The 115,611-nt window shown below is 40.1% G+C and overlaps 3 protein-coding genes and 1 long non-coding RNA gene across 5 annotated transcripts; 2 read left to right on the plus strand and 2 right to left on the minus strand.

Moving 5' to 3' along the window:
* Positions 1-18,950: 18,950 nt before the first annotated feature.
* Positions 18,951-45,835, minus strand: numa1 (nuclear mitotic apparatus protein 1; the record flags this gene model as incomplete). Its single annotated transcript, XM_079823361.1, has 22 exons — positions 18,951-19,389; positions 23,150-23,380; positions 24,361-24,447; positions 24,537-24,878; positions 24,950-25,086; positions 25,333-25,528; positions 28,335-28,620; positions 28,711-28,874; positions 28,960-29,148; positions 29,288-33,733; positions 33,871-33,984; positions 34,084-34,224; positions 34,304-34,421; positions 37,734-37,845; positions 37,924-38,060; positions 39,139-39,286; positions 40,913-41,003; positions 41,158-41,226; positions 42,362-42,447; positions 45,444-45,523; positions 45,615-45,700; positions 45,794-45,835. The coding sequence occupies 22 exons, from the start codon at positions 45,833-45,835 to the stop codon at positions 19,366-19,368; spliced, it is 7,326 nt and encodes a 2,441-aa protein (XP_079679487.1). The 3' UTR covers positions 18,951-19,365.
* Positions 45,836-46,520: 685 nt separating this feature from the next.
* lrrc51 (leucine rich repeat containing 51) lies at positions 46,521-55,943 on the plus strand (the record flags this gene model as incomplete). Its single annotated transcript, XM_079823362.1, has 4 exons — positions 46,521-46,548; positions 47,315-47,520; positions 47,637-47,785; positions 55,814-55,943. 4 exons carry the CDS (start codon positions 46,521-46,523, stop codon positions 55,941-55,943), a joined length of 513 nt encoding a protein of 170 aa, XP_079679488.1.
* Positions 55,944-56,183: 240 nt separating this feature from the next.
* On the minus strand, positions 56,184-76,278 carry lamtor1 (late endosomal/lysosomal adaptor, MAPK and MTOR activator 1). 2 transcript variants are annotated; one of them, XM_079823580.1, is made up of 5 exons: positions 76,088-76,278; positions 66,628-66,773; positions 66,454-66,531; positions 59,294-59,417; positions 56,184-57,996 (listed from the first exon to the last, which is right to left on the minus strand). In XM_079823580.1, the coding sequence occupies exons 1-5, from the start codon at positions 76,127-76,129 to the stop codon at positions 57,904-57,906; spliced, it is 483 nt and encodes a 160-aa protein (XP_079679706.1). In that variant the 5' UTR covers positions 76,130-76,278; the 3' UTR covers positions 56,184-57,903. The 2 variants fall into 2 exon arrangements, with proteins under 2 accessions (XP_079679706.1, XP_079679707.1); XM_079823581.1 differs by having other exon boundaries at positions 66,628-66,770; positions 76,088-76,247.
* A 13,986-nt stretch (positions 76,279-90,264) lies between these two features.
* LOC307129918 lies at positions 90,265-98,180 on the plus strand. Its single transcript, XR_013816961.1, has 3 exons — positions 90,265-90,418; positions 90,870-91,118; positions 95,758-98,180. It is a non-coding gene; the product is annotated as an uncharacterized lncRNA (long non-coding RNA).
* Positions 98,181-115,611: the final 17,431 nt, after the last annotated feature.

Here is a 115,611-nt window from a genome sequence, read left to right on the forward strand (position 1 = left end):
ACTATTGATTTAGTATTGAATAATGTATGAGTGATATATAATTGTTCATGAAGGCTGGAAATGAAAATCACCTTATATTCAGGTGTGCAGAATTATTAGGCATGTTTTCTTATACAGATAAATTGAGCCAAAAAAGAGATTTAACTCAGACTGAAAAGTCAAAAAGTATTAAATGCCCATGAGAAGGATGCAATACTAATGCAATACTAGACATTGCAGTTAAGGCATGACCATTGGACAGTGAAATGCTCGTTGGGTCAGCAGGATCTGACAAAAACAGGTGGTGAAGAAAAGACACCTGTTAACTGCAAAAGAATTAAGAATTAAGGTGAAGAATTAAGTGTGAAACCATCAGGAACCCTTTAGTCTCCAGCGCCACCATTTTCCAGAGCTGCAACCTACCTGGAGTCTCCAGAAGTGCAAGGTGTCAGGATCTCAGAGACTTCAGTTAGGTAAAGAATCCTAAAAAATGACCCCCACTAGATAAGAATCACAAGCTGAAGTGTTGTAAAATACATGAAGCCTGCTTCAGTACTGCTTCAGGCAGTACGTTTTGGGAGTTCATTTTAGTCCATCCTGAAGTCCGTTTTGCAGAGATGGACTAAAAATGAACTCCCAAAACGTACTGCCAGATTCTGGAAGATGAATTCTTCAAACAGTGGTACTAGAGGATGTGGTGCTGGTCCTTCAAGAGTCATTCTCAACCTATCTGTCCATAAAGCCTATAAAAAAACCTTCTTCATGTATTTTCGTTCCAGGTGTTCCAAACGCCATGAAAAAAAAAACAATTGTATATATTATATACATTTAGAAATTCTTAATTTTATTTTTAGAAAACTAAATAGGGACAATAGTCTGGAAACATAAATATTTTTCCATACTCTGATTTATTTTTTCCATACTTTTCCAGACCTGGAAATTACTCAAATCAAATTCCATACTTTTCCATACTTTTCCAAACCCCGTAGGAACCCTGTTTGTACAATGTGTAACGTTAAGTGAATGTCGTGATATTACTGATCATGTGAAGATTTTGCAGTGGCGCTGAAAATCCAGCGGCAGCGCTGCGCCGCTGTGAATACATTGTAGGGGAAACACTGAACACCTTCTCCAGCCTGTGACAGCGTGCTAAGGTGTGTAATCAATAGATATCAAACGATCTGTAAAAATGAAATACTAACACATATAAAAACATGTTTTACTCACATAAGTGTGTTGCACCGTTCCTGTCAGATCCAATATAGAAGGTACAGCGTTGTGTTTTAATCTCAATATGTCTGCAAATCCAGTCTCGACCTGTATCTTGTTTACAATCGATTCTGCGGTGAAATGAAGCCAAACAAACGCACAATGTCTTACGCACGTGAGCTGGAACCGGCATGTTTATTGCTCAGTAGCGCGACCCGTTTAGCTCCACGAGTCGGTGGGCGGCTTAAAGGTCCCGTTTTTCGTGTTTTTTTGAAGCTTTGATTGTGTTTACAGTGTGCAATATAACATGTGTTCATGTTTCGCGTGTAAAAAAACAGTATTTTTCACACAATTTACTTATCTGTATACCGCTGTTTTCACTGTCCTCAAAACGGCTTGAAAGATTTCCCTGTTCTATGAAGTCCCTCCTTCAGAAACACGTTACGAGTTCTGATTGTGCCAGCGGTTCCCGTGTTGTGATTCGACAGCAGCTTAGCGCACGTTACCGGAAAGGTCACGCCTCTCACCATAACGGGGATGCATGCGCTCAATGATCTCTAAGTACAGCGTCCCTGGGAAAGCCAAACAAAGGTGACTTGACTCCGGGATGAAAATAACAGCGTCTTGACGACATGGCAACAAACTATACGAACGCAACCGAACGCAACACTTCCTCTACTCCACGCGGGAGCAACAAGACCACGCCCCCTTTTTCGCGTGTTCTTGTGGGCGGAGGTTAGTCGACATACTGCTCTACTGACGTAATTAAAGCAGGATGTACAGAGATGTAGTCCTAACCAGCCGTTCGCTGTAGGCTTTGAAAGGGAACTTCTGTTAAATAAAATATCTCGCTTGGCATTGAACTTTGAGCGTTATAATTTTACAGGTATTATAAATGCTCTAACAGCAACATTACACACTAACTAAAGTTTGAAAAATGGGATCACGAAGAACAGGACCTTTAAGGCGGCGCTTCTGCATTCTATGACGTCAGTGGTCGACATATTCTGAGAGCTCTCGTTTTATGGGCCTGGTGTCAATAAAAGCTTTTCTTTGACTAACAAGGAAGTTTTCAGCTCTGAAACTTAGAGGATATTCTTATATCACGATGAACTTTTATATATCAAAAGCTCAAGGGAAAGTTGATTTCTCAGTTCATTCCCCCTTTAATGATGAAATGAGTGATGACGATATGTATAGGCAGCGATGAATGTTATATGGCCAAGCAAATATGTTGGTGAGAAAATGTCATGTGTTCAGATCAGGTTAAGATGAACCTTTATAGAGCATACTGTACTTCTTTTTATACCGCTCCCTTGTGGATCAAGTTTAAAAAAAGTGAGGTTATGTAAACTTCAAGTTGCCTATAATGATTGTTTGAGGATTATATCGAAAAAACCGAGGTGGAGTAGTGCTAGTAATTTATTTTGTATGTCAATAGTAAAAACTTTTATGGCTTTAATTAGGAATTTGATGTATAAATGTATGTCGGCTGGATAATCCACAGAATGTTATTATTATGTTGTCTAATCCGAAGCAAAATGTGGTGCGATACCAATCACCTATGAGAAAGTACTGGTATAATTGTTTTTTTTAAATGTTTTGTACTGTTTGTAATTCTTTGTTAGTTGCTGTATGTCTCCTCCTCTCCCATTATTGTGTCTTGATGTATGGTCAGAAGATTATATTATATACACTTACTTTTAGACTTTCTCTGCATCTCACGTTCTCATCGTCATCGATCATCTTCCTCCACTCTTGCAGACGCTTCTCAGCAAAGTCCACCTGAAACAAACACAGTTGTATGTGAAACTAGACGGAATACAACAGTGGGCTCAAACGGGATTCAGTGTAAACCCTTCGGTATCTTATCACTTTGGCCTTCGCCTGGTCTCGTTCCATCTGAAGAGCCTGGTTTTTACTGCTGTAATGCTGTAACTGTTTGAACAATATCTGCAGCTTCTCCAGGAGCTCCTTATTCTGCTGCTCCCATTGCTGAGCAAGATTTTTAAGCGCGAGGATGGAGGCGTTCTGATTTTTCAGCTTCAGCTCCAGCTGAGCTCCAAGCCTGTCGGATTTCAGCCGTTGATCCTTCATCTCAGTTTTAAGAGCACTTATTTGAGTGTCCCTCTCCGAGGAAAGAGCTGAAATCTCAGCCTGGAGTTCCCTCACGATCTTCTCAAGCTCCTGAGCTTTTTCTCGCAGAGTTTCTTGATGGCAAAGTTCAAAGACCGTCGCCTCAGCAAACTGGCTCTTAATAGAAGTCAAGCTTTCCTTCAGCACATTGTGTTGGGTCTCTAAAACAGACTTTTCTTGTTTCTGCACTTCACAGTAGATCTGCTCTTTAAGAGATGTTACCTCCACTGACAGCATTTCCTCTTGTTTTTCTGACACGGCTGAAGAAGCAGAGTGAAGCTCTTTGCGATTTGATTTGAGCATTTCGTTCATCTCAATGTTTTGTTCCTTCACAAGCTTCAACTCGTGGTCAACAGAGTCAAACTCGTTCCTCAGATTTCTGATTTCTTCATCTTTTAAGGAAATCTGCTCGGACAGTTCCAGAATGTGAGTTTGGAGGCTTTCGATTTTAGTCAAAGCCTGACAAGAGACACATTTGCAAATTATTCAAATGTGTGCTTTTTGCATTTTAGCAATTTATTCAGTTAACACAATTAAGTGAGATTCACATAGACTGTTAAAGATGGCACATTTATAATTTAAACTGAAGAGTACGGTGGCCCAGTAGTGCACAACGAAATTTAAAAAGCATACATAAGTTCACAACACAACGGAATCAAGCCACAACACAACGAAATCAAGCCACAACACAACGAAATCAAGCCACAACACAACGAAATCAAGCCACAACACAACGAACAAGCCACAACACAACAAAATAGCCACAAGCCACAACACAACAAAATAGCCACAACAAAATAGCCACAACACAATAGCCACAACACAATAGCCACAACACAATAGCCACAACACAATAGCCACAACACAATAGCCACAACACAATAGCCACAACACAATAGCCACAACACAATAGCCACAACACAATAGCCACAACACAATAGCCACAACACAATAGCCACAACACAATAGCCACAACACAATAGCCACAACACAATAGCCACAACACAATAGCCACAACACAATAGCCACAACACAATAGCCACAACACAATAGCCACAACACAATAGCCACAACACAATAGCCACAACACAATAGCCACAACACAATAGCCACAACACAATAGCCACAACACAATAGCCACAACACAATAGCCACAACACAATAGCCACAACACAATAGCCACAACACAATAGCCACAACACAATAGCCACAACACAATAGCCACAACACAATAGAAATGCTCCCGACCACTAGGGGACTCTCGGAGTGCGGTAAAGTTAGTTTTCCTTGCATTGTTCTATAGATTCCCCAATCTTACAAATATTTAAACACTACGATCAGTTTTAAGTGTGCAGTTGTATATCGACATGAAATATCAATTCAAAAATCACCTACGTGCATAATTGCTGCATATTTATACTCGAGAACGCTTTGACCCGCTGCCACTGCGCTAAGGGAGCGTCTGCCAATTCCACCAAGTTGAAACATATAATTTGTATGAATTAAATTTTTAACAATGGTTAGCCTACATACTGTTAAAACTAGTTGTGGTATTGATTTCTTTGCACGATTGCCGACTCTATAGAACAGTGGCAACTTTACCGCGCTCTGAGTGCCCCCGAGTGGTTGGGGGCATTTCCGTTGTGTTGTGGCTTGTTTTCGTTGTGTTGTGGCTTGTTTCCGTTGGCTTGTTTTCGTTGTGTTGTGAACTTATGTTTGCTTTTTATATTTCGTTGTGTTGTGCACTACTGGGCCACCGTAGAAGAGCAATCCATCTCACCAATGGATAATAAAAAAAAACATGTGCAAAATGTGCAATGTATTATTTTTTATTTAATTGCTTATAGAACAGTTTTAAAATATTAATTAAATGTTTTTAAATATGTTCATTTAATTTGAATAATAAAACAAATGAATAAAGCACTTAAATAAAAAAAAATAAAGTTTTTAAATGGTTTAATTTTCAATTTAATAAACATTTAAAATCGGAAAATAGACATTTCAAACGGTTTATTTAATTCGTTGTGACAGTTAAAATAATTCAATAAAACTTACAATAATAAAATATTAATAAAACCATTTTATTTATAAACGTGTTAAAATGCTTGAATTGTCAATTTAATAAAAGTAATTTATTATTTGATTAAATTGACATTTAAAACTTAAATTGTTGTTTTAATATTTAGTTAAAATAAAAATACATTCACAATATTTTACACCACAGAATAAAATAAGAAAACAATAAACAAAAACAAATTAATACAACTATTTTATTGAACTACATTTTATATAAACAATAAATGGAACAATAAACAGACTTTCAAAACTGCTTATTTGATTATCGTTTTCAAATGTGGTTATTAAACAATAGAACAAAAAATAACTCAACATTTCAAAGCATTAAAGTTTTAAATAGGTCTTTCAATTATCCATTTAAACAACTAATTTATTTCCATTTTTATGCCTGAATTATTAAATTGATAACTGACTCTTGATTACTTTAATCACGATCACTCCTAGTCCTTCATACTCACCTCCATGATGGGTCCCAAAACCTCTCCTCTCTCCTGAGACTGAGCTTTCTGGAGTTCATCCTCCAGAACAGAGATCTTTCCTTGAAGGATCTGCACTTGCTCACTCAGACACTCCTGCACAGGATGAAGTTTATACAGATTAATAAACACCAGTCAGGGAGAGTACAAAGCAAAGAAATACAAAATGATTCATTTAATCGAAAATTAACACACCCTGTGTGTGACGGCCTCATTCAACTCATGCTCGAGAAACTCCTTTCGGCTCCTCCATTCAGCCAGTGATGATTCATGGGCCAGTGTGAGTTTGGTAACTTCCTCCTCAGCTCTCGCCAGCTGAGCGAACGTGTTTCGCACCTGATAAGTTCAGTGTGAGAGAGGAATCAGTTTTAAACAGATTAGCAAGACAGAAAGGCGGGGTGGAATTGTAGGTCACCTGAGCAGCGAAAGTTTCGTTCTCCTCCATTAATTCGTCAATCTTTCTGTCCTTCTGAGAGTTATCGGTTTTTAAATCTTGGCACTGCTTTACAACCTCGTGCACTCTGCGGAGAAGACTGTACAAGAAAAAAATAAATAAATAAATAAGTCTCATTTGTTAGCATTCTTTAATGCATTAACTAACATGACCAAGCAATATATTTCATAGCATTTATTAACCTTTTTGAGCACACACAGACATGCTTAGGCCCTGTTTACACCTGGCGTTTTGGCCGATCGGATCACAAATCCACAACGCTAAATACAGGTGTAATTGGGGTCTAAAACACTTTGAGCTTGTCCACTTTCTAACACTTCCAGAGGTAGTCAAAAACACATTAGACCGGATTGCTTTCGTAGTGTAGATGCTCATGTGGTCGAACAGCCACGAAAGACGTCTACACCACCTACTGAGCTAATGTGTAAACACCATGAGAAGCGCGCTAGCCAGACAGGATTGAAACTTTTTCCGTCGTCCATGAGCCCATTAGATTGAAAGATCTGAAAAAAACAAATTTACCGGCCCATAAACCCTCCCCTTGAAGAAATCAGGACAGAAGTGGTCGAAAGTGGACAAAAGAGATGGATTAAAACACCAGGTGTAAACAGGAATGTGTCTCCCTCATCTACTTGTGATCCGATCGACCCAAACGCATCTTCAAAGTCAACCTTAACCTTCTTGCGCCTCACCTCTCGTTCTTCTCCTGCAGCTCCAGCAGAGCAGCTTTATGGTCGGTCTCCAGTTCTCGTTGTTCCTTCAGCATTCGGTCCACCCTATGCTGCAGCTGGATAATCAGACCCTCTGTGCGCAAAAGAAAGAGAAATTCAACCAAATTCACACCAGAGTTACTTCATTCACTCCAGACGGCATAAAGGATACCTTTTTCTGAGATTATGTTGAACTGATCGGCCAGTTCTTTCTCCAGCTCGTCTCTCATGTCTTCCTCATGAGCCAATTCTTTCCGGAGTCCCTTCAACAATTGTGGCGTGTTCATTACATCCTGCACTGGAGAGCTGGAGACCAAGGATGTGAGAGCAATGAGCATTAAGGCCCTTTCACACGGAGCACGACATGATAAATGTAAGCGAATCGGTGAGCTTTCACAATGAATGTAAAATTATTGATTTCCCATTTGGCTTTAAAGGATTAGTTCATTTTATCCCACAGTTTACTCACCATCAAGTCATCCTAGGATTGCATTTGACTTCTTTCTGATGAAGTTATATTAATAAATATCCGTGTGAAATGCCCTTTATACCTTGAGAGTTGATGAATGTCAACTCTCATCACCCATTATACAATAGCAGGGAAAACTACGAAAAGGCTATAACTGGCAATTTTGAGCAGTCACTACTGAATAAAAAAAGTGTTAATTTCTTTCTTATAAAAAACATTTTGAATGGTAGTCTGTGGGGCTTACAGATGATGCAAGGCGGCCGCCTACCTGCCTGAGCCGCAGGCCACCGTGACAAGCTCTTGAAACTGAACTCTGGCTGGTTTTTGCAGGCGGCTGGTGAACGGAGACTCATCATCAGTGTACAGAGGCGAGGAGCAGCTGCTCCCACTGCTGGAGGTGGAGAAGGTCATGACAGCTACAGAGTGAGACAGAGTTAACAGGCGTGTAACGATAATACAATCGTCAACTCGAAGGTCACTCATTTCTTAACCCTTAATCGTCCCTTGGGGTACAGCTGACCCCACTGGACTTTTCCTCCATTTTTAAAAGTGTTCCCTTCATCTCAGGGCCATGAGACTCGGTGACTTTTCCTAAACATCTAAACATGCACAACAAATCTGGGCTTGATTTGGTTGTTCTAAAGGTGTGTAAAACATTTACCGTTTAAGTCCCTCGGGGTCAGATTGACCCCACATTGAAAATGAATGGGAAAGTGTAAAAAAAAAAAATATTTCTCACTTTTTTTGTCAAAAAAAAATTAACTAAATCCAGTATAAATCTGAAATTTTCCACATTTATATCAAGATCTGGTCCTAGAGCATAAACACAAAGTAGAACGAACTTTCATACACACACACACACACGTGTGACTGCAACAGAGAGTATTTTTATGGAAAATGGCAAATAAAATCAACAAAACTGGCATAAATCTGAAAGATTTTCATACATAAATGAAGGACAAATACTAGAGCACAAATGCAACATGGAACAATCATGAGAAAGAGAGGGAAAAGGGCAAATAAAAGAAAGCTGAAAGGCAGCTTAACTTTTGCATAACTTCCCTATGGACCTCTATTGGATAATGTGGTCATTGCACTCTCTCTTTAACTATAATTCCTAAAGTTTTTCCACAAACCTACAGATGGTGGTATTCTTTCCCTAACCCTAACTAAACTATTTATATTTATTTAAGATCATCATTCAAGTGATTTTTTCATAAAAAAATAATTTTTAATGAGCCAATTTATGACATAGTTAAGTATTTGTGCAGTAAATAGGTAAAAAACTACCAAATACCCACAAAAACACAGCATAAATGTATAGTTGAGAAGTAAATAAAAAAAAATTATATATAGTTTTCCATGTAAAAAAAATTATATTTCCTTATGCAATCGCTCTGTAAAAGTTTGGGGTCTATCTGACCCCAAGGGACTCAAACGTAAACCCTACTTGAGGGACGATTAAGGGTTAATGTCATGCTAGCATCTAGCACCAACTTCATGGTGAAAAACAGGTTAAAACATAAAAAAGAGGGTATAAAGATGTTTTAAAGTCCATTAGTGTTGACGTAGTTTCCACTAAACAGGAAGACAGGGCGGGACATATCAAACCCACTCATCCCCTTTTTTTAAATAGCCAATAGCGTTTAGTTTATATCACAGCTCGGCCAGATCCATTGCGCTCGATAAAGCTACGGTTACCTCCTGATCTCAAACCATTTATCCTCGTAATCTCCTCCATATCGCATTCTGTGCAGAATTCAAATGGGTCCGATACGTTTCTGGTCTGTGCCGACTTGATCATATGATCTGCTCTGTGCTCTCGTGTCTCTGGACACTAACATGAAACCAGACTTCATTCGAACCAATGGAAAGCATACACCATTTAAATCGTTCCCCATCCCCTATATAGTGCACACTGTGTTATTTACATGTGTAAATAAGTGACCGATTTCAGCCGCAGCTTCAGCGTCAGTTTATAATGTAGGGGGCGGGGCTTCAGATTCTAGAGAGCATTTGATTGGACAGAAAATCTGATGAGAAGCTGAAGTGCAGAGTGATGTCATCAAAATCATTGATCAATATTGGCAGAAGTGAGAGACTAAGTTTTGAATGCTTATACCTTTTAAATGGTGAATTGTCATTGTTTTAGAGCACACTAGCTTCACGGCTAATATATTCATACTAAAAGACAAAAAAAAAAACCCTTTAAATTTAAACATTGAAGTCAAAATTGAATACCAACAATGGACTGATTTTATTAAAACATTCCTAGGGTAGTGTGTAAGCAGAAAAACAAGATGTCCACATCGCTACAATTCAATAAGATGTACTTTATATTAGTAAATGTGATAATGTGGCTACTTACAGGCTTTGGTGAGGAATTTATTTAGGTCATCGTCTAAAGACAGACCATCAGCATCCTCTTCAACAAAATGAAACATGGATGCGATCATCAACTGACGCAGAAAGACAGAGCGCAAGAGGGTCAGTTCAGAACATTCACAGACGTCACAAACTGTCGGTCAGTACTGAACACTCACCCCTGTCTTTGTGTCCAAAGGTACCATGTTGTGCTTTTTAAAACCGCAGTAACACAGAACAAGCACCACCTGCACATACATACACAGCACACATAAAAACAGTGTTTTTAACATTTAAAGTGCACATTCAAATGCTTTTTCCAACATAGAAAAGAGAAAGGTCTTTTTAAAATGTCCATTTTAAAAACACATTCGCCAAGTTAATGGCTTTCATGTATTTGACTACAACATTTATATGAATAAGAAAAGCTGAACACATGCAACATTTTTCCAAATGAAGGTAAATTAATTTAACATCATTTACAGTGTTAATTTTGACAGCAAATTTTGATTTAGTTTTAGTCGACTAAATCGACAGTAGATTTAGTCTCCTAAAATCTAATGAGTTTAAATTGTAATACATTAAGCATTTAAGCATTACATAACCGACTGTCAATTGAACATTTTGTTTTTGACATTAAAAATACACAAAATAGAGCTCAATTCACTTTTTTGTTTGTTTTTTTAAAACATCTATATAGTTTTATAACTTTGTATTTCTTTTTTAGTTAGACCATATCAGTTTAAGCTAAAGCTTCAAATAAGTGTTTTTTATTTTATTTCAGTTAACATTTATTTAATTTCAAGTAATGAAGATTTTTAAATGGTTTTAGTTAACCATTATAACCCTGATACTGTATTGAATATATGTCAAATACTTGTCTTTCCTCCTGACTATGAATTAAATGGGAATAAAATTAAATACAGTTTATTGTGTTACCAAAAACGAATATATAATGCGTGACTTTTAATTACAAACAAGCTCGAAATACACATTGACTCTTATTTTGAAATGTCTGTGCCTTACTATTGCAGTTTGCAGGAGCTCATTCAAGTTCAGGAGATAAAATATGCGTTGTTACAACCGTCTAAAACATATTACTATATAAACATCGTCATTATTCATCAGCATTAGTTCATAAACAATTGCCTGGCATTAATGTGCGCTATTCATTGATTGTGAGCCGCTCTGGAGCTCTGGATTGGGGGATGCGTGAGCCTGTGCAACAGCGCTGTGTTTTCCAGCGGTTAGATCAGCACGTTCAAATCAAATGTGCGCATCTGTTACACAGGATATCAGTTCTGACTGGATCTCTTCCCTAATAGTCCCTCCCTAACATTTTAGTCTCGTTTTTATTTGTTGACGAAAATAACAGTAGGTTTTCGTCAGTTTTTGTCATCCAACACTAGTTTTTATTTAGTTATAGTCTCGTTTTCGTCAGTGAAAAAAGGTTGTTGATGAAAATTATTCGTCAACGAAATTAATACTGATTTACATTTATGCATTTGGCAGACGCTTTTATCCAAAGCGACTTCCATTGCATTCAAGGTACAAATTTTTCAGTCAGTTCTTGCTTTCCCTGGGAATCGAACCCATGACCTTGGCGTTGCTAGCGTCACGCTCTACTGTTTGAGCTACATGAAGAGGTCTTGGGATTTATAATATTTAAGAAAATTTCTGACTTTGACACACAGTTATGAGGTCAACCAATCTCTTCACTGTTTCTGTAGCTCAAACATGAAAGCATGGTGCTTGCAAGACCAAGGTCATGGGTTCGATTCCCAGCACAAGCATGAACTGACAAAATGTATACTTTGAATGGAATGCAAATTTGCTTTAGATAAAATTATCTGCCAAACGAGTGCATGGATCGGGCAGACCAAACCGTAAGTCGACACTTGAAACTTTGAGGGCTGGTAGTTTCCACAAAGTCACCAAAGCTCGCCCCAATCGGCCTGATGGTTGTGCTACAGCGATCAAAAGTGTGTAACAAGCTCCTCTATGGCTCATAAATATTGGAGGTTATTTAAAAAAAAAAACTACTTTTGCGAACTAGTCCTTGGTTTTTGGGCCAACCTCGATAAAACCACTGCGGCACAAATCTCTGGACTCTCTAGGTCAATAATGATCGAAATAAAATGTTGAACTTTGGAATTTGGACAGCTATAACAGAGCCATTTAGAAAATGGCCGTGGCCAAGTGTTCCCCAAAAGCCTATCGTTTCTAAACAAAAACTCAGAACTTTGCGTCATTGGGTGAGCACTAGGGATGGCTGACGCAAAAACTGACGTTTCGGCGCTTTGATGAGATCCCGAAGCGCAGATGTTACGAAACACTGGTCCGAACTGTGACTCGAATCACCCATGTCACGTGACTATGGCTAAATGAAGCTTCAAGTGTTTCATCAGGTGGCGCCTGCCGAAACTGTGTGGTTTGTTCCCGCCCCTTTCAATCAAACACAGTCACGCATCTGTATGAAGCTAATTCCCCACAGTTTAAAAGTGAAGTTAATCCGTCTTCACCTCGTGGGTGAAAGGAGAGAGATTGTGATAGCAGTAATTTTCCCTCATTTGTATACAAGTTTTGCTAAAAAATATTTGTGCATGCCAGCAACAAGAATCCCTTGTGAGAGGATTTTTTTCAAAGGCTGGAGAAATATGTAAAAAAAAAAAAAAGAAGAAGTTGGCTAAGTCCTTCAACAGCAGAGCAAATCATATTTTTGAATAAAATGTTTATGTAACAAATGTGACACATTGTGGCTTTATTTTATTAATCTTCATTTTTCATGACCAAAAAAAGATAGTTCTTCACAATGAGGAGGCTACAGGTTACAAAACCAAGATCATGTAGTTGTCAGACAGATGTTAAAAACTTTTTTTTTTTACATGGATCGTCAAGGTTATTTCAGATCGACACATGCAAGTGACCACTAGGTGTCGCCGTAGAGACGGGTGTCGGATTGATTCGAAGCTTCAAAACAATGGGACACTTGCTTCAACTGTTTCAGCGCTTCACGAAGCCCCGGTCTGCCCATCACAAGAAGCACGCCAACTTTATCGAGATCAGACCATAGGTGGCGCTATAACTGTTAAAAAGCTTTTAAAAACCATGCATTTCCTAAGTAAACTGCCTGTATTGTCTGTAAAGGCTCTTTTCGATCCATTTAAGTGGTTGCAGCTAATATTTAATAATTATTAATTATTATAATATTTAATATTATAATAATTAATAGCTTAACTTATCTTAGGACAGTTAAACCCAAAAAAACTTTGTTGAAAAACAAAAAACAAAATGATCCAGAAACTGACACCAATGTTCATCATAGAACAGTCTGTGTGAATTGCATTAATGTATAATGATAATGTATTTTAATGTGTTATAAACAGTGTAAATCGTAAACAAAATAAGCAACTATAATGAGTGTCTTATTCAAAATACAAAAACAACAGGAACAAACACGCACCTTGGCGATCTGAAGCTCCAGCTCGAATCCCCGACGGATTTTCCGGAACATGAGGGATGCCTGTCTTGGGCTGAACTGAAAGTCTGCATGTAGAAGGAAATAAAGGTAAGCAGTAGTTTATGCAAATGTGCATGTGTGTGTGGAACCATCGCACAGGGAGCCCGAACACTCGACAGGCCCTGTCGGCAGGAACCAGCATCTCTCTGTGTGGCGTCCGGGACTACGGCACTGCTCGGCTCTGCAGCCACACTGGGACAAACCACAGTCTGAACATTCATGACACTCTCTGACCTGGAATCGAACCTGCAACCTTGCCATCCACAGGCCAACTCCTTAACCACTGAGCCACTGCTACCCTTACATGTGTTGCTGTTTGAGTTATTCTCTATATCAGTTTCTGAACGCCTCCATTGTAGTCTTGAGTTTTCTTCCGGGAACACACACGTCACAATATTCCTCATTTACATAATTACCGCCCAAGGCATCCGCAAAATAAAGGGGCGGGGCCTGGTTGAGTTAGTAGTGCGTTGAAATCATAGACTGTACAAAATATGGACGTGACGTCAAACGTTTTTGAAGATCATTTGTGAAGCCCAAAAGTGGGTGGAGCTGTCCATCGCCATCTTGGCAGCGCCTCACTCCCGGATAACAGAACATGGGCACAGAGGCGGGACGTGGGAGGAGCCTGGTTACTGAAACCACACCCACCTAGCTCAACCATAGTGGCAATCCACCTGTCACTCAAGTGGCCACGCCCTTAATTATGCAGAACTTTAAGGCTTTATATAATGTAAACGAATGAGTTATAATAAAGAAAATCACCCCCCCCCCCCCTCAGTCGTCATGAAAGGTGAAATTAGCCGTATAAACCAAAACCACAATTTGTCCCAGACTGTAAACATGTTTATTTCTGCTGTAAAGTTGGGCATTTTAACATGACGCTCAATGAGATTCTGCTCCTTCTGGAGTCTGTCTCTAGTGGCCAGTCGATGAACTGCAGTTGAAAGGGTTAGTTCACCCAAAAATGAAAATTCTGTCATTAATTACTCACCCTCATGTCGTTCGTCACCCGTAAGACCTCCGTTCATCTTCGGAACACAAATGAAGATATTTTAGTGTAAAGCTGATGGCTGAGAAAGGCCTCCATTGGCATTCAGTACATTCACACTCACAAGACCCATAAAAGGCACTTAAAACGTCGTTACAAAGTCCATCTCACCACAGTGGCTCTACAATCATTTTACGATGCGACGACAATAGTTTTTGTGCGCATAAAAAAAATCAAAATAACACCTTTCTCCAACTTGTTCTTGTCTTCCGTGTGTGCCTCCACGACGCATGCGCGAGAATATGACGTAGCGCCGGGGTTCGGGAATCCATGAAATGCACACTTAAGCCCCATTTTGAGAACTACGCCGAGACCTAAAGCACGATCAATGTAGAATCCAACAGCTTAGACACGCGCGTCTTCCTCTGCTTGTAAACAAATCGCTTCTGGGTCATGTGTCTGAGCGCCGGATCTGCGTCATATTCTCGCGCATGCGTCGTGGAGGCACACACGGAAGTCGAGAACAAGTTGGAGAAAGGTGTTATTTTGATTTTTTTTGCGCGCACAAAAACTATTGTCGTCGCATCGTAAAATTATTGTAGAGTCACTGTGGTGAGATGGACTTTGTAACGACGTTTTAAGTGCCTTTTATGGGTCTTGGGAGTGTAAGTGTACTGAATGCCAATGGAGGCCTATCTGAAGCCTTTCTCAGCCATCAGCTTTACACTAAAATATCTTCATTTGTGTTCCGAATATGAACGGAGGTCTTACGGGTGTCGAACGACATGAGGGTGAGTAATTAATGACAGAATTTTCATTTTTGGGTGAACTAACCCTTGAAGTCACTTCCGTATTGGCTTCCAGAGAAACTGGGGGTGTTGCCGCTTGGTTGAAACTCGCGATTATGATAAGGGACGTGACATTTCCCGAACACGCTCAAAGCGCTTGACCAATCACAACACTGATCCAGCCGACCAATCAGAGCACATTGTGCTTTTCAGAAGGAGGGGCTTCATAGAGACAGGAACTAAATGGTGCGTTACTGACAGACTAGAAAAAGAGGTGGTGCAACAATGGAGAATATGGGGAAAAGTGTGAACATTTTAACATTAAAACCTATTCTAGTAGACCTAAAAGGTGCTCTTTAAAAGACCAATCTGACAAGTTTGGATTGGCTACTCACCCTGCAGGATGCTGAAGACCATCATATTAGGAGATGGGGACACAAATAAATCATCACGGGACTCTTTCCCTTGTCTACAGAACAAGATGACACACCAACCAAAACATTTACTCATTTAACAGGTGCTTCCATCCAAAGCGACTTACAAATGAGGAACCACAAGTATTAGTTAAAAAAAAAGACTAGTAAAACCAGAACAGAAGTGAAATGCAGAAAGGAGACACTTCTTTTAATAAATTAGATAATAGTAACTACCCAGAAAGCAATAGCAATCATTTCACGGTCTCGGTTAACTATAGACCCGATATATTCCGGCTATGAGTATCCCACGTTGTAGAAAAAATAACCTTGAATTAGGTTACATGTTGTTTTTGCCTAAATAATTTGTGAGATGTGTGATTCCATCATGTAAGTAAAGTCAACAGTGATTACAAGGCGTTTGGTTTCATTTCTTTAACATGTTCATATTTTAGAGGACTAGTCTATTCTTGGGATATGGTTAGATGTCTGTTTATTTTTCACTGACAGCCTTGTTTTAGCCTAGACGTCAGGGCTGTGTTTGGGCGGCTATTAGATGTCTTTTAAACACAAAATTGCTTGTTGGGTAGTTTGTGAGCGTCAAATTTAATTAGATATTTTGCACTAGAATGATTTTGCTTCAGAAACACCTAAAATCAAAGGGAGTAACCAACTAAGTTAAGAAAAGGCATTTCTATCGTAACATCGCAGCTCACACTCTCCAGGCAAGCTTGAGGAGTCGATGACCGTCCATCATCTGGGTGATTTTGTTAATAGGCTCCTCAGGACACACACTGTTGATCTGTCAGAAGAACATCAGTCACGGTCTTTAAATGTCATGTGCGATACGTTAAAAGATGACAGATTTGACTTACCCATGACAACAGTGCTGCCTCCTTGACCGCATTCAACTCCATGATGGACACTAGAAATTGATTTTATAACACGAGACAAAGTAAACACTACATTGGGTCAACCCACATTAAAAAAATAAGGTAACACTTTACAATAAGGTTGCATTAGTTAACATGAACTAACCATGAACAACACCTCTGTTCAGCATTAGTTAATCTTGGTTAACGTTAGTTAATACAAATCCAGCTGTTCATGGTTTGTTCATGTTAGTTCACAGTGCATTAACTAATGTTAACAAGATTTTAATAAAAAGTATTAGTAAATGTTGAAATCAACATTAACAAAGATAAATAATGCTTTATAAGTGCAGTTCATTATTAGTTCATGTTAACTAATGTAGTTAACTAATGTTAACTAATGAACCTTATTGTAAAGTGTTACCAAAAATACTATAGTAAAATTACTCTAGTCAATACCATAGTGTTTTTGAACCATACTATAGTAAATATACTACAATAAATTACTAAATACTATAATATACTACTAAGTTACTGTAGTATCTTTACTTTAGTATATAGAGACATTTTACTAGTATTTTTCTAATGTGGGAAAACACAGAGATACTTAATAATGAAAACCGCAATTGTAACATAAACAAGATGAAACCCCAGAACTCACCTGGTTAAATAATGTAAAATATGTCGGGTATTTAAAACTTTCTACCTTATTAAAATGTGAAACGCGAACGTATGGCCGTTTCACGAACGCGTTGGGTTGGTTTATTTTGGCATTAACAATGCCAGAAGAAATGTCACCATTAAATATACACCAGTGGATATAAAATATGAATCAATGAACGATAGACGATTTACCGCGTTTGTTTGACTGAACCACTTGAACACAACCTCTCAGCAAAACTAATAATGAACACACAGCAGGGCGTTCACTGGTCATTTAAATATATGATGACGCAACCCTCCGTCCTCTATGCTCATTGGCTATTGTAAATCACGTAGCCAATGGAAGCACTCCTCTTTGTGAAACGGCACAAGTTGTCCCAGTACTAAAGTCGCTATAAATTCATAGTTTAAATTTGAATTAACCAAAAAATAGAAATCAGACAAATTAAGAAAAATAAATATAAATATACAAATAAACCACAGAGAGCATCCCTTAACTATGGGTGCGGCTTAGAAAGCTCAGTTTAATTGTGATATCAACCTCAAATTCGGGACACAACTTGGTTTAAAGTATTTTGATTTTCTAGTAATGTTATAGTGGAAATTTTTTTTTTAAAATACATATATTTTGTATGAAATAAAAATTAATTCAGTACATTTGCATTATAATACAATTCTACATGTTTTAAGTGCTTTCAATTCAGCAATAATCTGTCAATTGTCTTTCAAAATAGGCCAGACTTTGACCTATAAAGCAATTTCAAGGGGTTTTCAAACTTTATGATGCCAAGGACCCCCAAATGATGAACCTTTATGAGGGACCCCTTCCTAAAATCCATCTATTTTTATGTACGAAAAACATTTAAACTGTTAGATAAATAGTAAGTGTGACAAATACAACATATTGTTTCCCAACTTAAATTGGCTGTTGATGTTGGCTGTATAAACCTGAAGAAGAAACATTTCAATTAACATATTTGTTTAAGCAACTTTCACAATAAATGTATGCAAGCAGCTTACGTACTGCGTTATGAATACTGCCTTACAACCCCAGTGAGCGAGATAAAGGGGACTATAGTGAGAAAAACACACTAAAGATACAAAACAAACATATACAATTCTGGAAAGTACACGGTAAAAAAGGAGAGAAACATTTAGAGATGAAACTATTCGAATATTGAGTAATTTTATAAATTTTTGCTTCGTCTTTTTATTCTCTGAAATTTTCTGGGGTCCCCTTAGACAGTCTGACCCCAGTTTGAAAACCCCTGATGTAAGTTAATGGAAACTCCATTTTCATGTACAGCACACAAAAGTGAAGTTCTTAAACTAAACGTAAAAGGTTTCCTAATATTACAATCTTCCAAATAAAGTTGCACTCTTTAAAATAACAATCAAATAAGAAGAAACTGCACATTGAAAACACCTGATGTGTGTAGCCGACTTGTTCATATTCAATGATTTGTTACCTGAGGATACAGGTTTGAATGCACCGCAATCCTCCGGGAATCAAGAGCTTGATTGTTAAAATTAGCGTTTGACAAGCATCTTTTTCCACATATGAAAACACATGACAGCTGAAACTTTCCATAAAATTAGACCATGAATCCAGTCCTAGGAATGATCTCTAGTAAAAAAAACACTTTGTTGAACATCTGGCTAATTGCTTGGAGATGATCCAGTTAGACATTTGTTAATAGATATGATAACACATTGTTTCACATCAGATCTATAAACACAAGTTTGATTTGACTGGTACATACAATTTATATCCAGTTTTGATGCCTTTAAATATTCACCTTTTTAACACAGGTATCTTTTACAAATATTGCACATATAGAAGCTTTATTAAACTTGATTGTTTCACTGTAGCTTTAATTTGTACAAATTTACAGTATAAAACCAGTTCTAAAGCACTGAATGCAACGCAGAATTGCACAATAACACTTTCCAAAGCGGCTCTGCAAACACTAAGGTATATTGACTTTCCACGGAGACGTTGCTGCATTCATACATGCACCGCTTCTACTTAGCAATGGCTGACAAGCCCGTCAATGACTCGATAGAAAAAAGATTATCATCAAGGAAACTAACAAGGAATACATTTAAATATTATACATAAAGAACAATTATATAAACAGGACAGTAATTAAGATCACTGCATCCCATAATAAAAAAATATAACTTATTTGCAAGAAGAAAAGACAAGAAAAGGGAATTGTTGGCATGTGTTGAATCCTCAAATTTACACCTTAATCCTGAACTTCATCTGTGGAGAGAGAGAGAGAAAGAGGTGTCAAAAGATGCACTCAAACACATATGAGCGTACAATATAGAAATTGTAATTGAAAAAAAATGAGAACAAAATGACATTTTTGAAAGTGAGATCTGGACGGAGTGCAACTGAATAACCCCAACATCAGATGAAACGATCAGAAATGCAGAGTGACACCACCACCACCAAACATACACTCAACTGAGCAGATGGTCAAAGTGTTTGACAATTTAAATTGAGCTATATAACCTGTATTTGCATGTATATCAGTGGACATGACTACTGCGCGTTATTTACACGCAAAACTCAACCAACAAATTAAGACAATGAGAAACTCCTCATTAATTGTCAGGGACGGCACAAAAGGTGAGTTTAGATGTTTACAATTGCGGAGCACTTACTATAGAAGTCGGCTGATATGAAACTGCATAATATTTTAAATGTGCAGTGTGTAGTATTTATGAGGATCTATTGACAGAAATGCAATATAATATACAGTATGTTTTCAGTGGTGTATAAAGACCTTACATAATGAACCGTTATGTTTTTATTACCTTAGAATGAGCCATTTCTATCTACATACACCGCAGATCCCCTTATAGTGAAGCCGCCATGTTTCTACAGTGGCCCTAAACAGACAAACTGCTCTACAGTGCGCTAGCTACTCTCTGCAGTCTCAGACGACGACATGTGTCCTGTGTCAGCCACCGTAGCTTCTCTATGTGCTTTGAAAGGGAGGGGTGAGCAGAGGGCGGTTGCAATTTACAAACCTCACCGCTAGATGGCGCTATAATTTACACACTGCACCTTTAAGTGTTTAGTCCAGGGGTCTCCAAACTCGGTCCTGGAGGGCCGCTGTCCTGCAGAGTTTAGCTCCAACTCTAATTAAACACACCTGAACCAGGTAATGAGTGTCTTAATAGGCCCTTGTAAGACACTCATTAGCTGGTTCAGGTGTGTTTAATTGCGGTTGGAACTAAACTCTGCAGGACAATTAGGTTGTTAAGGTGACGTCACACGGCAACGCTTCCGGGTCCAAATGCTCATCTCGTATCACAAGAAAAAACAACAAACGGTGCTAATATACACACACAATATGGTGTAATACTTCAAAAAAAAAATTATAATCATAACCTTTATCTCCATACCAAAATTCCAGATGGCCAGACAGTGATTAATCTTTTATAAATTGATAAAATATTAATGTCTGTGACGCTGTGAGCACAGAGACTGTTGTGTAGACTGTAAGTATTTGAAATGTTTAACTTTTTAAAATGTTTGATGTATAATATGAATAAATAGCCCTCATAAACGAGTTGGTGGTCCAGTGGGTTTAGCCATGGAACTGATATGCAGAAGGTTGCTGGTTCGATCCCATCGGTCACCACCAGTGTGTCCTTGAGCAAGGCAATTTACTCCATGTTGCTCCAGGGGGATTGTCCCTGTAATAAGGGCACTGTAAGTCGCTTTGGATAAAAGCGTCTGCCAAATGCATAAATGTAAAATGTAAATAAACGGCATTCTCAAGTGAAACGAGTTGAGGCTTGGACCCAGGAACGGCGTTCCTTACGTCACGACTTAACAAGCGGATGGCCCTCCAGGACAGAGTTTGGAGACCCCTGGGTTAGTCTTTTGTTTTTAACAATTTGCATAATGCAAAGCTGCTGATGCCAGACTTTTGACAAATAATGTTCAAAAACATGCAAAAAAAACCAAAGAATTTAAATAATCAATTGACATTAAGAATATTTCATTTGTAAAGTTTTGCATTTACACAATTAACAAAAAATTTCACTAAAACCATTTTGCTAAATTTCACACCATAAAATTAGATAACACCGGCCACCAAACACATAAAGCCAGAGTTGATTTGAGCAAATGAGCAGGACAGTGTGAGTGAAATAAGCCCACAGAGGAAAGAGCCCTGCAGATTTAAAGGAATGATTACAGCGACACATACAGTGAAATACTTCGATCAGCACAGATCAGCGCAGTCACTGGTTTTCCTAAACAGACACACAGCAAATACTTCATCACACCTGCAATTTCCAACCATAAATATTAAAGAAATAATTAATAAAAAAAGATTTAAAAAAAAAAAACACTTTCCTATGCATTATATTTAGTGATGCACCGAAAGTTATTTTCTAGCGAAACAGTAATTAACAATTTTCATTTAGGCCGAAACCTGAAATAATCTGAATTAAAACCTACAACAAACCTGAATAAATCAACATTAAAAAGTTTATTGCATTTTTTAAATAGCACTTAAGGCTTGACATTTGCAATTATATAATTTACGTTTGTACTCCAATTCATTGCTGAAGTATAAATATTTAAACGATTGCAATAAAAACTTTATGACAGATTTTTTTCAGACATTAAAAATAGTGAAGACTACAGGATAAGTAAAAATATAATGAATATAGAGCATATAATTATCTTAAAAAATGATGGGCATTGAATGGCTTTTCTGAGGTAAATATAACATTACCAGACACCGTTTACAAGCGGTTTTATTGACGTCTTTCCGCGGTTGAAAAGCTGATTGAACGATTGCAAGTTGTACTGTGTCTTTCAACATACTGTACCTTCTGGTCATGATTATTACATGCTTTAACTAGTAGTAAAGAGGAAGAGATGATCTGTTTATAGTTTGCATTTGAGAAAAGCTCAGGTTCATATCAAATGTAACAAAGCTTACTGTGATTATTGTGCTACATTATATTGTGTTTAGTAAAGATTTCTCTCATACATGAACCGAGATCTTTTAAAGGAACACGTCACTATTTTTGAAAATAGGCTCATTTTCCAACTCCCTGTTTTCGAGTTTTACTGTTTTCGAATCCATTCAGCCGATCTCCGGGTCTGGCGGTAGCACTTTTAGCATAGATCATTGAATCCGATTAGACCGTTAGCATCTCGCTAAAAACATGACCAAAGGGTTTCAATATTTATCCTATTTAAAATTTGACTCTTCTGTAGTTACATCATGTACTAAGACAGACGGAAAATGAAAAGTTGTGATTTTCTAGGCCGATACGGTTAGGAACTGTTCTCTCATTCCTGCGTAATAAACAAGGAGCTTTGCTGCCGTACCATGAGTGCAGCGGCGCAATGATATTACGCAGCGCCTGAAAATAGGCTAACTTCCGTCAACATAACCAACGTGACAACCTGCTTACACAGAGAGCGTGCTGGGGACTATTTTCAGGCGCTGCGTAATAGCATTGTGCCGCTGCACTCATGGTACAGCAGCAAAGCTCCTTTGAAGAGCCAAATTTTAAATAGGAAAAATATCTAAACTCTTTGGTCATTTTGAGCGAGATGCTAACGGTCTAATCAGATTCAATGATCTATGCTAAGCTTTGCTAAAAGTGTTACAGCCAGACCCGGAGATCGGCTGAATGGATTCGAAAACAGTAAAACTCGAAAACAGGGAGTTGGAAAATGAGCCTATTTTCAAAAATAGTGGCGTGTTACTTTAAACTGTGGTTTTTAGTTGATCAAAATGAAAATCCATTAAAAATGGGACATTGATATTGCCAACCCAGCTTATCCATGTGCAGAAAAGACATGTATCATCAATTAAACGTAATCGTTTCGGTCAATTATTTTAATCTTCCAAAACGGTTTCAAATTTCAATGCATCACTAATTCACCATGTGCTCTGGATCTTCCCAGATCAGAACTACATGGTCTTGGTTCATGTCCACACAGAGAGCTTTTTCTTTAACAGAAGTGTTTCTTGTACCTTTTTGGCATTGGAGGATTTGGGGGACTTGTTTCGGGGAGACTTTCTCAGAGTCGAGTCCAGAGGAGACTTGCCGCTCACCGCGGAGCGCAGGGCTCGACTGGCCACGGCAGGAGATTTGCGGGCGCTGTTTCGCAGCTTGTTGAGGCCGCGCTGCAGCCTGCTGTCGCCACGGACGCTGTTCTTTGGTGTGTTAACAACAGTGAATACCACAGACTGCCTTCGCTCGGCCTACAGATGAGAGAGTGAGAGCAATCAAACATTATCACTGTGTGAAAAACCCTTTTACCTGGCCATCTAAAGGAGGACATACAATATTCTTCCAAAGAGATGAGAACAAAAAAACATTTGTGAGGTACATGTTACAGTTTTTAATGAGTTTGCAGAATAGCACTACTCATAACATTACAAAGGCATAATATTGCATAATCAATGCAACTATTTTCGTAAAAGGCCTATTATGAGATTATCAAAATGATTTAGGCTCTAAAATGCTACTATTTGAGATACTGGATCTTTATTATATATAGTAGTAGCCAAAAGTGATGTTGATCAGACTAGGGAAATTGACAAAACATAAAAATAATTCTTAATTAATTTCAACTGTTGTTAAAGTCAATTGTTGTATTTATGATGGCACAATTTGGCATGTTTCATTGTGTTGACATCATTTTTGGCAAGGCTTTCATACAAACAAAAGGAAATACAAGAGAGAAAAATTTATGAAATATTAATAACTGATCATTATGTAGTCAGCGTATGTTTTTCTATGCATTTTTTTATTTGCATAAAAAAAATATTTTGTTAAGGTTAATGTTTTGTTCTTCCCTCATATTTTAAAATATTTAAAACAAAATTTCTTCTCATATTTTAATGATTTAATCAAACTTATAGGATAACTAAAAACAAATATATCCTTCTGACATAACTTTTGGCCACTACTCTATATTTGTAATATTGGCCTATTATATTCCTGAAACTAATGTTTTTAAACAAAGCTGATTGTAATAATGCCAACCAAAAACTCTAAAAGCAAGCTTCAAATGTTAATTTTGGAAATTAAAAACACTAATAGCTAATTTATAAACCACTAGTAGCTGTGTGTCCAAATAGCTTTTTAGCCAAGTTCTGGGGATATTTTACAGTAATTTTGTTCTCAAAGAAAGTCTAGGTTAGTAAACACCACAGGTGCTCAACAAAAAGTGCATTACCGGAGAGTTTGGAGGTCTGTTTTGACTGTTGCCGAACCTGCCTTTAGGCGTCATTGGTCGCGGGAAGCAACTTGCCAACTTCTTAGCCTGTGGAAACAACAACAACATCTGTAAACGACAGTCTTACAATTTTAGTAACATGGCAAAATATGCCCGTTCATATCAATCTCTCGTACCTCAGGTGTGTCTGGGCCTTGCAGTTGTGATCCAGGGCGTTTGGGAGCCAACGGGCTGCGTTTATTTTCTGAAGCACGCAGCTGTGCACTGTTTTTTGTGAGCTGAGAGGCCCGATGAGCAGCAGTGCTGGACCGGATCTGACCCGGCAACATGGTGGCGCGCTGAGGCTGGGAGTGCGCGGGACCCTGGCTCGAACTTGCTCCAGGCGCAAGGGAGAAGCGGCGAGAGTTCAGGGTCTCTAGTATCTGCCCCGGAGCCATGGAAGCACGTCGGATCGTATCGTCCGGGTCACCCATGCGCAGGTCATCGTCCGTTATGGTGAACGACGGTCCAAGACTGGGCTACGGAGGCAGAATAATACGTTTGATTCGAGTTTTATACAAACAACTAAAGCAAACTATTACAAGCTTACCCTGGACTCCAATGGGTAGCTGCTCTTCAGGTGAGGCAGACAGGCTTTGTTTCGTGCCTGCAATTCGGCGATTCGCATCCAATCATCAGCAGCATGTTCGGGTTCATTCTCTGATCCGATACAGAACGTACTGGTGGCTACACAGCGCACATTCACAAAAAATGAGTTATTTAATTATCTAGACATTACCATCTAACTACCAAGTATGACTGCATGATTTAAAAAAAAAAAAAATTGACTGCAATTTAAAATACAACAAAAATTATTTGCAGGGCTGCAAAATTTAGCCCCAAATTTTTTATTATATATCAATATGTATTGTAATAATCTAATGTATTGTGCAAAGTAACTAAAAGCAATGACGTCTAATGACAAAATTTCACCTCTTGGTGGGGCGATGCTGTGCACGGTACTTCTGCGATATCCAGGCAGATTTTGAAGGGTGTCTGTTTTTGATAAGCTTTCCTCTGAGAGGTCTAAGGAGATCGGCCGTGAGTGATGGACTGCCAAGTTGGGCTGAGATCGGGTAGAGTGCAGACTAGAAAACGAATCCTCGCCTTCAGCACTTCCTGGTGTCTTCTATACAAGCAAGAATAAACACACTTTATAACCTTTGCAACCCAGAAAAAAAGGAGACTTGATCAAGAAGCCATGAAACAATAGTGGTACTAGTCAAAGTCTATTTAGGGTGTGTTCACACTTGTAGTTCGGTTGGTTCGTTTGGTCCAGACCAAAAGAAAAAAAAAAAAGTCCTGGCCTGCTTCACACTGGCATTTTAACACAGAACCTAAAGGCATATGTTGCGTCTAAATTCGCCTACTTATACTACGACCTAAATGCATGTACTCTTTTTGTGAGAAATGCAGTCGCATGTTGATCTGCCAGTCGTGGGTCTTTAATGCAGAGACTCCTCTCATGTGTTTGCAGTTTAAATATACTGATGCATTTAAAAGTTAATGTCTAAAAGTATCATTACTAAAGTTCTCAATGCTGCTGCAGGTGAAATATAATGTGGATAATATTGAATAAATATCTTTTGGTCAGGTTAAATACTGATAATTGCTCACTCAAACCCTTTTATCGAACCTTCTCTACTTAACCGTCGGACTCGCATTACAGTCATGTTTGTAGTTTAACACTTTTTATCCGCGTTTGTAGTTCTAATCGAATCCTCGTCTATCTCGCAATGGGTTGTGGCCAATATATGCCGTTAGAGTGCGCATCAATCTGCACTTCAAATTCTGACCAGATATAGTAAACCATCCAGGTATCTTTGGAATACTCTTTTCAACATACTACGATTTGGGACATACCAATTCTTTTTTCGAATACTATTTAGTACGGATAGTATGCGAATTGGGACGCAGCGATAGGGATAGGTTCACAACCTGATTGGTCGGCTTTTATAACGTAGCCTATATTTAGACTAGTTTATATTTAGAGACAGAACTTATTGAACATCCAAAACAATGCTGTGTGCTGGGCTAAATGCGCTCGTTGTATGTGCATAGCTACATATGATGGTATTTTGACCAGCTGAGAACTCGTGAAGAGCTTATAAAATGTGTAAAGGAGTCAAAACAGCGGCAAGAATCCCTCCGTCACACACACAAACAAAGATCTGCTGTGAGGAGACGCATTGTTTACATGTCTCTGGTGCGTGTTGCGTTCATTTTTAATCTAAACCACACCAGAGATTTTTTGGAAGCAGACCGAGACTCATCTTTTCATCTTTTTACACCAGGGTTTGTGTTAATTTAACCAAACATGCTAAGTGTGAACACGCCCTTTAAAGGCAAATAACATACCTGTCTCATAAATGGTGTTTCTTGCAAACAAATAGAATTAAAAAAGTATATATTTCAGGTTGGTCCAACCAATGCATGTGCAGCCCTAACTGTAACAGCAACTTCAATGAGGTGTGGAAATTATGCTAAAGACTGTATACATGTATCATGTTGGTCCGGTCAAAGATTTATGTAAAAACTAGTGCTGGGCATCGATTAAAAAGAATTAACTAATTAATCGCACTTTTTTCTGTAATTAATCGCAAGTTTTTAATATTTTACGTTTTTAATATTTTGATATTGTAATAATTTCAGTTACTCTCCAAATTAATGTATAAACAATTTAAAGACAGCATATTTTAAATATGTGTTGTATTGTCATCTTTTTATGAATGAAGGCCAGTATCACTGATGCTAAAGTGTCTATGAAACATTAATGACGTTACATTACAGTATAACTGAAAGCTCCCAATTTAAACATTTATTAGGCTTTAAAAAAACAACTTTTAATTTAAGTGAACTTAAAACAATCTTTACATAAACCCAAAATAATAAATGTTATATTTACCCATGGCCTTCCCTGTTATACATATACAGAAATGTAATAGTTATCTTTCTTAACTGCATAAATAATAAATTAAATATAGATGAATCATCATTAAAGCTAAAATTTTCTCTGTTCCCGTTGTTCTGTGATGAACATTAATGACAGGCATCATCAGTGCTACTGTCACTTTAAGAACAGCCGCGGATCTCACGCGCTGTCCCGCGCATCTCATTTCCTCACAACTCTTTAAGTTCATTTATGACGTTATATAACTAATTTAAGACTCCTAATATGAGAATACTCAAAATTCTCTGTGTTATTGTTTGTTCAAGAGCAAAAGAGAACTCGATGTGAGCAGGAAACTGACGCGAGTCTATCTATGCGTCGAGTGTGTGTGTGTGTGTCCCTTGATTAGCTGACATGAGACGCATCCACACAGACAGGACACTGACACACACACACACACACACACACACACACACACACCACACACACACACCACACACACACACCACACACACACACCACACACACCACACACACACACCACACACACCACACACACCACACACACACACCACACACACACACCACACACACACACACACACACACACACACACACACACACACACACACACACACACACACACACACACACACACACACACACACACACACACACACACACACACACACACACACACACACACACACACACACACACACACACACACACACACACAGCACGTTCTCTTGTGTCTAGTCGCTTGTAAGCATTTACATGAATAAGAGCGTGATGATCATGTAACGCTAAGCAAAAATGGATATAAAAACGGACGCTACGTTATTTGCGTTAAATATTTTAATTGCGTTAAGCTGAAAAAATTAATCGCCCGCGTTAATTTGCCCAGCCCTAGTAAAAAACTGACAGTGATGTTATTGATTGGCTCTTTAATGTTGAAGGTGAAACTTACTTTACAAGAGCCAACTCAAACTTTTTTTAACCCAATGATGTGCAAAAGCCATGTAGACGTTTGTGCATTTCCTACCTTAGCCATTGTGATGTTGATAACTTGTGTAGTGCGTCGCCTGCGTGCCGAAGCAGTCAACTTCTTTGCAGAGTCAACAACAAGATCGCCAATGGAAGTGATGCTGGACTCTAGTTTGCGTTCAAAGACATCGTTGTGGTCTACTTTACGCTTGCTGCCTTGTTTACTCATAGGCGTGAAGTAGAGAGTCTCCAGGGATTCTGACCCCAAGGCATGGCGTTTAGCAGCCAAGCGCTCAGAACTGCGTACTAGTGGAGTGCTGGATTCACCCGGAATTGCTGATTGACTACCAATTTAGGAAAACAGGATAATGACACTGCATGAGTTACCTGGAATACTATGTGAGAAACCTGTACAATTGGGCTGGTTTAGTTACCTGTTAGCATTGAGGGAATCATTCAGCTCAAACTCCAGGCTATCGGTGCTGGTGTCCTGACGTTTCTCTGGGACTCTAATGTATTGACATTCTCTATGTCTCATGTCCTCAATGTCATCAGTTACCTTCCTCTGCTCTCGCAGTTGCCGGTCAGCAAAGTCAACCTGCGACCAACACACAATCAATCATCAATCTCAACAGGAAACTCAATTTCAAAGCTTGTTTTATTTTCAAAGATTGTAAACTAACTTGTGCCTCCAAGCTTTTCACTTTGCCGTTTGCCTGGTCTAGTTCCATGCGAGCTAGCTTCAGTTCCGTCTCCAGAGCTTTGACTTCCCTCTTACTGGCCTCAAGCGATTGCTCAAAATTTTTGTTCAGTTCCTGAGCCTCCACCAGCAGCTGCTTTTTACCGTTGTAGTGATTCTTGGCTTTCTCCACCTGAGAAAGAACCATAAGACAGCCATTGAGTTTTTAAATAAGGTGATGTCAAACTGGAGCAATTTAGTTGTGCAATGAGGATTCTTTAAAACATCAAAATGCATGAAAGAAACATAGAAAGATGTAACTCAACACAGACCTGTGCTTTGTAGTGCTCTACTGCTTCCGACTTTGCCTTCAGCTGCTCCAGGAGTTCCTGATTCTGCTCTTCCCACTGTCGGGAAGCCTTTTTAAGATCAAGGATAGAACCATTTTGCTTCTCAACCTTCAACTCCAGCTCAGCTCGAATCTTCTGGGAGGCATCACACTCTCTCTGGAGAGACTGGTTTAGAGAAGTCAGATGGCTCCTTTCTTGCCTCAGCATCTCCAAATTCTGCTGGTAGCCATCCATTTGATGTTTGTCGACATGAAGCTCAACAATTCTCTTCTCCAGTTCCTCTTTTGCCTGATGCATCTCAAGGATATCTTTTTCTTTTTGTTGGCACAGCAGTTCTTTCTGCCTCAGATTTTGATCCAAAGACTGCAAACAATGGTCTTTGTCAGTGACCTCACAACTGGCAGTGTCTAGTTGTCTCTGTAGTGTTTCAACCTTCTCTTCAAGAGCTGTGCAGAGATCATCTTCAGACTGTTTGGCCCTTAATTGTTGATTATTCATTTCATCTTGAAGAGAACTTATTTGTGCTTCCCTCTCAGAGGCAAGAGTAGAGACCTCTTGTATTTTAGCCTGAAGTTCACTTACGTTCTTCTCAAGCTCTCGAGCAGTTTCTCGAAGTTTCTCTTGTTCACAAAACTCAGTTTGAAGCAACAGAAGCTCAGATTCTTTCTGTGAAGCTGTAGTTGTCAGCTCTACCACTTGCGTCTTAAGAGCAGCCATGTTCTCCATTAATGTGTTGTGTTTAACCTCTAAAACAGAAATCTCCTGTTGCTTCTGCACTTCAGTGTCCTGGTAACTGCGGATTTTATCATTGAGAGAGGTTACTTCAGTTGACAGATGGTCTCTTTCCTTCCTCACCATCTCCAAATTCTGCTGGTTCACCTCCAGTTGTTGTTTCTCAACAAGAAGCTCATCAATCCTCTTCTCCAAGTCCTCCTTTACCTGATGCATATCAAGAACAGCTTTCTCCTTTTGTTGGCACAGCAGTTCCATCTGATTCAACTTCTGATCCAAAGTCTGCAGAAGTTGGTCTTTGTCTGTGACGCCATTACTGACAGTTTCCAATTGTTGTTGAAGGGTTTCTACCTTCTCCTCTAGCTGTTTGCGGAGATCATCTTCAGACTGTTTGGCCCTCAATTGATCCTTCATCTCATTTTGAAGAGAAGCCTCCCTCTCGGAGGCAAGAGTAGAGACCTCTAGGATTTTAGCTTGAACGTCACTCACTGTTCTCTCAAGTTCCTCACGCTTGGCTGTCTCAAGCTCCTGAGCCTTTTCTCTAATGCTCACTTGCTGATGAAGCTCATTTTGAAGCAAGATAAGCTCTGAATTTTTCTGTGAAGCTGTAGCCGTCTCCTCCACCAACTTCTTCTCAAGGGCAGCCACGTTTTCTTTCAACAGGTTGCATTCTACCTCTAAAGCAGACATCTCCTGTTGCTTCTGCACTTCAGTGTCCTGGTAACTGCAGATTTTGTCATTGAGGGAGGTTACTTCAGTTGACAGGTGGTCTTTTTCCTTTCTCACCATCTCCAAATTCTGCTGGTACTCCTCCAGTTGCTGTTTCTTATCATCAAGCCTTTTCTCCAGGTCCTCCTTTGCCTGATGCACCTCCAGGAAATCTTTCTCCTTTTGAAGGAAAAGCCCTTCCATCTCCTTAAGCTTTTGATCCCGAGACCCCAACAGATTGTCTTTGTCTGCAACACTGCCATTGACCGCATCTAATTCTCCTTGTAGGGTTTCTACCTTCTTCTCTAGCTGTCTGCGGAGATCATCTTCAGACTGTTTCCCCCTTAATTGACCCTTCATCTCATTTTGAAGAGAAGCCTCCCTCTCGGAGGCAAGAGTAGAGACCTCTAGGATTTTAGCTTGAACGTCACTCACTGTTCTCTCAAGTTCCTCACGCTTGGCTGTCTCAAGCTCCTGAGCCTTTTCTCTAATGCTCACTTGCTGATGAAGCTCATTTTGAAGCAAGATAAGCTCTGAATTTTTCTGTGAAGCTGTAGCCGTCTCCTCCACCAACTTCTTCTCAAGGGCAGCCACGTTTTCTTTCAACAGGTTGCATTCTACCTCTAAAGCAGACATCTCCTGTTGCTTCTGCACTTCAGTGTCCTGGTAACTGCAGATTTTGTCATTGAGGGAGGTTACTTCAGTTGACAGGTGGTCTCTTTCCTTTCTCACCATCTCCAAATTCTGCTGGTACTCCTCCAGTTGCTGTTTCTTATCATCAAGCCTTTTCTCCAGGTCCTCCTTTGCCTGATGCACCTCCAGGAAATCTTTCTCCTTTTGAAGGAAAAGCCCTTCCATCTCCTTAAGCTTTTGATCCCGAGACCCCAGCAGATTGTCTTTGTCTGCAGCACAGCGATTGAGCGCATCTAATTCTCCTAGTAGGGTTTCTACCTTCTCCTCTAGCTGTCTGCGGAGATCATCATCAGACTGTTTGGCCCTCAATTGATCCTTCATTTCATTTTGATGAGAAGCCTCACTCTCGGAGGCAAGAGTAGAGACCTCTAGGATTTTAGCTTGAAGTTCACACACCGTTCTCTCAAGTTCCTCACGCTTGGCTGTCTCAAGATCCTGAGCCTTTTCTCTAATGCTCGCTTGCTGGTGAAGCTCATTTTGAAGCAAGATAAACTCTGACTTTTTCTGTGAAACTGTGGCCGTCTCCTCCATCAACTTCTTCTCAAGGGCAGCCGTGTTTTCTTTCAACAGGTTGCATTCTACCTCTAAAACAGACATCTCATGTTGCTTCTGCACTTCAGTGTCCAGGTAACTGCGGATTTTATCATTTAGAGAGGTTACTTCATTTGACAGGTGGTCTCTTTCCTTTCTCACCATCTCCAAATTCTGCTGGTACTCCTCCAGTTGTTGTTGTTTCTCAACAACAAGCTTATCAATCCTCTTCTCCAGGTCCTCCTTTACCTGATGCATCTCCAGGACATCTTTTTCCTTTTGAAGGAAAAGCCCTTCCATCTCCTTTAGCTTTTGATCTCGAGACCCCAGCAGATTGTCTTTGTCTGCAGCACAGCGATTGACCACATCTAGTTCTCCTTGTAGGGTGCCAACCTTCTCCTCTAGCTGTCTGCGGAGATCATCTTCAGATTGCTTGGCACTCAATTCTTGGTCCTTCATCTCATTTTGAAGATAAATAACTTGAGCCTCTCTCTCAGAGGCAAGAGTGGAGACTTGTAGGATTCTAGCTTGAAGTTCACTCACTGTTCTCTCAAGTTCCTCACGCTTGGCAGTCTCAAGCTTCTGAGCCTTTTCTCTAATGCTCTCTTGCTGGTTAAGCTCGTTTTGAAGCAAGAGAAACTCAGACTCTTTATGTGAAGCTGTAGTTGTTGCCTCAGCCAACTGGTTTTGTAGAGATGTCAGGTTTTCCTGCAGCACATTGTGTTGGGTCTCTAAAACAGACATTTCTTGTTGTTTCTGCACTTCTTTTTCACTGTAACGGCAGATCTGCTCTTTAAGAGATGTTACCTCCACTGACAGAACCAGCATTTCCTCTCGTTTTTCTGATGCGGCTGAAGAAGCAGAGTGAAGCTCTTGCTGAAGTTTTTTAACAGTCTCCTCATGCTCCATGCGATTTGATTTGAGCATTTCGTTTATCTCAATGTTTTGTTCCTTCACAAGCTTCAACTCGTGGTCAACAGAGTCATACTCGTTCCTCAGATTTCTGATTTCGGCATCTTTCAGGGAAATCTGCTCGGAGAGTTCCAGAATGTGAGTTTGGAGGCTTTCGATTTTAGTCAAAGCCTGACTAACCTGGATCTCTCCCTCAGTTTTTTCCTGTCTGAGAACATTTATTTGCCCTTGAAGGTCTTCAATGGCCTGTAGATGCTCATCAAGCTCCTGCTGCGATATGCATGCCTCCTTTTTCAAGGAATCATTCTCTTCTAACACTTTTTGATGCTCCTCCAGCTTCTTCTCATATTCTTGAACGGTGCTCTTGGCGCTTTGCAACTCAATAATGAGGCCATTTAGGGCATCCTGCTGTGATGCTCTCTCCACTTCTAAACCCTGGATCTCAGCATGCAAAGCATGAACCATCTTGTCTAAAGAGAAAACCTTCCCCTCAAGCTCTTCTCTCTGTTGGCGGAGGTCCGCAGAGATTTTGATCTCCACTGTCAGCTGCACTTCCACCTGCTGTAGACGAGAAACATCACTTTCAAGAGCTGATATCTGCGCAGTGAGCATTTCCTTCTGACTCCGTAGGGCCTCCTCCAGTGTTTCTCTCTCCAAACGGATGATGTTGACAGACTGCTCCAGATCGAACACAACCATCTGTAGTCTTCTGGTTTCCTTTTCAAAAGAGGCTCTCTCCTCAGCCAACAAAGCCTCAACTTCCGCCTTCTCCTTCACAAGACGGGAAATAGTGTCCTGAAGCTCAGCAAGTTTAAGAGTCAGATCTGCCAGCTCCTGTTTAAGCTTCTCCCACTGCAAAAAACCAAAAGAAATTAAAAATGTTAGTTAACAATTGGTCAATTCCATGAAGAGGATTTAAAGAATATTTCCATCAGAAAACAAAATATAGCCCCGTGTAAACATGATGACAGAAGGACAGAACATCTCACCTCCATGATGGGTCCCAAAACCTCTCCTCTCTCCTGAGACTGAGCTTTCTGGAGTTCATCCTCCAGAACAGAGATCTTTCCTTGAAGGATCTGCACTTGCTCACTCAGACACTCCTGCACAGGATGAAGTGTATACAGATTAATAAACACCAGTCAGGGAGAGTACAAAGCAAAGAAATACAAAATGATTCATTTAATCGAAAATTAACACACCCTGTGTGTGACGGCCTCATTCAACTCATGCTCGAGAAACTCCTTTCGGCTCCTCCATTCAGCCAGTGATGATTCATGGGCCAGTGTGAGTTTGGTAACTTCCTCCTCAGCTCTCGCCAGCTGAGCGAACGTGTTTCGCACCTGATAAGTTCAGTGTGAGAGAGGAATCAGTTTTAAACAGATTAGCAAGACAGAAAGGCGGGGTGGAATTGTAGGTCACCTGAGCAGCGAAAGTTTCGTTCTCCTCCATTAATTCGTCAATCTTTCTGTCCTTCTGAGAGTTATCGGTTTTTAAATCTTGGCACTGCTTTACAACCTCGTGCACTCTGCGGAGAAGACTGTACAAGAAAAAAAAAACAGCTCAAGTCTCATTTGTTAGCATTCGTTAATGCATTAACTAACATGATCAAGCAATATATTTAATAGTAGGGATGCCACAATTCTCAATATAATATTGAACCATTCGGTACGGCATTCACGGTTCAATACGCGCTTGTGAATTGCGGTTTTCTCGGTTTTGCATTGAATTAATTATTTTTCTACAAATTAGTTTAAGTAAGGGTTTTCAATTCTTTTAAGTAAAATAGAGTATTGCAATAAAAAGTATTTTTTCTCCTTAACCTCTTGCTGTTCCTGTCGCCTAAGAATAGAATAACAAAAAACTGATGTGACAAGCCATCAGAACCGAACCGAAAACCGTGGTTAAAAACCGAGGTATGTATTGAACCGTGGATTAACTGTATTGTTGCATCCCTATTTAATAGCATGTATTAACCCTTATGAGCACACACAGACATGCTTAGGCCCTGTTTACACCTAATATTAAGATGTTTCGGTTGATCGGATCACAAGTCAGAAAGAGGCTTCCATCCTGCCCAGACCTTTTTTGGGGGGCAACCAGAATTGACATTTGTGAGCAGTTGAATATTCTGGGACTATGTATCGATAAGAAGTTGCTATGGACTAATCATCTGTCAAACATCTGCAAGCGTGCTGGACAGCGTCTTGGAGCTCTGCGTAGGATGGCCAACAAGCTTGATGTTAAAGGTAGGGCCAATGTCTATAAGGCACAAGTCAGGAGTACCATGTAGAACTCATGCCTTGCCTGGATGAACGCATCACAGACCACCCTTGGGCAGCTTGACAACATCCAGAAAAAGGCACTGAAAATCATTGGGGAGGATGAGGACACTGCCCAAAGGAAATATGCAATCAGCCAGCGTAGAACTGTTGCAGCAACAACTGTGCTTTTTAAAATGCACACTGAAAACTGTCCAGAGGATCTCAAAGCTCTGCTACCTCCACCTGATCTCCTTTGCCAAACCACTCGGAGAGCACGACCAATTCACGCCCTAAAACTCCCCAAGTCCGACACCAAATGCTTGGGGAGGAGTTTTCTTCATTCGGCTGTAACAACTTGGAACTGCCTCCCCTGTGCTGTGGTAGGTGAAATCACCTCAAAGAATGTTCAGGCCTTCAAGAAGAGACTAAACAAACACCTACTCAGCTAAAAAACTGTAATCTCCTGATGCTTAATGTCACTTATCCTATATATCTAGTCCTGAGCAGCTGCAGATCACGATAGGCTCTCGGAACATGAACTGTTAAAGGTCCCATGGCATGGCATTTTTCTATTATTTTATAATGTTTCCTGAGGTGTACTTATATTGTTAGTATGACTTTTACATCATAGTTTAGAAATAAAAGGCATTATTTCTATACTGCTGTTTGCTCTGTGGCTGACTGCCCTGCTTCAAGAGGCGTGTCTGCTGTGAGACTTCAGTAAAAACGCCCACTGTTGTGATTGGCTGACATCTTTGCATTTTAAATGAGCGGAGGGGGCGTGGTTTAACGAGGTCTACGAGGCACGAGCTGCTGCCAGAGAGACGGATGGACCTGAGTTCACTTCACATCAGTTCTCAGCATGTCTGAACTGTTGTAGTTACAGCATATACTTCAGGTTATTAGTCTATTTCTAGTCGGAGGGGCTGTCACTCATGTCAGAAAGTTAGTAACTTTAGTAAATTATGGATCAGCGCTGACTGGAGACGCGAACCATTTAGAACGATTCAGTCCGATTTGGTGAACTGATTCGGTTCACTAAAAAGAACTGGTTCAAAAGAAAGATCGTTCGCGAACCGGACATCACTAATGTACCAGAGACGGAGCTCAGCGATTGCTAACAAAGTTATTTATAGTAACTACTGAGTTGTGAGAGCGCTGTCTGTCAGCGCGAGTTTATTGTGTTTGTATCTGAGAGTTCTGAATAAACACGAGTCCCAGTCACACCGAGTCCGTCTTCATCATTATTACCAACTTTGTAACACATGCAAAGTACCATTACAGCTGTCGAGATGAACGAGTTAAAAGTAAGTGTTGATAATAGCATTATTTTTCAAATAAAATAAAAGCGTCAGTGACGCGCGTTGAGTACACAGCGCAAACAAAGACACAACAGCAGTAATCGAATGTAATCCAGTTTATTGTGGGGCTAGGCTGGCTAGCCCGGATATGCTCACGCTTACCCCCCTTCTGCTTAATCTCACGCCGCGTTTGGTGCCTCCGCTGTGGGCCAGATGCAGTACTGGGGGTCGGGGATGTTGAAGGCCACCGGCCAGTGCAGCCCGAGCTTCGGCGTGTGTGAGGCCGATGTTGAGCAGAAACTCATGACTGTATGCACATTTTAGAACCGATAGACGCGACGAGGACGTACAAAAACACTGACTCACAAGATAGAAAACACGAAAACACCGTTCTGCCGGGAGAGAGAGAAGCCGCATTGTGTGCACGAATAATAAATAATTAGCTACACATCAGAAATCACTGATCACAGATCAGAAGGAACTGAAAAAAGACTGTTTTCATTTGTACATCCAAACACTGAGAAACTGCCAGCGTTCACTCGTTCACAACCCATGATCTCGCGAGCGTTTGCATGGGCGTGACAGATTCTCTGGGCGGAGGAAAGGGAGGGAACCGTTCCTGCTTGGACGTCAAACCAGGAGACTTCAGGATTGGCTCGTCTGGCCTGTCATTTTCTCAAAGGCAGAGAGAGACAGCCAGAACTCGGGTTTACACCGATCAACATTTCTATCCACTTGGGGACAATATTCAGGCAAGGGGAACTCATATTAATGTTGAAAAACCTCATAAAATGAAAATTTCATGCCATGGGACCTTTAATGCCTGTATCTGCATAAGCTTAAATAAAATTTAAAAAAAATTAAAAAAAGTGGACAACGCTAAATACAGGTGTAATTGCGGTCTAAAACACTTTGAGCTGGTCCACTTTCTACCACTTCCAGAGGTAGTCAAAAACACATTCAACCGTAGTGTAAACGCTCATATTGTCAAACAGCCACAAACGACCATCTACTCCACCTACTTTAACGGCTGAAGACCTAAATTGGTTTGAAAACTAAAAATGTACCAAGCATGGTCTTACGACTGTCAAAGCAGAAACAAAAGCTGCTGCTCTCTGTACCCATAAACCCTCCCCTTGAAGAAATCAGGACAGAAGTGGTCGAAAGTGGACAAAAGAGATGGATTAAAACACCAGGTGTAAACAGGAATGAGTCTCCCTCATCTACTTGTGAAACGATCGACCCAAACGCATCTTCAAAGTCAACCTTAACCTTCTTGCGCCTCACCTCTCGTTCTTCTCCTGCAGCTCCAGCAGAGCAGCTTTATGGTCTGTCTCCAGTTCTCGTTGTTCTTTCAGCATTCGGTCCACCCTATGCTGCAGCTGGATAATCAGACCCTCTGTGCGCAAAAGAAAGAGAAATTCAACCAAATTCACACCAGAGTTACTTCATTCACTCCAGACGGCATAAAGGATACCTTTTTCAGAGATTATGTTGAACTGATCGGCCAGTTCTTTCTCCAGCTCGTCTCTCACGTCTCCCTCATGTGCCAATTCTTTCCGGAGTCTCTTCAACTGGAATTGTGGTGTGCTCATTACATCCTGCACTGGAGAGCTGGAGATCAAGGACGTACAGGTATTATTTGGGCATTTGTCATTCAGAGAATTTTCATAAAAGCGAAATGTTGCAAAGCAACAAATCAGTACAGATTTGCTGCTTAAAAGTACTATGCTGTCATTGAGTTAATGCCTAACCGACAGCATTTGTAGTTCAGAATTCCTTGAATGGGCACTTCTCCCGGATGAGCGTTTGCACATCAACCAGAGCGAGAGCAAGAGCCCATCAACGCGCTTCATTCAGGTTATGGAGGCCGTCGGCAGCGCTGTCATTTTGTTTTTAGACCACGAAATCAACAATGTCACTAAAGAAGTGTTTTTTTTAGTTGTGAGGGAAAGATCACCTTGTTCAGCTTACCAAATAACCCAGCGTTAAGGAAACAGTGGATGCAGTTTGTTTATCCGGAGCAGCAACGGAGTTCTGCAAGTGTGTTTGTTTGTTCCCGGTCGTGAGTAGAAACCGCAGACGGTGAATGAAACTGCATCAAATGTCTGTGTTTTGTTGGCAATCGGTGCGTAAGGGCATTTAATGTGAACAACACAAACGTATAGTGAATCAAATTATCCAGGGATAATGCCATGATGTATTGTTTGTGTGTGACTTTGGCTCCGTCCACTGCACGCCTTCACAAGCTCGGCTGTTCTCGGAAAGAATCGGTAAAAAGTCTCTTTCTTTTATAAATACGATAAAACTAAAGACTCTTCTGAGTCTTCTTTGAGTTGTAAAGTCACTTTTTTAATCCTTTTAGATGAATGGCATTGCTGTCATGGCAAAAAACTTTGCACAGATAAGGTTAGTTAACCATTTGTCACAATACAATCATGTTAACGTGGGAGGTAAAAAGTGGAGAAATAAACATGTGTTGATTGTCCAGTACAAGTTAATCTCATTTCATAAACTTAAATTGATTTTATTGTAAACAAAAAGTATTTTCAATTAGTACTGTCTTACTTCCATAGGCACCCCTGATAACAGTTATAACTTTCTGAAGCCGTGACTCATTTAACATTTTTGATTGTTTTAGTGAAGAAGCCATTTTGTCCTTCACCATGGGATCAGCACAAAAGACACTGACCTGTCCGAGCTGGAAGCCACTGTGCAAAGCTCTTGAAACTGAACTCTGGGAAGCCGTGGGAACCGGCCGACGACTGGAGACTCCTCATCAGTATACATTAAAGAGCTGCCGCTGCTCCCACCGCTGGAGTTCACAACGTTCATAACAGCTACACAGACAGATGATTGATGCGCTAAGATTATATTTGGTGTAAATATTACAGATGTCATCACTTTTCCAGTGGATTGATCACATTAAGAATTGATTTTTATATTACAGGTTTTCTGAAATGTGCTTAAATATGCAAGAGAGACATTATGTACTCATTTGGATAATTTCCAGAACAGAACTCCAAGCATTGGATAAAGCCAGATTCAAAAGATTAATTTTGTTGAAAAAAGTTAAAGATTTTTACAGACGGAATTTATTAGGAAATTACATACACCAAACTTTACAGATGTGTGATTCATGACATACACTATATTGCCAAGTATTGGGACACCCCTCCAAATCAGTGAATTCAGGTGTTCCAATCACTTCCATGGCCACAGGTGTATAAAATCAAGCACCCAGGCATGCAGACACTTCTACAAATATCTGTGAAAGAATGGGTCGCTCTCAGGAGCTCAGTGAACTCAAGTGTGGTACCGTGATAGGCTGTCACCTGTGCAATAAGTCCATTCGTGAAATTTCTTCACTACTAAATATTCCACAGTCAACTGTTAGTGGTATAACAAAGTGGAAGCAATTGAGAACAACAGCAACTCAGCCATGAAGCCATAGACCACGTAAAAAAAAACAAAAAAACATTCACAGAACGGGGTCAGCGCATGCTGAGGTGCACAGTGCCCAGACGTCGCCAACTTTCAATCACTACAAACTTTCTGTGGCCTTCAGATCTGCTCAAGAACAGTGTAGAGCTTCATGGACTGGGTTTCCATGGCCAAGCAGCTCATCCAAGCCTTACATCACCAAGTGCAATGCAAAGCGTCGGATGCAGTGGGGTAAAGCGCGCCACCACTGGACTCTAGAGCAGTGGAGACGTGTTCTCTGGAGTGACCAATCACGCTTCTCTGCCTGGCCATCCGATGGACGAGTCTGGGTTTGGCAGCTGCCAGGAGAACGGTACTTGCCTGACTGCATTGTGTAAAGTTTGGTAGAGGGGGGATTATGGTGTGGGGTTGTTTTTCAGGGGTTGGGCTTGGCCCCTTAGTTCCAGTGAACTCTTAATGCTTCAGCATACCAAGACATTTTGGACCATTTCATGCTCCCAACTTTGTGGGAACAGTTTGGGGACGGCCCCTTCCTGTTCCATCATGACTGAGCTCCAGTGCACAAAGCGTCGGTCCATAAAGACATGGATGAGCGAGTTTGGTGTGGAGGAACTTGACTGGCCTGCACAGAGTCCTGACCTCAACCCGATAGAACACCTTTGGGATGAATTAGAGCGGAGACTGAGAGCCAGGCCTTCTCGTCCAACATCAGTGCCTGACCTCACAAATGCGCTTCTAGAAGAATGGTCAAATTCCGATAAACACACTCCTAAACCTTGTGGAAAGCCTTCCCAGAAGAGTTGAAGCTGTTATAGTTGCAAAGGGTGGGCCATATTACGGATTAAGAATGGGCAGCCAATAAAGTTCATGTGCATGTAAAGGCATGCGTCCCAAAACATTTGGCAATATAGTGTATGTGTTGTAATTGCAGTGTCTTGCCTTCATTTACTCTTAAACATTATCCATTTCACTCTCGAAAACACAGTCAATAATGCGGAATAATGAAAAGGTGTTAAACTTACAGTCTTGGTCTAGAAACTGATCTAAGCCTTCGTCTAAAGACAAACCATCAGCGTCATCTTTAACGAAACGAAACATGGCTGTAATCTCCGACTGACACAGACAGAGAGAAAGAGACACAAAAGAATCTTCGTTAAAGAGCAACAATTTCAAAATGAGTCAGAGCATTCAATATTTGTTGCAGTAGCACTAGATATAAAGCTACTGCAAGCAAAGCATCTAGCAGTGATTAGCAAAGACTCACCACCTGTATTCTTGAATCCGAGGGTAACATGTTGCCCTTTTTAAAACTGCAGTAACAAAGCAGAAGCACCACCTGTGCACAAATAAAAACACAACGGAAATTCTGAACAATTAAAAGGAACAATTCACATGCGTCCCATCTATTGATGTGACCACAGCAGGCAAGACCCAAAAATTGTGAATTCAAAAAGTATTTTCACAATATCTTTCACACAAAGCTTAAAGGGATAGTTCACCCAAAAAGGAAAATTAGCCCACGATTTACTCCTCCTCAAGCCTTACGAGGTGTGTATGACATTCTTCTTTCAGACGAATAAAATCTGAGTTATATAAAAAAAATTCTGGCTAATCAATTTATAATAGCAGTAATAGTTGCTCTGTTTTTGAAGAAGTCCATAAAAAAATGCATCTGTCCGTCAAATAACTTGCTCCACGCCGCTCCGGGGTGTTAATAAAGGCCTTCTGAAGCGAATCGATGCGTTTGTGTAAGAAAAATATCCATATTTAAACATTTATTTAATTTTTTTCTTTGGCTCTGCGTTAGCCGTCCCCGCACCACCACTTCCGGCGAATAAGGTCAAAATACATGCAAAATACAGACGCGATCATAGATATATACATAGATTCCTCATTAGTGCCTCCGCGGATCGGTCGAATAAGGCATCTACGTATATATATATCTTTGATCACGCCAGTATTTTGACCTTAATCGCCAGAAGTTATGACGCTGGGAATAAAAATCTTCATTTGTGTTCTACTGAAGAAACAAAGACACCTACATCTTGGATGCCCTGGGGGTAAGCAGAAACATAAACATTTCGTTTTTGGGTGAACTATCCCTTTAATTTCTTTTCCACTGAAGAAAGAAAGACATGAACATCTTGGATGAGATGGGGGTGAGAAAATTATCAGGAAATTTTCAATTTGAAGTGAACTAATCCTTTAAAATAGCATAATATGGGCACTTTAAAGTTACATTCTATTAGCTCTTTTTTCTACTCACTATGGTGTTGTTAGAGGTATTATTTATCATAATCTAATTGTAATAGTTTACTTTAATTACTTTTTATTAGTTACAATCTTAAACAATATTTAATACTTATTTTTAATATTTATCATCATCATTTTAATATAATTAATAATTTATTTTAATGGTCTTTATTATTTATTTAGTTTAACCCCGCCCCCCCCATTTAGAGCACAAATACCTTGGCAAGCTGAAGCTCCAGGTCAATCCCTTGATTGATTTTCTGTAAGATGAGGGTACTTTGTCTTTTGGTGAGGTTAAATTCATCTGCATATGGAAAAGAGAAGTTTTAACCTTAGTTTCAAAAAAAAAAAAAAATTGTGCACATGAATCATGTAAACATTACGTCCATGGTCATGACAGGTGTTGAGATTTCTACATTTAAAAGTTACTTTTTAGGTAAAAAGCCTTGCCACAATTATACTTTTTTTCTGTAGTAGTTTAAGTAGTTTTCTGCAAAATTGAGACAAATACTGTCAATAGAGCATAATGTCACTACTACAACATGTTAGCCTGGATGCCAGCCGAAGATAGCCCCGCCCACAACATCGGGAAGTTCGGTCTGGACTTGATCCGTTGTGGTAGCCTGGTCCTATCAGACTCTCATACATTTAATTTGTTCAGAGAGTCTGGCCACTCTCCATTGACAAGCGTTTACTTCCTTGAAGGCGGGTACTCTGTTGAAGTTTAAAGGTCCCATGGCATGGCATTTTTCTATTATTTTATAATGTTTCCTGAGGTGTACTTATATTGTTAGTATGATTTTTACATCATAAAGTGTCATAATTTAGAAATAAAAGGCATTTTGTCTATACTGATGTTTGCCCTCTGGCCGAATGACCTGCTTCATGAGGCGTGTCTGCTGTGAGACTTCAGTAAAAACGCCCACTGTTGTGATTGGCTGACATCTTTGCATTTGAAATGAGCGGAGGGGGCGTGGTTTAACGAGGTCTACGAGGCACGAGCTGCTGCCAGAGAGACGGATGGACCTGAGTTCACTTCTCATCAGTTCTCTCAGCATGTCTCAGTTCAGTGAACTGTTGTAGTTACAGCATATACTTCAGGTTATTAGTTTATTTCTAGTCGGAGGGGCTGTCACTCATGTCAGAAAGTTAGTAACTTTAGTAAATTATGGATCAGCGCTGACTCGAGACGCAAACCGTTTAGAACGATTCAGTCCGATTTGGTGAACTGATTCGGTTCACTAAAAAGAACCGATTCAAAATAATGATTTGTTCGCGAACCGGACATCACGGAGACGGAGCGATCGCTAACAAAGTTATTTATAGTAACTACTGAGTTGTGAGAGCGCTGTCAGTCAGCGCAAGTTTATTGTGTTTGTATCTGAGAGTTCTGAATAAACACGAGTCCCAGTCACGCCGAGTCCGTCTTCATCATTATTCTACCAACTTTGTAACACATGCAATGTACCATTACAGCGAGATGAACGAGTTAGTAAGTTTGATTAAAGCATTATTTCTAGATATGTTCCAATCATATGAAAAGCGTCAGTGACGCGCATTGAGTAACTTACACAGCGCAAACAAAGACACAACAGCAGTAATCGAATGTAATCCAGTTTATTGTGGGGAAAGCTGGCTAGCCTAGCCGGATACCCTCACGCTTACCCCCCTTCTGCTTAATCTCACGCCGCGTTTGGTGCCTCCGCTGTGGGCCAGATGCAGTACTGGGGGTCGGGGATGTTGAAGGACGACCGGTCAGTGCAGCCAGAGCTTCGGTGTGTGTGAGGTTTATCTCTAAAGATGTGGCTCTACCAATGTTGAGCAGAAACTCATGACTGTATGCACATTTAAGAACAGATAGACGCGACGAGGACGTACAAAAACACTGACTCACAAGATAGAAAACACGAAAACACCGTTCTGTCTGGAGAGAGAGAAGCCGCATTGTGTGCACGAATAATAAAAAAAAATAAAAAATAAAAAGACTTCTGTTTTCATTTGTACATCCAAACACTGAGAAACTGCCAGCATTCACTCGTTCACAAGCCATGATCTCTCGAGCGTTTGCATGGGCGTGCCAGATTCTCTGGGCGGAGGAAAGGGAGGAAACCGTTCCTGCTTGGACGTCAAACCAGGAGACTTCAGGATTGGCTCGTCTGGCCTGTCATTTTCTCAAGGGCAGAGAGAGACAGCCAGAACTCGGGTTTACACCGATCAACATTTCTATCCATTGAATTTGTTCTAATCCTAAACGGAGAACTTGTTCGTATATGCATTCACCTTTACTATTTCTCTCAAATGATGATCGTGTAGGTAAGTACTGCGTGTATCCTTAAATTACTTTTAGAAAACCGGCAAAGATCGTTTACACTAGGGCTGCACAATATATCGAAATATCGCTAATGTGCATATCGCAACGGCACGCAATATCTGAATGATTTTAATAGGCTACTTCAACATTGTGAAAAGTGTACGTTTTAGGTCGATGCATATAGCAGAGAATAGACTGGGCACACGACTATTACTTATGTGACTTTGCTTGACGTTAAAAAGAGTTATTAAACACAATAACTTGCGAAAAACAACTCCTTGCAGTCTCGTGCTGTCTGACACAGCTTCTTGATGTTAAGTTTTAGGTTGATATAACTATATATTACCATGTCAAGCAAAGAGTTTTTGGTATTTAAATATTGCCATTACATTTTTTTGTTTGTTTACATTGATGTTAAAATTATATTGTCAGATTTGTGACATTAATTTTTGCTAAAACACTGCTGGTCACTTTCAAAAGTTGTAGCGATGCTTTCTTTTCCCAGAAAGAATGTGAAACACAAATGGTCTCAGTTTTTAAATAATTTTTTAATATAATCTAAATAGATTTTACACACTTAAAGCAATATCGTATCGCATATCAAATTAAGGTATTGCATATCGCATTTTTCTTAAATATCGCACATCCCTAGTTTACACTCATCTTCTCTTTCTACTTCTTTCAGCGTGTGTGCAGTTGAGTTCTGTTGACAACTATGCGTCGCTCAACATACGACACTAAAACCGTTGCTCTGATTGGTCTATCCAATTGAGGGCATTTTCTTTCCTGGTTCGGTTAAAACACGCCCGATAATCACAGCCCAATGGTGCAGCATCAGACTCATAATCTGACTACAATCTGAGTATGACAACGTCAGGCTAACAACAGGTCTCATTCATTTCATTTTCTAAAAAAAAAAAACACATCACAGATATGGTACAATCAATAAATTGTAGAAAGAAAGACACAAGCACAGATTTTAAACTCACCATGTAAAACGCGCAAGATGCCTTCCAATTTCTCATACAGGGATAAAGCGGTAAAATCCTTAAATTTCTCCTTCCTGCTTCTACAGTAATAGATGATGCATTGGTCAGAGGCAAATTAAGTTGCAAGTTATCATGGCATTTCCGTATGACCATCTGAAAATGACAACTTACAGTTTGCAGCAGATCTCCAGGAGTCGAATCCCATTTCTCATACTAAAGAAGTCCCAGATTGGCTTCTCGGGAAACATGGCATTCATCTGTCAAAAGGACAAACGTCAATATAAAGATCTATTGAAACTTTACAGGGGGAAACATTAGAAATATAAAACACACATTACAAACTGTCTTACCCATGTCAAAAGTGGTCCCGCATTGGTCCTGTTGAACTTCATGGCGGACTCTATAAAACACATTTTAAATGTGTTGTAATTAATCCAGGAAAAAGTCATTCAGACAACGAAGTGTGCTTGATGTTCACATTTATATTGTCTACTTCTGTATAACAGATATTGTAATAGCCCAAAGAGAAAATTTCTTCAAGGACACAGAATGACATTTGATTATTTTAATCATAACAAACAAAATTTAAACCTATGACACTATCCGTGAACGTTGGTGCACATACAAATCCTTAATATGATATGCTGAGCAAATACACACAAATATAATTTAGCAATAGAGTATAATTATGCTCAACCGGTAAGTTTTTGCTTTGTTTGTTTACTCTGCAACGTTTAGCCCGCTAACTTCACAAATGTTTAAACAACATGTCGACCGTGGCAGAAATACTATCCTCACAAACCAACCAATAACGCTGAATACACTTATATATTTATATGAATGAATTAGGTGTTTTACCGTGATTTTGGGGTGAGACGAAACAAAGACGCACATCGAATCCCTCGCTGAAACGTTTTCAAATTCAAAACTCACCACGTCAAACTGAATCTGAACTGCTATTGGTTATCACGTGATGACGTATATTACAGTAGCCAATGAACGCGCAGCTTCTTCCGCTACGCCCTTTGTAGGAAGTCTTTCAAAAGTCTCCGTTTAGAATGAAATACATCTCCCAGAATGCACTACTTTACCAGTTGTTTCCATGGTAACTTTGTTGCGTGACCCTAAACTTGCGATAATGGTGATGAAAATTTTGAAAATTATTGGTTTATTTGTGTTCACATTTTAATCGTTACTCTAAGTAAATCTATATTTTATATGTACTTCAACTTCTTTTCTAGATCAATAGTACTCTTACCTCTGATTGCTATTTGTTTTTTTGTTTTTTTCAATTTGTATCTTGTTTTTTTGTTTTGTTTTTGCAGTCTGGGGGTCAGAACATATTTGGATTTCCAGTGGACTTTTCTTTTCACAACATCCACACAATTCCAGGTGTGTTTTTAGAGTACATACATTTATATATTTGTTTGAAAGTTTTGCTTACATCACACTCCTTTTATGTCAGAATTCATTTTCTGCTGGTACAAAAGTAATTCGACTTTCGAAACGCATTTTATTTCCCTAAATGAGGCACGTTTTAGAGTGAAACGAAATACAATTGTCCGATGCTTTAACGAGTCATTCATTTGAACCGGATCTTTTCAATGAATCGGTTCACATAATCGGTCCGAGCGGTTTTACCTTTTTTTTACGGTCTATGGTTTTGACTGGTGGTGGGAAATGTTACCCCCAAAAAAGTGATTTATCAACACACATTAAAAAAAACATAATATATATAGGTTTATTGGATAATTTATTAGATTTCTCCTAAAATATTATCACTCTGTGTGTACAAATATTGCTTGCTGTGCATTGCTTTTCCTCTGACGCACTATTTACATGATCTCTTTCCATCCCTTCTTCTTCTTCAGACGTTCTTTCTGATGGGCCTAATCCAGGCTGTCGTCCACCAAAGCGCAACTCAGAGCAGAAGTTCCTCAGCCGGACGCTCAGACTCAACAACAACTCCATCTCAGACTTGGCGGGTCTGACTGACACAATCTCTGCTCTGTTTGCTGAGCCAACACATCTGGCCTGGCTCGACCTCTCCTTCAATGAGATTCAACACATTGACCCAGTGCGCACTTTACCACCCGTGTGTGACTGAACAATTTGTGTGTAAATGGGGCTTGCGAATGATGTATAGCTACTAGAGGACCTACAATGACATGTCATTCTCTCTCTTTCCGTCAGGTCCTCACTCAACTTAAAGAGTTGCGTTTGTTGTATCTCCATGGAAATCACATTCATAAGATGTCGGAAGTGGATAAACTTGCGGTGCTGCCGTCGCTCCAGACCATCACTCTGCACGGAAACCCCATAGTGACAGAGCTTGACTACAGGTATGGTTGAAGGTCAAAGGTCAGTTAGGCCCTGTTTACACCTGGTATTAAAGGGTTAGTTCACCCAAAAATGAAAATTCTGTCATTAATTACTTACCCTCATGTCGTTCGACACCCGTCAGACCTCCGTTCATCTTCAGAACACAAATGAAGATATTTTAGTTGAAATCTGATGGCTCTGAAAGGCCTCCATTGGCACAATGGCACTTTACACTCTCAAGACCCTTAAAAGGTACTAAAGACGTCGTTACAAAGTCCATCTCACAACAGTGGTTCTAAAATAACTTTATGAATCGGCGATAATAGTTTTTGTGCGCAAAAAAACCCTAAATAACGACTTATATAGTGATGACGATTTCAAAACAAGGCCTCATGAAGCTTCGAAGCGTTATGAATCAGTGAGTCGACTCAGCAGTTTGAATCGCCAAATTTCAGCAGTTTGACGGTTTGACACGCGATCCGAATCATGAATCGACTCACTGATTCATAACGCTTCGAAGCTTCATGAGGCCTTGTTTTGAAATCGTCATCACTATGTAAGTCGTTATTTAGGGTTTTTTTGCGCACAAAAACTATTCTCGCTACTATTCTATTGTCCACTTTAACCACTTCTGTCCTGATTTCTTCAATCTTCAGGTCTATGGGCGGGTAAATATATGGCCCTTTTCAGATCTTTTGATCTAATGGACAAAATAAGCTCACACAATTTACAAATGAACACGACCGGATATGACAAAAAAAAAAAACATAGAGCATCAGCTTTCGTTTCAGCTCTGACAGACACAAGACCAGCCGAATGCTGGAATCAGGAATGGTGAGAGAACTTTGTGCCCGCCGGTGCGTTTTTCGTCTTCAAACCAAACTTGGGTCTTCAGCCGACAAAGTTTAAATCCCGTCTGGCTAGCGCGCTTCCCATAATGTTCACGCAGAGAGCAGATGGTCTTTTGTGGCTGTTCAAACACATTTGACCACATGAGCGTTTACACTATGAAAGCAATCCGGTCAAATGTGTTTTCGACTACCTCTGGAAGTTTAGACCCCCTTTACACCTGTATTTAGCGCCGTCCACTTGTGATCGATTGACCAAAACACATCTTATAGGGAAAGTTCACCCAAAAATGAAAATTACCCCATGATTTACTCACCCTCAAGCCATCCTAGGTGTATTTGACTTTCTTCTTTAAGATGAACACAATCAGAGTTATATTAAACATGTCCTGGCTCTTCCAAGCTTTATAATGGGAGTGAATGGGAGCCCAAAAAAGTGCATCCATCGATCCTAAACACTCCACACGCAGGGTTCCAACGCTTCTTGAAAGTACTTGAATTTCAGACACATGGATTCAAGGCCTGGAAAGTACTTGAAAACAAACATAGGTCCTTGAAAGTACTTGAATTAAGCATGAACTGCATTTTGTTAGTAGCATGGTGCTATTACAAAAGTTGGCCTTCATGCGCTGCCAAAGCCAGAACAAAACAGCATTACGGGAGGAAGCTATTTCAATATATTTCTGCTGTTCCATAAGCGCCATCTACTGTCAAAAGCCCTATTCGGACAGTAATAGTTTCTTGTGGGGGCGTAAGGTATTTTCATCATTGTCAGGGGCTAGTCAGTGATTTTATTGCTGCCCGAATCCAGAATGTCAGTGTTTTTCTCCCACCACCCATGTAAAAATCCCCGGCTGAATTACCTACTTTTTTTTAGACAAACACCAAGGTCGTGTGGTCATTTAATTGCCATCCGAATTGACACCTCTGAGTTTTCAAGATGAGATCACTTCAAAATTCAATGTTTATATGCCTTTTGTCCACTGCAGAGCACCGTACGGTTGCGCTTCGCTGTCATTTGGATGCATTTCTAGACTTGTATTTCTTTAAATGCTGGCAAGTATCACCGCTCAAAAAATAAAAATAAGAAAAGCACGTAAACATTTGAAATGAGTCGTTATTACGGCAGCAATTATATATGTTAAATATAATATACACTCACCTAAAGGATTATTAGGAACACCTGTTCAATTTCTCATTAATGCAATTATCTAATCAACCAATAACTTGGCAGTTGCTTCAATGCATTTAGGGGTGTGGTCCTGGTCAAGACAATCTCCTGAACTCCAAACTGAATGTCAGAATGGGAAAGAAAGGTGATTTAAGCAATTTTGAGCGTGGCATGGTTGTTGGTGCCAGACGGGCCGGTCTGAGTATTTCACAATCTGCTCAGTTACTGGGATTTTCACGCACAACCATTTCTAGGGTTTACAAAGAATGGTGTGAAAAGGGAAAAAAGTCCAGTATGCGGCAGTCCTGTGGGCGAAAATGCCTTGTTGATGCTAGAGGTCAGAGGAGAATGGGCCGACTGATTCAAGCTGATAGAAGAGCAACTTTGACTGAAATAACCACTCGTTACAACCGAGGTATGCAGCAAAGCATTTGTGAAGCCACAACACACACAACCTTGAGGCGGATGGGCTACAACAGCAGAAGACCCCACCGGGTACCACTCATCTCCACTACAAACAGGAAAAAGAGGCTACAATTTGCATGAGCTCACCAAAATTGGACAGTTGAAGACTGGAAAAATGTTGCCTGGTCTGATGAGTCTCGATTTCTGTTGAGACATTCAGATGGTAGAGTCAGAATTTGGCGTAAACAGAATGAGAACATGGATCCATCATGCCTTGTTACCACTGTGCAGGCTGGTGGTGGTGGTGTAATGGTGTGGGGGATGTTTTCTTGGCACACTTTAGGCCCCTTAGTGCCAATTGGGCATCGTTTAAATGCCACAGCCTACCTGAGCATTGTTTCTGACCATGTCCATCCCTTTATGACCACCATGTCCCCATCCTCTGATGGCTACTTCCAGCAGGATAATGCACCATGTCACAAAGCTCGAATCATTTCAAATTGGTTTCTTGAACATGACAATGAGTTCCTGTACTAAAATGGCCGCCACAGTCACCAGATCTATACCCAGTAGAGCATCTTTGGGATGTGGTGGAACGGGAGCTTCGATTTAATAAATAATTTAGCATATTTTTAATGCCTAACAATTGACCTGTCCATATCTTTTAATTTAATTGGAAAATTCATGTATACAATATTATCTCTATATTTTGATGTTTTAATTAAGTAATGATTTATAAAAAAGAAAACTAAAACCAGTGTAAAAGCAGGAATTTTGTAAAATTGGAAATTTTTCCTCATTGGAAATTGTATTTTAGTTGTCAGTATATGCCTTAGCGTTACTGCATTAATGACACAGGTACAGTAGGTATTTGATATATTGGTAGTAACACACCAACCTTTATCGTATTTATTGTGCTTGATTTAAAATAAAAGGTGCTTTAAAAAGTCCTTGAATCTGGTGTTCATGAAAGAGTGGGAACCCTGCACACGGCTCCGGGCGAATCGATGGGTTTCTGTAAGAAAAATATCCATATTTAAAACTTTTCAGCTTCCGCCAGACCGCCTTCCGTATTCAACTTATGAAGAAAGTGTAACGTCAGTCGCAATTTAAAACGCTTGCGCTACGTCCAGCGTCATCGTCGCATGGAGTACGTTTATAATGGTTGGATTTCACATTTCGGGCTGCAATTCACTGCCATTATAAAGCTTGGATTAGCCAGGATATTTTTTTATATAACTGATTCGTCTAATAGAAGAAAGTCATTTACACCTAGGATGACTTGAGAGTGAGTAAATCATGGGGTAATTTTCATTTTTGGGTGAACTATCCCTTTAATACTAGGTGTAAACAGTGCCTTTGATGCACAAGTCAGGGAGCAGAAGGGTTTCCAAAAATGAAAATTCTGACATCATTCCTCACCCTCAAGTCGTTCCAAATCTGTTTGACTTTGTTTGTTCTGTGCAACTTAAAACTTCCAAAGAAAGAAAGTAACATGACATGATGGTGAGTTAATAACAGATTTGTCATTTTTGCCTCGGCACAGTGAACATGTCCTGCCATATCTGAACTCTGTGATTTTCCACTGTGGATTTCTGTACTGGTTGCGTTCCTGGCACAACAGGTGCTGAAACTGTGGTTAGTATCCAGTTACAAACCTCTGCTGTCCTGTGCATAGCAACAGTAATCACATATAGTTCTGATACACACGTGGCATGTGCATGTCTTAGACCTTTCCCAGCCCATGGGCTATAATCAAGGACATGCCCAGGTCTGGTCTCGCCTCGCAATCAAATAGAAATAAATAAGACAATATATTTTGCACAAAGAAGCCTATTTTATACACCATTAAGAGTTTTTGCATTGTATGTTTTAACGTCAAGCACATTTCCCCCCTAAATACTCGTTACTGCATTGCGAAAACAAAAGGGTTTTATTTGTTGTACTTCTATTAATTCATGAAAATTAAAAACTATTAACTTACTATTAAAACAAACTTTACTGTAGAGCAAAACTGCAGCTCTTGTGGGCTGTTCCTGGTCTGCAGTGGTCAGTCTCTATCAAAAGTGCTGCAAGGAAGGAACAGTGGAGAACCGGAGACAGGGTCATGGACGGCCAAGGCTCATTGATGCATGAGGGGAGCGAAGGATGGCCCGTGTGGACCAATCAAACAGACGAGATACTGGAGCTCAAACTGCTCCAGAAGTTAATGCTGGTTCTGATAGAAAGGTGTCAGAATACACAGAGCATCACAGTTTGTTGCGTATGGGGCGGCACAGCCGCAGTCCAGTCAGGGTGCCCATGCTGACCCCTGACCCCGCCGAAAGCACCAACAGTGGCACGAGAGCATCAGAACTGGACCACGGACCAATGGAAGAAGGTGGCCTGGTCTGATGAATCACGTTTTCTTTGACATCACGTGGAAGGCCGGGTGTGTGTGTGTCTCTTACCTGGGGAACACATGGCACCAGATGCACTATGGGAAGAAGGCAAGCCGGCGGAGGCAGTGATGCTTTGGGCAATGTTCTGCTGGGAAACCTTGGGTCCTGCCATCCTTGTGGATGTTACTTTGACACGTCCCACCAACCTAAGCATTGTTGCAGATCATGTACAGCCTTTCCCCAGTTGATATTAGCTCAAGTCCATTAAATAATATTAACAATACAACTTTTGATTTTAATAATGTAGTAAATGTTGAAATTAACAAACTAAGAAAGGCTTTAGAAGTGTTTTTAATTTTTAGTTAATGTTAAAGGGGCTATAAATAAGAATTTTCATGTATTAATCATTTTATTGCAGCTTGTAACAAAACCTAACAATTTAGACCTTCCCCAACTTCCTATTTTTATGTGAAGGACTCAGGATGTTTTTGCCGAGAAAATCATGCCACTATGGAGTGTGTGCACGCGCTATTGAGTAAAATTAAAATTCTGTCATTACTCACCCTCATGTCGTTCCAAACCTATAAGGCTTTTGTTCATCTTCAAAACACAAATTAAGATCTTTTGTGAAATTAAGCAGAGATTTCTGTCCCAGACATCTATACAATTACCGCTTAGACGCTTCAAAAAGTTAAAGAGATCGTAAAACTATGAATTGAGCGGTGTAGTTCAAATTTTAGTTCGATTGCTTTATGTGATGAACAGAATTCATTTAGGCTTATATTCACGTATAAACATTGGTCAGCAAACATAAACAGAAGCTCAACCGAACCTGCTTGACGCACGAGAATGAACCTCATTGGTTCTTACAGAAGCTCAAACGTGCTGCGTAACACGAGAATGAACCTAATTGGTTCTTGCAGAAGCTCAAACGTGATGCGTAACACGAGAATTAACCTCATTGGTTCTTGCAGAAGCTCAAACGTGCTGCGTAACACGAGAATGAACCTCATTGGTTCTTACAGAAGCTCAAACGTGCTGCGTAACACGAGAATTAACCTCATTGGTTCTTACAGAAGCTCAAACGTGCTGCGTAACACGAGAATTAACCTCATTGGTTCTTACAGAAGCTCAAACGTGCTGCGTAACACGAGAATGAACCTCATTGGTTCTTACAGAAGCTCAAACGTGCTGCGTAACACGAGAATGAACCTCATTGGTTCTTACAGAAGCTCAAACGTGCTGCGTAACACGAGAATGAACCTCATTGGTTCTTGCAGAACCTCAAAAGTGCTGCGTAACACGAGAATGAACCTCATTGGTTCTTACAGAAGCTCAAACGTGCTGCGTAACACGAGAATGAACCTCATTGGTTCTTGCAGAAGCTCAAACGTGATGCGTAACACGAGAATTATCCTCATTGGTTCTTGCAGAAGCTCAAACGTGCTGCGTAACACGAGAATTAACCTCATTGGTTCTTGCAGAACCTCAAAAGTGCTGCGTAACACGAGAATGAACCTCATTGGTTCTTACAGAAGCTCAAACGTGATGTGTAACACGAGAATGAACCTCATTGGTTCTTACAGAAGCTCAAACGTGCTGCGTAACACGAGAATGAACCTCATTGGTTCTTGCAGAACCTCAAAAGTGCTGCGTAACACGAGAATGAACCTCATTGGTTCTTACAGAAGCTCAAACGTGATGCGTAACACGAGAATTAACCTCATTGGTTCTTGCAGAAGCTCAAACGTGATGCGTAACACGAGAATGAACCTCATTGGTTCTTGCAGAAGCTCAAACGTGATGCGTAACACGAGAATGAACCTCATTGGTTCTTGCAGAAGCTCAAACGTGATGCGTAACATGAGAATTAACCTCATTGGTTCTTACAGAAGCTCAAACGTGATGGGTAACATGAGAATTAACCTCATTGGTTCTTACAGAAGCTCAAACGTGATGCGTAACACGAGAATGAACCTCATTGGTTCTTGCAGAAGCTCAAACGTGATGCGTAACACGAGAATTAACCTCATTGGTTCTTGCAGAAGTTCAAACGTGATGCGTAACACGAGAAAGAACCTCATTGGTTCTTGCAGAAGCTCAAACGTGATGCGTAACATGAGAATTAACCTCATTGGTTCTTGCAGAAGTTCAAACGTGATGCGTAACACGAGAAAGAACCTCATTGGTTCTTGCAGAAGCTCAAACGTGATGCGTAACACGAGAATTAACCTCATTGGTTCTTGCAGAAGTTCAAACGTGATGCGTAACACGAGAAAGAACCTCATTGGTTCTTGCAGAAGCTCAAACGTGATGCGTAACACGAGAATTAACCTCATTGGTTCTTGCAGAACCTCAAAAGTGCTGCGTAACACAATAATGAACCTCATTGGTTCTTACACGAGAATGTTGCCTCTGGCTTGGCATGCTCAGTTGGGGCCACTAAATTTTTCTTAATTTTTTCAACTAAATATCCAAATAAATCTAATTATTAAACCAAATTAACCATATAAACTAAATTACTGATCTAAAGCCCACACGGTCACTGTATGATAATTGAAATTAACTGATGACATCACCGTTTTCTCCGGAATGGCTAGACGGCTGAATAAAATTCTGTTGCATTATTTTGCTGTTTAACACTGTAAAGCTGCTTTGAAACAATCTGCATTGTTAAAAGCGCTATATAAATAAAGTTGACTTGACTTGACTTACAGAAGCTCAAACATGCTGCGTAACACGAGAATGAACCTCATTGGTTCTTGCAGAAGCTCAAACGTGATGCGTAACACGAGAATGAATCTCATTGGTTCTTACAGAAGCTCAAACGTGATGCGTAACACGAGAATGAACCTCATTGGTTCTTACAGAAGCTCAAACGTGATGCGTAACACGAGAATGAACCTCATTGGTTCTTGCAAGTCATACTCTGTTTACCACAAATGATGTGTGCGTTGATGAATGTTTAAATGTGAATAAAAGCCTAAATTCAATCTGTTCATCATATCGGGTTTCTTTGGATAGTGTCAAAATTCCGACTAAATGATTTGAAACAACATGAGGGTGAGTAATTAATGACAGAATTTGTGTCTATCTAACCATCCCTTTAATAAACGGGAGCTTATTGTAAAGTGTTACGAATTGCTTTTATGAAGTGTTGAATTGCTCAGAATTGTGTATGGAAATGTTCTGTATTAGAGGTATGATTATTCCACTAAACTGCTTTTCTGCCTCTCTTGCTAGGGCAAATTTGATCGCCACCCTTCCTCATGTGAAGATGATTGATTTCAGTGCTGTGACCAAAGAGGAACGAGAGTTGAGTTCAGTTTGGAAAAAAACACGCAAATCCACGAGCCACAGCAAAGTGGACTGAGCCTTCCTCATCCGACACCCTGTGAAGCTGCCTTTAGCACAGCCTGTCCAAAACCAAGTTACTTTAGTCAACTAGAGTGTTTCCTCAGTAGTTGTTGAAACCACATGTATATTGTGGCGAAACATCTTAAGCAACAGAGAAACGTCCACTAGAAGTTTTAAAGCAGTCTAGAAAATGTCCTCATTGTACTCGCTAAAAATGTATGTCTGCACATTCGGTGAAATAAAAACAACACTTTATAAGTTTGAAAGTCTTTAATGCATAATTTCATTCAACAAAACAGTATTAACAGAATATTGAGATTAAATTTTTGGTACTAGCCTAAGAAACGAGATCTCTGTAAATCAGGTAGTATTCCACATTTAGGATAACAAACAAACTTGAACACTATTAGCACACTGCAAAAGAAAAAAAGAAACCATCTTGAGTATTGCAGTGTATTTTATCCCTTTAAAAACCTCAAAAGAAAGAGAAATGTGCCTTGCGACGATGTAGAGAGCCAATGGTGCCACACGGTCTGTGCGCTTGCAAAAATACATCAAATCAAAAATAAATAATTACACAAACATACTGTGTGGCATTTCGAACTCTGTCGGGAAAGATTAGCGATTCACAAGTGCTTTCCTCGTTTTTCGGCACAACAGGAAAAAAATAAGTTTGACTAAGTTAAAGTAATGTCATAATATATTTTTAATTACGTTAAAAGTGGAACAGGAAAGGTAAAACTGTCCCTGTTTGCTTAGCTAAAAACAAGCTACTGATCGCAAAGCCTTACGATTAAGGCATAACGCAGCTAGGGGGCGCCGTAGAGCCGCTTACACTTCCCGCTAATCATTCCTCTTGAATCATTTTACACTTTGTACATTTAAAGGCATTGACACAACTTCATTTACAAATTACCATCCCACCGAAATCATTCAAACGCACCGCCCCATTCAAAGCTCTCTGATTTTACAGTATTTTTTTCGTTAGACAGGACACACTGCCCTGGCTCGGTTTAGCTAGCGTCCATATGATTGCCAGACAGTAAAAGAAACCCTTTCTCTCCAGTTACAGCAGAGCTGCTTTAAAGGATCTCACCGCAAATGAGCCAAAATTATTGATCATGTCACCTGTCTCGTTAGATTTACACTCCGCCACGACATATGGAGGGAAATGAGGGTGACTAGTTTAACGAAAGCGCTAAAGTTGCAAGACGTCCCATACTTGAGTAGGTAACGGCGATAGACTCGCATCTAGACCAGCCGAGGATCAATCTGATTGAATTTCAAGCAGGTCATTCACACAAAACAAGAGACATCTGCTTCCAAATGAGTCAAATAAAGAACTAAAGATAAAAAAATAAAAGGGTTATGCGTGTTACTCTGGTTAGAATTATTGTCGCCCATTATCATCTGCATCCCAATCTTGAACCACAGTGCATACAGTTATGGGATTTAATTAGGAATAATGAACTCTAAACCCACAGTGATTCCAGAATCGTACAGGCGAACGAATTACGTGCAGAACCACAACAATGTATTAAGACAAACCAGGCGAAACTAACAGTAAAACTACAATAAATTTAGTACAAGTATAATTGTGAAGTCTGGATGTGCTAACCAACTGAAAACACAACAGAAAAAGAAACAAGAACAAATATGCTTGACACGACTGTTGAATTTGACATTTCTGTTGTAAAAAGTTTGATGAACACACCTGAAGAACCACTGATCAAATGCTACTCGTCGTAGCATGGATAGTAGATCAGACGGATCTGTGCTGTGGCGGCCCTGAAGGGTCTCGGGTGACGGATTTACACAAGGAGCTCGGCTTGGGGTGAATTATATTTATCTGCAGGACATTCAGAGAACAAAGACATGGGCGTCTGCCTCTCAAGAAGGAGAACAGAGGAGTGAAAAGGGCTAGAAAGAGAGACAGGAACAGAGAATGTGGGGGGGAACAGGGTCCATTTTTTGAATCATGGTATAGCAAACTGCACCACCAGCTCTTCCTTGGCATCTACTTTGATTTGTGAGATGGCACTGTAGGCGTACGCCGCGATCTTAGAGACCTGAGGAGGAAAGAACACCATAAATCAAACAAAACATGCGCATCTTGTCCAGTAAATTCTAGTGCATTTATCAATTTATGAGCACACTTTATGCTATTACATTTATCATTTCAGTGGTGGACGAACTCCACAAACCAAGTACTTGAGTAAAAGTACAGATACCCTAATAAAATATTACTTTAATATCACTCTAGTAAAAGTACTTGATAATGTACTAAAAAAGTACCGTTTGATTTATTTGGTAAACAAGTGAAAATAACAAAATATACCATATACACCAATCAGGCATAACATTATGACAGGTGAAGTGAATAACACCTGTATAACACGGGCATCTGTTAGTGGGTGGGATATATTAGGCAGCAAGTGAACATTTAGTCCTCAAAGTTGATGTGTTAGAAGCAGGAAAAATGGGCAAGCGTAAGGATTTGAGCGAGTTTGGCAAGGGCCAAATTGTGACGGCTAGACGACTGGGTCAGAGCAGAGCACAAATGGTTCAGGAATGATTTGAGGAGCACGAGTTTGAGGTGTTGACTTGGCCTCCAAATTCCCCAGATCTCAATCCAATCGAGCATCTGTGGGATGTGCTGAACAAACAAGTCCGATCCATGAACTTACAGGACTTAAAGGATCTGCTGCTAACATCTTGGTGCCAGATACCACAGCACACCTTCAGGGGCCTAGCGGAGTCCATGCCCCGACGGGTCAAAAGGGGGCAATATTAGGTCATAATGTTATGCCTTATGCCTGATTGGTGTAGTATATGAGGGAAATGAGGAATTAGGGACAAATATAATATAGACTACAGTATAAAAAAAACAGACATCACATAGGGCAAAAAGAGTTTTATTCAGCAGGGATGCATTCAATTGATCAAAAGTGTCAGTAAAGACATTTATAATGTTACAAAACAACTATTTCAAATAAATGCTGTTCTTTGGAGTCATCAAATAATCCTGAACAGAAATGCATCACGTTTTCCCACACAAATCATCATTGATAATAATCAGAAATATTTCTTGAGCAGTAAATCAGCACATCAGAATGATTTCTGAAGGATCATGTGACACTGAAATGCCTTCCAAGGAATGTCTTGGCATATTTGCAATATTTTCATACGCTGCCAGTTGGATAAACCACTAAGACTAGTCTTACAAACTAGTCATCGAATTGTTCTCTTTCAAGAAGACGGTTTATAACTTTGAGAATGTTGTATGTCACAGGCTCATATGTAGCCGTGTATAAAGCAGTGTAATGTACAGTTCTTTAATAGCATGTTTAATAACATGAGACTGACCTGCTGTACGTCTGCGTAGGGGACCAGGTCAGCGGCGAGCACCTGATGAGGTTGGCTGGTCAATGATGGGAGAGGAATCGGCTTCTTCTGAGACAGCGTTCTGCTCAACACCTCCAGCTTGGTGCTTTAACAAACACACATGATTCAGCTCAATGCACACATACACACATTAAAACAAGGAACTACAAAGCAAGCGTTAAAGGGTTAGTTCACCCAAAAATGAAAATTCTGTCATTAATTACTTACCCTCATGTCGTTCGACACCCGTCAGACCTCCGTTCATCTTCGGAACACAAATGAAGATATTTTAGTTGAAATCTGATGGCTCTGAAAGGCCTCCATTTGCACAATGCACTTTACACTCTCAAGACCCTTAAAAGGTACTAAAGACGTCGTTACAAAGTCCATCTCACTACAGTGGTTCTACAATAACTTTATGGAGTGACGAGAATAGTTTTTGTGCGCAAAAAAACCCTAAATAACGACTTACATAGTGACGACGATTTCAAAACAAGGCCTCATGAAGCTTCGAAGCGTTATGAATCAGTGAGTCGAATCATGATTCGGATCGCGTGTCAAACCGCCAAACTGCTGAAATTTGGCGATCCAAACTGCTCATTCGACTCACTGATTCATAACGCTTCGAAGCTTCATGATGCCGTGTTTTGAAATCGTCATCACTATATAAGTCGTTATTTAGGGTCTTTTTGCGCACAAAAACTATTCTCGTCACTCCATAAAGTTATTGTAGAACCACTGTAGTGAGATGGACTTTGTAACGACGTCTTTAGTACCTTTTATGGGTCTTGAGAGTGTAAAGTGCCATTGTGTCAATGGAGGCCTTTCAGAGCCATCAGCTTTCAACTAAAATATCTTCATTTGTGTTCTGAAGATGAACGGAGGTCTGACGGGTGTCGAACAACATGAGGGTGAGTAATTAATGACAGAATTTAAATTTTTGGGTGAACTAACCCTTTAACAGACACCCAGACAGCAACATAGGCCGCATTTACACTGCAGGCCTTGAGGCACAATTCTGATTTGGTGACTATAATCGATTTTTTTGACGACCCGCTTACAACATCTTTTAAAAGCTATGCACTTGCAAAACCGCCCAAGACGTTCTGACCCGGAAAAGGATACTTAAGGCGCGATATGCAATGGATGCAGACGAAATGATTATTCAGTGTTTTGCTTTCCACTTTCATTAAAGGTCAGCAAAACATTGCTCTTGTAAGGCAGAGAAAAAAGAGGAGAGCCCTTGATCGCAATTCCCTTTTTCAATGACGTACGACTCGCATTTACTGGGGAATATCCGATTTGAACGCTTACATGGCAGACAGATGCACGTATCCGAATCATATCGGATTTATTACCACATATGAGTGAGGCCTGAATCCGATCGGAGGATATTGGAATTCGTTTTTTTTCCTGCTTACACGTTCACGTGTCATATCCAATCTGAGGGGGAAAAAAAAAAATCGGAATTGGGTCACTTGAACCATGCAGTGTAAATGGGGCCATTGTGTTGCTGTTTGGGCAGTTACAGAACTTTCCCTTGTTAAACGGTTGGTTCACCCAAAATTTTTTATTCTGTCATTAATTACTCACCCTCGTTCCAAACCCTTAAGACTTTCGTTCATCTTCGGAAAACAAATGAAGATTTTTTTGATGAATTCTGAGAGATTTCACTGCATTGACAGCTACGCAACTGACACTTTCAAGCCCCAGAAAAGTAGTTAAGACATCGTTAAAGTAACCAATGTGGGTCCAGTGGTTTAACCTGAATTTTATGAAGTGACGCGAGTGCTTAGTCTGTGTAAAAAAAACACTTTATTTTCAAAGTATTAAGCCCCCGATATACTTCAAGCTAAATCGAAGAACAAATTTATTGTTACGTCATTTCAAACAAAATCGAGCCGAAACAAAGTTTGTTTTGGGAGTTCGAAACAGCTTGTCAAAGCTAACTTTCCGGAAAAAAAAGTTTGCTCCGGCTGGTAAACACCTCTGAACTACCATTGGTCCATGGCGATTATGTGATAGGTAGGATATCAAAGGCAGCTAAGGATACAAATATGCTACCTTCAAAAATCGATCAGATGAAGGTCTCTCTAGAGACAGGAAGTGAAGCTAACATTATATTTGGACGTGCCTTGGTGCCTTCCTGCCTTGAAATGTGTCCTCCGAAGGCAGCATTTTCCAGGTTTCGGACGCAGTGCTTCTCCTCTTCATTTCTCCCGTTCAGTCACAACACACCGGAGAGCCACTTTATAGTAGAAAATTAAGTTGTACTTCTGTTTTTCATTCAGTAAAGCTGCTTCATTTTAAGCAATCTATTGTATAAAGTGCAATATAAATAAACGTGACATGACTTTACTAGAATGCTGAATTGCAGAGCTCGAGCAATCATCCGCATCGCTATGATCAGATGCTTTTCTTATGTTTTATTAAAAAATGCTTGCTGTGTTCTCAGTTGTTGTGTTTATGTTGTTATTGAGAGGAAAGCAGGCAGCCCATATTTACATATTCATCGCTCTCAGCAGAGTGGGCGGTGTCGGATGTTCGCTAACAATAGAAGAAGAAGAACTTTGCAGCAAGAGCTCCAACGGACGTTCACCCAACAACATCTGCTCTTGCGTCAACACTACTCGCATGTGACGTGGTGCTCTAGTGAACGAGAGTTGGAGATTAATATTTTGAAAACAAAATGGTAAATTATGTTTTTTGTGTGCAAACAAAGCACGTCTCGCTTCATAAAATTGAGGTTAAACCACTGGAGTCACATGAATTAATGATGTCTTTACTGCCGTTCTGGTGCTTGAAAGTGGTAGTTGCGTAGCTGTTAATGGAGGGACAGAAATCTCAGATTTCATTAAAAATATCTTCATTTGTGTTCTGAAGATGAACGAAAGTCTTATGGGATTGGAATGACATGAGAGGGAGTAATTAATGACAGACTTTTCATTTTTAATTTACATTTGAACCTAAAATATTGATGTCGTCAAAAAAAGTTGGTTACACCATTTCGATAGTCCACTTTAGACTTTCTACTAACTAACTTTGCAACTACGCGTTTCAACTAACTCTCATTGAGTATTAGGGTGCTTTCACATCTCTAGTTCCGGTTCATTTGATCTGAACCAAGGGCAAACAATCATACATTGTAGCATTTTTCAGCTTTTTTGGTTCCTTTTCACACCACACTGATTGCTTTGGTCCGAACCAGTTGAAACGAACCAAAATGCAGTCACATGACAACATCTACATCACTCACTGGCCATGGCGTATTTCCTAAAATGCTTTTTCGATTGGTCAGAATTTACGTAAGGAGAAAAAAGGAGGAAAAGCCAGTAAACAACACAACTATGGAGAGACGACTGCACGGGCTGGTTTTGTCCCTGGCCATCATCTATTACATTCTTTGTATACACCACAATATGCAAACAACACATTTCTATAATGATGCGCAGATGCGGCTTGAAAAAAAAACGTTCTAATGCACTGCAAACGGCGAGCGCACATCGCTCGTCAATTCAAGTGGAGGCGTGCATTAATTCTTCTCAACTGACATGCTCATCTTCCGAAAATTTCTATGAGGCTCACCGAACTAAATGAGGCAGGTGTGAACACCCTTAGTAGACTGTCAGGGTTCGGGTTGGTAGAATAAGTTGGCGTATTTGCAAAGATACTTATAGTCAGTAGAAAGTCTGTAGTGGGAGCAATAAATTAAAGTGTGAGCAGATATTAAGCAGACGGTCTACTGATAGTCTCTCCTCTAGCCCCTCAAGTGCCAGTTCACTCAAAGGTTGATTGTAACAGTTTTTTACACGCTTTTAGACAAGGTACAAGACATTAGAGCCAGTATAAACCCATCCGAGGTTACATCTTGTTGTTTCTCTCCCTTATACTCTTGGGACACGTTTTCACCCATCAATGGTGAGGACATTAAGGGTTTACTAAGAAAAGTGAAACAATCTTCAAGCCCGCTAGATGTTTTGCCAACTTCTTTACTGTTAAATGTGTTTGATTTAGTGGGACCATATGTTGTTAAATTGATCAACCTTTCCCTTTTAACTGGATCAGTGCCCAGCCTTTTTAAACAAGCTGTTGTTAATCCCATACTGAAAAAACCCAATTTGGATATTTCTGTTCCAGCTAATTACAGGCTTATATCTAAATTACCTTTTTTATCTAAATTGCTTGAGAGAGTGGTAGCAGAGCAGCTGAATGCGTTTCTTGAAAGTAAAAAGTTGTTTGATAAATTTCAGTCAGGTTTTCGTAAAAATCATTCAACTGAGACTGCGCTTCTCAAAGTATCAAGTGACATTCTGATGGCTGCAGACTCTGGACACCACACTGTGTTGATCTTACTTGACTTATCATCGGCATTTGATACATTAGACCATACTGTATTGATAAATCGGCTACAAAATGAAATGGGATTCTCAGGGTCGGTTTTAAAATGGTTTGTCTCTTATTTGAGTGACAGAACATTTTGTGTGCATGCTAACAATATCCTTTCAGAAATGACTCCTCTGTCTTGTGGAGTTCCTCAGGGCTCGGTTTTAGGTCCTATTTTGTTTTTAATGTATATTAGCCCTCTTGGTGCAATTATTCGTAATTTTAAGAACATGTCTTATCACTTTTATGCTGACGACATCCAGTTGTACTGCACATTCAAAGAGTCAGAATTAGATAAATTAACTGAATTGATGGAATGCATGTCTAGCATAAAGATCTGGTTAAATAATAATTATTTACAACTAAATATAAAAAAGACTGAAACCTTAATTATTGCTCCAGACCAAAAACTACCTCTAATTAAACAACATCTCTGTTCCTTGGACTCAACCGTTCAGTTGAGCCTAAGAAACCTTGGTGTTCTGTTCGACCATTCAATGTCTCTGGATGGGCATTCTAGGCAGTTGGTCAGAAACTGTTTTTATCACTTGAGAAACATCTCTAAACTGAGGACCTTTTTGCCAAAAGATACCATGGAGTTGATTATTCACGCTTTCATTTCTTCACGTTTAGACTACTGTAATTCTCTTTTTACTTGTTTTAACAAATCCTCACTGAGTCGTCTCCAAATTGTGCAAAACGCTGCAGCCAGGCTTCTAACAGGAACCAACAGAAGGGCACACATTACTCCAATCTTATTCACATTACATTGGCTGCCTGTCAAATACAGAATTGATTATAAAATCTTAGTTCTAACTTTTAGAGCACTACAAGGTCAGACCCCCCAATATATCACAGACTTGCTGTCACCATACTCTTCGTTCTTCTGGTCAAAATCTCCTGAGTGTCCCCAAAACCCATCTTAAAACACGGGGAGACCTGTCCTTTCAAGCAGCTGCCCCTAAATTATGGAATGCTCCCCCCCCCGCTTTGCGTGTGGCAGAATCTGTTGACTCATTTAAAAAGCAGCTGAAGACACTTTTATTTAGACAAGCTTTTAGTTAATTCTTGGGCTTTCATGTTTTGTTTTGGTTTTGTTCTGATGTGTTAAATTGTATATACATTGTAAAGCACTTTGTGATCTTTATCTGTGATAAGTGCTATATAAATAAATTTTACTTACTTACTTACTTACTAATACTCTAATGACTGGTAGTTTACATGGAGTTACAGAGTTACTTATAGGCCCTGTTTCAGTTGCTTCCCAGGTAAGTTCAAGATTAGTTTGAGCAAACTCAGGTTTTTCGGGAGTTTGTAACATTTATACTAAGCTTTGAGAGACCGTTGAACTTGATCTAAACCAGGTTTGATTTATCTAGATTTGTCAACTCTAAACCTACTCTGAAACTCTGAAAAGTTTGTTCAGCTAGCTTCATGCAACAAGCCTCTGGTATTAAGATGTGTTTTGGCAGATTGGATCACAAGAGGACGACGCTAAATACAGGTGTAAACGGGGTCTAAAACGCTTTGAGCTTGTCCACTTCCAGAGGTAGTTGTAAACACATTCGACCGGATTGCTTTCATAGTGTAAACGCTCATGTTGTCGAATGTGTGACACAAAAGACGTCTACATTAGATTGAAAGATCTGAAAAAACCCATACATTTCCCCACCCATACACCCTCCCCTCGAAGAAATCAGGACAGAAGTGGTTGAAAAATGACAAGAGACGGATTCAAACACTATGGGTGCTTCTCAATTCTTATTTGTGCATCCTTGTTTCCTTTCCTCGCGTCTTAGCTCCACCCCTTTAGGATGCGAGGGAAGGATGCAAGGAAAAGACGTGAGGACGGAGGAATTTAATCCAGTGAAATGATATATCCTCGCTCCCTTAAGCGTCACTTCAAAGCGTAAAATCAAAAAATGACTCTACACTGCTGGATTTAGTTTGCACATCGGGATTCTTGAATATTTGAGATAACTATTTATATTGTAATAGTTTCAACCCCTACAAAATACCACATTTGTCCATATTTTATTTAATATTACCAGTTATTAATAACAACTATTTATTCCCAGTTATTAACTGTTGTTTATAGTATTACAGTTTGTTTCTTTCATTTTCTTGTGCTTTGATATGATTCTGCAACTGTCAGTTGTTCTTATTTGACATACATTTGTGTCAATAAACTGTGGCAAGATGTGAAGGGGGAGGAGAATTAATACGTGCCTCACGTTTAGTTGATAAAACACTTCCTCAAAGGATACATCCGTGTATCCTCGCTCATGACTCCTCAGGAAGCCTCCTCACTCCTCGATCCTCGCCTCCTCGCGGTGCAATTAGAGAATTGAGATGTCCTACAAGATGGCTGAGCTCGGACGGTTTCCGGGTCATAGGATGGAGGACGGAGGAGCGAGGAAACGAGGAGGGATATTGAGAAGCACCCCAGGTGTAAACGGGAATGTGTCTCCCTCGTCTACTTGTGATCCGATCTGACCAAAACGCATCTTAATACCAGGTGTAAACAGGGCCATAAAGTTAGTAGAATGTCTAAAGTGGACTATCGGATAAAGATGTTACACATCTAGCATTGCATGGTTATTTAGGTAAACGGACAAACTTGAGAACTATTAGTACACCGCAAAGAAACCATCTTGCCTATTTTATCCCTTTAAAAACCTCAAAGAAAGAGAAGTGCGCCTTGCGGTGATCTACAGTCTCTACTGTACACATCGATGACATTCAGAACTGCAACACACCTGTACTGTCTGGCTCGGTCCATGTATTCATGTTGCTCCATGCCTTGAGAATCAACAGCCGATACGTCAATTATGTTCCTGCACAGGAAAAAAACAACAAAGTTTTAATCTACCAACAGTCCTAATTTCAAAAAATTGTGTGGTAAATGTGTAGTGAAAGGACGTGTGTCGTACAAGGCTGTCCGCTGTAGGATGCCCGTGAGCTGGGCCTGCTCGTCTGTGCGGTTGGACGTCAGGTTGTCTGCGTTTCGCTCCGAGCCATTGGTGGTTTTTCTTTCCAGGTTTGGGTCAGGAATCAATGGCCTCACCTCATCACTCTTCTGCACAAAAGAGTCAAGAGGTCAAAAGCATGATCATTGAAAGACCACCGACACACAGTTTTACCTAGAACCCAAAACAATGACTAAACAGCTATTTGACTGTTAATATTAAACAATATGTCACGCGCCACATGCAAGTCTTCAGAAGTGGAGGAAGTTTGTACATTTTGAAGTGAAATCAAAATGACTCGACTTTAATACCAGGTTGCTAAAGGTGGACTGAAACAGTCTTACTTTACTGTAAGTTGCTCTGGATAAAAACATCTGCTAAATGACTTCTTGCATCGTATTCCCCGACTCCAACTAACTTACATCACATAACCAAACTCAAACTTGCCCAAAAGTGATTTATACAAAGAATACATTTCCCAACTGTTAATGAATCATGTATAAAAAGTGAAAAGAGTACCTGAAAACAATACTTGAGAAAAAGTACAGCGAAATATCACCAATACGACTTGAGTAAAAGCCTAAAAGTATCTGATTTTAAGTGTTTTACTGATACTGAACTTAGGCTCAAACACCTGAGAGAAATGCCAGTGAAAAACAAGAAACAGTTCTAATCAAATAAAACTGAACACCTCAATATTGCAATAAATCAAGGTCGGCACAACAGCCTCTTAAACAACTAAAAACTCTCAAGACTCGTGCTTAAAAAAGGCATAAATATCCTTCAAAAGGGTCTCTTTAATATAATGGATAAATAAAATAGTGCTAAAGTAAGTGCTCCTTCTCTACCATTCTTTCACAATCTGAGCTGATGAATCTTGACAATGTCACGCTGGAATATGGCCATGATGTGTCTTCCTGCACGATTGTTCAAGAAATGAAAAGCTACACACTCCATCAATTAGAGTTAGAAGAACTGATGCCAAACATAGAACATGCTAGAAACATAATAATCACTAAAATAATGATCCAATCACTGACTCTTAAGCATTTGCCATTTTAAATCCAAACAGCAAATTTTTTTTTTTTTGGGCCGGGCAGTGTATATTCTACCGAGTGTTCAAAATATGTATTTTTGTTTTGTTTCGGACGTGCGCTGTACGCAGTAGACCAATCACAACAGACTGGGCCATCTGGCCAATCGGAGCAGAGCAGCTCTCAGAAAGGAGGGATTTAGAGAGACTGATTCATTGAGTCGTTTGAGAATCAGTTGAAAAATGTGGTGATGTGTGCAATGTCTATTTTAAGAAAATGAAAGTGTTTTTTTGACCTTTGATGCCTGTGAACCTGTTGTAGGGGACGCAAAAACAAAATTAGGAACCATTAAAATAGCATAGTAGGGGCACTTTAAGTCAAAGCCAAAGCCTACTTCCACTGTTGCTGCTTTTGGCCTCATCTCATATAGGAAAAACCTGTGATTTAGCAACTACCTGCTAATGCATTCGCATTCATGTAAAGTAGCTTTGTTGACAAGTTTGGGTGAGTAAGGGCAAAACGCACAAGATATAGTACCCTCATTGCACACATTGTTAACGATATAAAACTGTTGCAGAAAAAGTTAGGTGCCATGCAAAATGTAGTCTCAGCCTCAACCCCTTCGCGGTCTTCCAACGAGCCCGTACTTTCATGACGTAACGCTGCTTTGACTGTCGGGAAGAAGTCTGCTGCAGAGTTCACATAAGTGCGGGCTTGGCAAAAGTGCGCATCGAAGGCGCATATCGACTGCGAAGGGGGGCGCTCGCGAGCACCCTTCTGAGATCTAAAATGACAAATGGGACACCCTACGGTCTTGTGGACTTAACGGACACGCGGCAGCCATTGTAAGTCCACAAGCCCGAAAGTGCATATGAAGTGTGCCGTTTGGGACAGTGCCTCAGACGTGACACGCCCACGTTGGCTGAATGTCTGATGTATATGGCACACTTATCTGGACACGCTTCAAGAGTTTCTAAGTCGTCATCTGATTGGTTGAATTCTACAGGATGTCCGCGAGACGCGTGTTGCGTTCTTTAACAGTCCGCTTAGAAACAAATGCCATGACACCAGGGACGTCACTAGGATTGGAAGACTGGGGGGGCTTAGTCCCCAGGGTATTTGTAACTTGCGTTTGCAAAATCTTTGCACTCAGAGCTACACTTATGTCAACAACCAGTCAAGAAACCAAGATGTTAACAAGTAAAACGTGACAGACATATCGTCTTCTTCCAATTCTACTCTGTTAAAGAAAAGTTACTGTAATGTTAGCTTTTAGACACATCAAAGCTGCATAGGGGAATTTACTTAGGACTTTGCTCCTGATGAGTTACTATAAGCAATGACTTAAATGCTATCTGTCTGCTCATGTAAATGTATGATAAAGTAATAGCATACTATATCTAATTTCTCTCTACATAAGATATGTTGTCCACGGAATGCTATTTAATTACACAGAACCGCATGTATTCAACCCATTTTTAGCTAAAATATAGCTAAACCTAAATTGGGGGGGCGCGCGCGTGTATGTGAGAGAGAGCGAGAGTGAGAGACACGGGAAAGGAAATACAGCTGAACGTTATTTGCTCTATGAAAGAGACATTGATAAAGACGAAAACTAAGGACATTTAATCTATTATTATATTTTAGTTCGTTTTGCCAAACACACATTACAGATTTGGTTAGTTATCGTTTTGTTGTAATGCCTCGTTTTTATTTTTATTTCAGTTAACGACAACCCACCTAGTTTTCGTTTTTTCGTTATTAACCTTGGTAACGACGAGACGAGATGAATCCTCCAGGCAGTATCGCTCCGGTCTGCAAAGCTCTGAAAGCTGCCACAGTTCACACCAATGCAACGAGACGCGGTGCATCATCTTGATAGCACAATGACTCTTTGTACTTCTGTCCAACTTCCGACTTTTCAGCAATTTTTTTGTAGCTGGATATATAGCCTATCATTTGTTGCGTCTAAATATGAATGAGGATACGGTTATTGATAAATCAAATTGTTATTGTTGTTCTTATTATCATTTAGGGGGGCTTAGGAACATTTTGGGGTAGCTTCAGCCCCCCTAAAATAGACCTAACGACATCCCTGCCTGACACAAAGCTCCCTCATGGAAGAAGAACGCCGTCGTGTTTACAACTGTGACAATGAGCGCTTACCAGGATCAACTAAACGCTGCATTTTCAAAAGTATGTAAAGTTCGCGGCTCCATTGTTGCAGTAAACGGTCACAACGTTCCTGTATGAATAATTTATAGACGCACTCTGTTATTGCAGGGATATCGACTTCGCATTTTCACGCTCCTAAACATGACACGGAAAAAAATAAAATGTCCTCTTGGGGCGGTCCTTGGCCAAAGAAAGCTGCGAAGAAGTCATTGACTGACGGCAGAAGGTCTGGCTTCACGAGACTATGCAAAACGTAACAAGTAACTGCATTACACCGTGTCCTAACTACATGCGACGCGCGATAAAGGGTATCTTTTCCATGTTAATTAGAGGTGTCGTCTTAACCGGCTGGAATACCAACACAAAACATGGCAATGATAATCTCAGGTAATGTGTTACAAGTCAGGTTACAAGTGTGTAATGTGACTTTGAATATCATTTTGAGATGGCGCCGCCGTGTTCGGTCGCCGTTCAGGTCGCTCCGCTAAGACTTTGCTTTTATTTATTATTCTACTCTCTTTTACTCTCTATTTTTTCCAACGGATCATCTGCTTTGATCTGTTACGACAGCAAAACACTTCTGGAATTTGGTTACCGCTACACTGACCTGTTTCAGGACACTTTCTCCAATCTTCCATCTGAGATTCGCCGGGACGCCGAGTTGAACAATGGCCACTCGAGTCGACGGCGAAGATTCAAAAAACACCGCGGGAAACGCGCTGGGATCCGCAACAGACTGAGAAAAAGAGCATTCAGTCCTCCTCTCCCGAGCATTTTGCTCGCAAATGTCCAATCCTTGGAGAATAAGATGGACGATCTTAGAGCCAGGATAAGTTTTCAACGGGACATGAGAGACTGCAACATCTATTGTCTGTCCGAAACATGGCTCACGCCAGCGGTCCCGGATACAGCCGTGACGCCGTCCGAGAACTTCTCTGTTTTTCGGATGGACAGAACAGCCGAGACCGGGAAATCTAAAGGCGGTGGAGTGTGTTTCATGATAAACAAGAAATGGTGCGATCCTAGGAACATCTCCATTCTTTCGCGATCCTGCTCGCCTCACTTGGAACATTTAACTATCATTTGCCGGCCTTTCTACCTGCCGAGGGAGTTTTCCTCGGTCATCGCCACTGCCGTTTATATTCCACCACAGGCAGACACGGGGCTGGCTTTATCTGCCCTCCATGATGTGACCAGCGGCTTCATAAACAAACACCCCGACGCTGCTTTCATCGTCGCGGGTGATTTTAACAAAGCAAACCTAAAGAAAGTATTGCCAAACTTTCACCAGCATGTCTCCTGTCCCACACGAGGAGCAAACACACTGGATCATTGCTACTCTCCGTTTAAGAACGCCTACAAAGCTCGGTCACAGCCAGCTTTTGGCAAATCGGACCATGCCGCCATTTTCCTCACACCGGAATATAAACAAAGGCTCGTTCAAGAGCCCCCGGTGAGGAGGGAAGTCAAACGCTGGTCATCCCATTCAGAGATCACGCTACAGGCAGCTCTCGATGACGTCGACTGGGACATGTTCCGCGCGAGTTCTGAAGACGTCAGCGAGTTCACAGAAGTGGCGCTCTGCTTTATTAACACACTGACAGAGCAAGCCACACAAACAATAACTATAACGTCCTTCCCTAATCAGAAACCGTGGGTGGACAGTTCAATTCGCACTGCAGTAAACTCGCGCACTACCGCTTACAATGCCGGTCTCCTAACGGGGGATATGAGGGAGTACAAAGCTTCATGTTACGCCCTCCGGCGCGCCGTTAAAGCCGCAAAACTCCGCTATAAAGACAGAGTGGAATCTCATTTCCAACTCAACGACTCCCGGCGGATGTGGCAGGGACTGAGGACCATCTGTGCTTTTGGAACTAAATCCTCTGCAGAGGTGAGAGCTGATCCGTTGCTGGTGAACGAGTTAAACTCTTTCTACGCTCGCTTTGATGGTAATCGCGGCAGCGCGACTCCGGCGAGTGACGCGTCAGAGAGAGTCCCTCAGAGCAGCAACGGTCACGTGATCTCTGTCTCGGAGGACGAGGTTCGGAGGGCACTCAAACGTGTGGATGTCAGGAAAGCTGCTGGGCCGGATGGTATTTCAGGTCGTGTTCTGCGGTCCTGTGCTGATCAGCTCGCAGGGCTCTTTACATCCATATTCAACGAGTCCCTTGCTACATCTGTTGTCCCCACCTCCTTCAAACGATCCTCCATCATCCCTGTACCTAAGATCAGTAAACCCTCTTGCCTAAATGACTATCGTCCAGTGGCTCTCACATCTTTAGTCATGAAGGTCTTTGAGAGACTCATTAAAAACAACATTTGCTCCTCCATTCCTGACACTTTGGACCCTCTTCAGTTTGCCTATCGTTCCAATAGATCGACTGAAGATGCCATTTCTCACGTCCTTCACTCCTGCCTCACTCACATCGACAGCAAAAGTGGGAACTATGTCAGGCTGCTATTTATTGACTATAGCTCAGCCTTTAACACCATAGTTCCCATTAAGCTAACACACAAACTCCTGGATCTAGGCCTGAATTCTTCTCTCTGCCTCTGGATTGAAGATTTCCTCACTGGCAGACCCCAGGCGGTGAGAGTAGGCCAGTTCACCTCCACCTCCATCACCCTGAGTGTTGGAGCTCCACAGGGCTGTGTGCTGAGTCCCCTGCTCTACTCTCTCTACACCCACGACTGTGTGTCCACACACAGCTCCACCTCGATCATCAAGTTTGCTGATGATACTGTTGTCCTGGGTCTCATCTCCAACAACAATGAGACGGCATACTTGGACGAAGTGGAGCAACTGACATCATGGTGCCAGGACAACTGTCTCTCTCTGAATGTTAACAAGACCAAAGAACTGATTGTGGACTTCAGGAAGAGACAGCATCGGTCATACTCCCCTCTCATGATAAGCGGGACACCGGTAGAGAGAGTGAGCAGCTTCAAATACCTGGGTGTGAACATCTCCGAGGATCTGACCTGGACTACACACATCCAGACACAGGTGAAAAAAGCCAGGCAAAGACTGTACCACCTGCGCCAGCTGAGGAAATTCAGGGTTTCACCAGCCATCCTGAAAACTTTCTATCGAGGGGCGATAGAAAGTGTCCTGACTCAGTGCATCACAGCGTGGTACGGGAACAGCACCAGTCACGACTGCAAAGCCCTGCAAAGAGTGGTGCGCTTATCCGAGCGCATCTCAGGCTCAGCTCTCCCGTCTCTGCAGGACATCTACACCAAACGCTGCAGAGGTAGAGCTACCAAAATCATCAGAGACATAAATCACCCTGCAAACTCTCACTTCACCCTGCTGCCATCTGGTAAGCGCTTCCGTAGCCTGATGGCAAAGACTGAAAGACTCAGGAGGAGTTTCTTCCCCCAGGCCATCAGACTCCTGAACTCAGTCACGTGACTTCACTTCACCCCGCACACGCATAAACATCCAGTTTATACATTAACATTCACATACTGCCATTGCACTGCACTTTACGTTCCTATTGTTACTGTGTAACAACCTGTAATAAACCTGTTTGCACATCATACTCCTGTTTGCACATTATACTCCGATTTGCAATTATACCTATTGCATGCACATCATACTTCTCTATATATAAATATATATATATATATATTATGTTAACCACTTATTTTTAAGTCTACAGTTTATCTCACTTATCATATCCACTTACTTTATATTTTATATTTTTATTTATTTTTTTATTTTTATCTTATTTCCTATTTTTATCTTACTTGATTTATTTATAACTCTACTTATGTTAATACTTTTTATTCTAATTTTATTCTATTTCTATTTTAATTTCCCTTGTGTTCTTGTAACTGTTATTTGCACTGTCCATGGAGCGGACCTGTTTACATTTCACTGCCAGTTGTATATTGTGTATATAACTGTGTATGTGACAAATAAAACTCTTGAATCTTGAATCTTGAATTTAGTGCTCCCAGCTTTGTAACGTAGTCGTACTAAAAAAAGCAACAATGTATAATTCACCTCAGATCTTGAAATGTTAAACAAATGGAAACAAGAAACTGTTCTGATTGGCTGTGGTTTTTGATTGATTTGACGCATCTCGTAGTCGCGTCACGTCTGGTGTGGACAGACAAGTTGCTTGTCGCTGGAATCTTATAGCGTCGCGTCTAGTTAGGACACGGTGTTACTCATGGTATATGTATTGGAGTAAAAAGTAGAGGTCAACCGATTCATAGGTTTTGGCGATTAATCGGCACCGATAGCTGATTGGTGGAACAATCAGTTATCTGGAAAAATCCACTCTGATAGTTTTTCCGGGTTGCGTCCATTGCTGGAGCGGCTGAAAAGGGTGCACTGTCATTACACAGTACAAGAGCTCTGAGAAGGGTCTGCTGGCATTATATAGCACGAGAGCGGCCTCTAGAGGCCAAATAAAAACTCACTGACGCCTTGTGTTTACATTAACACGTGAGGCTGCACAGAGAGCACTGACACATCAGATGCGCGTTTAAAACACGACAGCGAAACGGTATGACTACAGGTACTTATTGCCAAATAATTATTAAAAAAAAATTATAAAGTAATTAATTTCTTGACTAGATGCTGCATTAACAGGTAAATAACAGCAGTGTGTATGTTTGTCAACGAGGCTGAGAGGACGCTAACATTAGCAGTAACGTTACCTCAAGCAGGTAAATCAATGTGATAAAAACACACGAAAGTCCGACCCAAATGTAGCACATATAAAATTAGCGATGTGAGAAAGCAAACTGTATCGTCATGCGACCGACAGAAACATAAACAAAGCAGAAACGCATTCGTTTTTTTTATTAGATAATCTCCTTCTAAAAAAGCAGACTGTTTGGATTTATATGAAATGGTAACATGTGTAACAGTAATTAAAGTTCATTGTTAGTATGTTAATTTCAACATTAAATTGAGTTTGTGTTTGTATCTGTTAACCTTGGTTAATGCACTATGAACTAACATGAATGATCAATTGTATTCATATTAATACATGCTGTAAAAATGTAATGCACAATGCATATAGTTCATGTACACTAACACATCCTTGTTGCATAGGGACTTGCATAGTGTTACCTATGAAATGTACATGCATGTTTCTAGATTAAAGCTAAAGAAACAAATTTGACCTGTAATATTTTAATGTTTACATTATTTTCTGAAGAATTTGTTCTCTTAGAACTTCGCATTTTAATATTCATATTTATGTGTCTTTAATTTAGCACATTTTCATGGATCAGTACTGTTTTTTTACTTCTTGTTATAAAGCTCAGCACTGTTTTACTTATGTTTTTTTATCCAGTATCCATTTTTAAAACTATCGTTCGATTAATCGGTTATCGGCAAGTGCGGTCCAACCTAGTTATCGGTCGACCTTTAGTAAAAAGTACATACTTATTCTAAAAAGTAGGGAGTAAAAGTCACTTATATTTTTGATACTTAATACAGTAACTAATTACATTTACTCAAGTACATTACACTACTGATAAAGATCATTTTATAGAGATTTTGCTTTAAACAAAAATGTCTATGAACTATTTTATGGCAAAAAAAAACAAGTAGAACGAAACACAGTGTGGTCCAAAAGTACAAATAATTTGTAAATAATATATGTCTGACATAATATTACAAACTGCAAGCATAACAATATGAGAATTTAGAGAAAACTATAATGAGTTTATTCAGAATTAATTTGAGTTTCGTATTAAACGGTTCAAAATCCTAACATCAGAGATTTTCCCTCAGATGTACTCTCAGACATTTGCTCAATAATTACATACATTTCCAGGCCTGGATTTGAAAACCCACTGATATTATTAATAAATCACACTTTCCATGACATTGGGAGCCCTGAATACTTCCTCATACATGACCACTCATCAGATCTAGGGGTCTGAGTGACACATCTGATCCACGGGCACGAGTCACAAGTCATAAACTCTCAATATATGACATTTCCCATGTCTAATCATCATAGAACCAGCAGTGGTTATGCAAAACAATCTAATGAAATGAGGCATTCGAGTAAGTTTGTTGTAGTTTTGAAGCACACACACAGAATTCGTGCAGCCAGAACTACAAACACACACCAGTAATAATGAATGTATAATGTATGTTATTGCAGCAGGAATACAAACGCCACATTCAGCAGTATTTTATAGGGGTTATATGTGTATTTTGATTAAATCTTCCCTACCTGCTCCGACGTTTCGTTATCGCTGCTGAAACAGCACCCCATGATACACGTTCAGCAGGTTCAATCTCTTTTCGGCGTGAGTTTGTCGTCTCAGGAGCGGTTTTTATGTTGTTTTGTCTGTTTGCTGCTTAGAGCTTCTTCGTAGGGACCATCACATGACAGCACTGCACTCCCAACCGTGTCACGTGACTTCCGTTTTCACACAGCTACCCTGGCACGTCAATTCCGCTCGTCGCGTGACCCGAGCAGAGCCGTTATGTTCGTTTTTTCTCCTGATATGAAAAATAAAATTAAAGGCGTCGTAAGCGAATTTAACGCTAAATTAAATAAAACCATTTCATCCAACGCGATTTTTTCTCATTAGCTAAATTTCAGGCGTGATATTCCCCCAAAATACAACACTTTTTAAAATATTGACAAATATTACGTTATTAATAATACATCAATGTAAATATAATAAACATATTGGCTTATTATAATAATAATAATCAATATTGACTTAGTAAAATTCATTAAAAAAATGTTTGCAGTTCTACCAATGATGATGGGGGGGGGGGGGGGGGGGGGTGTAATATTTAAACCAAAATGAACGGTATATCTAAATAAATCATTATCATTGTTTATTTATTTCGGTCTTTCCAGAAAAATAATATAATAAAGCAAAAAATATTTAAAATATATAGCCAAAGAAATATAACAAAAAAATATACATAACCGGAAAAGGTATAGGCAGAAGCCACTGCTTATACATGGATTTCTCGGCGACGTCATCACTGCTTGCGCACGCACCCGAGAGGCAGAAAGAAGAAACCTCTCGTGTTGTAGGTTAGTAGCGGCGTGTCTGTAAGTCAAAATGCCAAGGAGTTGCTGCGTGTTTAATTGTACCAACAGAGCCAGTGCTGGGTGCCTGATGTTTAACATACCTAGGGGGAAGAATGCGTTTGCCAAAAAATTATTACCTAACATGATCATTCATACATGTATCACAGCAACACTGCAAAATTAAAGACAGACAAACAGATCCAACTAAAATCACGTTTTATTGAGTCAGCAGTTATATACAAACAATAAGGAAAGCTTCAATGTTGTTGCAGTAGCGGACCAGCGATCTGTCTTTCTGCCTCCAGGATGCGCACGCACCCTGTAATGTTTGTAAACAGGAAACCCGTGTATTATGCCTACCCTTTATACATATTTATCTAATTTGCGTTTTTTTCTCTCTAATGGATTAGATTAGTACAATATATACAATAGCGTTACATAAGACAATTCCCAAAATGTACAATGATAATTACAAAGATCATATGTATACATTTCAGATATTATTACGATAAATTTAGTATTGCATATACACCAATTATTTATATTATAATATAATTATTTATCACCTTGTTTTTAAACGTTTTCTTAAATTTACAAAATGAATTACACTGTTTTAATTCCATCTCAAAATGATTCCATAGGTTTACCCCTTTGACAAATATACATCTATTTTTTGTATTAGTTCTTGACCTTACCTTTTGAATTCCTCTTAGTACTTAATACTATATTGAGTTTCTCTTATTTCGAACAGCTTCTGAATACTATTTGGAAGTAAATGATTATATACTTTATACGTTGTCTGTGCAGAATAGAAATCAACTAAATAAAAAAAATTAAATCTTGTAAACCATTTATTTGTTGGTTCGTAATAGTCAACGTGTTTTATAATCCTTATTGCTCTTTTTTGTAATATACATATTGTATCTAAATTGGTTTTATATGTGTGGCCCCACACCTCCACACAATAAGTCATGTATGGAACTATGAGCGCACAATACAAAATATACAATGAGCTTTCATTCAAAATATGTTTTTAATATTGCAATTGATTTTGATGTTTTTCTTTTTACATTATTTATATGTGATTTCCAGCATAATTTATGATCTATTATAACACACAGAAATTTATTTTCATACACTCTTTCAATTTCCTCATTATTATCCTAATTTTAGCTTTATTATTACGTTGTTGATTACTAAATATTATTAACTTTTTTTAATTAAATTCAGTGAAAGTCTATTATCATCAAACCGTTTTTTTTAAATAGTTAAATACACACTATAAAGTCACACCTCTCTTCCTGTAACCCTAGTGAATTAAATTGTATTGGTGTCAACAGGCTGAAAAAACTAGGAACATGACTTTATGTGGCATTCACCTATTAATGTTGGAATAGTTTACCCCCTCATGTTAAATACATGACTGGAAATACTATAAAAGACTACAGAAACACACTTAATTTTGTCATTAGAACATCGGAGATGTTTTTGTGCTTTGCTTACTGCAAATAGGTAACTATTTTCATGCAGATTAATAGCTATGTGTTAGCTTTTATGGAAAAAAGCTCAGCTATAGTAGCTATATACTTATGTATTCAAAAGAAAACGCCCCATAATTAGGCTGCAAAGATGCAAGGAAGAAAAACAATATTGTGACGGTAATCGAGTGAAGGTGAATAGAATGTTGAATCCATATTATATGTATATTATTATTGTGTATTACTAATTATTGTGACTGTATTTGCTTCAAAACAGTGCAGCAATGTGATTTACTGAATGCGGCCCCTTTAAGAAACGACACCACGCGCACATGCGCAGAAGAGAGAAGCGCGAGAGACGAAGATGAGGCGAGTGCTGCAACTTTCACCATTTGAAGCTGAAAGCGACGCTGTTAACGTGAATGAAGGACAAATGTGAAACATTTTCTCCGGGTACCTTATATTTCCAGTCTGCAAGTCAGAGATGGTCCATTTATAATGTAAGAAATGATATTTGTTACTTTATTTTTCAGTTTTATTTATTCTTATTTATTTAAAAAAAAAAATCTGTAGCACTTTGATATTTTGTTGAATGTAAAGTGCTTTACAAATAAAATGTATTATTATTATTACTATTATGTTGCCTAAATTTACTTTCTTATAGTTGATAAGTTTTTATGTACATCTCAGCATTAACCCTTTAGTTAATCACCCACATTATCCTCATCATTTTAATCCTCTTCATATGAATATAAGTGTGGCCTTTTTCCCTCTTTCTCTCTCTCTCTCTCTCTCTCTTTTTCTCTCTCTCTCTCTCTCTCTCTTTTTCTCTCTCTCTCTCTCTCTCTCTCTCTCTCTCTCTCTCTCTCTCTCTCTCTCTCTCTCTCTCTCTCTCTCTCTCTCTCTCTCTCTCTCTCTCTCTCTTTAAAGTAAAGCATACCCCTAGACATATGTTTCTCATATAAGAAGGCTCTATTGGGTCTCGTGGTGAAATTGAAGATTTTCCCTTCCCTCAGATCTGAGTCTAGATTCTTTGCAACTACCAATGAATACAGAGAAAGGCACGGAATGGGACAAATTGGCAATTCTGTCAATTGTGGGATGTCCGGGATTTTCAACAAACAGGTGAGAATAAATGCTATTTTTTAAGCTTACTTCTGCCTGTTTGTTGAGAAATTTATCCTTATATTTTCAATGCCGTATTTTTTTTTTGAGTGGACATTCTCTTACTTTTTTATAAATGCGGGAAGAATGAAAGAGAGCTACTTTCATTGTATTTTTGCTGATTATCCTCACTTTTTGTGCGTGAGAAGGAAATAGTTTGAAGGAGTTTGAGTTGAAGATTTTTCTCTCTCTCAAGACTATTTCAGTGGAAAATTCTCTGTTTTTTCGTTGGTGGTTGTAAATCAATATATTTAATTTAAAAAAAAATTATCCTCACATTTTGCATACAAAGTCCATTAAAAAAAAAATTCTCCTCACATTTTACATACAAAGTCCATCTCACCACAGTGGCTCTACAATAATTTTACGATGCGTCGTGGAGGCACACACGGAAGACAAGAACAAGCTGGATAAAGGTGTTATTTTGATTTTTTTTTTTGCGCACAAAAACTATTGTCGTCGCATCGTAAAATTATTGTAGAGCCACTGTGGTGAGATGGACTTTGTAACGACGTTTTAAGTGCCTTTTATGGGTCTTGTGAGTGTAAATGTACTGAATGCCAATGGAGGCCTATCTGAAGCCTTTCTCAGCCATCAGCTTTCAACTAAAATATCTTCATTTGTGTTCCGAATATGAACAGAGGTCTTACGGGTGTCGAACGACATGAGGGTGAGTAATTAATGACAGGATTTTCATTTTTGGGTGAACTAACCCTTTAATAGAGAAAATTCTCAGATAGATATAGGAGAAAGAAAGGAGGTGGAGAACAGATGTATCCAATGGAAAAGAATTACATCATATATATCTCATGGTATAAGAACGTGAGCCACGTGATATCAGTGAAATGTATAGAAAACATCTGGTAATCATTATTTCCACCAGTAAAGCACTGAGGTCCTGCAGCTCCCTTCAATGCAAAGAATAGAGAAACTCTGGACTATTTCACCACAAGACCCAATAGACTCTTCTTATATGAGAAACATATGTCTAGGGGTATGCTTTACTGAGAGAGAGAGAGAGAGAGAGAGAGAGAGAGAGAGAGAGAGAGAGAGAAGACAAAGGAAAAAAGGCCATACTTATGTTCATATGAAGAGGATTAAAATGATGAGGATAATGTGGGTGATTAACTAAAGGGTTAACGCTGAGATGTACATAAAAACGTATCAATAGTGAAACGTAAATAGTCATTCATTTTGATCATCCTCAATTCAGTCTGTACGTCTTGTCTATGATTTCTGTTATCTTAGTTGCATTTCTGTTTAATTCATATATTCATTGAATTTATCCTGTGACTTGTTTCATCCTCATAAAATCTGGATTCCTATATAAAAAAGAGCAACCTTCCTATAGAGCTGTTTTAAAGGGTTAGTTCACCCAAAAATTAAAATTAATACTCATTAATTCCTCACCCTCCTATTGTTCCCTCCATAGACAGCCGTTTAATGAACACTTTCAAGGTCCAGAAAGGTAGTAAAAACAGTTAAAATAGTCCATGTGACTCCAGTGGTTCAATCTTAATTTTATGAAGCAACGAGAATACTTTTTTGTGCACAAACATAACAACTTTATTCAACAATTTCGTTATAGCCTGTGTCAGTCTCCTACGCAGTTTCCGTTGTAAACATTGCAGCGCTTTTGAGTTCAGCCGATGCTGTTCCCGTGAGCAACACGACACATGCGTGTGATGATGGCGCAGGAGCTGCACTGTATTTACAACGTAAACTGCGTAGGAGACTGGCACAGGTCATAACGTTTAGACAAACTACAGGATTGTCACATTATGTGAGAATCACTTATTGATGTGTGTTTTTAGTGTTTTATCTGTTTCACAGATTAAATACATGACTAAAAATACTAGTAAAGGCTACAGAAACTTAGCCTGGCTCCACCCTCCTACGTACTTCCGCTCAATTTTCATTTTCCTTCAGTACTCCGTCTGGGACTGCGGTATATGCTTAGGTTTTCTCCGAACAATTTTTTACCGGTCCAATCAGGGAACAGAGGGAGTGGCTGAAAACGATGACGTTGATGTCGTGCGGTAGTTTGAGTTGTAGTTCAGTAATGGCGGCGGAGAAAGATGCGAGTGAATTCCTTGCACCGCTGCCGCATATCCAGACGTTAAAGCCAGAGCAAGAACAATCTTTGCTGAGTTTTATTGGTGGCCATGATGTTGTGACCCGGGAAAAGTTAGATTTTCCAGCTCGCTCCGTTAGTGGTGGAGGAGTTGCAGGGTTCCCACTCGTCCTGGAAAACCTGGAAAATTTATGACAAATTTTCCAGTCCTGGAAAACACATGGAAAATTAGAGAACATGTAAAATGTCCTGGAAAATCTTGTTGTTGTCTGGGAAAATTCTTTAAAAAAATATTATTTCTTTAGCCGAGTATAAAGAGTTTATCGCTGACCCAAACAATTAGCGCTAGTTGCAGAAAGCACATGTTCAGAAACGCTGAGTTTGATGCGTGCGAGTAGTATTTTTGAATAATGATGTAAATGTATGCAGTGAATGTTAACTCGTAAGCTGCTGCCTAATCACATAATTTTGATATAAAGTCACATTTGTGTGTTATAAAGTCAGAATTGCAAGATATAGTTAGAATTGCGTGATATAAACTCTTGTGTTCAGGAGTAACCACTGTATTTCTGCTTTTCCATAAGCGCCACTTTCTGTCAGAGAGTGAATTTTCCATTTTCTTTCAGCCTGTCTGCCGTTTTTGTTCATATAACATTACATACATAGTTTATTAGGCTCAAATGTGAGGATTATCATTTTTAAAAACGTTTTATTTGGTCCAAACTGGTATTATTTAAACTGTAAAATTGTTTAAATCACTTATATGTTTTACAGTTTAGGCTGTTACCAGACATTGCTGTTGTTTCAAAACAACTTTGCTATCGGCAACAGTTCTATTGTAATAAGAACTTTCTGAAATTATTTCACATTTTTTAGAACAGTTATTATGTATAACCCTCCTCTATTCAGTATGTGCATGTTGTTTATTAAATGGATTTCTCTTGTATAGTAGCCTACTTACACATTTTGATTGTCAAGTATTAGAATATTTACTTTTGTGCCATCAATAACAGTCCCTTAATAGACGGTTGATTTCTGTCGTCTTATGCTACATTTCTGATTAGTTTAAAAGTTAATTTACTAATATAACCCTGTTTCATTCTTATAATATCATGTTACATAAAAATGAGCAACCTAGAGCTGTATTATACACTACTAATATAATTCATATAATTCATCCTACAAGAGAAGGACAAACTCCAGGTGTAGCAGCTGAAATCTGTGTGACTGTTAAAGATGGAGTTTATTAAAGAGGAGATTGAAGACATGAGTTATCCAGAACCATCCAGAATAAAACATGAAGATACTGAGGAACAAATAGGTTGGTGTCCATTCTTGATTCTTCATTATTGACTGCTTTAGTGGCTGTGAAATAATAATCAGTATGTGGTGATAAATGATAGAGAAATGCATCTAAATGATCATATTTTATCAGTTTTAATCGTAGTGAATGACAGAACTGAGCTTTGTACATTAAAGGTCCCATGGCATGGCATTTTTCTATTATTTTATAATGTTTCCTGAGGTGTACTTATATTGTTAGTATGACTTTTACATCATAAAATGTCATAATTTAGAAATAAAAGGCATTTTTTCTATACTGCTGTTTGCCCTGTGGCTGACTGCCCTGCTTCAAGAGGCGTGTCCGCTGTGAGACTTCAGTAAAAACGCCCACTGTTGTGATTGGCTGACATCTTTGCATTTTGAATGAGCGGAGGGGGCGTGGTTTAACGAGGCACGAGCAGGCACGAGCTGCTGCCAGAGAGACGGATGGACCTGAGTTCGCTTCACATCAGTTCTCAGCATGTCTGAACTGTTGTAGTTACAGCATATACTTCAGGTTATTAGTCTATTTCTAGTCGGAGGGACTGTCACTCATGTCAGAAAGTTAGTAACTTTAGTAAATTATGGATCAGCGCTGACTGGAGACGCGAACCGTTTAGAACGATTCAGTCCGATTTGGTGAACTGATTCGGTTCACTAAAAAGAACTGGTTCAAAAGAAAGATCGTTCGCGAACGGACATCACTAATGTACCAGAGACGGAGCGATTGCTAACAAAGTTATTTATAGTAACTACTGAGTTGTGAGAGCGCTGTCTGTCAGCGCGAGTTTATTGTGTTTGTATCTGAGAGTTCTGAATAAACACGAGTCCCAGTCACACCGAGTCCGTCTTCATCATTATTACCAACTTTGTAACACATGCAAAGTACCATTACAGCTGTCGAGATGAACGAGTTAAAAGTAAGTGTTGATAATAGCATTATTTTTAAAATAAAATAAAAGCGTCAGTGACGCGCGTTGAGTACACAGCGCAAACAAAGACACAACAACAGTAATCGAATGTAATCCAGTTTATTGTGGGGCTAGGCTGGCTAGCCCAGATATGCTCACGCTTACCCCCCTTCTGCTTAATCTCACGCTGCGTTTGGTGCCTCCGCTGTGGGCCAGATGCAGTACTGGGGGTCGGGGATGTTGAAGGCCACCGGCCAGTGCAGCCCGAGCTTCGGCGTGTGTGAGGCCGATGTTGAGCAGAAACTCATGACTGTATGCACATTTTAGAACCGATAGACGCGACGAGGACGTACAAAAACACTGACTCACAAGATAGAAAAGACGAAAACACCGTTCTGTCGGGAGAGAGAGAAGCCGCATTGTGTGCACGAATAATAAATAATTAGCTACACATCAGAAATCACTGATCACAGATCAGAAGGAACTGAAAAAAGACTTCTGTTTTCATTTGTACATCCAAACACTGAGAAACTGCCAGCATTCACTCGTTCACAAGCCATGATCTCTCGAGCGTTTGCATGGGCGTGCCAGATTCTCTGGGCGGAGGAAAGGGAGGGAACCGTTCCTGCTTGGACGTCAAACCAGGAGACTTCAGGATTGGCTCGTCTGGCCTGTAATTTTCTCAAAGGCAGAGAAAGACAGCCAGAACTCGGGTTTACACCGATCAACATTTCTATCCACTTGGGGACAATATTCAGGCTAGGGGAACTCATATTAATGTTGAAAAACCTCATAAAATGAAAATTTCATGCCATGGGACCTTTAAAGATACTTTATACTCACACTGACAGATACCAGATGTCTTGTTTTCTGCTCAGTGTTTTTATTTTTCACATTTAACCCCATTTAACTGATTCTGACTACTTTATATGTTTATTTTAGACCAGATGGAAGAGAAGGAGCAACGACACAAACTAAATGACATAAAGAAACTCTGTGACTTCAAAACTCAAGAAACAAAAGTCAAAAAGCTGCACACCTGCTCTCAGTGTGGAAAGAGTTTCCAAAATAAAGGAAACCTTAACATACACATGAGAATTCACACTGGAGAGAGACCGTATACATGCTCTCAGTGTGGAAAGAGTTTTACTCACCTATCAGGTCTCAAATATCATCTGCTCAGTCACTCTGGAGAAAAACCATTTAACTGTGATCAGTGTGGGAAAGGTTTTATTTTGTCAAAAGATCTAAATCTACACCTGATAGTTCATTCAGATGAGAGACCTCATGTGTGTTCTCTCTGTGGAAAGAGTTTTTCACGGCTGAACAGTTTTAAACAGCACCAGAAAACACATGATGAAGTGAGAGATCATGTGTGTTGTGACTGTGGGAAGAGCTTTACTAGAGCTGGCAATCTGAGACAGCACCAAAGAATTCATACTGGAGAAAAACCTTACAAGTGCTCATATTGTGACAAGAGTTTTGCTCAGTCTGGAGTCCTGAAATCACATGAGCGACTTCATACTGGAGAGAAGCCGTACTACTGTACTCAGTGTGAGAAGAGTTTCAGAGATCCATCAGGTTTCAGAATTCATCTGCTCCGTCACTCTGGAGAAAAGCCATTTAACTGTGATCAGTGTGGTAAAGGTTTTATTTCATCATCACATCTAAAAGAACACCTGATGGTTCATTCAGATGAGAGACCTCATGTGTGTTCTCTCTGTGGAAAGAGTTTTTCATGTTTAAAGAGTTTTAAACAGCACCAGAAAACACATGATGGAGTGAAAGGTCATGTTTGTTTGGACTGTGGGAAGAGCTTTATTTCATCTAGTCAGCTGAAACTGCACCAAAGAATTCACACTGGAGAAAAACCTTACAAGTGCTCATATTGTGACAAGAGTTTCAATCGGTCTGGAAACCTGAAATTACATGAGCGACTTCATACTGGAGAGAAGCCGTACCACTGTACTCAGTGTGAGAAGAGTTTTACACGTTTATCAAGTCTACAAACTCATATTAAAAACGTTAGAAATGAGCAACATTTGTTTTCTTGTCAAATAGTAAAAACTGAGAGATAAAATATGGAGTTTTCCCACTCAACAGTCAACAACTCTTACAGTGTAAATAAAGTCATGTTTTTATTTTCTGTCTGGATGGATTGTGTGCTAAATAGTACTCGAGGGTCTCGTCTTGTCTCGGACGAAGAGGACTGGGGATTTTATTTCAAGACCACAATTGAGCGCATATCACAAAATTATTTGTTAACATCATTACTGTGATTAGACATTAAACTTACGACCAAGAACTTGGTTATGAGATATGATCGATCAGTTCATATATGTCTACCTAGATGACATTGATTTTTTTCTTCTTCTCTCCAGGAACACGTGCAGCACGTACGACGAGTGCTTCAGAGGTGAATGGGCTTTTTGTCAAGGCAGAGAAATGCGCTTTTCATGCACAGTCTGTTCCTTTCCTGGGGTACATCGTGTCGACTGAGGGAATGCGTATGGATCCTGAAAAGGTTAAGGCTGTGGTGGATTGGCCAAGTCCAGATTCCCGTAAGGCCCTACAGAGGTTTCTGGGATTCGCCAATTTCTACCGGCGTTTTATTCGCAACTTCAGCCAACTAGCCTCACCTCTGACCGCCTTGACCTCTCCCAGAACTACGTTCAGGTGGTCAGACACAGCCGAGGCTGTGTTTGCCAAACTTAAAAGTTGCTTTGTTTCAGCCCCCATCTTAATCGCCCCTGATCCGTCACGTCAGATCGTGGTGGAGGTCGACGCGTCAGAGGTGGGGGTAGGCGCAGTGATATCCCAACATTCTTCCACAGACGACAAGATGCACCCTTACGCGTTTTTTTCCCATCGTTTGTCCCCTGCCGAATGTAATTATGACATTGGTAACAGAGAGTTGTTGGCAGTCAAGTTAGCATTGGAGTAATGGCGCCACTGGTTAGAAGGTTCGGGGGTACCTTTTATCGTCTGGACAGATCACAAGAACCTGGAATACATTAGAATCGCTAAAAAATTGAACTCCAGGCAGGCTCGGTGGGCTCTTTTTTTTGGTCGTTTTGATTTTACTCTCTCATACCGCCCGAGTTCCAAGAACATCAAACCCGATTCTTGATCGCGCATTTTTGACCGTTCCGAACCCCGTCTACTCCCGAGTGCATTTTACCCGAGACCCTAGTTGTCTCCACACTCACATGGGAGGTCAAATCGAAGGTCAAGACGGCCTTAAAAGGGGTAACGCCTCCACCCGTTTGCCCACCGAATCGGTTATTTGTGCCGGAGGAATTACGGTCCGACGTCATTCAGTGGGGGCATTGTTCCAATGTGGCTTGTCATCCAGGAGTTAATCGCACCAAATTTTTGGTCAAGCAACGATTCTGGTGGCCACGTATGGCTCGAGACGTTCACAGTTTTGTTTTGGCTTGTTCAGTTTGTGACACTGGTAAGACTTCCAATCGACCCCCTGATGGGTTACTTCAACCGCTGCCTGTCCCTTCGAGACCCTGGTCCCATATTTCGCTAGATTTTATCACCGCCCTCTCAGGGGTTCACGGTAGTTTTGACCGTGGTGGACCGGTTCTCGAAGGCAGCTCATTTCATTCCCTTGCCCAAATTACCGTCAGCCAAGGAGACAGCGTTGATAGTCGTAAATCACGTCTTTCGCTTACATGGCCTCCCGATGGACGTGGTTTCCGACAGAGGACCCCAATTTGTGTCCAAATTTTGGCAAGAATTTTGTAAGTTTCAGGGAGCGACTGTCAGTCTGTCCTCAGGGTTTCACCCCCAGAACAATGGCCAAACTGAGAGAGCCAACCAAGTTTATCCATTTCTAATAAACTTGCTCCCAAATGTATTGGTCCGTTTACTGTCACCAAGATCATTAGTCCGGTGGCAGTCCGCCTCAAACTCCCTCCAGCGTACAGGAGGGTTCATCCCGTCTTTCACGTATCCAAAATAAAACCCGTGTTTCATTCTCATATTAATCCGCCAATCCCGGTTCCTACCCCGCCGCGACTCGTAGATGGGGAACCCAGTTATTCGGTCAATCGCATTCTGGACTCCAGGCGGAGGGGACGCGGGTTCCAGTACTTGGTGGACTGGGAGGGTTACGGTCCGGAGGAGAGAAGTTGGGTAACTCTGCCAATCAGAATCATTCCACATGGCAGTAATGACGTGGTTAGACCTTGAAAACAGTATAACTGTTCAGAAATTGTATGTACGATAGGTGGAGGTGGGGAGACTGTTAGAGGGAGCGCGGCCTACGAACTCCCTGAGAGACTTGAAGCTGGCTTCTGCTGATGAAACTGCAAACTATTCTTCAGTAAATTTTTCTTTAATTAATCTGACTCCTGACTCTTGGCCTTCATTTTTCACTACTGGTTCTGGGATCTAAACTGTTACCCCAACAATTTGCTCTGTAACAGTGCAGAGATTAAAGTGTCCCTATTATGCTATTTTAAATGTTCCTAATTTTGTTTGTGTGTTAGAAACTAAATGCCTATTATCATACTTTATTTCAGCTCTGGGTCTTCTTCAGCACTTTCACTCAGTGATTCAAACAGTAAAAAGTCATCAACCTATTGATGTGCATCAAAGTGTTGTTTTTCTTTAATTGTTGTGCACGGTGACCTTTTACATTCACAAACAGCTGTATAACACACTGCCTAAAATGTAGTATTCTTAAAGCATAATAGGGGCATTTATTCTATGTGGTCCCATTAGCCTTCTTTATACTTTCGCCTGGCTCTGCAGCGCGAGCCTCCGCTGACTGCGCGCGCTCCTCCCCAAACGGACGAGGCATTTTTACTTGACGCGCTCGCCGTTGTGCTATTCTTTGAAACGACAGAGGGCGACTCGGAGTAATTGTTTTATAAACCATCAGGAAAAAGCGTTGAGAAGAAGTGGGCTAATGTCATAGACAGTAAAATAAATGGACAGAGCGACCCCATAGACTTCAACGGGGAGAATTGAAGTCAGGATAGGAGCACTTACTTCCTGATGGCTGAGCGTACTGCGCAGCCGCAGACTGAGCTTGATGACGTAGATGTGACGTGATCAGCCTGTCCGACAGTGGCGAGTCTTCTAGTAGTTGTGCTATGTAAAATCTGAATCACCGAATCTTGCAGAGACAGAGAGGGTGAGCAGGAGCAACTTTTGATGAATGAAGCAGGATCTGCAACATCTCTATCTGCGTTTATGCCTCCACGTCCCCCCGATTGCCTCATAGACAGTAAAAGATTGCCTACGAGCTTCTCCTCGGGTCTATACGGTAATTTGCTCAACAGCGCGACACAGTCGAATGGTTATGACGCAATCGTTAGCCTATATTTTACAAAAACAGCTTCAACGGGGCGATAGTGTAAGATACAAGGTAATGGAGCCTTTTATACATTGTCGTGTTTGTTTAGAAATAAATGGATGAATGGAGTCTTTAAACGCCTCAAATGTAAAGATATTCACTGTCAAAGTGAGGCCAAAATGAATGGGAGTCAATGGGATGCCAACAACAGGTGATGGCTTGGTTAGCAATGGCTGCCCCTATGGGTGGTACGCTTTCCGGGGGCTGGGCTACCCCCTTGGCTAATGTACTCAGGTGATGATATTTTATTTCTTTTTGTACGCTTCACCAAAAACCACACTAAGGATTGTTTAAAACTCAGTAAACCTTGATATTACTTGTGACATGAGAACAAAATATATGCACACATGTATACAACTAAATCGCCTGGCGGTGTGCAGCGCATTTTTTGTAACAGCGCGCGCGACTCCGCATCCGAAGATGAACGAGTTCTAGGCAAATCTAGCCGAGCATGTGTCATCACACCGGCACCCAGTTTGCACATACAAATTAGGTGCTTATATTTACAAAATTAGTCTACAAAAGCAGAAATAATAAATAACAATCCATGTTTAATAAAAAAAAAAATCACGAAACTAAATGAAAATGTTTGAAATTAGGAAATATTTAAGAGATCGTTAATTTAGTTGTATACATGTGTGCATATATTTTGTTCTCATGTCACAAGTAATATCAAGGTTTACTGAGTTTTACATAATCCTTAGTGTGGTTTTTGGTGAAGCGTACTAAAATAAATAAAATATCATCACCTGAGTACATTAGCCCACTTCTTCTCGATGCTTTTTCCTGATGGTTTATAAAACAATTACTCCGAGTCGCCCTTTGTCGTTTCAAAGATTAGCACAACGGCGAGCGCGTCAAGTATAAACGCCTCGTCCGTTTGGGGAGGAGCGCGCGCAGTCAGCGGAGGCTCGCGTTGCGGAGCCAGGCGAAAGTATAAACAAGGCTGAAGAGAGAAGCGCGAGAGACTGTCAGAAACTTCCACACTCCAGCTCAGGTGGTGGCGGTAGTGCACCGAAAGCTGATCTGACAACCGGCAATAAATTAAGAAGAAGAGACGAGGCGAGCGAGAAGAAGCTCTGAAACTTTCACCTGTTGAATCTGAAAGCGACGCTGTTTAACGATCGTGAATGAAGGACAAATGTGGAATATTTTCTCCGGATGCCTTATATTTCCAGTCTGCAGGTGAGAGATGTTTCTCAGATTACAGAGTTTAACATTAATCAGCTCCAGAGTTTACATGTTAAAGGACCAATGTAATGAAATGTGTGTCCTGGTTTATTATTAGAGTAATAATATGTTGGCAGACAGTTTTTCACAGACTCAGACTCTATTACACCAATAAAATGTGCTTAATGTGCCACTTTACAGAAGATCTCAGACATCAGCATAATGAATGAGGGGAAAACAGGGAACTTTTGGAGACAAAGAGGCTTTTCAGCAGCTCAGTTAAACATGATGGTCCTGTTGTTTCTCTCAGACTTTGGACAAGAGTTGAACAAACATTGTTTTAAATACAATTAATATCTAACTTGTATCAAAATGCTCCATATTCCTGATAGAAAACATGTTCACTTAATGTAAATGTATTAAAGTAATCCAACGTAAATTCAGTAACTTATCTTGATTTTCCCAGATCTGGTCCTGTGGGCGTCAGTATCTCACAGTGATCACAGTTCACACCTGCAGTGAAGCCCCTCCCACAACAATTCACCAATAAATACTGGGAATATTCACATCATCCTACAAGAGAAGGACAAACTCCAGGTGTAGCAGCTGAAATCTGTGTGACTGTTAAAGATGGAGTTTATTAAAGAGGAGATTGAAGACATGAGTTATCCAGAACCATCCAGAATAAAACATGAAGATACTGAGGAACAAATAGGTTGGTGTCCATTCTTGATTCTTCATTATTGACTGCTTTAGTAGCTGTGATATAATAATCAGTATATGGATGATAAATGACAGAGAAATGCATCTAAATGATCACAACCCAGTTTTAATCGTATTCATGGGCGTCGGAACCATTGTATGTCGGTGGGACAAGACCCACTCACTTTTATCGTCTCTAATTCGGCACATGTCTGTTTACCTACCCCTACCCGATAAATACATATTATTAAACACATGTTAGACCAGGGGTGTCCAATTCTGATCCTGGAGGGCCACTGTCTTGCAGAGTTTAGCTTCAACCCCAATTGACCTATCGGTAAGCCCCGCCCCCCTTAGTTACTGTTGCTAACTCGGACAAACAAATGGAGATGCTATATCTTACAATGACAGTTGTCAGAGTGAAAACCTTATCCCAAGATGTTTTTGGACACAGAATGTAGCGTATACCCCGTCCGAATGATGGCATAACTTTACTGATGGTTTATCATGTCATTTTTCACTACAAAAAATCATCGTAAGAGCTGAACAAACAAAGCATAAGAAGTGCGCATTAACGTCTCATTCACAAACTATCTCTCCGTTGCATTACCATTAACATACACAGCAAATTACACAGATACAACTAACAGTAAACAAACATATACACAGAGCTTATGACTTTTCGAGGGTGCAGTTAATAACTGGTAACGTAAACTTTGTATCTGCAAAACAACTCAGATAAACTGCGAGTGCGAGCTCTTCCTTTCACTATAATTCCCATCAAAATAGGAGTCCTCCTTAGTAGGACAGATAATGTAGACTTTAAACATATCTAAAATTAAATGAATTTACATATAACCAGTTTAATATGGAGAGGCACTGAAATGTAGACCTTCATGTTTTTGACCGACAGTGTTACATGACGTGAGAACAGTTAGTTATTTCGGTTTGTATGTTAGCAGGGACTTTAATCGTAACTTAACGACAGTATGACAAACAGAAAATCCTCTCAGGATCCCTGGAATCAGTGCTACAGTACCTCAGGCACGACATTTTAGCATTTTTGTAGCATAAACACCATCAAATCGATGAGAGCTTCGGATTTTCCAATGTTTCTCTATGGCGCGGAAACCTAAAGATTGGCTCATCTGCGTTCGAGGGGAGGGGCTTACTGATAGGTCAATTAAACACACCTGAACTAGCTAATCAAGGTCTTATTAAGCATGCAAGAAACTCCCAGACAGGTGTGTTGAGGCAAGTTTGAGCTAAACTCTGCAGGACTGTGGCCTTCCAGGACCGACTTTGGACACCCCTGTGTTAGATGCTTTATTTCCACTTTTCTAATATTTTCTTCATTTTATTTAAAATAAATGCCTTTTCGATCTGATATGTGATGGGAAAAGGGAGTAGAGTGAGTTCGGCAAAAGGCGGATTCGAACCATGGGTTGATTTGTGTCAAAACATGATGCCATGCGTCTTACCCAAGCGGCAACCTCCTCCAGTTTCTCTTGAAGCCAATACGGAAGTGACTTAAACTGCAGTTCACCGACTGGTTAGAACAGGTTAAAATGCCCAACTTTACAGCAGAAAAAAAACATGTTTATAGTCTGGAACAAACTGTGGTTTTGGTCTATATGGCTAATTTTGCCCTTCATGACAATTGTGAAGGGGGTGAATTTTTTTATAACTCATTTGCCATTTATTTGCTGTCTGTTAGCATCACGTCACCTCAGCTCCACCCACGTCCCGCCTCTTTGCCCATTTTCTGTGAGTCACGCGCTGCCAAGATGGCAACGGCTCCCGTGGGACCCAAAGCAAATATCACGGGAGCGGGTGGTTTTACCTTTGCTGCGGGCGGGAGTGGGCGGTTAGAAAATTTTGCGGGAGACCCACAGGGAATGGTGGGATTTGCCATGTAGTAGAAATGGAGTCAATACAAGAAGTTGAGAAGAAAATTAAAGCGGCTGTATACTTGACAAAAGCATCTAGCGCACCGTCCAGTGTGTGTGGGCGGATCTTGGAAGAAAGACGCAGTCAGAGATGGGCATAAATACATGGAGATGTATTTAAAATACAAAATACTGTGTGGAAAAATTTATTTAAATACAAATACAGTATTTTTTATTTTGAAAATACACAAAATACATGTGAAATTGGCGATTCAGTGCAGGGATCCCTATTAGGCTGAAATCTATCTGGGCCTATCCACCTGTTTCCGGGGGGGCGCTACTGTAAAAAAGAATGTGGGTACAACTTCCGGTGAGGCGGCGGAAGTAGTATACCAATGGTATTTTGTGTGCTAAGTAGTGGAGAGGCCAAGTGTTTTTCGGATCATTGGCAAGGTTTCTAAATTATAATTTTTACTTTTTTTTTTATTTATCAGATGGTGCCACAAGGGTTACGTGAAGGTTACTGTGAAGCAGCATTTGCTATTAATTTATTAGTTAATTAATAATATCACAATACAATAAACAATAACATTTTCGTGTCCTTAATTGTCCTTCCTTACTTTACTGACCTTCCACCAAAGTGCTGCTGCATGACTACAACAGCGCCCTGGCCCTAATTCATGAACAACCGCTGTCTGTACTGTCACTGATGCTAGCACCCATGCCTTGTGATGGGATACGTGTAGGCTCAGCTCAATGTCCGCTTTTAGATCGTTTCCGACAGACACTGATACACCTCTGAGCTTTTCAAATTGCTCATTTTTTGCATCAAAAAAATGCTGAATGGAAACGCCAAGATGCAAATTAATTCTATAAATGCACATAAAAAAAATGTATGCAGTCATTTGAGTCGGATACATTTTCTATCCGATACGAAAACGTGCGCATAAACTACGATGGAAATGCATAAAGTCCCGCTTGTTTACTTCGAACCGGAAGACGCTCCCACTTTTGACGCAAGGCTTCATGGGGCGTAGGAAACTTGTGGATTCATTAATATGTTTTGTTCTAATGTCACAATTTCAAGTTTACTGGGTTTAACTTGATTATTTGGTTAGGCTTTAAGAAGTGTAGGCTACTAAAAAACTTTTTCACGTGTTTCACGTAGTTTTGCCTTGCGATTACGTAATGATGTCATAATGTAAGCAACTTATAGCAACAACTCGATCTGCTTCAAGAACCACTACGCACAGACGTATGCAAGACATGGGTTTCAGCTGTCGCATTCCTTGTGTCAAGCCACTCTTGAACAACAGACAGTGTCAGAAGCGTCTCGCCTGGGCTAAAGACAAAAAGGACTGGACTGCTGCTGAGTGGTCCAAAGTTATGTTCTCTTATGAAAGTAAATTTTGCATTTCCTTTGAAAATCAGGGTCCCAGAGTCTGGAGGAAGAGAGGAGAGGCAAACAATCCACGTTGCTTGAGGGCCAGTGTAAAGTTTCCACAGTCAGTGATGGTTTGGGGTGCAATGTCATCTGCTGGTGTTGGTCCACTGTGTTTTCTGAGGTCCAAGGTCAACGCAGCCATATACCAGGAAGTTTTAGAGCACTTCAATCTTGACCAACTTTATGGAGATGAAGATTTCATTTTCCAACAGGACTTGGCACCTGCACACAGTGCCAAAGCAACCAGTACCTGGTTTAAGGACCATGGTATCCCTGTTCTTAATTGGCCAGCAAACTCGCCTGACCTTAACCCCATAGAAAATCTATGGGGTATTGTGAAGAGGAAGATTCGATATGCCAGACCCAACAATGCAGAAGAGCTGAAGGCCACTATCAGAGCAACCTGGGCTCTCATAACACCTGAGCAGTGCCGCAGACTGATCGACTCAATGCCACGCCGCATTGCTGCAGTAATTCAGGCAAAAGGAGCCCCAACTAAGTATTGAGTGCTCATACTTTTCATATTCATACTTTCAGTTGGCCAAGAATTCTAAAAATCCTTTCTTTGTATTGGTCTTAAGTAAAATTCAAATTTTCTGAGATACTGAATTTGGGATTTTCTTTAGTTGGCAGTTATAATCATCAAAATTAAAAGAAATAAACATTTGAAATATATCAGTCTGTGTGTAATGAATGAATACAATATACAAGTTTCACTTTTTGAATGGAATTAGTGAAATAAATCAGCTTTTTTATTCTAATTATATGACCAGCACCTGTACATTTTTCACATGGTGTGAAATAATAAAGTCAGCGGGAGGGGTCGGGAATGGACACAAACATTGTGGGCATGGGCGGGAGTGGAACACACAGGTTGCGGGAACGGGCGGTCCTGGTCATACAGCGGGTGCGGGTTTAAGAAAACAGTCCCGCGCAGGGCTCTATCATGGACACTACGTCCATATTTATTTTACAGTCTATGGTCTTACCCCTACACTATTGCCACTCTAAATAATACAGTGATTTCCGCCATTTTGTATGGCCCAACCAGACGTTTAGCAAACAAGGCGGTTTATGTGTACTTATGTAAATGGAATCTACTCCAGTAAAAATTTTCTGAGAGAGGACCCACCAACATTTTTTTGGCTTCCAATGCCCATGATCGTATTAACAAGTGAATGATAGAACTGACTTTTGCACATCAAAGATACTTGATGCTCACACTGACAGATACCAGATGTCTTGTTTTCTGCTCAGTGTTTTTAATTTTCACATTTAACCTCATTGAACTGATTCTGACTATTTTATGTTTATTTTAGACCAGATGGAAGAGAAGGACCAACGACACAAACTAAATGACATAAAGAAACTCTGTGACTTCAAAACTCAAGAAACAAAAGCCAAAAAGCTGCACACCTGCTCTCAGTGTGGAAAGAGTTTCACAAATAAAGGAAACCTTGACACACACATGAGAATTCACACTGGAGAGAAACCGTATACATGCTCTCAGTGTGGAAAGAGTTTTTCTCAATCATCAACTCTCAAATATCATCTGCTCAGTCACTCTGGAGAAAAACCATTTAACTGTGATCAGTGTGGGAAAGGTTTTATTTTGTCAAAAGATCTTAATCTACACCTGATAGTTCATTCAGATGAGAGACCTCATGTGTGTTCTCTCTGTGGAAAGAGTTTTTCACGGCTGAACAGTTTTAAACAGCACCAGAAAACACATGATGGAGTGAGAGATCATGTGTGTTGTGACTGTGGGAAGAGCTTTACTAAAGCTGGCAATCTGAAACAGCACCAAAGAACTCACACTGGAGAAAAACCTTACAAGTGCTCATATTGTGACAAGAGTTTCACTCGGTCTGTAACCCTGAAATCACATGAGCGAGTTCATACTGGAGAGAAGCCGTACCACTGCACTCAGTGTGAGAAGAGTTTCAGAGATCCAACAGGTTTTAGAATTCATCTGCGCATTCACTCTGGAGAAAAGCCATTTAACTGTGATCAGTGTGGTAAAGATTTTATTTCATCATCACATCTAAAAAAAACACCTGAAAGTTCATTCAGATGAGAGACCTCATGTGTGTTCTCTCTGTGGAAAGAGTTTTTCATGGCTGAAGAGTTTTAAACTGCACCAGAAAACACATGATGGTGTGAGAGATCATGTGTGCTGTGACTGTGGGAAGAGCTTTACTACATCTAGTCATCTGAAACTGCACCAAAGAATTCACACTGGAGAAAAACCTTTCAAGTGCTCATATTGTGACATGAGTTTCACTCAGTCTGGAAACCTGAAATCACATGAGCGAGTTCATACTGGAGAGAAGCCGTAATACTGCACTCAGTGTGAGAAGAGTTTTACACGTTTATTAATCCTTCAAACTCATATGAATTTTTTTTTTTACAAGTGAGCAACATTTGTTTTCTTGTCAAATAATAAAAACTGTTGAGTTTTTCCACTCAACAGTCAACAACTCTTACAGTGTAAATAAAGTCATGTTTTTAATTTCTGTCAGGATTGTGTGTTAAATAGTTATTTCTAGAATTAGATATATATATGTCTTAGTTCACCCAAAAGTGAAATTTCTGTCATTAATTACTGACCCTCGTGTCATGTAACCTGTAACCTTCAGAACACAGATTAAGAAATTCTTTGATGAAATCCGAGAACATCTCTCCTGAGATGTTCAATCGGGTTCGAGTCTGGGCTCTGGCTGGGCCACTCAAGGACATTCACAGAGTTGTCCCGTAGCCACTCCTTTGTTATCTTGGCTGTGTGCTTAGAGTCGTTGTCCTGTTGGAAGTTGAACCTTCACCCCAGTCTGAGGTCAAGAGCTCTCTGGAGCAGGTTTTGATCAAGGGTGTCTCTGTGCATTTCTGCATTCATATTTCCCTCGATCCTGACTAGTCTCCCATTCCTGTCACTGAAAAACATCCCCACAGCATGATGCTGCCACCTCCATGCTTCACTGTCGGGACGGTATTGTCCAGGTGATGAGCCGTGCCTGTTTTCCTCCAGACATGACTCTTGCCATTCAGATCAAAGAGTTCAATCTTTGTTTCATCAGACCAGAGACTTTTGTTTCTCGTGGTCCTTCAGGTGCCTTTTGGCAAACTCCAGGCGGCCTTTTACTGAGGAGTGGCTTCCGCCTGGCCACTCTACCATACACGCCTGATTGGTGAAGTGCTGCAGAGATGGTTGTTCTTCTGGGAAGTTCTCCCCTCTCCACTGAGAAATGCTGGAGCAATGACAGAGTGACCATCGGGTTCTTGGTCACTTGGTCCATTTTGGAATAAGGCTGTAACACAACAAAATGTGGAAAAAGTAAAGCGCTGTTAATACTTCTGGATGCACTGTACATTTAAAAGGGTAGTAAAAGCAGACCTTATCAGACCTTAGTCAACTTTAATCACATAAAACTAAATTTTCCAACAACAAAATTGTGGCCAGTGAAAATGCTGAGTGGCTAGTAACTTTGGAAAACTTTTAGCCACAGTGGCTGGTGAGCAAAAAAGTTAATGTCAAGCCCATGTCATTTCTATTATGATAGTGTATTTGCTCTGTAACAGTGCAGAGATTAAAGTGTCCCTATTATGCTATTTTAAATGTTCCTAATTTTGTTTGTGTTAGAAACAAAATGTCTATTATCATACTTTATTTCATTCTGGATCTTCTTCAGCACTTATACTCACTCAGTGATAAAAACAGTAAAACATCCTCAACCTTTTGACGTGCATCAAAGTGTTGTTTTTCTTTTTGTTTTGAATGTTGACCTTTTACATTCACAAACAGCTATACAGGTGCTGGTCATATAATTAGAATATCATCAAAAAGTTTATTTATTTCCCTAATTCCGTTCAAAAAGTGAAACTTGTATATTATATTCACACAGACTAATATATTTCATACTTTTAATGTTGATGATTATAACTGACAATTAAGGAAAATCCCAAATTCAGTATCTCAGAAAATTAGAATATTACTTAAGACCAATACAAAGAAAGGATTTTTAGAAATCTTGGCCAACTTAAAAGTATGAACATGAAAAGTATGAGCATGTACAGCACTCAATACTTAGTTGGGGCTCCTTTTGCCTGAATTACTGCAGCAATGAGGCGTGGCATGGAGTCGATCAGTCTGTGGCACTGCTCAGGTGTTATGAGAGCCCAGGTTGCTCTGATAGTGGCCTTCAGCTCTTCTGCATTGTTGGGTCTGGCATCTTCCTCTTCACAATACCCCATAGATTTTCTATGGGGTTAAGGTCAGGCGAGTTTGCTGGCCAATTAAGAACAGGGATACCATGATCCTTAAACCAGGTATTGGTTGCTTTGGCACTGTGTGCAGGTGCCAAGTGCTGTTGGAAAATGAAATCTGCATCTCCATAAAGTTGGTCAGCAGCAGGAAGCATGAAGTGCTCTAAAACTTCCTGGTATACGGCTGCGTTGACCTTGGACCTCAGAAAACACAGTGGACCAACACCAGCAGATGATATGGCACCCCAAACCATCACTGACAGTGGAAACTTTACACTAGAGGCTGACATTTTTTCGGGAATCCTACGGGTCATGGGATTCCCGTGGGATTCCTGCAGGATGGGAGTCATCTTTGCTATTAATCACGGGATTTGGACGGTACAGGATAAATGGTTAACGGGAGCAGACGGGAGCGGGAATCAACCAATAGCAAAGACGACAAAAAAAGAAAAAAAGTAAATGCACCATTTTGTAGTTTCCTTTTAATACGCCTAAAATGTAACGCAATTAAAAAATAACTACACGACCCAGCCGTCCTAGAAGCCATCAGTGCTTTTTGTCACGGCTTCCGGAATTCAAAGAGCAGTGATGGAGGGAGCTAAGCGACGCGGAGAAGTCGATGTGGCAAAAAATGATTTACAACGCAAAGTCAGAAGTAATGACATGTCTATTAAGTTCACAGAACTGGTCGGAAAGTCTGAAATATTAATTACGTTTATGAGAGTAGAATGTGACGATGATAGCACGATGTACGCTGCTTGTAAGACATGCTTAGTCTTAGTCAAGTACGCAAGTGATTCAGGGACGAGCGGTCTGAAGAGGCACACTTGCAAGGCAAATTCGGGAAAGAATCAGCCAAGCATCGCTTCGTTCATCAAGCGAAAATTGCCGTCAGGTGTCAAGTCTTGTCTGACCAACAAAATTGCTTGCATGTGCAGCCAAGATCTCAGACCCTTCTACCCTCAATCCAGAAAATGTAGATGCACTTTTGTTCCTACACAGCAACATATAAATAAGATGGACTCATTATTATGCAAGAGCATAATTGATGAATATCGTTAACATGTAATTTAAAAAAAAAACTATAAATGTAAACTATAAATGTATTGTTTTCTCAACAATAAATGAGTAAAATGCAGCTTTATGTGCTGTTTGGGTTTATTAAACTATTGTAGACATGGTGTGAACTATGTACTGTTTTTCTTTTTTATTTGCCGTCTTCCATTTTCTGGAGAAAATCTAGAAACGGGCTCAGCAGCTGGTCTAAAACAGGATGGAGAGCAGATTAAATCAAATTCTATGTATTAACTAAACACTAATTGAAGAAAAAAATATAAGGGAGCGGTACAGGAGCGGGAGTCAGTTTAAACAGGAGCGGGATGGGAGTGGGAGTCAATTTACCAGGAGCAGGATGGGATGGGATTATTTTTTAAACTTTGGTCTGGGAGTGGGACGGGACAAGACTTCTTTCTATGGGAGTGGAACGGGACAGGAGTGAAAATCCACTCCCGTGTCATCCTCTACTTTACACTGGACCTCAAGCAATGTGGATTGTGTGCCTCTCCTCTCTTCCTCCAGACTCTGGGACCCTGATTTCCAAAGGAAATGCAAAATTTACTTTCATCAGAGAACATAACTTTGGACCACTCAGCAGCAGTCCAGTCCTTTTTGTCTTTAGCCCAGGCTAGACGTTTCTGACGCTGTCTGTTGTTCAAGAGTGGCTTGACACAAAGAATGCGACAGTTAAAACCCATGTCTTGCATGCGTCTGTGCGTAGTGATTCTTGAAGCACTGACTCCAGCTGCAGTCCACTCTTTGTGAATCTCCCTCACATTTTTTAATGGGTTTTGTTAGGGATGGCTGACGCGAAACTGACGTTTCGGGGCTTTGCCGAGATCCCGAAGCACAGATGTTGCGAATCCCTGGTCCGAACTGTGATTCGAAACACCAATGTCACGTGACTATGGCTAAATGAAGCTTTGAAGTGTTTCATCAGGTGGCGCCTGCCGAAACTGCGTTTGATTGAAAGGGGCGGGAACAAACCACACAGTCACACATCTTTTTGAAGCTAATTCCCCACAGTTTAAAAGTGAAGTTAATCCGTCTTCACCTCATGGGTTTTTGTGAGAGGAGAGAGATTTTGGGATAGCAGTGATTTTGGGATAGCAGTCATTTTCCCTCATTTGTATGCAAGTTACTTGCTAAAAAATATTTGTGCATGCCATCAACAAGTGTCCCTTGTGAGAGGATTTTTTTCAATGCCTGGAGAAATTATATGTAAAAAAAAGAAAAAAAAAAGAAGTTGGCTAAGTCCTTCAACAGCAGAGCAAATAATATTTTAGAATAAAAAAATGTATGTAACAAGTGACACATTGTGGCTTTATTTATTTTTATTAATAATTTGTATCAATCATTAATAATTTTTCATGACCAAAAAAAAACTATTGTTATTCACAATGAGCAGGCTACAGGTTAAAAAAAACCAAGATCATGTAGTCAGACAGATGTTAAAAACTTTTTTTTTGTTTGTTTTTACATGGATCGTCAAGGTTATTTTTGATCAACACATGCAAGTGACCACTAGGTGTCGGCGTAGAGACGGGTGTCAAATGGATTCGAAGCTTCGAAACAATGTCACATTTGCTTCAACTGTTTCAGTGCTTTACGAAGCCTCGGTCTGCCCATCACTAGGTTTTGTTTCACAATCCTTTCCAGGGTGTGGTTATCCCTATTGATTGTACACTTTTTTTCTACCACATATTTTCCTTCCCTTTGCCTCTCTATTAATGTGCTTGGACACAGAGCTCTGTGAACAGCCAGCCTCTTTTGCAATGACCTTTTGTGTTTTGCCCTCCTTGTGCAAGGTGTCAATGGTCGTCTTTTGGACAACTGTCAAGTCAGCAGTCTTCCCCATGATTGTGTAGCCTACAGAACTACGCTGCGTCCCAATTTGCATACTATCCATATTAAATAGTATTCGAAAAAAGAATAAGTATGTCCCAAATCGTGGTATGTTGAAAAGAGTATTCCAAAGTTTCCCGGATGGTCTACTATTTCCGGTCATAATTCGAAGTGCAGATCGATGCGCACTCTAACGGCTGATATTGCCCACAACCCATTGCGAGATGGACGAGGATTCGATTAGAACTACAAACGCGTAGCCTAGAAATCTAGATGCACCCTAGTGGCAGAACATTTATTTTGCCGCGAGTGTAGTCTAGCAACTCTCGGTAGACCTGAGAGCTGGAAAAACCAAACTCTGGTCAGGCCAATCACAGCGTGTGTAGAGTCGGTGGGCGGGCTTAACATAATGACGGCAGAGTTGCGGAGGTTCTGCGTGCTACTTGTAAACACAGAAGCTGGCGAACAGCGGCCTTTTGAATCGGCTTTGGCCGCGACTCTGGAAGACTTGGAGTTAAGCTTTAATTTGAGAAAAGAACAAAGAACGGCACTGAAGTCATTCTTAAGAAAAGAAGATATGTTCAAAGTTTTGCCGACCGGATACGGCGAAAGTCTATCAACTAACGTTAGCTCTGCTTCACCTTCTTCTTCGCTCTTGTTGGTTGTGGCGGTAATGGCGCTATCCAATTGCATGCAGAGGGAATTTGAAAGACAACCGTTTATCCCGCCCCTCGGATTGAGCCCTGTCAATGGTGAGTTTCCAGACCCCACATCTTGATGTGGGTCTGGCTTGTCAGGCTAACAAACGCGGATAAAAAGTGTTAAAAAAAAACTACAAACATGACGGTTACGTTAAAGGGTTAGTTCACCCAAAAAGGAAAATTCTGTCATTAATTACTTACCCTCATGTCGTTCGACACCCGTAAGACCTCCGTTCATCTTCGGAACAGAAATGAAGATATTTTAGTTGAAATCTGATGGCTCTGAAAGGCCTCCATTGGCACAATGGCACGGTTCACTCTCAAGACCCTTAAAAGGTACTAAAGGCGTCGTTACAAAGTCCATCTCACTACAGTGGTTCTAAAATTACTTTATGAATCGGCGATAATAGTTTTTGTGTGCAAAAAAACCCTAAATAACGACTTACATAGTGATGATGATTTCAAAACAAGGCATCATGAAGCTTCGAAGCTGTATGAATCAGCGAGTCGATTCAGCAGTTTGAATTGCCAAATTTCAGCAGTTTGGCGGTTTGACACGCGATCCGAATCATGAATCGGCTCGCTGATTCATAACGCTTCGAAGCTTCATGATGCCTTGTTTCATGAAGGCACCAGACTCCCACAACACATGATTCTGCAGTGAGTTGACGAATTGCGACCAACTTTACAGAGGCCAACGAGCCGTCACAGAGCATTACCAGTCGTTCTTCACTGGCATAAAGTTGGTTTGACGCTGGATGTTCGATATTCGCAAATTTAAGGACCGTCTCTAAATTTACATACGACATTGGTACCTACACATTTCTACATATTTTTAAGATGGTAGAATGCAATTTTACAGATGCTAGAAACGTGGCTTTCAAACAAAAGATTGGTATCAAAGAGCACACCCAGGTTCCTCACTGACGACGAGGATTTGACAGAGCAGCCATCAAGTGTTAGACAGTATTCTAGGTTACTACTTGTGGAGCTTTTTTGTCCAATAATTAAAAAGGCATTTTTTTCTGAATTGAGTTGCAGGAAATTACTGGTAATCCAATGTTTTATATCAGCTATGCATTCCGTTAATCTTGTGAATTGTTAAGTTTCGTCAGGTCATGAAGAAATATAGAGCTGAGTATCATCATCATAACAATGAAAACTAACGCCATACTTCCTAATGATATCTCCCAGTGGTAGCATGCAGGGCCGTACCCACCATTGAGGTCCCCGAGGTCCGGACCTCGGTAATTCTCCGAGGTGTACATAATAATAGAAGTTGCAAAATAATAGCCTATTAAGGCGGCGTGTACAAACAGGTGTTCTCGCCTCGCCCAGCGTATGTTTTCAATTGTTTCCAATGGATGCGCTGCACTTTTCAATAGCGCCAACAGCTGGCAGGTTTTAGGCTTGTTTGAGATGAGCAAAATCTGCGCAGAACCGATCACCGGTGATCAGCGCGAGATGCATTCCGGTTAGAAAAGTGTCCGAGGGCGGTCCGAACAACGACTGATGTTTGACATCACAACACCGCGAGAGCGCTCTCGCGGTAGTGTGATGTCACACGCGGAAAAATCTGCCCATGAGATGACCAATCAAAGCAGTCGGAGTTACACGTCACAGAAGCTGCAGAGCGCGAAGCTTCAGACAGTTAGACGATATGCGACTGTGAGATAATGTAAGTAAACAAAACATGGAATATTATACAGTTATTTAAAGATAGAAATGTTAAACGACTGACTTAATAATCAGGGATGCAAACTAATAACGTTTTCTTTACCTGGTTTTCTTGGAAGCCTTCAGTAAATTTACATTTACAACTTTGTTTTTACCGATACAGACGAAAATGAAAAGACTGCTTCAAACAAAGCTCAGCTTTGAAAAGAGAAAAGATACAGGGCAAGAGAAGGAGACTGGGGAAAAAAGAAAGAGAGAAGATGATGGCGATGAGACAGAAAGAGCAGGTAGCCCACTGTGCTCAGAATAGAAAAAGCATTAGCCTACAATATATTCCTAATTGCTACACATAATGTGATTCTTGTCTGTGAAATCCAGGCTAAAGTCTCATAATCTAATATTGAGATTAGGAGCATCAAATTTTGATTTCACTCATTGGTTATATTTTCACATTGATTTCTATCTTTGACATGATCTTACTCATTCAACATTAAATATATCAAGGTTATATGTTCAAATGATGTTCTTTACATAATGTAAATCACAAAAATTAACTTTAGCTAGGTTTTCAAAGACGGAGTCACACATATGTCGTCTTTGGCTCAATTTAACAACAAAACAAACACCTAATAATTATATTAGTAGTATTGTTGCATATATTATTACATATTTTTGCAGGAGGAACAAGTTATGAGAGAAAGGGAGAGGCTGTTAATACAGAGGGAGAGAGACAAAGAGTAGAAGAGGGTGGAAAGAGAAATGAACAGAAAGAATGTCAGGTTGAAGAGACAAGCGAAGATGTGAGTGAGGAAGAGGGAAAACGGAGAGAGACAGAAAAAGAGGCAGAGAGAAAAAGCAGTGGAGAAGGAAACGAAGAAGAGAGATCACACAAGTCATGCAATGTAATAGAAGAACAGGTTAAAGAGGTGACAGGAGAAAAGGAGAGCAGGACAAGAGGGAAGAGAAGTGATGGCTGTCAAACTGGCACAATTCATGAATCTGATCCAGCAAAGTTTAAAAATAAACAACTAACAGATGATGACAAATACTACATTCTCCAGAATAAGTGGTTCAAACATAACCATAATTTTCCTAAAACAAAGTTTGGTGAAAAGCAGTTGCGTTATAATGTGAACTGGGAGGAGAAATATCCTTGGCTTAGATATTCTGTTTCAGAAGATTCTACTTACTGTGCTGTTTGTATGGCATTCAGCAAAAAAACTACAAACACAATTTTCATAAATCAAGGATTTTGTGACTGGAAAAATGCTATTGGAGAGAAGCGGGGCATCATTTCCAACCACAGTTGTAGTCCAGAGCACCTGAAGGCGTTTGCATTTGCTGAGAATTTTTTGTCCGTTGCACAAGGGCAAAAGAAAAGCATTAATTCTATTATAAGCAATGCATATGCAGAGAAGGTTAATATGAATCGCAAAGCTCTCCTTTCCATTCTAGATGTTATAATCAATCTGTCAAAGAGAAACATAGCACTGCGTGGCAACTGGACAGGAGAACATGAAGATGGCAACTTTAATCATTTCCTCACATGGAAATCCACATTCGATGCCACACTGAAACATCATCTTGAGACAGCACCAAAAACAGCCAAATACATTGCACCACGAATTCAAAATGAACTAATAGCATGCTGTGAAGCTGAGATTCGTGAGGACATAGTTAAGGAAATAAAAAAAGTCAGGTTTTTCACAGTCCTTGCAGATGAAACAATGGATGTGAGTGGGACTGAACAACTGTCTATCTGCATTCGCTATGTCAACCATGACAGTGGAGCTGAAATATGCGAAGAGTTTCTGGGTTTCTGTCCTCTATCCAAACTAGATGCAGCATCTGTTACACAAGCCATCCTCTCTCAGTTGGAAAAGTGGGGTCTGGAGATTAAATATCTTAGAGGGCAGGGCTATGATGGAGCTAGCACAATGAGTGGACATGTGAATGGAGTACAACAACGCATTAGAGAACTGCAACCACAGGCACTATTCACACATTGCCGAAGCCACGCACTGAACCTTGTGGTAGTCCATGGATGTTCTGTCATCCCCCTCATCAGGAACACCCTGGCTACCATTGAGAATGTTGCTGTGTTTTTTTCCGCATCTGCTGTGAGAAAGGACATGTTAAAAGAGCAACCACAAGGAAGCCAGGAAACAAAATCAAATGACAAGAAAAAAATGGGAGGCATCCCACTTATGTCAGATACACGTTGGGGCTCCAGAGGAAAGACAGTAGGTGCTTTTCTGGATCACTTTAGTGCAGCCCACTCTGCACTCATAGAAATAGAATCAGGAACATCATTAAAATCCAGCAAGGCTAGCAACCTACGACACAGTATAGAGTCATTCGACACAATTGTCACTGCTATCACCATAAACAAAATCCTTGGCTATATACAGCCATTGACCAAAGAGTTACAGTCAACAAATATGGATATTATGACTGCCTACAAAGAGGCCAGAGAGGTGGCTCAGGTCATTTCAACACTAAGGAATGAGGAGGGATTTAGTGAAATTTATGAAAAGTCAACAGAAATGGCCAGCACCATTGATGTGGTTCCTGTAAAGAAGCGTGTAACAAACAGGCAGCAAAACAGAGAGAACACACCCTCACAGTCAATAGAAGAACATTACAGACTTAATTTGTTCTACCCTTTTATTGACCATGTGACAAGCCAACTAAACACCAGGTTCATGGAAAACTCTGAACCAGCTATGCTTGCTGCATACCTAATACCTTCACATTTGCATAAACTCACAAAAGTAAAGCAAGAAACAATGGTGTCTTGGTACAGAGAAGATCTCCCTCAGCCAGACTCAATTGACCAGGAGATTCACAGATGGAAGGTTAAGAACCAATTTCAAACAGTGCTTTTATCAACAGCAAAAGAAACATTAAATCACATAGACAAGCAGTACTACCCCAACATCCACTGTATCCTCTCCATCTACCTAACATTACCAGTGACCACCTGTTCTTGTGAGAGGTCGTTCTCTGCATTGAGGCGGCTCAAAACCTGGCTTCGCTCAAGCATGGGAAATGACAGGCTATCAGGTCTTGCAATGATGCATGTGCATAAAAACAGACCACTGGATCCTGAAAAAGTTCTTAGGCGCTGGGATGCCTCTGGACACAGAAGGATAATATTGGCATTTGATTAAATGTTTATCTGTGAAATTGTAATTTGATTAAAATCTCTTTGTGTAAATGAGAGATGTAATCCTTGAAGCATCTCTCATTAAGGCCTTTTCTCTTGAGTATGTTATTGTGTTTTGTCAATAATAAACATAAACACCTCTTCTGATTTTCTAATTTGGAGTCAATTTTTTTTGCAACATTTAACCAGATTCTCATTTATAAAAATCTGTTGTCTTCTTAAAATAATTTATACTGCACACTGACATGGTTTTAAAGCTACAGTTAGCTGATTCTTTGATTTTCTTATGTCTTAAAATGCATATGTAAAGGAGGGAAATGTTTTTTTTTTCAAACCCTCCAAAATTCATATTTGGACCTCGGTATTTAGAAAATCCTGGGTACGGCCCTGGTAGCATGTACAGGGTGAAGAGCAACGGTCCTAGCACTGAGCCCTGCGGTACTCCACACTGAACTTGTGATCGGTGTGACATCTCTTAATTTACTGCTACAAACTGATAACAGTCACATAGGCATGATTTAAACCATGACAAAGCAATTCCACTAATGCCTACATCATTTTCAAGTCTATTCAAAAGAATGTTGTGGTCGATAGTATCGAATGCAGCGCTAAGATCGAGTAACACTAATAGAGAGATACAGCCACGATCGGATGATAAGAGTAAATCATTTGTATCTCTGATGAGAGCAGTCTCAGTACTATGATACGGTCTAAATCCTGACTGGAAATCTTCACAGATACCATTTCTTTCTAAAAAGGAACATAATTGTGAAGACACTGCCTTTTCAAGTATTTTTGACAGAAAGGATAGATTTGAGATTGTCCTATTGACTAATTCTGCAGGATCAAGTTGCGTTTTTTAATAAGTGGTTTAATAATAGCCAACTTAAAAGAATATTCAGCAACCCAAGCTTTATCAATTGTTCATCTGTATTATATCTGTTGTTTATTTGTTGGACATCAATTAAATTTTGGTTTTGATGTTTTTTTGTATTTACTAATTCGGGGAACAGACACAGTCTCTATATGATAATATCTAGGTGAAAGAGTCTCTATGTGCTGGGATTTATCTGACTCCGGTGACGTGAGACAGCTAGCAGACGTTCGGTTTAGACAGTTTGTCTGCTTCCTGACCTGGGCCCTAGTGAGTCAAGGTTTAGCTCTAAGACTATGTGCCAAATTACTAGAGAGAAGAGCGGAACCACCCCAGGAGGGATGGATGCCATTCTTCTTCAACAGGTCTGCCTGACCTGACTTCATTAGCATTTGAACGGAATATGTAAAATGTGTGCATCAAACACCTAGATGAACACTTTACAGCTGGTTTTGATACTGTAAGTCATTCTGTTCAAATGCTATTGATGTTAGAAATGTGTATGTTGTATGTAACTTTAGAGACGGTCCCTAAATTTGCTCATATCGAACGTCTTATAACGTCAAACCAACTTTATGCTAGTTCATTCTTCAATTGACTGTTTTTTTTTTTTTTTTTTTTTGCAAAAGGCGATTTATAAAACTTAACTATTCAACGGAGCTTCAATTTCTGCCACACTGGAATTAAAAGCACGCAGTTGTTTTTCTATTTTTTGATTTTAGGTTTACCTCAGAAGCAGTTTGTGCGTTATTGGTTGCTATGTAACAGACCTGACAGTTGATTACCGAACTCGATTGAGGGGTTTAAGATTTCCTAACTACAGATAAGATGAGATTTTGTAAGATAGGATAAGAATCCTAAATCAATTTAAGATTTGCTTCTGTAATACGAAATTGTGACGTCTTGTTTTCAGCTCAGTGTTTTTAATTTTCACATTTAACCTCATTGAACTGATTCTGACTACTTTATATGTTTATTTTAGACCAGATGGAAGTGAAGGAGCAACGACACAAACTAAATGACATAAAGAAACTCAGTGACTTCAAAACTCAAGGAACAAAAGCCAAAAAGCTGCACACCTGCTCTCAGTGTGGAAAGAGTTTCCCAAATAAAGGAAACCTTAAAAGACATGTGAGAATTCACACTGGAGAGAAACCGTATACATGCACTCAGTGTGGAAAGAGTTTTACTCAAACATCAGATCTCCGTGTTCATCTGCTCCGTCACTCTGGAGAAAAAACATTTAACTGTGATCAGTGTGGAAAAGATTTTATTTTGTCATCACATCTAAAACGACACCTGATAGTTCATTCAGATGAGAGACCTCATGTGTGTTCTCTCTGTGGAAAGAGTTTTTCACGACTGAAGTATTTTAAACTTCACCAGAAAACACATGATGAAGTGAGAGATCATGTGTGTTGTGACTGTGGGAAGAGCTTTACTACATCTAGTCATCTGAAACAGCACCAAAGAATTCACACTGGAGAAAAACCTTTCAAGTGCTCATATTGTGACAAGAGTTTTGCTCGGTCTGTAACCCTGAAATTACATGAGCGAGTTCATACTGGAGAGAAGCCGTAATACTGTACTCAGTGTAAGCAGAGTTTCAGAAATGCAACAGGTTTCAGAATTCATCTGCTCATACACTCTGGAGAAAAGCCATTTAATTGTGATCAGTGTGGTAAAGATTTTATTTCATCATCAGATCTAAAACTGAGAAGCCTCATGTGTGTTCTCTGTGTGGAAAGAGTTTTTCATGTTTAAAGAGTTTTAAACAGCACCAGAAAACACATGATGGAGTGAAAGATCATGTGTGTTTGGACTGTGGAATTAGCTTTACTACATCTAGTCAGCTGAAACGGCACCAAAGAATTCACACTGGAGAAAAACCTTTCAAGTGCTCATATTGTGACAGAAAATATGAAAGAGTTTCACTCATTCTGGAAACCTGAAATCACATGAGCGACTTCATACTGGAGAGAAGCCGTACCACTGTACTCAGTGTGAGAAGAGTTTTACACGTTTATCAAGTCTTCAAACTCATATTAAAAATGTTAGAAATGAGCAACATTTGTTTTCTTGTCAAATAGTAAAAACTGTGAGATAAAATATGGAGTTTTCCCACTCAACAGTCAACAACTCTTACAGTGTAAATAAAGTCATGTTTTTATTTTCTGTCTGGATGGAATGTGTGCTAAATAGTACTCGAGGGTCTCGTCTTGTCTCGGACGAAGAGGACTGGGGATTTTATTTCAAGACCACAATTGAGGGCATATCACAAAATTATTTGTTAACATCATTACTGTGATTAGACATTAAACTTCTGACCAAGAACTTGACTCGTGTCTAAATTTACATGTTTTTAGTTTTTACTGATTGCTTTATGGTGGCCCCTCCTCGCACCGCCACCCCCCACATCGCATATCGCGTCACACACACACACACACACAAAAAACCATCCAAAAGAAAACATACAGCAGTGTGTAAATTCTGCAACGCTTACTGAGACAACTGGAACCACGTCAAGCTTTCATCGACATTTATAAAGGAAGCATAAAGAAAGGTAAGCTAAGTGCAAGTGATGATAGCAAATTTTGCTGTACCAAAACTCATGTTTACCCCATCCCCATAGTACTGGGCGATATTAACCAAAAACATCACAGTCAAACCACATGTGAGATATTTGTAACATACTGTAGTTAATCAAAAAAATGTACAAATACAGGGTTTCCTTCCCCGTTGCACAATAAAGCTGCACAATAACGTTACCAAAATGTAAATGAAAAACTAAATGTATAAAATAATTTGCCTACTAAGCATAGATCTGCATGATACATATTCCACCTCCTGTTATTCACATTCATTTAAAGCAGTGGTCACCAACCTTTTCAAGCCAAAGATCCCTAACCTCGGCCTTGATGAAAGCTCTACTTATCGAATAATAGATAGAAAAAGATAGCCCAGATTCGCCTTCCAATTTTAGGCCTTTTATTTAGTATTTTAATTGTATTTGAATTACATTTTCAAATTTTTTCAAACTGATGCAACCAAGAAAATGCTGTAACAATGTAACAACACTGTAACACTTGCAGTGATCAGATCATATGAAATGACACTGAACTGAAAAAAGTGCCATTGTCAGCAGTAAATGTACTACCATTAACATTTTATAAATGAACTGTACTAACAAAATGCTTGACAATCTCAATTAAGCTAAGTGCAGTTATATGTCCCATCTAACATCACTTTTCACAATGCCATCAGAAGGCAAAACTGCTGCAGTAATGTAACTCACTCAAGTCAGTGTGATGGCTGTGACTGAAAACTGTCTGTGAGTCCTCTGAAGTCTGGCTCATAGCTAGAGACAGCAAGTTTGAGGCAGTCTGTGAGGTGTCTGTCAGTGAGGCGGGTCCTATACTTTGATTTAATTATTTTCATCTGTGAAAATGCCATTTCACAGAGGTAAGTTGATCCAAAGTAGGCAGTCAGTTTTAGTGCACATGCAGTGAGGAGAGGAAACTTATCTCTGTTGACAAGTCCCCAAAAGTCACTGTCCCTTGATCTGGCTTTCAGCTCTATGTCATTTTGCAAATCAATCATCTCCATGTCAACTCCACTTGACAAAGAAAATACTTGCTGGAATTTGGCTGCAACCTGTTCTATATCAATGAGCATGAATGGGTTTGAGACAAATGCAGCAATACATTCCATTTCGTTCAACTCACCAAAACGCATCTTGAACTCTGTTGCAACTTTGTCCAGGTGAGCACAGTATTTCTCAGGGTGAAGAACATCCTTGTCTTTAATGCTCTGTGACATTTTTTCCAGGTTGGGAAAGTGTGTTATGCTGCCTTCACGTGCTATCGGAAATTTCCTAATTCCCACTTTAGAAGTCGTGATTACGAGCTTGTTGCATTCAAGTGCTTTGTTGTCGGAGTGAATAGGAATCATGGTTATTCTTGCCTATTTAATGGGAAAATCTTATTAAAACCAACATCATATGTAGTGTCCCATGCACCGACAACCATATAAACATTCCAGATAGTCCGCTTTCTGCTGATTCTGTAATTTCAGTCAAATGCAGGCTATTTTCGCTGTGTACCAAACATACAACACGCTTCATATGATTACTCTTACATGTAAATATGTACTACATTAATGTCAAGACGACCTAAAAAAAAAACAATAAAACCACACCTGCCACAGCAGTCTAGTTCTCCCCGCCACCATGTTTAACGCTTATGACACGCCCATCTCGGGAATTGGGGTATCAAAATTATTTCCGAACTTCCCAGTGGTAAACACGACATCAGAGGGCGTTCATGTGCAATTTTTACCTAGGAAACTCGTATTTACGATAATTCCGATAGCACGTGAAGGCAGCATTAGCCTCCCGTTTTTTAGATGCGTGATCCAAACGTCGAGCTTAGACTTAAAAGCATTCACTGCGCTGATCATGTGGGGCAGGTGTCGGTCTTTTCCCTGGAGCTCGTTGTAGATCTCCATACGCGGCATCGAGCTCATCCAGTAACGCCTTGAATAAGCGACGCTGAAGTGCTTTTGCACGTATCGAGTTTATTAGTTTGACCACCAGTGACATAACGTGAGAAAAGTCCACGACTTTCCCTGCCAAGTCCTGCTGGTGAATCACACAATGATAATTCTTGAAGTCGGGAAAATCAGGGTCATTACGTCACAGTGCTATAAAACCAGAGCGCACACCACGCATCGCCAGTGCTCCGTCGGTGGTAATTGATACCAGTTTATGAATGGGGATGTCATTTTCTCTTACATATTTTTTAAACTCATTGTACATATCCTCACCTCGCGTTCTCTCCTTTAAGTGCAAAAGAGTGAGGAAGTCCTCTTTTGTTGTAAAATCCTGGAAAACCATTCTGACAAAAACAACAAGCTGAGCTGTGTCCACTGCATCCAGAGATTCATCGAACTGCAGTGAAAAATATTCACAAAGTGACAAGTCCTTTAACACCTGTCGATCCATGTCCTCTGACAGTGACTCGACCCTCCTTGTCACTGATGCAGGACCGAGAGGTACAGCACGGAGAGAGGCTTTTATGTCGTCTTTATTTTTTAAATCTTTAAAAATGGTCTCCGCGGTAATGGTCATTGCTTCTTTGAATAATTCGCCATCCGTAAAAGGTTTTTTGTTTTTAGCCAGAAGGTGGCTTATACGAAATGATGCTTCAGTAACGGCCTTATTTTGATCAGCAGATTTAGTAAAAAAAGATTGCTGGGCCTTCAACTCGGATTTAAGCTCGTCAACTTTCTTTGCACGGATCGCGCTCTTTGGCGGGTAGCTGTCCTTAAATTTCGGATGGTTGGTATTGTGGTGCCGATCCAGATTCCCTCTTTTACATAATGCTTGTATTTGGTGGCACAACATGCATACGCAATTATCTTTTACCATGGTAAAAATAAATTCCTGTTCCCATTCTTGATGGAAATGGTATGTTTTACCCTTCTTTCGTGATGTAGGCCTATTTTTTGTACTTTTTTATCTTTTCTTTTCGGGAGCTACCAGGACAGTGGCAAAGATCTACCGGTCGATCGCGATCGACGGGTTGGTGACCACTGATTTAAAGGGTTAGTTTAAAAAATGAAAATAATGTAAATTGTTACTCACCCTCATGCCGATCCACACCTGTAAGACATGCTTTCATCTTAGGAACACAAATGAAGATATTTTTGTTGAAATCCGATGGCTTCGGAGCGTTATGAATCAGTGTGTCGAATCAGTGGTTCGGAGCGCCAAAGTCAAGTGATTTTGAACTGGTCTTGACTCGGTCTCTGCCTGTTTTGGTCTTGGTCTTCACTTGGTCTCAACCCTTCAAAGTCTTGGTCTTGACTTGGTCTCGGTTTAGGTGGTCTTGACTACAACACTACTAAATAGTTCTTTCTAGAATTAGATATATTTATGTATTAGATAGTTCACCCAAAAATGAAATTTCTGTAATTAATTACTCACCCTCATGTCATGTAACCTGTAATACCTTCAGAACACAAATTAAGATATTTTTGTTGAAGTCCGAGAACATCTCTCCTGAGATGTTCAATCAGGTTCAAGTCTGGGCTCTGGCTGGGCCACTCAAGGACATTCACAGAGTTGTCCCGTAGCCACTCCTTTGTTATCTTGGCTGTGTGCTTAAGGTCGTTGTCCTGTTGGAAGAAGAACCTTCACCCCAGCCAGAGGTCAAGAGCGCTCTGGAGCAGGTTTTCATCAAGGGGGTCTCTGTGCATTTCTGCATTCATCTTTCCCTTGATCCTGACTAGTCTCCCATTCCTGTCACTAAAAAACATCCCCACAGCATGATGCTGCCACCTCCATGCTTCACTGTCGGGATGGTATTGGCCAGGTGATGAGCCGTGCCTCTTTTCCTCCAGACATGACGCTTGCCATTCAGGCCAAAGAGTTCAATCTGTGTTTCATCAGATCAGAGACTTTTGTTTCTCATGGTCCTTCAGGTGCCTTTTGGCAAACTCCAGGCGGCCTTTTACTGAGGAGTGGCTCAGGACCCCCCCCCCCCCCCAATCTAAGGGCTGCCCCCCCCCCAAAAAAAACATGCTGAGTATTGTAAATAATATAATGATATATACTTAAAATAAAAGTGTAAGTAGTAAAACAATACAAACGCAAACCGGACAAAAAAATGCATTTAAGTTAAGAAACATTTTGAGTCACCCCCTCCCCCCTTGCCCAACAGTGGTTTGATCCACCGAGCACCTCAACTACCCATAAAAAACTACCACACAAGTTTGGGGAGAGAACAAAGCTCTTCAGACAGCAGTTGTGAAACACCAGTAAGTAGCTGTCAATGCTATTTTATTCACTTTAAATATCAGATGAAGTGATTCTTTTCTCTTTAATACAGATTAGGCAAAACACTGTTAACATCACTTGCCCACCGTGGCACCGCCCCAGGCCACCGTCGTTTTCATTTTTATAGTAATAAAATAATTTAGTTCAGTTGAGAATAGACCCTAGCCTGATAAGCCACATCAAGATGTTGGGTCTGGAAACTCACCACTGACAGGCGTTGACAGGGCTCAATCCGAGGGACGGGATAAACGGTTGTCTTTCAAATTCCCTCTGCAGGCAATTGGATAGCACCATGAGCACCACAACCAACCAGAGCAAAGAAGAAGGTGAAGCCGAGTTAGTTGATAGACTCTCTGCGTAACTGTTAGATGAAATGTACGCCCCTGGTGAAGTGCAGCAGAGATGGTTGTTCTTCTGGAAAGTTCTCTCTCTCCACAGAGAAACACTGGAGCTCTGTCAGAGTGACCATCGGGTTCTTGGTCACTTGGTCCATTTTGGAATAGGCTGTAACACCACAAAATTTGGAAAAAGTGAAGCGCTGTGATTACTTTCTGGATGCACTGTAGGCTACATTGAAAAGGGTAGTAAAAGCTCAAGTAAATTTTAGCACACCGTAGTCAACTTTAATCACATAAAACTAAATTTCCCAACAACAAAATTGTGGCCAGTGAAAATGCTGAGTGGCTAGTAACTTTGGAAAACTTCTAGCCACAGTGGCTGGTGAGCAAAAAACTTAATGTCAAGCCCATGTCA

Source organism: Gobio gobio (assembly GCF_949357685.1).
Source record: "Gobio gobio genome assembly, chromosome: 8".
Lineage (NCBI taxonomy): Eukaryota > Metazoa > Chordata > Actinopteri > Cypriniformes > Gobionidae > Gobio > Gobio gobio.

Coding starts and splice junctions, on each gene's coding strand:
- lamtor1 (XM_079823580.1), bottom strand. CDS start 76,129: ATGGGGTGCTGTTTCAGCAGCGATAACGAAACGTCGGAGCAG. Junction 66,774..76,087: donor ATAACGAAACGTCGGAGCAG/GTAGGGAAGATT, acceptor TCTTTTGTGCAG/AAGAGTGATGAGGTGAGGCC. Junction 59,418..66,453: donor GACCGAGCCAGACAGTACAG/GTGTGTTGCAGT, acceptor TGTTTGTTAAAG/CACCAAGCTGGAGGTGTTGA.